The sequence below is a fragment of the Salarias fasciatus genome, chromosome 8, assembly GCF_902148845.1.
Source record: "Salarias fasciatus chromosome 8, fSalaFa1.1, whole genome shotgun sequence".
Classification (NCBI taxonomy): domain Eukaryota; kingdom Metazoa; phylum Chordata; class Actinopteri; order Blenniiformes; family Blenniidae; genus Salarias; species Salarias fasciatus.
In genome coordinates this window covers 18100008-18235347 of record NC_043752.1, presented here as the reverse complement: position 1 = coordinate 18235347, position 135340 = coordinate 18100008, and the positions used below count along the sequence as shown (strand labels likewise).

The following is a 135340-nucleotide window of genomic DNA, read 5'->3' as shown; positions in this document are numbered from 1 at the left end:
TCTCCTTCTCCATCTTTACTCCTTTCGTTTCCTTCTCGCTCTGCCGGACTCCTATCACAGTGATAAAAAAGCTGGTCGCAGGTATGAATTCCGTCTCGTCTTCACTTCTGTCCGCCACTCACACTTTCCAACGTTCACAGGGTGGGAACACCTTTTGGAAAATTGCATTTTAAGTTAAAGACGACACAACATTTTAACATGATTGTAAATAAGACTTACTGCAGAAACTCCCCCTAACATAGTGTGTGTTCTCATTCCCGTTTACGTTAAAGGCTACAGTGTGTGCTGATTGAAACCATTAATTCTGGGATTTCACCTCTTCCCCTCTTTCCCTCTCTCACCTGTAGAGACTTAACAAACCTCTCAGCTTCTTAACACATGCTCTCTCCCAGACGTGTGTTCCTCAGTGTAACTCGGCGTTTTGTGTTGTTTCTTCTCGTCTCTGTTGTCGCAGAGGGCCAGCTCGACCACGCCGTGCTGCTGCAGGTCATCAAGGAGCAGCAGGAGCAGCACAAGAGGCTCCTGGACCAACAGGAGATCCTGCTGGCCGTCATCGAGGAGCAGCACAAGGAGATCCACCAGAAGCAGCCTGCCGGTGCGTACAGGAAGCCGGACCTGCCAGACTGCCGCCGCGTTTTCCTTCTTCTAACTGGTCTTAAACTGTGAAATGTGTCCGTTTGGTTCCGTCACAGGGGCGGCCGCCGCTGAGAACGAGGCGGAGAAGAGCGTCCAAGAGCGAGCCGAGCCGGCGGAAGGTGGAGCGCCGAAGCCCAAAGAGGCGGCTGCGGCCGTCCAGCCCGCGGGAGGCGAGGCTCGCGCCGCCGGACAGGATCCGCCTCCAGCCGGGGACAAGGCGCCAGAAGAGGGCGCCGCTAAAGGAGCACCTGCAGCTTACAAAGAGGACGGGAAGGCGGCGGCGGCGGGAGAAGCCCCGAAGCAGAGCGAGCTGGGGGCCAGGGGAGTGCCGCTGGGAAAGAAGCCGCTGACGCAGAACGCTCAGGCAGCTCAGGTCAAAGACGATGAGAGACGTCTGGAGGAAGGTAAAGACGCTGCGGAAAAGCTGGAAAAAGAGAGGCTGGAGAAAGAGGTGCAGGCCAGAGTGGAGAAGGAGCGCCTGGAGAGGGAGAGGAGAGAAAAGCTGGCCAGAGAGCAAGAGCTGGAGAAGGAGAGGATGGAGAAGGAGAGGCAAGCCGCTTTAGAGAGAGAGCGGCTGGAGAAGCTGGCCAGACAGCAGGAGGCGGAGAAGGAGAGAGAGACCCAGGAACGGCTGGAGAGAGAGCGGCGGGAGAAGCTGCAGAGGGAGCAGGAGCTGGAGAAAGAGCGAGTGCAGCAGGAGCTGCAGAAAGCCGACAGCGAGATCGTGGAGCGCGTGAAGAAAGAGCGGCAGGAGGCGGAGGAGGCCCGCGAGCGTCTGGCGCAGCTGGAGAGAGACATCCAGGCCAAGGCCGCGCAGGGCGCCGACGGCCAGGACGGCGCCGCTCTGAAGAACGGAGGGCGGGACCTCAAAGAGGAAGCCGCCGCTCCCCAGGACCCCGCAGAGGGCGGGGCTAAAAACGGCCGCGCCCGCCCGCAGGGCTCCCAGGAGCAGAACGACCTGAGGCGCCGGCGGAGGGCGCTGCCCCCCCCGGAGGACGGCGGGCCGGCCAGGGGCGTCCCCGGCCTGGAGCCGCTGCTGGAGCTGGGCAGCCCCGGGCTGCACGCCGCCCTGGAGGAGCAGCTGCTGGCGGGCGCCATGGTGCACAGCCGGCAGATCAAACAGGCCGCCGACGCCGAAAACTAGAAGGGACGTTCCTCAGGTTCCACGTGGAACACAACGCCGGTGCCTTATTCCCTCATGGCCTTGAACAGAGACGCTGCAGTCGGCCTCATCCTCTCTGGATTCCTCAATCCAGTCTTTATTTGTAAATATTAACTTATTTTTGTCTTTAATGTGGAGAATTATCCAGAGGTCACTGCTGAATCTATGCAAATACTGTACTGTGGAGCCTTTCAGCAGATCTTTAATGTTTGTAATTCGGTCACTTTATTTCTGTTTTTATCCACCAGCCAGCAGCGCCTGCCTCCTCACGACGTTTGGGTCAGCCTCGTCCGTTCAGTATCGTCGGTTTGTGTGTCTGTTACGTCCAGATGTAAATACTGTATATTGGTGACTTGTGATTCATATCTGGGGTTTATTTATTCCCACTTTTACCGCGCTGTGAATGTACTGTGGGTGGAGATTTCTCGGTAAGTGTTATGATTTCAAGCGTCTTGCCGGAGCTCCGGTTGTAGCCTTACTGTCATGTGAACTTTGAGTCATTCCTTCAGCATCTTCCCCATGTTGAGTTCTAAGTGCCTTCTATTCCACATTAGCCTCGAGTTGACCTTCCACTCTCACTGTGCTGCGTTCACTGTCAGCAGGACAGTAAATTGAGATTTTGATGCAGTGATTTGACACAATTGGAAAAGCTTGCAGTGTTTCTCAGTACGCTCTCCAACTTGCTTTGTACTAGAGGTTATTTTTCTGGCTATTTTTCTACCTGCATGGCATTTCTGTACATTTTGCTGAAAGTACTAAATAAAAGAGCTCTATTGCCACCAAGTCTGGGGTCTGCTATTAAAAACAAAATTTCATCTCAGAACATCAGTGTTTTATTTATATTAGTTTTCATCAGCTTTAAATATAACAGCAGTTCTTCGTGGCTCGTTACTATGCAGTCAGTAAAAAAAAAGTCGACAATCTGTTAACAATGATCTGCTGAACTCTGCTCCAACAAATCCAGGATGGCTCCCCCTCATTTGGCTCTTTTCTTGGCCTGTAAAGATGGAAGAGAGGTGAGAAAAGGACATCGTGAACCATACTGTCCACAATTTATAAATCCAACTCAAGAAAAGTGATTGAGGTTTTCTTTATTTATATTGCTCCAAATACAACAGTCATTTCTTGGCACTTTAACAGAAAAAAAACTGTAGCCTGGGACGGGTGTGAAATGATCCCCGGCAGTGTGAGGAGGGATGACCGACTGACTCACAGCTTTAGTGAAGCAGATCTTCAGAGCCTGGAACTCTTTGGCGCACAGGTCCTTCTTCAGCTCCTCTCTGTTCGTCGTGGTGGCTGACACACACCTTCCATACACCGCAGCCTGGAACACACACGGTGGATATAGGAATAAATCCAAGGGAGACACTAAATATTGATTTAGGTAATTGGAAAATTCTTATATGTTGTTTTAAATCTAAATTTGTAGTGTTTGTCAAAGCACAGAGTTACTGGTGCTGCTCATTTGATTGTTGGATTATTATGTAGATTAAGCCAAACTGATTTGATCTTTATAAGAAAGGGACTGTTTTAGAGTTAAAACAGGACGCGAGGATCAAGTCTCTTCTGTCTGAACTCACCTCTTCAGCACACTGAGCGAAAAGTTCCGAGAAAAGTCTCATTTTCTCCCGGTTCCGACTCCAAACATTGGACCCAGACATGCTGCTTCTCGGGCATTAACACGGCTCTCTTCGGGTTTTATGTCAGTAATAGAGAAGGACCGTCAATGGCGCAACCCGTCGCTGCTTTAAAAAGTATCTACAAGCATAATTTTAATGAATAAAACGTGGATCATCTGACAGATAAAGCGATCACGACTACCATGGGCGGCGCCATATTGTTGACCCTCGCCTCGGGAACGTCCGCCAGGAGATCCATCAATGTGATTGGCTTATTCTCCTGTCAATCAAATATTCCCTCATGCTGATTCGCTGATATTTCACTACGTAGGCCTTCTTACAGCCAATAAGCATTCTGACTTGCTACATCCTGGTTCCTGATTGGTTGGCCCGAACCCCGCCCATCTCTCGTAGCTCTTGGACGAAGATGAGTAACCAGACGAGGTTTGCTAAATCATGGCAACATTTATGGAAAGATTAGCTTTTCTTCAAAAAGTAAGTGACGCCGACAGCCGCGTTTTCTAATGGGAATACCTAACAGCTGAAAGAAGCACTTTTAGGGCGACGGGCTGTTGACGCGCTTGTTTAGACGTGCTATGCTCCCGAAACCGCAGCTCTCCTTTAGCCTCTAAGCTAACTCACTGCTCAGACCTGACAGTAGTTTGTCTCATTTCTGCGGGATTGTCATATTAATGCGAGAACAGGTGTTTTTTCACTGAGGCTACAGTGATCAGATGGTGGTAAAAGTCATCCAGGAAGCCCCCGGGGTTGTGCCTAGTTTAGTATTCATGTCAGGAGCTGTTCCAAAGCTACTGGAGCTTGTGTTTGGAATAAGAATAATGAAATACTAGGTCTATATGGACTATCCTTCTAATCTCAATATTCTCCAGGTGCCCACATTGATGAAGGCTACAGCAGATGATGAAACTCCCTGCCCTGGCTACCTTTTCCAAGAAATTGGGAGTATCCTTTGTCAGACGTTATTGTGATCTTTTCCATCTATTCATCTTCTATGGGTTTGTGCAGTTATAGACAAGTTCTGATATTATCTTTTCATTTCAGCATCCTGGTATAACATCTCAGTGGCTTAAATCATTGGTCTAACCTCTGCTGTGACATTTGTTTGTTATGGTAGGACTCATTAACACGCCTCAGAGCTTATTCACAATTCACATGTGTGTAATACATCAAGGAAGTGGGAAAATCATCTGGATATGCTTTTATTGATCGAGATATCACTTCTTTAACCATGATCACACTATAGAAATCTCCCATGAGTCCTCAGGTTGTGGTCAGTGCTTGTTGGAGTACCTTCTGGAGCGGCTCCAGGTGGAGTCCTGTCACGTCAAACTGAAGGTGAGAGCCTGTGAGGAACTTCTCAGTGTCCACAACAGGAAAAGTTTCATCAGCACGAGGCATATCGGCCTTCTTCATCAGAGTTGTGATCTGACTTGTTGGTCTTTCAGGTGCTGAAGATCTTCGTCCATCTTTGTGGTCATGGCTCCAACCATTTCCTTACAGAACTCAGAAGAAACTCAACTTTCATCCAGCAAGCATCAGGTGAGGCTTCAGTCACTCCCTGCTTCTGTCTGTCATCAATCTGCCTCCTTATCTGATATTCATTCTGCTGATCGGCCTCTCAGTGTACAGCGGCCCTCCTGACCCCGTCCACGGCACGGCGCTCTACCAGAAAGTGAGGAGCACAGCGCAGGTGAGATTAGGATTACAGTTTGTCAGGATCTCAGAACTGACTGGGTGTCAGTGATGAAAAACCTCTCCCTGACAGGAAGTGGCCCGGCTGCTTTTCACCGACGCAATTTCTACCAAAAATAGTGTCTCTGCTCCCAGCATAGCTCCCGCAACAATGGGTGAGTCACTATTAATGACCATCAGTTTATAACATGAGGATTTTCTTTTCCTCACAGTCTGTTCAGTCTGGATGATTCCATTTCGCCTCCGTTCCTCCTTCTTCTCTTCAGGAATGGGCTCCGCCACGATCCACAGGTCAGGAATGCAGGGTTTTGGTTACAGTCCGGGAAAGCAGGTGACAGGTGAGTGACACACACACACACACACACACACACACACACACGGGTCAAATGATTCTGTTTGTACGTTTCTGCGCCATCACGCCGTCCAGCAGGCGCCGACTCCATACTGGACAAGATCCAGAAGGCAGCCGAGGTGGTGGCGAGCGCCGTCCTTCCCCCGACCGAGCAGCAGGGCATCCGTCTCCATGACAACCACTACCGGGCCGTGGTGGCCCCTTCTGCTCCCATCGAGGTGGCCGTCGCAGCGTGTGCCTATAACCTGCCCGCCTGCAGACCCAAAGGTGGGAGGAAGCACGGTTTGCTCTCTGACGGGTGGAGAGCGCCACTGGTCACCAAACGGCTGCGTGTCTCGCCTCAGCGGCCAGGCGGAGTCCGGGGCAGGTGGGCGGCGGCTGGGAGGAGACCGACAGCGGGAACAGCTCCTCTCACAACTCCTCTCAGGACGTGGCCACCAACAGCAGGGCCTCGCTGGGCAGCAAGTCGGCCGGCACGGGGAGCCAATCGGGGGCCAGCAGGGAGAGCAGCGGGGACCTATCAGAGCGGTGAGCGGCGGGCTCCTCTGGTTCAACCGGTTATCGTTCACTGAGCAGGATTTCCAGGTCACCTTAGGCTGAAACAGCTTCGGTTTTGTATAAAATGATCCTCGTTTTCTTCTGTTTGTCACTGATTCCCCGTCAGGGTGGAGGCTCTGCAGCTGGGCGACTGCGGCCAGGAGACGGCGCTCATCAACAGACTGACCGAGGGCTGCAGAGTCTTCCTGTCCCGGGAGGAGAGCCAGCTCTTCATCAAAGAGTCCGTGACGCCACTCCTCCCCTTCCTTGTGTGAATTTAGCAGCTCCTCCTCTGCTGTCATGTTTTCGGCTTCTCGCTGAGATTCCTGTGGTCTGATCGGTCAGGTGCTGCATTCTGAACTGCGAGGTCGTGGTGGAGCTGCTCTCCAGCAAGCTGCAGGACCCCTCCTACACCGTGAAGATGGTAACTTGTTAAACTTGACTAACTCCGCCCCCCACTTCCCCTCTCACGCTGTGCTCCTGCCCCTCCAGAGGGCCCTGTGCGCCGTCTCCTGCCTCATCACCACTGACCTCCTCTCTCTGGAGCAGACGTTCGGAGCCACTCAGGCCCGGCTCCGCCAGCTGAGCGCGGGGCCCCCGGGGCCCGTGGCCAACAAGGCCACCAAGGTGGGAGACGAGCGGCGCGTCGAGGAGACCGGCCGGACGGAGCTGATAGAACGTTTTCATTCTTCCTCTGCTTATCACCTCTGGCCAGATCCTGCGGCAGCTGGAGGCGCTGATGGGCGGATCCCAGCAGGACGCGGCGAGCGGCGGCCATCCGGCGGCGGCCGGTGAGCTTCAAGAGGCCGAGCGCTCTGACGGTTCACCGCCGGGCTCCCCGTTCGGCGCCGGCTGCTCCGCACACGAGCCGGCCAAGAGCGGCGAGGAAGAGGACAGGGCGGCGGCCGCCGGCGGCTCTCCGCCCCCTCACGGCAGGCCGTCCCTCTTCAGCGGCATGGAGCTGGTGACCAAGGCGAGGCCGCCGTGCCGGCAACACTCGCCTCACGCCGGTCGGAGCGAGCAGACGCCTGAACGCCAGGACACTCCGGCAGTCTGCCATAACAGCAGCCAAACGGCGTCGGCCTTCTCCTTCCTCAACTTTTGACCGCCGGCGGACTTTTTTAGAACTGTGAAACTTTTAAACCAATGATGTCGTCGGGCCCGTCTCATGCTCACAAAGCCTGGTTTGAGTTTTCCGGCCTCGGGCGCGCCGGGGCGCTTGTCCACATCCTGTCTGGGGTTTTTCAGGGCGTTGAGCGTCTGGATGACGCGGTGGAGGAGTCATGATGCTGCATTGTTTCCATGATGCCCGACAGAAGCTTCTCTGTATGAATAACACATGGAAAGTCAGAGAACTCTGCCGGGATCAGTTTAATCTGACCTGATTTAATAAAAAAAAAAAAAAAAAACAATCATAGCAGTGACAGCATCAACTCTCCATAACAACATGTGGCCGTGGAGTTCTCACTACACAAACATGCAATATCTCCTGCTTGGATGGAAGTTTCTCATCTTTGCGCCTCGTGATGTGGGTCGAGAGACCGAGTGGAAACCACAGGCCAGGCGTGAGGAGCTCCTCATTCATATCGACTGCTTTCTTTTAATTTATTTACCTGCTGCGGATGTCTTAAGTTTAACATTACTTCGCCTTAAAAAGCCATTAAACGACACTAGAAGTTGCTTTCTGATACGTTGTGTGCTGGCGGAACGGCTGACGGTTACTTTATCTCAGGATTTCATTTAAAAAAAGAGAAAAAGGGAGAGGACACCTCTGAGGGAGAAGCCCTCCGTTTGTAATTTGCACTACACTCAGTTCAACCTCCAAATGAAAGTTGTCTTCCGTTATTTTTGGTACTAAGCTCTTACGATTTCATTATTTATTCTGTCTCAGCTGAAATGTGAGTGGTTAAAGCGTGCATGATTAAAACTAGAGTTAACAGGAACTATGGAAATCTGTTTTTTTTTTTTTTTTTTTTAAAACATCAGCATCTCCCTCAGCAGTTTCTCACAGTTGCATCACTTCTACATTCACACGGTGATCCTGACTGCCAGAACCGCCGAACACCAGTTGGGTTGAATGAAGCTGCTGTAATCTGCCCATGAAGAATAAAACCTGCTGTGTGTGACCGCTGCTCGGGCCTGGGCGGATCGGATGTACTGCAGACGTCACTGTTAGCAACACTTTATTTCAATGTCAAATGGTTTTGGAAAATCACACAACATGAGTCACGTTCACATCTCTTCTTGTAACACAGTGTACTGGTCATATGTAACCATCCATAAACGAGTATGGCTGACGGGCTTATGACACACAGATACACGATGTGCAACACGCTGTGGAAGTTGACGTCCAGTTCTGGATTATTTGTCTGAGCTGTTTGCGTCTGTGCCCCCCCCCCCCCCCCCCCCCCCCCCCCGTGTGTGTGTGTGTGAGCTGCGGCGTCCTGCGCCCGCCGACAGGCTATAATTAACTAGGATCTAAGCTAAAGTTGGAGTTTGGTGGCGAGGCTCATGTCAAGTCTTCAAACCCGCTGACCTGCCACACCGAGACTTCTTGGAATAATTTAATCTGTGAAAATAACTTTGGTTGGAGAAAGAAAACGAGGCCAGGACTGCTCTTCAAACTGAACTGTTCTAGTAATGCTCCTTGGGAGTTACTCCTCTGGTTGGTTTTCGAACGGGGCTGCAGCCACTCCCATCCCACGGATGCAAACATGCGACTGACCTTCCCAGTCGAGAGTAAACGGAGGGAGTTACTGATAAAGTGCTGAGCTTTTATTTAGGTCTGCAAGCACTTTGGATCGTCGTCATCACACTCTCCTTTGTGATTAGCACCAATGAAAATGTCCATGCATCAACGCACGCATGTCGAGAGAGTGACACCTCTTCGTAAAGTGCACAGGGTGCATCCACACACCCACACACACACACATACAGACAGACACACACACACCAATACTGCACATTAAACCACAGTGGCTGGGCCATGGAAAGGCGGATGTGCTTATGGTCTTGACAAAATGGTACATGTTGATGTGGGGACGAGCTGGAAGTCTCCCCACGCGTTAGCTCCCTCACACCTGACCCCGGAGTGTGTCGCTGCAGGCTGGAGGAACCGGTGTCCTCGCCGCCGCCGATGGGTGAGGGACAAAAGATCAGGAGGGGGGGGTCATAGGTCACGGTCATGTGGAGCCCGGACGCCCTCTGGTCTGAAGACTGCTGAAGTGCGCCTCCCTCAGGACTCTGTTGATGTAGTCGTAGGAGACACTCCTGCCGTCGCCATGGAAACCCTGCTGCAAGGAGCTGGCAGAGTCCTCCGGCTTTGGGCTGATGCAGTTGTTCTGGCTGTGGATGCACGGCCTGGCGGTGGCCACTATTGCTCTCTCCGGACTGCTGATCCCGTTACTGCTGTCACTGCTGGAGCACTGCAGACAAACGGCACAACCCCAGATCTGAATACGCCGGGTCTTTCTCCACGGACTACAATCTGAGGAGGAAGACTGTGGCGATCACGGTCTCACCTCTGAGTCCAGATCTGACACGAGCAGGCAGGGCCCTCCTCCGGACCTCTTGGCCTGCGGTGTCAGCTGCTGGTCCTCCTCACTGTCACAGCTGCGGTGTCGCTTCCTGTGAGGAGCACAAATGGAAGGAACAGAGAGATTGTGTGACAGAAGTGATGCAGGAGGGGAGGGGAGGGGAGGAGCGGGGTATCAGAAAGAGAGAGAACATGAAGAGGAACCAAAAATAGCAACACACTCAGGCAGTTACATGATCGTGAATATGGCACTCCCATCAGGAGGACACACTGATTAACATGCCATCACTGAGGTGTCACGAGTGGGTTTGTTTCATGTGTAAAATGACGATCCGTCGTTGTTACCTGTTGTCAGTCAACATGTCTTCAGTCTTGACGGATGCCCCGTTTTGGCACGGATAACTGCTGACACTCCTTGTCGGGGGGCTCGTCACAGCTTTGGCAGTGTTACAGCTCCAGGACCATCTCGGTGCGGCCAGCCCCGTCCCCTCTCATCGGGCTGGGAGTGAGCCTCAGCCCGCCGGTACTCGCCGCCACGGCACCCCCCGCCCGCCCGGCGCTGGAGGGCCACAACCCGCCGAACGAGGTGCTAATCCGGCCGCTCGGTGCTCCGGTTCACGTCGTGAAGGCTCGACGCTCTCCGGGCATGACAGCGGACGGGGAGCGGGGCTAGCCTGCTAACCGCTACCGCTCGAGCTAGCCTCGGCTAGCTGCGCCCCGCTAACTCGAAACTTCTTCCGCTTTCGTATCCCGTCCGCTTTCGCGTGAAGCGCGGGTAAAGCTGCGTCCGGGCCCCGGCCGCGGCCGCTCGCTCGAAAATACCTCGGAAGTAAAGTTAAAGCGGCGTTCTGCGCCGTCCGAAGTGAGTTTACGGACTCTCCGGAGTGATTATGCGAGCCCGACTCCGCTGGCTGTTCCCAAAGTGAGAAGCTCCGCCCCTATGTTTACATGACGTCATCAGACCGGGCCCCCTCGGTCACCAAGCTCAAGCGCTCCTCAGGGCAGGCAAGGTAAAATGATCACTTCTGTCTTTTTTATTATCCATAAAAGAACCGATTTCTCCTCAGACATCTGTATGTGGTTGATGCAGAGGGACTGTGTTATTTCGGTTATGCAGAACGCACTGCAGCATGCATGAAAAGAGCTTTTTGAGGTTTCAGGAAGTAGGTAATAATAATAGTGATTATTTTTAACCAGTTCAGGTGAAGAAAACTGTGAAGGTTTTGGGACAAGGTACCTTTTTTTAGTTTGATTTTCTGTACCTTGTAAGTTTTTTATCACATTACATAAATACTGATGTGTTACTCTCATTAATTAAAGGAAATTCAGTGTTATTCGTGATATAAAAGGTGTCTGAATTCGACAATAAATCAGTTTTGTTGACAAATCTGATACAATATTCAATACTCTTGTCCATTTTGTCCACCCATTCACTCAGATTCGTATTAAAGTGTAAATTATTTTATGAAATACTGTGTTGTTTAGCCAATTTGATAAGTGCCTGTTAAAAAACAATTCTACTTCCCTGATGACTCTATTATTCCTGTTGTTAATCTATAACCAGGGGTGTGGACTCGAGTCACATGACTTGGAGTCCAGTCATAAATTTAATGACTTTGGACTGGACTTGAAAATATTTTTCAAGAACTTGCAGCTTGACTTGGACTTGACCAGCAAAGATTCGAGACTTGAAATGGCTTGCTACTTTCACCCAAACGTGTGCATGTGATGTGCGCATGCATGCATGATACAACTGAATGCACTGCAAGTCTGCAATAAAGTGGTTTATTAACTGCAGCATTTACTTTACATTGAACAACACTAAACCCCACCACCAATTATGATATTATGTAACCACCTGAAATCTCTATTTGGAATTAACCTGCCAGTTTAGTCTCACATTTCATCACATTTTCTCAGTTAAACACTGACAAACTAAAGAAGACAATAGAAATCTGTATTAGACATAACTTTTTTTCTTGTTTTTCTCTTTGTTCGAAGGTTGTACTGCTGTCCTGTTGAATAGATAAAGTGTTTTTTTATATATAAAGGGTACACAATAGACATTTCAGAGGAGAGAAACACAATCACACACATTCAGTTCTACATGCAAGTTAAGATCACAAACTGTGGAATGAAGTCAGAGTACATTGAGAAAAACCACATAGGAAGAGCATCATGTAAACTGCACCATGAAGCTCTCATGGTGGTGATGTGGAAGTGAGAGTTGCTTCTCGTGTGAAGCTCCTCAGCACATCGCGGCCTGTTGGTGAAGGTCGGGGGACTATGAATAGGACGGGTTCAGTTCTGAGCAGTAAATACCAGAGGAGAGCAATGGAAGATTCACAGGCACACTCAGTAGAGTGAAAAAAGGATCTGCTTTTTCTGCTAGAAACTCAAATATGAGTTCTGTCTATCAATAATCTGTAATTCCTGGGAAAGCGATTTAGAGGATTGGCGAAGGCTTTTTTTAAGCCAAGCCCCTCCAGCTATTTCTGGAGCAGCAGAGGAGATTCATGGATCCAGGGAAGGAGGAGGACATGGTGGAGATGTTGGTGTGAAATGTGAAGAAGATGTCGAATGCTGATGTCTGTATCAGGGGTGGACAACTGATCTTCTCTAATGGCCACGTGAAAATCAGAATAATCTCTGTGTAATGAAATTATACACAAGTTAAATGTTTGTTGTCAGAGTGCTGGTGTAACCAAAAGGCCCCAAAAGGCCCCGGGGCCTCATGATGTGGAGCATTCCTCTGTGCAGATGAAGGTGATCCAGCATTCCTCTGAAACCCTCCGCACGGCGCTGGTCTCCAGCTCCCCGGACTTGGTTGACCTCTACAACAAATACACAAAAGAGGAGAAGCGTCTCCTGGGGGAGGGGCTCCGCCCCGGCCAGCCGGGCTCCCTCTTCCAGCCCATCACCTTGCTCTCGGACTCGGACTGGATCTCCGCTCACCCCGAGGAGCCGCAAGACTTCCAGAGCTTCTACAGAGACCCGCACCGCAAAATCCCCTCAGCGACACACAGAACCATTTATCTTCAAACCATCGGTGAGTGCCACAAGATACGATACGATACGGTTCGATGCGGTTCGATTCGATACGGTACGGTACGGTACGGTACGGTACGGTTCGATATGATAATCCTCCAGTTTACTCCAAACTGCAGTCAATGATGTAGTTGAGTCGTGTCCGCTGTGTCTTCCGGGGGTTTATGGTCTCCGGTCTCTCTGCGTCTGTTGAAGGTTCCTTTGGGGACTCCGGGGTCGAGGCAGACCTGTATGTGGACTGGCTCAGGGACTTCTGTCAGGCCTTCTACCACGGGCTTCCTGTCCAACTGCTGCCGCCTGTCTCTGTGTCTGAAACCCGCTGCTCCTTCAGGATCAACAGTAGCTCTCACAACCTTCAGATCCTCACTGGTACCTTTGTTTCTCATGTGGGATTAAAGTCAAGCTGTTATAGATCCTGTTAACATGAAGTCAGTACTTCACTGTCTTCTTCTTATTTTTATTATTTTGATATAAAGGTGACCTGCTGCGGTTCTTGAAGATGAGGAAACCAAAAGACGCTTTTTGTATTGTTGGACTCACGATGATTGATCTTTACCCCAAAGACTCCTGGAACTTCGTCTTTGGACAGGCGTCTCTCAGAGAGGGTGAGCCAGGGCTTCTTTTTTTAACCTATCCAGGAGTACCAGAAGAAAAACCACACACACAGATATAAAGGACAAAACCAACCATCTTTGAAGAAGTCAGGGTTTTGTTTTTTAATATCTAAACCTTAATAAAGAGTGTAAAGTGTAGTTACCCCATAAACAATGCAAAAAGCCTGCACTTTTTTAGTAAATCTGGATTTGGCAGTATTCTGTTGCATGTAATGTGAGCCTGTGGCCACTAGAGGGCTGCAAAGCAGAACCCATGAGACTCCAGATGAGCGTGACCTCTGTGAGCCTGAGCCTGACCCCGTTTGTCTCCTGTCTGAGCAGGAATGGGGGTCTTCAGCTTTGCCAGGTACGACGATAACTTCTACAGCAGCAGCTACGCGGGGAGGCTGAGGACACGGCGTGCGCTCAAACCCAGGGACTACTCAGTGTTTGAAGGACATTACACTCCCCCCATCACCAGCACGCTGCTGCTGCGATCCTGCAAGGTCATGAAGGAACTGATCACAGTCATTTCCACTGTGAGCGATGAAACACTCCTCTGAGTGTGTGTGTGTGTGTGTGTGTGTTCATCTGTGTCCTGTTGGATGTTTTCAGACCATGACCCATGAGCTGGGGCACATCTTTGGAATCACACACTGCCAGTGGATGGACTGTGTCATGCAGGGTTCCAACCACCTGGAGGAGTCTGACCGGAGGCCTTTGGATTTCTGCCCCATCTGTCTTCATAAACTTCAAGTTTCTGTCGGCTTCAAAATAGCTGAGCGATACCAGGTAAAGAGACACTCCAGCGAAGACCTTCATTCTTTTTCTTTTGCTATTTGTACATATTATATGTTTGTTTGCAGTCCAATTTCATCTTGAGTGGGCTGGACGGCTGAACTTAAGTTTTTCTTTGTTACATCTTTGTGTTCAGTCACACACATATGAGCAGTTCTGGATTTGAAAATAATCTAAACATCACACAGACGATTTTTATCCTCCAGCCAGTGGTTATCTGTTTCCAACAGGCCTTGCTGCGCTGGATCGAGGACGATCACGGTCAGACATCTGCATCTCGTTCTGCCAAACCCACTGAAGCCTTCCACTCATACGGACTGTGGCTGCGCAGATGTCTGGACGTCCTGGAGACACACTGACCGGTGAACCCGGGTACCAGAGGGGCGACACATCGAGCCGTATTGTTTTAACCCGGCGAGGTGACCATCCAATTTTGAAGACAACATATCCATATTTTTATCACAATAAATACGCCAGAGGATTTCTAGCAACTGTGAAAAGGGCTCATCTCACCACACCTTGAAAACCCTGCGCTAAAGAAGTACAGATGCATTCATTAACAGAGTTTTTAATTGTTTATTCCTGATCAGCTACCAATAATTCAATAAAAAGACAAATTCAAGTGGAATCTGTGTTTGCTGTGTCTTTCAAGCTCTGCATCATATTCTCCAAAAATACATCAACATCAGAAAAGAACACCAGGTCTTTTTTCTGACTCAGTTACACAACATTCAGGCTTATCTTGGTATTTTTATGATTTAATTTGTTTCTATTTTGGGATTATTATGTGAAAATGCCACACTGTCAAAGTTTATTATTAAAAAGAAAAACAAATATTCATGATGTTTCATGATGTGATAGAAGACATTTTCACGAGGCTTCTGGTGGTGGAACAGTGCTTCGATGGCGGCAGCTTGTACGATCATGCACTCCTGAGTTTATTTCAGTATGAAAAGTAGTACAAAAATCTGTGCAGCTTATTTGTTCTTGCAGCGACGTTTGCTCCAGTTTCTAACTTCTTGGCTCTCATTCGTGTCACGTGATCGAGTGTCAAGCTGCTGCTCCTCTTTCATCGTCCACAGCACCATGATTATCTCTCCATCACCCATCAGAGACAGGACAGCTTTAGCTTATTTCAAGGTAATGTAAAGGTACATTCTTCGTTTTTTAAATTGATTCAAGTGAAAACATTGCTTGGTTTTACCGGTAATTAAAGCCCGGTTGCTTGATTGAGTGTGATCTAAAAGCTCTTCAGATTTCTCTCGGTGATCAGATCCGGCAGACCTGAGAGCGCTCGTAGCCACCCTTCGCTGTGCTCACTTTCCTTCAGCGGCCTGCCGGCGGCATTCTTCACCTTTGACCCTTCACATGGGTCCTGAATCAAACCGAATCACCTCTGTGGCATCTCGCAGTCGTCCACATCGTTCGTTCTCTGGTCCGGTTTGTGGTTCTGGCTCTGAGCTGTGGCGGGGCTGGGGCTGGGGTTGGGGTTAGGGTTAGCTCCATCAGCGTTCTCCAGCTGTTCCGGGCTCTTCTTCTTACACAGTAATCCTCTCTTAGCAGGTTTAACCAAACCCAGGAAGACGGCGCTGATCGCCATGCCGGCTGCGCAGGAGTAAAAGGCCGAGCCGTAGTTTTTCGTTAAATCCACCAGCACGCCTGCGGAGGGAAGAACGACGGTTAAACAGGTCAGAGAGACGCGTTGCTCTGGAAATGAAAGTCCACTTGCCTCCCATCGGCGGCCCGGCGAGCCCGGCGAAGCTGTGGATGAAGACGTAGACTCCGGCGGCGGAAGACATCCTGTCGATGCCCACCACGTCGTCCTCGGCCAGCATGGGGATGTGCGTGCACGCCAGCGTTCCCATGAAGAACCCGTACACGCTGCTGCAGACGGCCAGGCCGTAGAACTCCGTCACCAGGGTGAATCCCACCAGGTCCACGGCCATCACCAGGACGCACGCCAGCATGACCAGCAGCTTCCTCCTCCGGAGAGGCTTCCGCGTCATGACCCAGCCGATGGAGAACCGGCCCAGGATCTCGGCCACGGCCATGATGGAGAGCATGTAGGCGGCGCGCTCGTGCTCCACGCCGCGGCTGACGCTCAGCACGATGATGTAGAGCTGAGGGGCGAAGAAGCCCAGCGTGGCGAACAGCCCGAACAGAGAGTAGAGGATGAAGGTGCACTCTCTGAGGATGGAGAAGTCCAGCAGTTTGGCCTTTTTCACCGGCGGGGTTTCATCTGCCGGCTCCTCCGCTGCTCCACAGCTGGGTTTATCGGGTTCAGACCGCTGTCTTTCTGCAGCCTTTAAGGTTCCGTCTTTGTGCAGTGGAGCGTTCTCCTCCTGGCTGCTGCAGTCTGTGTCCTTCAGCGACTGGATGCCAGAGTCTCCCGTGCTCACAGAGCCCGTCGTTTGCTCATTTTCCAGGCTGTACGTGGCGTTGGCCTCAACTGAACCCTGATTGGTCGCATGACCCTCGGTGCCGGCGCCCTCGCCTTCCTTCTGCGTGCCGCTCGCTTCCTGTTCATTTGCGGACAACCTGTCGACCTCTGCTTCTCGGGCCGTCGGCGGTTTGATGACGATCGGACGGAGCAGAGCGCCGCAGACGATGATGACGCTCTGCAGACCTCCCATCGTCGCCATCGTGCGCCGCCAGCCGATATGATCCCTCAATGCAGAAAAGGCTGAGAGGCCAGAAGAGACGTCAGGTGAGGTTTTCAGGTTTTGTTTAAAAGCTGTTGTGAAAAGGAATGGCTGATGTTTCTGTCCCTCACGTTTCACCCTGCGACCTCTTCACCCAAAACACACGGCTCGCACGTCTCTCACCTCCAGTGTTATTCATAAAACAAAGCCAGGCGTGTCTGCTCTCACCTGGCGCCAGGGCAAACATGGACAGAGACTCTCCGGTGGACGCCACGGCCGTGACCAGCGACCGCCGGGAGCTGAAGTACTGCGAGAGGATGGTGACGGTGGGCAGGAAGGTCAGACAGTAGCCCATACCTGGACAGTCGGGTTACGTCCCGTTAGAGCAGGACCGGGCGTGGACGTGGTGAATAAAAGAAAGAAACCCACTGATCGATACCTGCTAGCAGTCCGTAGGTGACGTACATCTGGTTGACGGAGCCGGTGAAGCTGGTGGCGATGGTCCCCGAGCTGATGAGCAACCCTCCCAGCATCACCACGAACTGGAAGCCGAAGCGGTTGGTCATCACAGAGGAGAGGGGGGCTGAGGACGGGTGGAGGTGGAAAGCATCGATTCAGTGTTGACATTTCCCACGGAGTGTGTGTGTGTGTGTGTGTGTGTAAATGTGTATAGGCGAGTACAGGTAGAACAAAGTGTCCCGCTGAGTCTCCATCGGGTTTCCTGACCTACGATGGATCCTTACCATTGAAAGTCATGACGAACACGCAGATGGAAACGATCCAGGAGACCCGACTGTTCGTCTCTCCGAACTCCTCCTTCAGGTCCTGGAGGAAGATGCCGAAGCTCTTGATGACGCCGTAGGTGAAGGCCTCCACCAGGAAGAAGGCCACGGCCACCACCCATCCCCAGCCTCCGTCGGGGGCCTCCGGGTACACGTTGGGCCCCAGGAACCGCGGCGCTCTGACGCCGCACGGAGCCATGCCCTGCCGGGGGGAAGCAGCCGCAGCCCGATCAGCCGCTTCACGCACAAAAACAACACACGGCGGTCAAAAACCTGAACTTTGACCTTCAGGGTTTTGAAGCGCGAGCGCGCACGAGGAGGGAGGAGGCGCGCACTAACTGCCTGACGCCGCGGGAACCCGCAGTGAGTATCTCACAAAAACAAAGCATGACGTATCCAGACAAGATGCGCTATTCGTTTAGATGTATTAGTGACCAGTTCCATGAGACGGCGAGCGCCCGGCACTCCGTCCAGCTGTGGAGTGAAGTGACGCAGGATTCAAAGTTTGGAGTCGGATCACATTTAGACAAACAAACGCAAGGTCAGGGGTAGACAGGAACTGAGTTTAGAAGTACTGGCTTCTTCTCTGTTTTATATAAAGTAGCTCTGTACATCCTGTTCAGTTGTTTATTAAGACTGAATCTAACCAATTATAAAAGCGTTTGTTGGGGAAGCAAAGTGGGCAGAATTATATGGTTCAACATGTTTTATGTCTCAGCTTTAAAAACAAGACCCGTTTACAGTCATGCAGCCTTGGATGTGAACTAGGTTTAATAAGTTTAGCACCACAATAAGTACATAGTTTAGATAGTATAGTAATGCCAGCATGTGGAACTACTATTCTAAAGATCAAGATTAATAAATAATGCTCATTCATATGAATATATGATTTTAAATCCTAATTCCAACATGTGGTTGAATAATATCTCTGTACTTCCACACGTTAAAATCAATATACCAAATCAAGACACCACATAAGATCTCTTGTGTAATAAAGAGGTGATACATATGTTGTATTATTTCATTGTGTAATATGTTATTTTTTTAAGTTAATAATATTAAAAGCAGAACGTCAGACTTTACTCCTCCTTTGTTTGGATCTGAAGAAGCGTCTTAAAGCGGGCAGGTCGCCGGTACAGGCGGGCTGATGGAGGAGGAGGAGGAGGAGGAGGAGATCTCCCGGCCACATGGTCCGCTCCGCTGCCCTCGTGCTGCTGACGCAACGCGCTCCGTCCACCGGCACCTCGTGCGCGCTCCCGCTCGCGCGCGTGTTAAAGTCCGCTGTGTGAGTACTCGTGAAGAAATCGTGTCAGTTTGTCCGAGTTTCTTGTCTCACCTGTGATTAGTAAGATCAATCCTCCCTCCGCTCGCGCGTGGCTGCTGGAACGCCTCGCGCCACGTCCGTGGAACGCACAACTTTTTTTTTATCTTTTTTCTTTTTTTTCTAACTCTCCCGTACATTTGTCTGCAGAGGCGCGCGCGTGAGGATGTAAACAGACGTAAAGCCACGCTCCGTCTGCTCACGCTGCCTCACGTTCATGGAGAGCGGCTCGGGGAGGGGTGACGGCTCAGGACGGATCTGGTTACAGCCAGTTCTCACGCACACGCACGCACACACACACACACACACACACACACACACACACACACACACACACACACAGCCTCCTTTAACCTCGGGGCTCAACTGTCCGGAGTTCACCAGGCTTAAACCTCCAACCTGCCGTCCAGCCGCTGACTCGCTGCTGTTCGTCTCAACTGTCAGAACCAGAATCTTAAATTGTTTTTGAGAGTCCAGCAGTGAAGTCAAACACAGAGAGCCTGTGTCTGAAAGTTCCAGGAAGGATTTGAATCTGTCTTGACATTTTAAAGAACTTTGTTCTCTTGAAGATCCTGTTTGTGTGACAGTGAAACTGGATCGCTGTTCCAGATGACTCAGTTCTAAACTGCCCAGTCCCAGGAGGAGATGGACGGAGGCATGACACTGTGGAGGAAAACATTATCGTCCATCTTCCTGCGCATGTGTAGAAGCGTTTACCACGGTCACGGTGTCCATTAGGTGTAACGGCACTGACTTTAAAGAGTCTGGGTCAGGTTTGGACCTTTGTTTTAAAGAGGTCAGCTGTTCAGTTTCTCGGTCTGGTGTTTTTCTTGGAGGTGAGGCTCATGGGCTAAAGAGAAAGTTCCGTGTAAAAGTGTAACTGTGTACCAAATGAAATCTTCTCTCAGGGTCAAAAGTAGCACTTTGTCAAAAACAGTGGCATGAATACTGAGATTCATTCATTCATAACGCCGTGGTTCGGAATATATTGATGATCAGAGCCACAAAATGACCAGAATATGTAAAATTAACACATTAAGACACATCAGAAACATGAAAAATGACCGTGAGTCACTTAACTTAGTGCGCAGAGACACAAAGTCACATTAAAGATGGTATAATAGCTACACAGTGACACAAAGCTACCAAAAGACGTCACAAGGCCCTCAGACTGCTACACACAGATGAAAAATGACCACAAGGTAACATAAATGACTTCATACAAGCTCAAATCTTCCTTCTAGAAACACAGACGGCAACTAAACAAACAACAGTGTACTCACATCGCCCTCAAACAAGCAAAGTTATGACAAAGTGACAGACATCCGCCACAAAAGAAGTATGAAACTATGACAGAGAGACCACTCATTCCTGAAGAAAAGACAGATTTATTTAAAATAAATAAAAATTACTGCCAAAGAATACAAGCTGATGACAAAGAAACAAAAACAAAACAGATAAACATATACAAAGTGACTACAGACGGAGAAGTTATCCACCAAGACGAACACAATGACGGTTCAGTTACACACACACACACCACAGAGACAGTCTAAATAGCAAAGATATAATCAGACACACGACTGTGGAAACAAGGTGATCGACCTGGAAGTACTTTAAAATGACATTTTCCTATCTTCCTGTTCGGCTGAGCGCATTCCTCAGCATGGCGGACGCCCTTCACGCCATATTTCAGCTACGAGTCGAGCAGGACTCGCTGGGCTGATCAGAGAGATAAATAAAACAGGTTTGACTGCGCAGAAGACGCTCGATTGAATTAAGACGCTTGTGGTTACATGGCCACGAGAAACTGGGCTGAGTCGGGCCAACTGTAACGAGCTTGGTCCATTGTTATTGGAAACAGGTATTGGTGCTTTTGTCTCCCGCTGCAACGCGTTACATGAACACAGGTGTGTTCAGGTCTGGTAAGATCAGATGTGCTCATTTAGTTTGCTGTGTTTTATTTTCTTGTCTGTGCTTTGTTCACAGAGTCTGAGCCCAGATGGCAGAGGGTGCGGTCCAGGCTGTTTTCTCGGTGCTGCTGCTGCACACGCTGTCCCAGCATGGCGCCAGAGTCAGTGAGATCAGGACCAAGCCCAACTTCATCATCATTCTGGCAGACGATATCGGCTGGGGCGACCTGGACGACAACCGGCCCCATAAAACCACCAACAACACGCCGAACCTCCACCTGATGGCCCAGCAGGGACTCCGGTGAAGATGAGTTCACTGCTATCCCTGTCGTTTTGTCAGAGTTTGGTTAAATATGTGATTTTCGTGACTCGACCCGTCCTTCCAGACTGACCGACTTTCACTCCCCGGCCTCCATGTGCACCCCGTCCCGGGCCGCCATCCTCACGGGCCGCTACGGCCTCCGGAACGGGGTCACCCGCAACTTCGCGGTGAACTCAGTGGCCGGCCTGCCGCTGTCCGAAGTCACGTTTCCTCAGCTGCTGCAGACGGCCGGGTATTACACCGCCATGATCGGGAAGTGGCACCTCGGACACAGTGGACCCTACAGTCCAACGAGGCGAGGTGAGGCGGAGCTTTGGCCTCCTCTCCAGCCACATCAAGTGTGTGAGAGAGACTGTCCCTGCTGGGGACAGACTAAACAGGGTCGCCAGCTGCAAACGGCCTCCAGATGTGTCCTTTTTCGTTTATCTGACTCAGCATCTTCAGCCGACACAGTTGAACTTGATAACCGTGCTCAGTGTTGAATGTCTCTCTGTGTCTTTCGTGGACAGGGTTCGACTACTATCTGGGTGTTCCCTACAGCAACGACATGGGCTGCACCGACACGCCAGGATACGATCTGCCCCCGTGCCTCCCGTGTGACTCACTGAGGACACAGCTCGTCAGGTTTTCCTCTGTCACTAAAACCGCTGCCTCATTTTGTACAAATTGAAGATTTTGTGTTGCTGTTCTGTTCGATATCTGTAACCCTGGTAGGGTGTCTCTGAATAATTGTTTATTTTTCATGAGAAACAAACACAAACTGGAATAGCTCCAGAGAAGAGCCGCACCCCTTCACATAATAGATGGTGTGTTTTTCGTGCCGCAGATTAAAGAGGAGTGCGTCTGGAGGGTGCTATTCCAGAGTGGGTCTCCCTCTGATTGAGAATGGCAGCGTGGTGGAGCAGCCGCTGGACCTGCGGGCTCTGACCGAACAGTACCGATCTGCAGCGCTCAGGATCATACGCAGTGCCAGGTACCGTGCGGCGGCAGGGGTAGACCAGAGGACAGCCGGACCGGTGCAGCCTGCTGTGTGCAGCTGTGAGCGAAAAGCAAGCCGGCCTTCGTGCTGGAGCGGGTCATGTGACGGAGCGCAGCGGAGGTCTGTCACATGCTGTCAGGAGTCGGCGTTAAACGGGCTTTAAAGGGAGGATTTGTGGTACAAATATATGACGGAACAGTCTCTTTACGTGTTTCTCCAGGATGGTTGTACTGCTGTCTAAACTTGTCCGGGTTTTGGAATGATCTGACACAAGTTCTCCTCATTCATTTCCCTGCCAGGGAGCGAGGGCAGCCCTATCTTCTCTACATCGCGACGGCCCACATGCACGTCCCCCTGGCCCCCCCGGCCTCCCCGGAGGTCTCCCCGTACGCCGCCAGCCTGCAGGAGCTGGACGGCCTGATCGGCGCCGTCAAGGCTGCTTCTGACGGAGACGACACCCTCATATGGTTCACCGGTCAGTCGGCTGAGTCGGAGCAGAGCGGTCACCCCGACGAGGCTTTAACGCGTCTGAACCCCGGTTTCAGGTGACAACGGCCCCTGGGAGCAGAAGTGCCAGTATGCCGGCAGCGTGGGACCTTTCACTGGGAGGTGGCAGACCAGCAGAGGTAGGCCCGGAGGGAAGGCTGAGCTCAGTTTGCTCGTTTTATTCAGAGCTGTCGTGGCTTTCACTTTATCTTCTGCTTTTTTAGGGGGAGGTTCAGCCAAAAGGACCACCTGGGAGGGCGGCCACAGGGTGCCTACCGTAGCCTATTGGCCAGGGAAGATTCCAGAAAACACCATAAGCTCTGCTCTGCTCAGGTAATCAAACTCAACAAGTACTGACTGAGCTCATAGTACTGTACAAAATCAGCTTTACGGTGCAAAACTAACCGAAATCACATTTAAGATTTGGATCTAACATATTTAAGGAGGCTGACTGCTGGGTGCTGAGACGTCTCCGTGTCTCTGTTCTACAGCGGTATGGACATCTTTCCAACCGTGCTGTCCCTGGCAGGAGTGACCCCTCCCTCGGACAGACGCTACGACGGCATCGATGCCACCGCCGTCCTTCTGCACGGAGAGCAAACAGGCCGCCAGGTAGGGATCGCTGACTCATTTCAGGGTGTTTTCCGTTCCTCATCAGCAGGAAGAGTCCGTCTGAACTGGGTTCGCCTCAGACGCTCATGATACCTTCTCTTTGTAGTTTCTCTTCCATCCGAACAGCGGGGCTGCTGGGAAAAATGGCGACCTGCAGGCGGCTCGAAGCGGGAAATACAAAGCCTTCTACCTCACAGGTGCCAAACAGAAGCCCAGCTAGGATGTTTGTTCTTCAGTCACAGCTGTTGTTGTTGACCTGTTGTTGCCTCTGTGATGCCTCAGGCGCGTCAGAAGCGTGTGGCGGCGGGACGGGGACGCCGCAGCTCCACGACCCGCCGCTGATCTTTGACCTGGACCGCGACGAGGCCGAGGAAACGCCGCTGGAGACCGGGACGCCCGAGTACCGGGCGGTGGCGGAGAGGATCTCCAGGACGAGGGAGCAGCTGCTGTGGGACATCGCCACCGACCCGTCGGCGTCCGCGGCGGACTACGACACGGACGCGTCGGCGGCGCCCTGCTGTGACCCCTGGAGGCCCGTCTGCCGCTGCCGCGACCTGGCCTGACCTCAGCAGGCTGTTTGAGAAGTCCAACGTCCAGACGCAGCAGGAGATATGCAAACACAGCAGATAGGACACCGAGGAGCAGGCGTCTGAACTTTGACCCTGTTGGGGTCACGTTGAGGTAACTCAATCACAACCTCAAAGCAGTCGTCTGCACTGAGAGACTCTGTTATTTTCCTGGACATTTAAAACGATTCGACACGATACTCTTCAAAATAAAAGCACACGCTGAGTTGGAAGAATCAATTCTCAGGTTTAATGAGTCTCCGAACAGCCTCGAGGCTTAAAGATGTCCTAACAGCGCCACCTTTTGGCAAATGACATGGTATTACTGTGTTACTTATTCCAACAGAACTATAAATGTTATATATACACATTATACACACAGTAGAAATCCTCCATATATACTCACACTGGGTGAGTCTATGTGTTGGTGTGTAATACTTAGTAAAAGAATACAACAATGTAAAAATAACAACGTTAACATTATTCAGCATGGTGTAGTAAATAAAAAGGTCTTCAGGATATCGCTGAAATGGAAGGACTGGGAACGCTGCTCGGGTTACGTCTGTGACTCCGCAGGTTCCTTCCTCTCGTCCGTCGCTACCATAATTAGCATCACAGCCGCATCCGCAGGTCATCCGACACTCGCGGCACATATCGAGATTTAGAAAGAGTGCCGGTCGACGTCTGGAGTGAACCCCGCCTCCCTCCTGAGGTATGACACTTTAAATGCCCTCTGATAAAGAAATGTGTTTGATGGGTTTCCTCGCTGTGCACAGTGGTTTGAGAAGGTTTTAACACTGTAGTAAATGGCATCGGATGGGAGGTAACAGCTCAACTCCCTTTTTTTAACACAGTTTTTGAATCTTAGATTCTCTAAATGATTATTAGACCTCTTTTTTTTTCCCTCTTTCTTACAAAACTGAACGGGACACAGAATACAGAAACAGCAGGATGTCATATTCTCGCCGTATGGGTGGGGGGGAGGGGCACAATGTCTCAACACATCTGGGACATTCCGTCCATCCTCTCTGTGCAGCGATGGACGGGGGGGGGTCAGGGTTTCAGGGTTTTGGTCAGTTGCCAACAGGAGGGAACTCATTCTCATCGTCCAGGCAAACCGGACTCTCTGCAAACTCGTGCTCCGGGATGACCTCTCCCCTCTGGGCGCCCCCGTCCTCAGAGTACCCTGAGCGGACGGAGAGGGACCGGTTAGTCCTGAATGAGGGCGGAGGAGCCTGCCGGACCGGAGGGGTCTTACCCATGAGGGTGGTGGAGGACGGCGGGGTTGAAGGGAGAGCCACGGTGGCGGCGTAGGACTGACTGGCCGGCGGCGGAGAGGCGTCTTCGGCGCCGTCCTCCTCCTTCTGTCCCACCTGCTCCTCGCTGGAGTCGAACAGCCTGAGGGACCAGAGCGGACAGATGTCCGAAAACATCACGAACATCATCACGTGTGTGTGTGTGTGTGTGTGTGTCATGCAGTTCAGGTTTACATCCAGAACGTGGACATACCTGTGTTTTTGGACTAGAACACACTCTCCTCCGTCCTGCGGATCCACGTTATAGATGTAAAGATTCCCGTCTGAGGAAGCCACGAGCAGGCGAGGGAGCTTCTGAATCCTGACAGAAAACACACCGCAGGAGGTGACACACCGCCACACACACAGTTTTACAACCAGCTCCTGCTCTGGCGCCGTCTTACGTGGCCAGGGCGCAGATGTTCCTCAGGCCGAACATGTTGAGCCGCACGGTGGCGAAGGCTCTGTCCTGATGCATCATGTCCGACACCTGCGTGGGCAGGTAGGTGCTGGCCGCCGTGAACATCTTCCCCACGTACGCCGACCACGTGGGAGACTCCTCCTCCCCACTGGAGGGGAACAAGGCGGATTATGGAGCTGCACCCAGAAAACCCGCTCTGGGGACAGTAGAATGCATGGTATTGCACCGCGGCCCTGCATTCCTGCGTTGAGGGTTTACCTGGGGCTCTGCTGCTCCAGCTTAAAGATATGAACGGTCTCCGTGTTGCTGGAGGCGCACAGGAACTGAGCGTCGGCGCTGAAGGACAGAGAGCTGATGCTGACGTATCTGACGCACAGAGAGAAAGCATTAGGAATCAATTTGATCAAACTGACTGGAATACGTAGCTAAATATGGGTAGAAGTCTCACCTCTTCATCCCTCGCCGGAACTCAAACAGCCTCTGTCCCTCGGGAACGCCGAAGACTCGGATCACGGTGCCCTGCAGAGGAGAGAGAGCGTGGTCAACCCGGACTGAGGAGAGGACCGAGGAGAGAGGAAGCGGTTCCCACCTTCTCCGACGCGCTGGCCAGTTTGGTGCCGGAGGAGTTGAAGGTGAGGGCGGCCAGCGGGCTGTCGTGGGCCTGGATCAGCGTCACCGTGCTCTGAAAGCAGCGAGGAAAGGCTTTCAGATCACCGCACAGCAAATTCCGGACTGGTTTCTACCTGGAGAGCTTCCGACTGGCGCCGGTCGTGTCTCTCTGGCAGCCTCACCAGGTTGTTGGCGTCGTAGATGGTGATCTCCCCGATGGTGGCGCTGCCCGGGTAGGCCAGGTAGGAGTTACTGTGGTTGATGGAGAGCGCACAGAGGCCTGCGAGGAACCAGGGAGAGAGGGAGAGAGAGAGAGAGAGAGAGAGCGCATGGGCTTTAATGTCTGTCACATTTCATCAGTCGATCAAACTTTTAGAGCAAGTTGCTTCAATTCGAAGTGATTCACAGAAAAGTGATGGACGGACTGAAGAAGGAAGGAGAACAAAATGACAAAAACGTAAAAAGGATTTAACTTTAAAATACTGACAAAAAGCTCAAACTGTTTTCTTGAATGAGGAGCAATATCTGAAATAGAAATGGTTCATATAACAAAATAAAAGTACAATTGATGTTAATAAAACACAAAAGTTTCATTAGAAATAAAATCATTTCCTATACTTTTCCATCAGAATCTCACTTAACTGAAAAACACAGTCATTAACCGTCGTATTGCTGTTTTTATTGGTGTTCTTTACTTTGCTTTAGTGAACAATGTGACCCTGGGACCAAACTGTCCCCGTGGAAAGTCCACGCTGACCCTCTGGACGACAAAATCTAAAGAGGAAAAACAAACTGATGGACGTGTTTATCTGGACCACTGACAGCATTTTGCATAAGGAGGCAGTTTTTTCATTCCTACCTGTATAACACATTTAATCAACGTGCTGCCATGACTTTGGAGAACTGTTGCTATTTAGAAGGTTAAACTGTTTCCTGATGAGCGTGACAGGACGGATGGATGGCGGCTGCCTACCTGAGGGGTTGCTGGGTGTGTTCAGCAGAGTCTTCAGCAGTTTCATGTCTTTGATGTTGTGAATGTAGATGGACTCCTCCAGACACACGACCAGCCTCTGAGATTTAGAAGCAAAAAACAAACATCAGCAACAGAATGTTGGTCATTATTTTACAGTAAGAGAACCAATCAGAGGCCAGACCTCTTTCACACCCTCACCTGCCTGTTGAGCTTGACGGACAGGATGTTGTTGGAGTAGCTGTAGTTGCAGATCTCCGTCCCTTTCTTGAAGTGATAAACGTTCATCCGCCGAGGCATGGACAGGCTGACCACCACCACCAGGCTGCTGGAGAACAGCCGCTCCACGATGTAGACGTCAGGGCACTCCACTGGGAGGACACACACACACACACACACACCCACAGAGTCAAGTATAGAACCTTCCCTTCCTCAAATTCCTCAACTTTGCATCAGCTGTGGTCTGCCTGTCTGACGGTAAACCGTGACCGCAGTGTGTGTGTGTGTGTGTGTGTGTGTGTGTGTGTGTGTGTGTGTCTGAGATCATCACTTCTGGGGATGTTGCGGGGCTGGCGCTGTGTCACAGTGTGTGTGTGTTGCTGGAGTGTGACAGTTTCCTCACACATTTCGTACCTCCTTCATGGATGCAGTCGAGCTTGTCCACAGCCGTGACTGAGAAGAGTCGATATCCTGTCTTGATGCCCACCGAAAGAGAACTGCAACAGAAACGGAAAACAGCTCGGTCTGTTAGGTTGTTGTAAATACCTAATTTCCTCCACAGTCTTTGTTTCCTTTCACGCCATTTTCACCTGTCTTGCTGCTACAGAGGATGCTGTAACTGTAACAGTGTCTCTTTAACACTGACCACATATCTATTTTGTTAAGATACATTTCCATAAATTAGAGTCCAAAAGAGGCTTTGTAAATGAAAAGAACATTATAGGAGGTGTTTGTTTTAAGAAACACACCTGGAGGGCTGCTGCTGAACGGATCCTTGATTTTAAAGGTCCTTCTTACTATTACATGTTGAATACCAACATATAATTGTCCGTGTTAACTGGTGTCAGCCTCAAAGGAGGAGCTGAGCCACATCAGACAGCTGTGATAAATTGGTGACAGTAGTTTAAAGTGCAACAGGCCTTGAAGATTAACACAGTGGCCTACTTCACCTCCAGCTCAGCTTGGTTCCTGCAGAAGTTTCAATAACACACACCGAAGGCTGTGGTTTTATATCAGGAACCTTTATACAAGCCTCCGCTCCTGGAGGCTTTCTGTAAACAGCAGGAATTAAAGAGAAGCGTACAAAAAGGGTCTGAAAATCATTATGCAACGGCCAGGTGCGGCGGGAGATTGAGTTCACGGGCCGGGCCCGCAGGTCGGGTCTTACGTGGTGTCCTGGTTGAACGAGGCGCAGATGAAGCCTCGGGGCGGCTCGGGGCCGTCCGGGCCGTCCTGGGACTCCATCCCGACCGGCGAATCCCCGCCGCTCTCCGTCTGGCCGAGGTGGGAGGCCCTGGGCTCGGGTCGATCCCCGCCGGAACCCGCTTCCCCTCCGCTGCTCCCCGACTCCCAAGCGCCACGCTCACACTTCGGGAGGAGGAAGGTCCGCTTCACGCAGGGCACATCACACGACCCCGAGTCCGAACCCGAGCACGGATTAACATTTACGCCCCTCCGGCCGGCCGCCTCACTTTCCCCGGTCGACCCGGGTGTTATTATTATGTTATTAACTTCCAATAGTCACACAGCAAAACAAAAACAGCTGATGGGAGGATGCGTCACTCCGAGGCGCTCTCCTATTGGCTGAGAGCAGCGAACTAAGCCCGCCTTTTTTACATTTCTATTGGTCGAAGTATTTAAAGCCTGTTTGTGATTGGCTAAAACAACTATCAGTCACACGAGACCCGCCCACGAGCCTGGAATACTTCTGATTGGCTAGTTCCACTTTCAGTCTATGTCATGAGGAATTGTTTTGATGATTTCATTGGATGAATGAGAGAGAGAAAGAAAGAGAGAGAGAGAGAAAGACGGAGAGAGAGAAAAAGACAGAGTAAGAGAAAGAAAAGGAGAGAGAAAGAAAAAGAGAGAGAGAAAGAGAAAAAAGAAAGAGAGGGAGAGAGACAGATAGTGGTGAAAAAGGAAGAGACAGACAGAGAGACAGAGAAAGAAACAGAGAAAGAGAGAGCAAAAACTATAGAGATATAAGTTGAAATGGGATCAGAATTCAAGTTTCACCCACTTGTCTTTTCCATTTTTTTCATGATAACACACACTAACAGTACATGAAATGGAGACTGTCGTCGTTTGGCTTGGAGGACTTGTTGATAAAATGAATTGGGTTCCATTCGGGTCACAGGGTTTCCTGGTTACACCCCAGGCTTAACTTTCCAATACATGCCTCTATAATAAGCAACAAAAAATACAATCATCATTTTTTTTAATGCAACTGTTTTACTGTGACTAAACATTTCCGTACTCAGGTATCAACAGTGTTTTTCAACGGCTAAATAGAAAGATGAGCCATCAGTGTAATGCTTTTTGCATGCAGTGAAAGCTTACTGCTGAGTATTTCATGCAATGAATGAAGTGTGTTTCACATATTTCATGAATGTCTTGGATCAGTGCTATCGCTGTGGGGAAATAAACTAGCTTGTGCTGGCCAGAGAAGGGTGTTCTTCACCGCGGCCAGGTTGCTCTTTTGACATTTTTATAGGTTATGGACAACATTAAACAAGCTGCACCAAGCCAAACAGTTACTACACTGTTGAGTTAGCATTTCTCTTCCACCAGTGTTATTCTCTGGTTATTTTCAGTTGTCAGTTCCTTATCAGTTGTTATGTTGAGGTTTGACTACATGCTCCTGCAGACCAGTTCCTCCGGGAGTGAAACCCTCTGTTCACAAAGTTGAATAATCTTTCAAAAGAATGCCAACTTAAAACAAGAAGAAAGGTGATTATAGTTATATAATGAAAAGTCAACTTTAATTCATTAGTATCACAAAATAGTTGTTGCAATCTGTTGATGTATTTTATGATATTTCACATTCGGTATTTCAAATTAAAATCCCTTTAAAGTATCATTACAGTAAGCATTATGTTGAATAGTCATTTTCTATACTGATTGCTTGGGTTTGTGAAAAACAAAAAAACAACATTTTTATCACTTGTACTCTGCACAACAAAGAAAAACTGATTTAACTGATTTTAAGAAAGACTTTGATTAAAAAGTCATTTTGGCACTTATTCATACCAGTCTGGCCCACTTGATATGAAATTTGGCCGTGGACCCCCAAACCATGGCCCCTTTAATGTGACATTTTCAGATGAAAGTGCAAAAAGTTTGTTGTTTTTTGAGGACAGCTCCCCAGGTGGAATTTTGAAAAGGAGAGAAAATCCATACAACTTTTAGCAGACAGTTGGCCTCCATCTTTGTGTAGATGGAGGACTCGCTGCTACTGTGTATGCACACCTCAGCCGTAGTAAATAGTTCTTCTGCACATGTGTGAGTAGATGGACACTAACAAAAATTATGGCCTCCATCGTGTCAAGATTTCCAATCCATATTCTCCTCAGACTTGATAGTTTTATAGTTGAGAGTCACCGTAACAATCCAACTTGTTCTGTTCATTCTGTATGTCTGTGAACTCACCATTGTTAACGTCCTTAGAGTATTGTTCTCTGGGAGCATGCATCGTTGGTTTCATTACAGAAACTAATAGCTAACTACATTCTTTTCAGCATTTCCACTCTTGCCGTGGAAATGGACATCGTTTTCAAAACATTGCTGTCTATATGCAAAACTTTTCTGAAATGAAAACAAACAAGGAGCCCAAAATGTGTTTGCTACTTCTGGGCCAGACAAAGCTGCATTGGTAGTTCCCAACCATTGAATAAAGGGTTGGGCATTTGATAAGCGTATTTGTTGACAAATAATTGTAAGACGGAGTTTCAGAAACACAAAAGCTGGAGAAAAAAAATAACAAAAGAAGAAGTGAATCAACTGTTTATTTATTTGTTTGTTTGTTATCTATTCAATAACATGACTCGATGACAGCATAGATAAGATGTATGAATTACAGTACATATGAATTCCTGAAGCACTTCCTTGACGTCACGGTTTCCGTGTCGGCCCCTTTAAGGTTGCCATGGGTGACGGGCTCACATGTCAGAACGGGGAGAATTGACGTCAGTGACGGCCGCTGATTGGTCCTCAGCCGTATCCGGTGGGGCAGCGGTCCAGAGCTCGGGAAAAAAAAAATCGAAGCGAGGAGGAGGCTCTGGTAACGGTACGCTTCGAGAAAATACCCTACATCCCGAGTCGCTGTCGGAAGGCTCGGCAGGAATTTACAGTTTCTTGTGAGTATTCGTGGGCCCTCGCTTCACGGAACACATGACCTCTGTATAGGTGAAATTTGTTTCCTCCGTCTCTCGTTTGTTTATGATAGAACTCAAGATGGCGTCATTGGAGGAGAGCTTTTGCCTTTGCGCGGAGCTAGCCAGCTAGGTATCGAAGCAGAGGCAGCGTTTGATTAAACACAAGGCGGAGAGAGTAAAACAACAACATTAATCGTTTGCTAGCCATTTCGACGGGCGGTCACGTGTTACTAACATGTTTACAGTTCGTGTTTTGGCGTTAATCTGCTCGCTCTAAGTTACTTGCTTGTTGTCGTCAGCCCTCAGCTGAAGCCTCCCTGACCTAGACGCTGTTACATATTGGACATATTCGCTCCACACCGCCTCTAATAACGGCAGTATCGTCTCATTTGGTAAATGTAGAGGCGGTTGTTTGTATCCATCCTGCTTCATACTCTCCTGCCTCCTGCACAGCAAGGTCATTGTGCATCGCAGTCGTAAATTTACAACAGCCGTTTCTTAGTAGAAAAAAAAAGAAAAAGGGAGATGCTGCAGCTCGTAAACTCAATCGTACAATCAACATGCTAGGTGTATATTTAACTCCCTTTGACACTAAATAAAGCACATTACATAAGGGAGGAGATCCCTGCTGAGAGTCTTTAGCTCTTAATTTCTCCCAGCTGATCTGAAAACAGTATCGCTTACCACCTGGTTATTCCTGTGGCAGGTTTAGATTAAAGTAATCCTGCCAAGTTTCCACCTCTAGTGCTGTTGGTTGTGTTAGGCCCATATTTGATGGTAGTAATAATCCTCTACCTGATCAGGTCAGTAAATAATCTGGATCCCGTTATGCTGGTTCACATGCATGATTGAGAGTTGGACTGTTTGGACCCGTTGTCCTCCTGTGAAATGCACACATTGGTCACAGCAGGCCTAGGGGCCCTTCCTGTTTTAGATCCCACTGTTAAATCAAGCACAGAGCTGTCTGAAGAAACTTTTATCACACGGCCTGATCAGATGATCTTGACTGTTTTGCTCTGCAGCAGTATTGAGCCCTGAAATGGTCAAACCTCAAGCTTGAACTCTTCTTTTTAGGTTTTGGCATGTACCACAAAGGATCGATTCAGAGGCGCTTCATTGAACTACTTGATCAACTGTGGAGGCTTCATATGTGGTTGTTTTTTTCTAGTTGGTGTTTCTGAGAAAATTTGATTCGCTGTGGTTAAAAAGAGAGAGAGAGAGAAATCAGGTCAGGCAGTGTTGGTCTTTGTTTTACTCCAGTAGCTGAATACGTGTGATCACATCATATGACCAATTTTCATTCCTGACAGTAAGGAGTGCTCGGGCTCCATAGTGACAAAACAGCACCCGACTGTCTGCGCCTTCTCACTCTGGCTCCATTTTTCTCACATTCTCTCTCTGTCCATTTGTCTTCCCACCGTAAAGATAGTTTCTACTCTGTGCAGCTCTGTTCTCCAGCCGTGCTGTCCTGCTGTGACGATCTGATGACGTGCTCCTTTTCTTCCCCAGCACAAAGGTTAGAGGTCACAGAGCAGGGTTGCGGTTATCGTCATGGCATCTGGAAGTACGAGCAGCGAGGAGGAGCGGAGCCTGAGGGAGTGCGAGCAGTACGTGCAGAAACATAACATTCAACAGCTGCTCAAGGACTGCATTGTCCAGTTGTGCACCTCCAGGCCAGAGAGGCCCATGGGCTTCCTCAGGGAGTACTTCGAGAGGCTGGAGAAGGTTTGTGTGTTTTGATTTTGATAATTACTGTTGCTATGCACAGACAGCAAAACCGAACACGCAAGGATCCAAGCAACATACACCCCCATATAAACAGTGTTAAACAGGTTTTTATTTCAATTCATACATGTTTTTTTTCTTATTCAATTGTCCTGAAGCACCTCATTCATCTGTCTCTTTTGGATTTCTGCCTCTTTTAATAATTTAACACAGTTTTTCTTTGAGATTGTATTCATTCAACGTGCATCAGAAGTATAGCAGTTATCTTGGCTGGCCAAACAATCCATTTCATGCCAGTAGCAGTGATATCTGTAAAGTTAAGTAACGAGGTTTTTCCCTTTTTTTCTGTTAAATCTGCAAAATACTCAACCACATAACACTTTCATTAAATTTATACAGTTGCATAAGACTTTTTTTCTTTTTTTTCAAGAGTTCCTATGTTAAATTTGCAAAAGTTCCTCAGGAACTGCCACCTATCCTACCTATGCTTCATCTGGGACTGCAGCCATCAGTCCCAGCTCATACGGGCTAAAGCAGGTACACCTGGACAGGTCGTCACTCCACACCATGTCTTTGAAATGTCTTTTTTGAATGATCTTCTGCAGCTTCAGTCTCACTTGCTGTTGTTCCGGCTCTGTGATGAATCTGTGATAAAGTGCAACAGTCTCAGCTGTAATTTGAGGCATTTTGCCACAGTAGGAAGTGACACTGCTACTTTAATAGTTTAATCCATGTCAGTGAATAGTTATGTTATACAGCTTCACGTGCAAATGATGTGTTTTCCACAGCTGACTGCAGTTCAAACCACTGGTCAGCCTTAAAAACGGAGCGGTCTGGAAGCAGGTCCCAGGGCATGATAAGATCAGCTGGTTAGGGTCTGTAATGATGGCTTGTGGACCGGGGAAGCCTAAATCAACCTCTGTCACGGTGAAAGGGGCAAAGCATGGTCTGAACACACTTATGGCTGCCAGAGGAGCTGGCACCATGGAGCTCATTGGCAGTTTCCTAATGGGGACAGCAGCATAAATGTAATTGTTTACAGAGCATTGTGTGTGTGTGTGTTCACTCATTCAGCGTCAAAACTTATTAGTCAGTTCATTGATCTCTGTGCTGAATGATCTTGTTGTTGACCAGAATAAAGGCAGAACAGCTAAAGTTGAAGGAGAAGAAGGACACAAAGGTTGAACTTCTGGGCTGCTGAGGAGTTTTTTTGCCTCTCTTACTTAATTCTTTGTAGATTGACGTAAATATCCATAAAAAAAACATCTTAACCTCTCACACGGACCTGCGGGAGGCAGGGTTTATGTGGTTATCTGAACATCTCCCCCACCTCCTTTAACCCTTTCCAGGAGGAGGCCAAGCAGATTCAGAACCAGCAGAAGGCCAGCAGTTCACGCTCAGACTCCCGCGATGAGGAGGTGTCTCCCCCCATGAACCCCGTGGTGAAGGGCCGCCGGCGGAGAGGAGCGTTCAGCGCAGAGGTCTACACAGAGGAGGACGCCGCCTCGTACGTCCGGAAGGTGAATGCAGACGCCGTCTGGGCACGGTTCTTCTACGTCACACAAGATGAGCGAGTCGACCGTTGGGTCCAGTCTGACAGCATCTCTGTTTCCACTGATCCAAGGTCATTCCAAAAGACTACAAAACCATGGCTGCCTTGGCCAAAGCCATCGAAAAGAACGTGCTCTTCTCACACCTGGACGACAATGAGAGGAGGTAGCTTCCGTCCACGTCTGCTCTTTGGCTTGTCGGCGTGTTTGGTCTGCTGTTCTCACCTCTTCCTCCTCCTCTTCCTCCCTCAGTGACATATTCGATGCCATGTTTCCAGTCACCTACATCGCAGGGGAGACGGTTATTCTGCAGGGTAGGATCCTGTGTCTTCCTGAGTGTGCTGTAGAGCGATCGCCTGTCCTGAGGACATTTTAATGCCACTGACTGTATTTTATGTTTACAGGTGACGAAGGTGACAATTTCTATGTTATCGACCAAGGAGAGATGGATGTGAGTGGAGATATTTTTTTTTAAATATACACATTTTCCCCCAGTTTTTGGAGTGTAACGCCTTGATTCCTCCCGATCTGACAGGTGTATGTGAACAACGAATGGGTGACCAGCATTGGGGAGGGAGGCAGCTTTGGAGAGCTGGCGCTGATCTATGGCACCCCGAGGGCCGCCACCGTCAGAGCCAAGACCAACGTCAAACTGTGGGGCATCGACAGAGACAGCTACAGGAGAATACTCATGGTGAGAGGACGCGTTGGAGTACCTCACAGTCAGACGGAATGTTCTTTTTAATACACACTAACATGTCTTCCTCTTCAGGGAAGCACTTTGAGAAAGAGGAAGATGTACGAGGAATTCCTCAGGAAAGTGTCCATTTTAGGTGGGTTCATGTTCTTCTTTTTACCCAGATCAGCCTCGTCACAAAACTTTAAAAATAGAGGAAGAGACGTGTCTTACGCACGTTTGGTGCCGAGATTAGAATCACCTGAAAGCGCGTGTAAAAATATCCGAGCTGAAAAGGAAGCCGGCTGACGCGAGCTGCGCCTCCACAGAGTCTCTGGACAAATGGGAGCGTCTGACGGTGGCCGACGCCCTGGAGCCCGTCCAGTTTGAGGACGGCCAGAAGATCGTGGTGCAGGGAGAGCCCGGGGACGAGTTCTTCATCATCCTGGAGGTACTGAACCCGTCCGTCACGGCGGTGCAGCTGGTTTGATCTGGACTGAAACACTATTTTTAGTCGCTGTCGTCGGTGTTTTATTGGACGTCTCATCAAATCAGCTCTTTGGATCTACTTGGAGAAATAACTCTGCCTGATCTTTGCACACACTCGCACGCATGAGCACGCCCTCTAGTGGCGATGTAAGAAATTTACTCGGTTTAGAAAGTTCAGCAGATGTGCTGAACTCTGAAGTTTGACCTTTTGATAAAATCTGCAAACTTTCTCAGGAAGATGTTGAGTCAAACAGTTACTTCTTATTAACAATGATGTAATGTACATGTATATTATCTTCTTTAATTCGTCACTGCTGCCATATGAACAAGACGAGAGCTGACTGAGCGTCAGGCTGACTTCACAAGCGTGAAGGAGCCTGACAGAGGACTGGAGTCGGGATTATTCCAGTCCTCTGACTGATCCCGGATATGTGATGGCGGTTGGGCTGACCACGGTGTGTGTTTTCCAGGGTTCTGCGGCCGTGTTGCAGCGCCGCTCGGAGAACGAGGAGTTTGTGGAAGTGGGGAGATTAGGACCATCAGACTACTTTGGTGAGAACTGAAGCGGCGCCGCAGCACCGGTTCATCCGTTCAGTCTCTCACTGGAAGCAGTCAGAAGAAACCAATCCGTGCGCTAACGTGCGTCTCTCTCTCTCTCTCTCTCTCTCTCTCCCTCCCTCTCCCCTCCTCAGGCGAGATCGCCCTGCTGATGAACCGCCCCCGCGCCGCCACCGTGGTCGCCCGCGGCCCCCTCAAGTGCGTCAAGCTGGACCGGCCCCGCTTCGAGCGCGTCCTGGGCCCCTGCTCGGACATCCTGAAACGCAACATCCAACAGTACAACAGCTTCGTGTCGCTGTCCGTGTGAGGGAGCGCCCCTCCCCCTCCCCCTCCCCCTCCCCTCCCCTCCCCCTCCCCCTCCTTTCAGACCCAGGGTCCACCAATGCAATTTTGCTTTTTGTCACATTTTGTCTCTATTCTGTTCGCTTGTCCCCCCCCCTTTCCCTAAAACACTCTTTATTTTACACACACTTACACTTATACACGCACACTTACACACACACACACACACACACACACACACACAGGTCATTTTGTTATCACCGGTCACGTAGGAGTGACTTTTAGCCATTCACCAGCGCTTGTACCAGCTGCTGTTCGCTTCCTCGTAGGCACAGTTACACCGCCCGTTACTTACGTTCCCTACCTTTCTGCTGACTGCTGATTTCTTTCTTTCCTTTATTTTACTTTTTAAAAAAAACACAAAGCAGGATATCTGAAGGACTCGAGCGTCTCCGAGCGACGAGACAGACAATCAGACTTTACGTGAGGCTTTTTCGGTGAATCCGTTGCGGATGTTTCAGCTGCGGATGGTTTCAGCCGGATTGATCAGGCAGAGCGGAGCGGGTTTAGCTTCCGTTCGGCGGCGGGTGTGTCGAGACCGGCGCGTCTGTTCTGCTTCATTTCAGAGAGCTTGAGGTTGTTTTTCTTTCAGTTTCATTTTTTTTTTTTTTTTAATTGTGCAGCTACCAGGCTAGTGCCAAATGTTGATTATCGCCACAAGGCTAAAGACGCATAGCCGTGGACACGCTATCTGGAGCTCCAACAGAACGTAGTTATTCCTGTCCTCCTATCGATAGAACGACCGTACAAGAACTGCCTTGACTACTCTGAAGAAAAAAAAAATAATAATAAAAAGGAAAAAAAGTATTAAGTGTATTTCAGTATTCAGTTTATTTAGTATATACCAAATAACTTGGTCACTCTTCTGCTATGGTTTGTAATCAAAATGTTATCATAGTATAGTTAAAATAATCATAGTTCTATTATTATCATTGACTAAATGATAAACTTATTGGTTTGGAGTGATGGTGATCTTTAAAAAAAAATACAACAAAACTATGTTTAACTGTCTTTTGTAAGCACTTATTTTTCCATAAATTCTATTTTAGGTGTCCAGTGCCACAAAGTAAATAAATGCTTCTTCGAAACAGTATGTAATCGTATTGTGTAAAATGTCACGGGCTCAAACTTTTTACAAACCGAGGAGGAGGAGGAAGAGGAGGAGGAGGGGGAGGAAGGGGGTCACAGCTTCCTGCGAACTGATGGAAAGAGAGAAATTAAAAAAAAAAAAAACTGAACCAAGCGAGAGGTTCCTGGGTTTCCTGAAGTATTGGTGTGTGACGGCTGCACCGGGCGAGCCGACAGCGGGCCAAGCGAGAGAGAGAGAGAGAGAGCGAGCGAGCGGATATTTATTTGAAACTAGTGTCATTTTGCTTCTTGCCTGTTTGAGCGAGGTGGCCGTCTCTTCATCAGAGTAGCTTGTGACCTGTTCTCTATGCTTACTTGGCATGATGTTTTAGGCAACCAGTGAACTGGTATGAATGGAAGCGTGTTTTAAAAAATAATAAAAAAAAAAAAAAAGATTAAAAAAAAAGAGCAGAGAAGAAAACCCTGCATCCTGCTGCAGAAGCAGGAGCTTTGTCAGATATCTGGTTTGTTACTCCCCAGCTTAACTGCTTCACCGATATTTAGATAGATGGCATAAAATTGTTACGTCCTCCTTTTTTCTTTTTTTTTTTTTATTTGATCTTCGTTCTTTTTTTTAAACGATCTTTACCAAAACCACGCCGTGGATTTCTGGATTATGGGCTGAACTCTTCATTCCCGCCTCACTCGTGTGTCACCAGAGCCGGCCTCCAGCCGGTCGGGTTTCCGTTGCTCGCCTCATTCGAAGGGAGGTGTGTGTTCGTCACGATGTCCTGAGTGCTGATTTAAGAAGAAACGAGTGAATGTTTTCCTCACACTGACCCCCTGCACCCCCCCCTCCATCCCCACCTCCAGCCCATCCACACCTGCGAGGGAGGAGACGCCGCCGTTAAAGGGTGGACGTCCTCGCCTCTGGTTTTTTTTTTTTTTTTTTTGGTCAGAATCTAGTTTTGGTGTAAATAGCTGCGTCATCGGTTTTAGTCCCAACGCGTTTCTAGCCACACTGCAGTCGTCCCGGTTTGCCTTAGCTTACCTAAACCTGGGCTTACAGTAGTCGTCAGTCACTCCTGCTCGCCCGACCTTCAGTGAGTTTGCTGGGCCTGCGGCGCCGAGGAGCCGCCGCGAGCCGCCAAGAGGACCATTCTTTTTCTATTCTACCCTGTATTTAGTTTGACCTCCTGTATGTGCAAAAGATGTTTATCCTTTTGGTATAGATTGTTCCAGATGGCAGTTTAAGCAATAAAAAAGTCAAAAAAGGATTCGGCCCGGTGTCCGGTTTCTTCTTTTCACTCTCTGCTCTGGGAAGAAAACATGGAGCCCCTGATAGCAGAGGCCCTGCGTAGTTAGTTTGGTTTTATCTACACAGCAGACAACAGTCATCTCACTATAACTACAATAAATAAGATATCATATAATAAATATTAATTAAAAATTTAGACTTTTCATCTTGTAGGAAACTGATTACATGAAGGACTGAGGAGCTACTTTAAACTGTATTTTAATTTAGTTAGGTTAGTTAAGATGCTTGCTGTTGGCACAGGCCAGATAATACCAGACATGAGCACCAGAGGGCGCCATTAACTGTAAACAAACTTGTATCAGTCACATTCAGCTCTGTGTCATCTTCAGCTTGACCTATAAAATAATGTCATAATAACCTTTGGATTGGCGCCGCCTGTCGGCCGTTTTTGGCCCACGATCCTTATGTTTGACACCCTGTGCTGCGTGGTGTCCAGAAAGCATTGCTCCTCATTTCTTTTATCAGAGAAAACCCTGCATCCTCAGAGAGAACATGTAAACTGCACTCAGCCTCCAGGATCTTCTTCAATGAAGCAACGTTTTCAGTGAGATCATGTTTAATTATCAGAAAACATTTACAGATTTCTACACGTTAATTAAATGAATCCTGGACTTGGTTCAGGATTAACACGGCCCTCTGGTTCGCTGCTCACCGGCTGGTTGCTTCAGGTTCGGAGTGTTTTCCGTCTCGGCCTGTTAGGAGCTGACAGACGAGCAGTAAAGCTGCTAAAACTCCCCGATGAGACGGAGGATTACGAGTCTGGAGCGCGGGGTGGAGCAGACCTAATGGCTGTTTGGGAGGTAGCACTTTTCTGTCTCACTCACGCCCTCCCTGTGTGTTTTAGTTCATCACTTAAAGACCGGCAGCGTCAGCACTTAGAATAGTTTTATTTCATAATCACACCGACACCCATCTTGTTTTTTTTTTTTTTTCTTTGGAGTTTCTTCAGAACGCCAAAGGTTTCAAGTATCCGCTGAAGTTCGGTGACATCCTAAGATTTATGTGCTCAGATAGAGGAGAAGTTCTCGGGTGAAACATCCAGCAGGAAGAAGACGAAGCTGCAGGCCTGTGGTCCCGAGGCCTCAGGTTCCTCCAGCTCCTCTGAAGATGTCACAGCTTTTTAAATTAATGGCTTCTTCCTTGAAACGTGAGTCTGCCGGCGCCGGCGTCTCCTCTCCCGTTACCTGGCCCGGCCCGGCGCTGTGGCGGTCTGAGGGCCGGCCGTGACCTTGACGAAATCCCGGGTGACCACCTCGGCCTCGCCCAGCCGGCGGACGCAGCGCTGCACGGCGCGCAGCACCTTCTGCAGCCGGCGGTCCAGCGCCAGCAGGTGGGGCTCGGTCAGGATGGGCCGCAGGGGGTCGGCCTGCAGCGACTCCCGCATCACGTCGCTGAGCCGGAACGCCGGCCGGGCCAGGAGCTGCAGCCTGAGCAGCGTGGAGCGCTTGATCCTGACACAGAGGAGGCGGGGGAGGGTGATCTCTCTTACCCATCATGCTCTCTGAGTGACAACTTTTAAGAAAAAGACGATCAGACTCACAAGCAGCACTGAGTCAGTGGCGCCAGGATGGACATCTCGTCATGCGAGTGTTTCCCGAACCTGAACACAGGAGTGAGGAGTGTTTAACGTGTGAAAGCAGAGCGAAGGACTCGCTGAGCGGCGGCGCTGTCCCACCCTCGGGCGTTGTCCAGGTGCAGCAGGAAGCCTTCGTCCCCAAACCTGGTGAAAATCTCATAGTGGTGTCTGTCCATGTTCCCTGGAGCAACAACCACGACTGTTAATAAAAACTGGGAACGTGTTTCTGTGGAGAGCTGGCGAGGGGAGTACCTGTGAGGAAGTCGAAGACGGACATGTCTATGATGTTGAGCAGCCTGTTTCCAGAGTTGTAGGGGTACATCTGTTTCAGCGTGTCGCAGTAAAACGGGTTGACCTCCCACCTTTAGGAGACAGACACATTACAGACGTTCTGTTCGGTTCACAGTCTCTGTTTCATATGTCCGCTCGTGTGAAGCTCTCACTCCTCTCGTCCGGCGAAGGTGTAGGAGCGCGTGAAGGGGCTGGCGATGGAGACCCGCGGGGCGATGCTGAGGCCGGGCAGGTAGGCCGACAGCGAGCCCTCCAGCAGGTCGGGGCTGCCGCACACCGCGTACTCCGTCTTGCACACGTACAGGCACTTGGCGAAGAAGCAGGTGTTGTTTGCTGTTTGGGAAGCAGAGCGGAGAGCGGGTCAGTGGAAAGTCAGAGTCGTCTTCTCTTCAGTTCTGAAACCTGATGGATTCCCTGCGAGGAGACCGGACTCTACCTGGGGAGGTGAAGAAGACGGAGCGCAGGTCTTCGTTGAGGGTGACCTGCAGGACTTCCTCTGTGATGTTGAGCAGCCGGCCAGCCACAGGCGGGACCCTCCGGAAGTCCAGGACCCTAATGAAGACTTTGATGAGTTATCTGCTTCAGCTTCAGTCTTCCTGATTAGAACTTTCTAACTCTTTGTTTCCCAGAAGGCTGCTTGAGTTTTACTGATTCATGTCGATGCATAGTTTGGCTTCACCGCCGCGGTTCAGCCGGCTGCATTCAGATCCACCATTAAGAGCTTTAACCTCCCCGAGGGCGTCTCTTTATCATTGTCTCATGAGCTGTAATCATAACGTGAAGCAGAATGGCGGCATTCCCCGACGCCTGGTTCCCTGTGATAATAATGATAGCGGCTCCTGGCGGCACGGCCCGCCGCTCCAGATCCCGAACCGCTGGGATAAGAGTCAGAGTGTCGCGCTGTGGACGAGGCGCTGGCTGTGTCTTCTGAGCGCCGAGGCGATGACTTATCACAGCGTGCGGCTCGGTAATGACACTGTCTGGCTCTGACGACGGCCTCAGGCTGAATCACCTCAGCCTCCTCAGCCACATGAAGAGGAGGTGTGTGTCCTGTCTGCGTCCACACACACACACACACACACACACTGTGGTTTGCACTGATCAGCAACTTGGGAAATCACAACTTGTGCAAAAAAAAAAATGTTGCAATCGCCTGCAAGGAGGCTGGATTTCTGGCTGAGCGCCAGACTTCTTAATTATTAGGATGTCATTACTGAGGCCTGTTGGGATCCCTGTTAGTTAGATGTTTGAGTGTGTGAGACCAGCCTCATTCGGGCCCATTCACTTCTGAAAACCCTAAAAGAACCAGTTTCAGACCGGAAGCGGCGCGGTGACGGAGAGACGGCACCTGTCCAGGTGGAAGGCGGCGATCTCTGCGTTGTGCCGCTGGAAGTCAACGAAGTAGAAGACGTCCTCTGGAGTCTGGTCGTCTCTCTGCTGCCTGAGACACACACACACACACACACACACACACACAGTGTGTTTGACAGTGTCAGTATCGGAACTGGAAGCCTCCAGATGTTATGTGAAACCTCCTCACCTCATGGGTTTGAACATGGCTTTTGCGAAGTTGCGCATCTTCAGGGCCAGTTTCAGGTGATGTCCGCTGGGCTTCACCACTGCAGGAGGGAGACAGAAGGGAGACGTGAGCCTCTCCGCCTTGCCCACAATGCACTGGGATACATCAGTGGACAAAAACACAGTTTGGATGATAAAGACCGCCGCCCAGGGCAACTGTCTCCTCCACAGAGAGACAAAAGTGAAATTTCAGTTCCTCGCTATCACAAAGGCGGCAGTGTGTCTGTCTGTGACGGCGCCGCCAAGCAGACAGGAGCGGGACGAGGCCGGACAAAGAGGTCAGTCAGAAATCCGGCTCCTGCTTTAACATGAGGGAAGCTGCGCAACGTAAAAAATATCATATATTCAAAACGACATATATATTCTCGTTTCCCTTCAGTGGTTCGTACCTTGGGTGCAGTCACAAGCTCCTTTCAGGGCTTTTTCATCCTGAGTGTAATCTGGAAGAGAATCGAGCGCTCGCTTCAGAACGTTTGTTCCACGGCAGTGTTTCACAGAACATGGAGCGACAGTCCGAGCCGCTTCACCTGCGCTGACCACCGCCATGCTCTGCATGTCCCGGAGCAGCTGCAGCACGGCGGGGTCGTCCCGGCTGTACAGGGCGTAGCGGCTGATCCCCAGGTGGAACTTCAGCCAGCTGGCTTGGGGGTCGTAGGTCACGTCGTGCTGGGCCACGCTGACGTTGGACACGGCCGCCGCCACGCTGTACATCTTCATGTGTCTGAGGAGAAACAGAGGTTAACCGGAGAAAATCCAGTCTGGTATCAGGAATCTGAGACCGTAAAACTCCACATCTCCTCAATCCGAAGCTTTATGTTGAGATTGTGCAAACTCTAGGAACTCAGCCTGACAGAAATGTTCTTGTATTTCTCTCGCAGTGTGTTCTGAGGTTCCCTCAGCCTCCTGCAGTAATTGCGCAGGGTGTGGTGGAGGGTTGACTAATGGCGGCAGTGACCACCTCAGGCATCGTCTGCTCGTCGAGTTAACTCCTAAATCCAGCAGGAACCCAGTGTGACGTATCAGAACGCGCCGCTGTTTTTAGTTCGCCCCTCATTCTTTAAATATTATGTTGTTTCTGTGCTTTAAAGTAGCGAACTCAGAGATTCGGGCTGAGCTGAAATATACCAGCCATCATAAAAAAGCTCCTCAGAACAGAGTTTACAGGCAGCGTTTTATCCTGTGAGAACCGCAAATCTGGAGGCACATCTGGTGCCAGAAACCTGTGGCATGGAGCGGCGTTCTGTCGCTCCTCGTTCGGTTCATGACGGTGTCGTTATTTGCGTTTCTTCGGGGCCTTCCTGTTGTTTTGAATCTGTAACGAACGTGAACTCTCCACAGCTGCGCTTCTCTCTCCTTCTCTGCCTCTCATTAAAGCGGGAGAAAGAACAATCTGAAGCCAGCGGAAAGTGGCGAGAGGGGCACCGCAGGGCCCGACCCGACCACGCCGAGTGGGACGGCCGCTCCTCTGCCCAAACACACTCCATCCCGCATGATGGAGCGCCGGGCTAAAAATACCGGCCGGTTGAGCAGAGGCTGGATGTGACGGATCAGGAACCGTGCAGAACGGAGAGCCTGGAGGCAGAGGAGCCATAACAACACGTGAAATCTGTCGGATTCACACAAGACGCACGCAGCGTGAACACAACACCGCTCTGAACTGAGACGAACCGCGTTTGCGGCGGCGAGGAGGTCTTTCAACACGCCTGTTGTTTGTGTGCAGACTCATGAGGAAGCACGGAGGACGGATCCAGCGTTCATATTTCTTCCTCTTTTTCCACCACAGGAGCCCAAACTCTGTATCTGTGTGGGAACACACTGTGTCGGGTTCGGCAGACGGCCCCGGGAGCCAAGGCGGCTCCGGCTCCCAGAGATTAAGACGGGGCTTTAGCGGCCTTAAACCCTTGTTTACCTTCAGGAGAGCGCTCCAGAGCGGGGCTTTCAGGACGGCGTGCTGGCGAGGGATTTCTCCTCTGGTCCACCAAACATCAGACCTCAGTGACGCAGCGGGGCCGTCTACACATCCTTCCACTCACGCATGACTGTGGTTGTGTGTGTGCCACCACAGACTAAGTGAGTTTGAGTGTGTGTGTGTGTGTGTGTGTTTTCAGAGCCAGTGGCCTTAGTGTCACTGACCCGGCCCCTCCGCCAAAATGAACACACTGCTTCCTACAGCTGGTTCACCGTGAGGCTCAGGAGGGAAGAGAAGACGAGGAACCCACCTTTCCCAGCGGGACACCTTCTTCCTGTAGTACTCGATCAGCTGCTCCGCCTGCAGCAGCCTCTCCTCCGGCCTCAGCGCCGGCGTCTCGATGTTGTACAGCGGATGCGAGAAGAGCCGCTCCAGCTTGGAGCCGCCGTCGGTCGGCCCGGGCGCCGCCCCGCTCGGCGGGGGCGCGGTCCAGTTGGACAGGCGCGGCGTGGCGAGGCCGCCGAGCCCGGGCAGCGACGCGTCGCCCCGGCCGCAGGGGCAGGGGCGGCCCGCCGTCCGGCCCGCGCCCCGCAGCTTGGGCAGCAGGATGAAGTAGAGGTCGGCGGAGAAGAGGGCAGTGAGGGTCCCGGCCAGGAAGAGGCGGTCTCTCCTCATCGTGGAAACGGACGGAAAGTTTTTCAGGAGCAGAGAGGAAGCAGCCGGTGGAGCGTCTTCAGGGCATCACTGACGAGAGGACAGCAGCCTCAGGTCGGTCCAGCTCTCTCTCTCCTTCTCTTCTCTTTCTGCTTCCTCCAGCCTCACTTCTCTCCTCCTCCTCCTCCTCCTCCTCCTCCTCCTCCTCTCTTGGCGGCAGCGGCTGGAGAGGGAGTGTGTGTTCGCAGCCGTCGCTGACAGTCTGGCTGCTTCCAGAGACCTGCTGCTCTGCCGGAGAGCGGGAGAGGGAGCGCACACATGTTTATAAGTGAGGGAGAGCGGGGCGTGTATGTGTGTGTGTGTGTGTGTGTGTGTGTGTGTGTCGATGTGTGTGTGTCTGCCGAGCACTGTGGGCGGCTGAATGTATGAATGCAGGTGTCTACAGACGCCGGATTAAGAAGCTTCTTGATGAGCAGGAAGAGTTGAATTCCCTGAATTTCTTCCGATCACAGCAGATCTGAATGAAACTCAATGACCCACGCCGACACCGTGCATGTGTGTGTGTGTGTGTGTGTGTGTGTAAGTACAGGTCCAAGTCCATTTGCCATGATGGAGTGTGTGTGTGTTGAAGCTGGCCATGCAGGGAGGAAGCTTGTAAACATGCGTGCGTAGAGGTGTGTGAAGCCGGACTGGGACTTGCCTCGATGCCCCTTCTGCCTCTCAGGAAGACACTCCGGCTCCCTCCCTCTGTCATCCTCTTCTGTCCTCGTTGGACTCGCTGTCCCAGCCCTCGTCTCCTTCCACCTCGCTGACTCTGCCTGTTTGGCCACAGACCTCGGCTCCGTCTCGCTCCAGGCACAAATTCCCGGCTGGGTTTCTCTTCCTGCTGCAGTTCCCACTCATGAATCCCTCACTTCTCTGCCCGCCGCGCCGGTCTTCAGGGGAACACGTTCAGGGAGGCGGAAAGAGAAAATGTTTTCGCACAACTTCGAGTTCAAACGTCGGGGGGACGAGAGACGCCTCCCCTCGTCCACAGGCCGCCGTTGCTTTGCTCTCCTTCCGTCTGATTCCTGCGAAAACATACAGTGTATGAATTACAGCGGCGGCTTGCTGCCAAAGTCTACTTTAAAAACCCCGAGCAGCTTTATGGAGAAGCAATGACAGTCTCACAGGGCATTTCCCAGCCTGCATCTGTGCTCTTGTTACTGTGGTATTTTGGAACATCTGTCGTCTGCTCGGGTTTGTGTGTGTGTGTGTGTGTGTGTGTGTGTGTGTGTGTGTGTGTGTGTGTGTGTGTGTGGAGAGCGCTTGCAAAATTACGCGTCAGTGTCTGGGAGTAGTTCTCCAGGGTGTTTTATCCTCTGAAGAGAAAACAGGCGTTAGCGGGAGGAGGATTTATTGCGTCTTTGTTTAGCCTCCTTTCTCACACGTCGTCAACAAGCACATTCTGTTTCGTTTTTGTCATGTATTTGATTTACAAATGTAAACTGATTTGTGCTTGATATTTAGGGCAGAAAAATACATAAATGTGTCGCTTTGTTTTCATTCCAAAGAAAGGATTTGGTTGTAAATGTGATCAGTAAACCTGGACCTATCTGAGGTGATGGTGCACTGGAGTCGTGTGGCGGAGCGTCACGTTGGGTGGAAATCACACGGCCGTGCTGCCGTCCTGACGCCGGAGGCGGAGGAGAGCCGTCTGCTCCACTTGCCCCGTTCGGCCCAGCTGTGTCTGTTTTTATTTACCCCGGAGCAGCAAAGTGGAGATCGGCCGGGAGGCTGCCGTCTCCGGCTCAGAATAAACCGGCTTTCATGGATGAGGAGGAATGCGTGCGCAAATAAGTCCCCAAATCAAACACGGAGGGAAAACATAGGATCACTGATTTGTGCGATTCTGCAGGGCTGAGATGATACGAACAGAGCGGCTCTTGTTGAGATGAGTGGCATCGGTTTGATGCTCGTCCGTCTAGATGAGCGTCTGAATTACCCAGAAGCTCCGTAGCGTGAAATGACAAATATGTAATAATAGGAGAAACTGAAAAAAGTCTTATTCAAATTCTCCTGAAGTCAGTCATCAGGACTTATGGACTCTAATATTTGGAGTAAAAACCATAAGACATGGGGAAGATGCAACAAATCACAAACTTCTGAGTCTCATTTCGTGTTTGTAAGATCAAGAAGTCTCATTGTCTTGTATGTTTGTTGCACAAGTCGCATTTGTAGAAGCACCGCAAGACAGTTTGCTAGTGTCTTAGAAAGTCTTAAATACAGCGACATGCACGCTGAATACATTCAGAATTAATACAGTTGACATTTGTTGCACATTCCTATCTTTTTCCACAGTTGTCTCCAAAATAGTGTGAAAAGAAGCAGTCTGGCGAGACGTGGAAACAATGAAGAACAACAAAAAAAAAACAAAAACAAACACAGCACACAAAAATTCATCACAGCCTTTAAAACCTCCCTGAACACATTCAAACAGGCACCATCGACTGAAACTCAGGAAATGAAAGCAAAGCAGAGAAACAATGTCCGCGAGTGAACAGCAAACTCACTCTGCTGACCTTTGACCTGCCAGTGAAAAATCAAGAAGAAATCACACAGAAACAGAAGAAGAGGAATTAAGGAATTGCCCAGGCAACTAAACATGTTTAATACAACGTTGAGTGTTTTGAAGCAGGCCTGGGCAACAGCGTGTGTGAGCCGTCCCAGCTTCCTGTCAGGCCTCTCAGTGGTCAGTCGTCTGGCAGCTGCAGAGGGTCGAGACGTGGAGGAGAAACAGGAAGCTGTTCGACAGAGAGCATGCAAGGGTTTCAGTGAAAATTCAAAACAAGGCATCAGTCTATATCAGAACCTATGGTTTCCCCTCGTACGCCTCCTAAATAGACTGGATTTCTGGATTTGATTCCTCTTTCATTATCCGTTCCCATCAATCATGATTCTTGGACCGGCGGCTCGCTGCGAGGAAGCCGAGCCGCGCGTTCGCATTCCTCCAGCGGCGATCGAGCCTTTTATAGCGACGTGCGCTGACCAGCGCTTTCGTGCACGCCACTGTCCATAAAAAAGCATTCGGAGGTGAAGTACTGAGGGGAAAAAAGGGTATTTATTGGATAAATGTGAGGAAATGAATCACTGAAAGGGCTTGAAGCAGAACAGACACGACATTACAGAACAAACTACGACTGCAGCCAAGCTGTTCTGCAAGACACAGCGTGGAGTCCAGAGACACTTCAGCAGAAACGGTGAAAAACATGCAAACAGATTAACTTTTAAGCACTGAATGTAATCTGCTGTTCATGCAAGTTACTTATAACTGGCGATTTATTCCGGGACGACTTCATTTGCAGGTTTTACACACAACTAAACAAGTCATGCTGGCTTGAGTTCAATAATCTAATCGATATCTGACTTTTTTTCAAGCGTTACAGCCAAGAGATGCTTAAATCATTAATGTAGTCCATCAGAACTGTCCGCTGCCAAACGGCTCAGGAAACGAGAACATCTCGTTCTCGCTCTCGGTTTCATCTGTTACATAACCTCTTTCTTTCTTCGTTTCTTGAGCTGTCAGGAATCAAACACAACATTTCATGTGTTTTCCAGAGAACAGCTGTAAATGCTCCTCATAGCTGAGATTTTAACAGTACAGTTGTTCAAATGAGATGATCTTCATCTTTTGCCTGACGTGAGATTATCAAAATAATTACAAGTCTAGAAATCTTCAGTATGTTTTCAAGAAAAAGCTAAAACTGGTGTTTTACTCTTCAGCGTCTGGCTGAAAATAGCGAGGATGATTCTTGTTGACAGACTGATTAAATAAAAGTTGTAAAGCTGGCTGTAATTTCAACTCACAGAATGCTTCAGTTTCTTTTAATTATTTGCACATAACAAAGGTAAGGAAGAACATGCAAACTCCACATGAGAAGAAGCTCACCCGACGGACCTGCCAAGTCTGAGAGATCGAGCCGTTGAGCAGAGGTCACTGAGGTCGAGGTCTCCTCCCGTAGCGAGATACTGACGGGGAAGCGTCTTCACACAGCTACCGACACACACACACACACACACACACACACACACACACGATGGACGGGTGGAGACGTAGGCTGGACTTTACACGCGTCTCCAGCTGAGTGTGTGTCTTGCAGGTTACCATGGGCTGCTGGGGCTGCCGGTGCTCGCCCCCCGCCGCGCCGCCGGACGCCGCGGGTGAGGCTGCAGCGGGAGACAGCAGACGGAGGTGAGAGGGTCAACGTGTGGCTGGAGGCCCGGGTGGGGCCGCAGGGAGAGCAGGGCTGATCGTGTATCTTGGCAATGTGTGAGTAACAGGCAGACAGCGAGAGGAAGAGAGTAGGAAATGTCTTACAGACACACACACACACACACACACACACACACACGCAAACCCTGAGCATTCATGCACTTTAAAAACCTGGCCTGTGTCTGTGGACACAAATATTCCAGGGAAGAGCTCCAGACTCTAGAGGAGCAGAATGTGAGGAATGTCCTGCTTCTTCTCGTCATGACGGCCCGGATTGCAGAGCGGCGTCTCAGAGAACCTGCTGAGATTCGCCCGCAGGCTCGTCCTGCCGTGTGCTGCCTGACATGGAGCTCTGCAGCCCGCTCACACGTCTGCACAGGAAGTCTCATGCTGTGAGTGTGTGTGAGTGTGTGTCTGCTGCATGTAAAGATGCAGAACATTTACCTTGAAGGAAGCATTTCTCCTGTGAAGTCTGACCGTGGTCAGTGGAGTCCGACACGTGACCTTTGACCTCTCTCTGTGTCATTTCCTCTGCGCTGTCTCCAGCGTTGTTCTGCCTAAAAATGTAATAACCAGAAGAGAAGACTCAGTCTTATTTACTGCAAAGTCACATATTCTGACTTAAAGGTTTGACGGATCACCTTAATCTTCAGTTAAATAATGTCAGTGTGATGATTTTCTCCCACGGATCTTCATTTATGTTGGAACTATCGTTTTTCATCCCCTCAAATTAAGCTGCTTGCAGAAACAAGAGCAGAGCCAAGCCAGGATTTATGACCTTTTCACCAAAGGGAAGCCTCTATTAAAGAGTAAAATGTTTGTTGGAAAAGTGGTGGAAGTTTCTCTTGGAAGAAGCATCCAACCTTGAAATGTTCCTGCTCAGAGCGCCGCTGTTCGGTTTGGTACAAACCTCTCTCTGTTGGTGTCGCTGCCTGTCCGGACGCGCCGTTCACCCGATACGGGGAGCCCTGATCTGCCAACTCGCTCCATTATCCTGCTGGAAATCATCTATTCCCAAAACTCCGCCATGTTTACATGCGTCATCCTCAAAAACCTGAAGCGTATAATCCAATGTGCTGCGCTGCTCAGCAACACTCCTGAAGCATTCTTCATCCTGGAAGCGGCCCAGACTGACCTCACCTCTGGTAGGTATCGGGGTCGCTGATGCTCCATGCGTCCTGCCGGCCGAACAGACCCACGGGAACGCCGCTCGCCGTCCACAGCCCGGCCGAGCCGTCCACTGACGCTGTGAAAACCAAGAGCCTCTCGGACAGCTCCAGGACCTCCGCACACGCCAGCGGCGCTTCGTGAGCCGTCCAGCTCTGCAGGGCGGGGGGCCGGTCGCAGGCCGTTTGCACAGCCAGACCACGCGTTAGACCTGAGCACGGGCCGGCTCTCGCAGCGTTTGGATTTATCTTTACCAGCGTGTCCAGAGCGTAGCGTGAGATGTCCCAGACCTGCAGGCGGCCCGCCGTGCTCCCTGAGACCAGCACGGCGTTCTCGGGCTGGTCGGAGCTCAGGCAGGGCACACAGCGACCCGGCTCCTCCGGGGCGTAGAACCGCCCTGCAGGGAACAGGCGCTTCAGTCCAAGACAGAAAACTAACTGCAGGCCTCAGCGTGTTTATGTAAGCAGCAGAAATCTGGTCTGCTGGTTCGCTCAGGGCCGCATGCGCTCCAGAAAACGTATTTATAATCGCAGTTTGTACCGATCTCAAGAATCTGCTCCAGCTCCGAACGACAGAATCACTCCTGAGACCAGTCGCTGCCCTGAACTGCCTCCGTTATGTCACGACGCGAAATTCCTCGAAGGAAGGAGGGCAAGCTGACACAACACACACACACACACACACACACACACACACATTTCTACACACACACACACACACTCTACACACACAGTTTTCAGCATTTCATCATGTCAAAACTGAATTATTTACACAACAGGGACTTGCTCCTGGACCCCAGATTTTGCAAACAGGTTCTTATAAATACACACGTGCACGCACACGCGCACGCACAGCCCGTGCTCGTGCACGTACGGCGGTCACCGTGCACGAGCCCCATACCACTAAACACAGATGGGGTCTGGAAAGAGACATAGCTGTGGGAAGCCAGGAATGGCAGCGGGCGGAGGCCAAGTCCCCGGTTCAGCCCTGCTGCCACTGCTGGCTGCGTTCATACACCCGACCAGCCAGAGGGGGCGCGAGAGGCGGCAGCTGCTTGTCTAACAAAGTGCACATTTTACTAATCCGTGCGTTTACATGGGACTTTTTATTCCTCCATAACTCCAAATAAAGACCCCGACGTGAGAGAGGATTTCATCCTTCGTTTAGACACAACGCTCAAGAATATAATTCTGAATTACTTAATTCAGAATAAACCAATCCTGAATTAGAAACACCACGTTGAGAGAAGTGTCGCTCTCACCGCAGGAGCGGCCGTCTCCGGTGACGCTCCAGAAGCAGAGCCAGCCGGCCTGCGACGACACCAGGACGCCTCCGTGTCTCAGCCGTTTGGACCCGGCCCGGCGCTGGAGGAACAGGAGGCCGTCCACGGGCCGGGCCTCCCTGGACGCACAGACAGGATACGCCGTGTAGGACCTGTAACCACGAGCAGTCGGTCCTGTGTCCCGGCTGTCTTACTGCTCCTCGCTCTGTCTCCGCAGGTGGAGCAGTGGTCCCTGGACGTCCAGCCTCCAGACCACTATCTCGCCGTCGTAACTCGCCGTAGCAACGACGCCCAGAGCCGGACAGGGACACACCGCCAACACGTCCGCTCTGTGGACGCCGCGGGACTTCCAGGACATGTCCGCCTTCACCTTCAAGTCCTGAGCACACAAGACACTGGACATAAGAGCTGAATGAACGGTGTGCTGGCTTTGTGCTGAAACTGTGGATCTTTTAGGAAATCCCTTCAGTCTGTGTGACAGTTTGTAAACGTCGACTCTAAAATAGCACGATTGTTTGTGTTGACGTGTGGAGAGATGCTGGCCTTCGTCCTCCAGTTTGCTGATTTTGTTTACATCCCTGGGCTGGAAGGCAGCTCAGCACGGCAGAAAACCAGTTTCATGTGTCTTTATGTGCTCATGTTTTTATAATGCATGTCTTCTCTGCTGGAGCAGCATAAATCCTGAATGCTCCTACTCTTCTCTTGAAAGGCATAATCCAACCACAGGGCAGAAGGCAGGGAAAGACGGGGAGGTAATGGTCAAATCTCAAGTCTCATTACAGGACAACGTCTTTTTAAGTCCATTCTGAAGCAAATAAAACAAACAATCGGTACAGTAATGTAACTCAAAGTCCTGAAACCGCTGTGGATTCCTGACGTTACCTTGGCCGCTGTAACGTCGTACTGGGCGATGCGCTGGCTCCACCCCACCGCCAGCACCTTGCTGCCAGGCACACAGGTCAAGGCGCTGACCTCCGAGCCGGCTACAGGCTCCAGCTTGTGCAGGTTCAGTCCATTCAATAAGCTCCACACCTGGTTGGAGAGCGACCAGCAGATGTTTTCATTTATTACCGCACACGCTCGACAGATTCACCAAATTCTCAAAATTCTGGCGCTGGACCTTGATGGTGCCGTTGCGAGCGCCAGTGATCAGCCGTCTGTGGGAGGAGTCGAGGGTCATGCAGGTGAGTTCAGCTTCGCCGTGAGCGTTCAGGATGTGGAGCCGCCTCCTCCCCGTCGTTACGTCCCACAGACTGACGGAGGAGTCGGCGCGTCCGGCAGCCACCTCCTTCAGGGTGGGGTTGTACAGAGCGCAGGTGAGCGCCGCGACCCCTGAACCGCCCGATCCAGACGCCGTTTCTGCGTCCGTCAGAAAGCCACCACAGCCTCTCCTGGTTTCAGACAGCTGGAGCACGGCCAGGTAGTCCTTGCAGGCCACCAGCAGGTGAGGCTGCGTCGCCTGGGGAAGAGGAGGGCGCAGCAGGAGGAAGGGGAAGCCTCCATGTTCTGGGATGTGCCCTGGCTGCAGACAGGGGAACGGCAGGCGGAGGGTCTTCAGGCACCGATGAGTAGAAATGTCCCAGACCTTCAGCTCCTGAACCAACAAAACTGCATCAATCCACCACAAAGAAATCCAGAATGTGGCTTTGAACACTTATCTAACTCAGCAGATCCTTCGGATCTTCTCGGACTCACAGCGTCTCTGGAGTAGCTGAGTATCTGCCCGGCGGGCCGGTAGACGGCCACGTCCAGCACGGTGGCGCGGTGACCCCGCAGGGTGGCGACGGGGCCGGAGGTCACGTAGCGAGCCCACAGTCTGACCGCCCGGTCGCATCCTCCCGTCACCATCAGCTGGAGCGAGGCGCTGTAGTCGAAACATCTGGCTCCCTGAAACCAGGCGAGACCCGGGAGGTCAAGAGAACCGTGACAGAAACTCTCGGCCTCAACATCTGAGAAGTGAAATTTAGCTTTCTGAAAGTGTGGCGAGTTTCCGTTGGGGGGTTTTTAAGGGGGCCTACAATGGCAAAGTGTCCAGACAGTTAATTGGAGTATAAATTTAGTATGCTGGTTTGAAAAGAAAGCCATTGTGAAGAACAGGAAGCACCACCACCCAATTTAATAATGTGGAGCCGTGGCGAGCGGCGGCCGGCTCTCTGAATCACCGCCTGCGCTCTCATAACATATTTGTCCTTGTAGATAAAGCTTTCTGTGCTGTCATGTTGTGTTGTGCAATAAACCTCCAACAGGCACACAGTGGCCACCGATTTACTGATAGTTTATTTTTAAGCTCACACTCTGCATCCTCAGTCACAGTCACCCTGACCGACATGCTCTCATCTGACCTCGGGCCGGCCCAACGCTGGAACAACTTCTCAGTTTGTTTTTCAGCTCTATAAAAGCCTTTCTGTTAGATGATGCCATTTTCCATTCTGAATGTTACTTTTTAAAGAGTTAATGTTAAAAAATAAATAAAATAAAGCCACATTTCCTCTCTGGAAAAACATGCCGTGCCTTCTCAGCCTTATTTCTTTTAACACATAATCAACACACTGAATTGTGTTTCATCAGCTCTGCTGCAGTTTTGTTTCCAAAATATTGGACTTAAAGAGGGGAAGCATGCATCACTGTGAAAACCTGTTAATCAGAGGGAACCTGCTCAGAATCAGCTCCACCTTCACCTGTTCAACCCTCCAGATGTGCGGCTTCTGCCTCCCGGACAGGTTCATGAAGACCACCGAGGCGGCCTGGCTCTCAGCGGAGGTCATGACCACGCCGGCGTCGAACATGACCCTGGTGACGGGGCTCTGGTGGACGCTGGGGACGTGACGGTACGACACTCTGCTGCTGTGTTCGTCGAGCTCCTGGCGAGAACCAACAGCGGTCGGTGGAAGATTCCCGCCTGTCTGTCCAGAACAGCGCTCTGTGGAACGTACCAGGAGGAACATCCTCACTGGGCTGCCGTCTTTGCCGGAGGAGGGCTTGAAGAGGCCGCTGGATCGGCTGAGAAGCCACATCAGATGGACTCCTCCTTTATCATCTCCGAGCAGCAGCAGAGGAGGCTCTCCTGGACGCTGGAAGAAAGAAGACATGCTGGTTGATTTAAAAACCCATTTTCATTGATGTGAAACAGGAGTGCGTTTGGGTAAGCGTTGTCTTGCCTGTGCGTCGTGCCAGAAGGACAGAGCAGTGGGGATGCTGCTGAAACCTCCAAGTGACAACAAGAACAGAAACTATCACACAATTCACACAATTTGCACGGCCGGCCGGGTTTTACAGTTACCAAACAGATGCACATCCTCAAAAACATGTGCCGAGGAGACGTTGAGGAAGTGCAAGTCCCGGCAGTCCGTTGCTACGGCAACCCTGTGGACACTGTCCATGTACACGGCAGCGGTGGTCCAGCCTCTGAAGCGCCTGGTGGAGGCCACTTCCTCCGCCGGGTCTCCGGCCAGCTGCGTCAGAACGCCGGGGCCTGAGTGTGTTGCTGCTGCCGCTGCTGCAGTGACTCCATGTGGATTGAGAAGCGCGACGCGTCACTCACCCTGAACGTCTTGAGGATGTGTAGGCCGCCGCTCCAGACGGTGATCTGACCTCCCTTACTCACGCTCACATAGCGGAGCGGAGGAGGGAAGGGAACAGCGGCCAAACACACCGTGGGCTCACGCTGCAGGGCGGCGAGCGCGAGACAGCGTCATTAATACAGCAGAAGGTCAGGAAGAACAGGCCGGGCTGCAGCTCCTCGCTCCCACGGCTGAAGAACTTATTCTTACCTGAGGACATGTTTGAGACAAAGGGGCAAGAAAAGATCATCAGAAGTAAAACACAAGCATGGAGACTGTTCAGAAGTTCTATTTAAACCGCCGCAGATCGTTCTCATGCTACATTATCTAATAAATAGCGTCTAAAGTCTTGTTTTGCTGCTTGAGGAGATAAAATCTGTTCATTTAGCGAGTGGTCCGTGCATGGGAGGGATTGAGGGTTAAAAATAGGCAGCCACAGTTCATCATTTCAGGATTGGTTCAGCTTTAAATTACCCAAATTGTTTCCTAACCTTTGTACAGTATTGATTTTCCTCCCCATTCAAATACAAATGAATCTATGGTGTGTGGGAGACCAGTCTTTCCACTGCACATATAAACTCATATAAAGACCTTAAACATAGATTTGTTGATAAAAGTATTGGTAAAGATTATAGCAGCAGCTACATTCATGCCAGATTCCACAAATTTTATTAATGCAATTAAATTATAAGAGTTAGTCAAATTTTCTACAGCGCTCTTTTAGATCGAGGCCCTCCTGACTGAAAATGAGCCTGACAGGTGGCGCCCCCTGGTGGTTGTTAGGTACCCAGGTTCAAACTGCCCCCTCCCTCTGTGGGGTCACCTTGTTGTGGGGGCAGTGTGTGATCTGAGGCGGGGCGTCCAGCACTGCAGCGATGGGGACGGAGGCTCGCTGCCTCTCGCTGAACTCCAGCAGCAGGTAGGAGCAGAGCTGCTGCCAGGTGATCCGGCCCGAGCAGCCGACGTCCACCTGGGCGTGAGAAAGGCAGATCCCAGCACTTCTGCTTCATCAGGTCTCTCTGTAGGGATCAGTTCCAGGGCAGCTTTCCTGCTGTTTAGTATTTTCCTACCTCTTGGAAGAATCTTTCCACCCAGGCGTCTTCAACATTTGGGCCGACCACGGACCTCAGCACCTCCTGAAACTGTTCGAACCTCATCCCACCGCCTTCGCCTCGACTCCTTCCCCTCAGCCCGCCTTCCTGCGTCTCGCATTCAGCCGCTGGACAGTCGAACGCGTGTTTGAGGAGCTGCAGGTGCTCCAGACTCAGCTTCTCCGCGGGACTGACGCCGTGGACCGGATCACTGCAGAGACCAGCACAACACTTCTCTGAACTTTGACCTCTGTGACCGATGTGGGTTTTATACTGGCGCTCCCATGTGGCACCACTGGAACAACACAGACACAAAGGCTAAAATGCTCTTTCTCTGATGCAGATAATAAGAGTGGGCTTGGGGAATGCGTTAAAACAGAGCCGTCTTCCTGTGTGGGCCTGTTGCTCTGGGAGACCTCAGGCTGAAACAATGCGCCTCGGCACTCTGAGCGCCTTTCAGCGTCCGTCTGGACGGGCCTGAATGAGCCTTCACATCGTCCACGTGCGCCACAATCCACCTATAAAACCCTAAAATCATTAAGAGATAAACTGTAAAGGGGACAGGAAAAGTCTCTGTGTCTGAAAACTGGACAGGCTGGGAGGAGGAAGTGCCTGAAGTCAGTTTAAAGGTTCCAGTAATAAGTTTAATGCTGAATAACTCACTTTACTCCATTTTCATCAAAAGGATGAGTGAAGATGTGAGATGAGAAGGTCCAAAAGACTTTCTATCCATAGGCCATGGTAAACTAAACCACATGTTTATTGTTCATTTTTTCTTTTCGCACGTTTCTAAATCACACTTTTGAGCAATCACTGATCATTCTTTGTGTCTCTTGTATAGATACAAGACAAACATGAAAAACACACCCTATTCACTGATGTAGCAGCAATGAAAATGTAAAGAGAGCGGCAAGACTCTACACATTTCTGTGATCAAACACAATTCAGATAATAAATCCTAATGTCTGTAATCTATTTAAAGGAACTCACCAGAAGCGGCTGTGTGGAACCTCGGCATCGTACAGCCTCCACAGACCGCTGCTGTCTGCTGAGGGCTCCATTCAGACCAGGTCTGGGTCTGAGCTCCTCGCTGCTCTCAGCCTTTGTCTCCGTCCTCTCCTCCGTCTCCTGGAACAAAGCCCCCTGTCTGCGGACGGCAGGAATTTCCACAGCCTCGGATCAATAAGCGGCCCGTCAGCGGTGTTTGACCGCGCTGCAGCGAGGAGAGTCAACACGCCAGAGGAGAGCCGTGGGTTTCCAGAACAGCAGCAGGTCTGCAGGGGGAAGGAGCCGCCGGCCCCGGAGCCTCGGCCTCGGCGGGTTAATCATTTAAAGAAGCAACGCTGCTCAGGACCGTGGGGGTTAAGATTGGTAACTTTATCAAACAGCTGCTCCTTTCTTAAGAGATCTAAAGTAATCAGGATTCTGCAGAAGTTTCCAATAAGGACATGAGCAGAACAAGTAAAATCCACATGATTTCCTGAGATCAGGAAGGATTCTCGTCTTCTCTCTGGCCTGCAGCTCTTGAACCGGTGTGGCTTAATTATTGCCAAGCAACCCACTGCACTCCCCATTTCAATGAGCAGGAAGTGTCCAGTGGGGCCTGCTGCCATGTTTAACGAAGGGATCCGAATCCCCGAGGAGTCTGGTCTGCTGGGCGGTCCCCTGCTCCTGCTCTAAGTTTAGACTTCACTGCTACATTTACAGCAACAGGTATTCTCCAGATGGACCGACGGTCCTGGAGGAGAAAGACCCACCTGCAGTCTGCTGAGAAGAAGCCCAAACTAACAACTGACACCGAGTAATGAAGAACAAATGGAAAATCTTTGAGTAAGTGAGGGTTATTGCTCATTTCGTCACGTTTCCTCATGTGTTGTTCATAAGCTGGATCCTCGGACAGCGTTCAGTATTGGCGAAGAGCTGATGTCAACGTTTCAGGCTGCGAATGTTCATATTTTCTTATAAAGAAACTTGACACTGTGCTTTCATTGACTACTTTTTGTATATGCACACCAATAATATGTCAACAGTCTGCAGCCTGCTGATCTGGAGCTGCATGCTCCCTTTCCAGCCTCTCTGCAGCTGGTGAATATATACAGTAATGTTTTGTTAAAGTGAAGTCCGATCTGGAAGCTTTAAATAAAAAATGTGACACTTGATGAAATGAAGTGATTTTCAAGTGTTTTAAAACCATCTTCCATTACACACTTTTCACTTCAGTTTGCTGTAGGCAGGATTTTGCTAGTCGATGCTAAATTTTCTGTGTTTTCTTTGCCTACAGCACCTTTAATTCAGGTTTATTTGTACAGTATAGCGTCTATTTAAACTCCAAGTTTTCCATGTACTGTCCTGTTACACTCAATGTTTTGATATTTTCCTCGTCCATATTGATATATAAAAATAAACTTAAATTAGAGTAGAGCAGCATTCTTTGCATCCATCTATACATTTTTTACTTTTATTTAACTACAGGTGGAACAGTGCGCACGACTTGTTGGAGAGATTCCTCGAGCAACAGCCGGCCATCTGCGCAGCACTGCTCTCAAGCGAGGTGAGGAAGTCGGAGAAGGATCTGTGCACACTGACCGAGTCAGACGTGACAGCAGCTGGAGACGTCGTCGGCGCACTGAAGCCCCTGAAGGAGGCCACACTGTACATGTCCAAGGAGAAGACCCCCACACTGCCTGTGGCACGCCTTCAGGACACACTGATAAATGGACTGAAACTGATAGAAGGTGAATCTGCAGCCATAGTAGAGATGAAGGCTGCCACGGCTGAGGATCTTCAGAAGAGGTACATCGACCTAAAGGCAACTCCTAATGCACGTTCAGCGATGGATCCAAGATTCAAAAGTCTTCCCTTCCTGACTGACGACGAAAGACGGGACGTCTATGATGGACTGATTGCAGAGGCTGCAAGGCTGGGCATGCAGCCGTCAGAGGTAAGGTAATTACAACACTGCTGGGCGATGTTATAATAGGTATCCTATTGTCCTGGCAAGAGGAAGCATAGGCAAATACTCCAATGTTGACCGTTTAAATGGATAAATAACAAATAGTTTAAAAAAACATAAATACTATTATGTTTACAGGTTTGAAGACAGATATTAAATATAGTTCTTAAATATTTATTACTCTAAAAGATAAATGAATAAATAAATAAATGAATTTGATTTCATGTTGATCTGTTTAATTTACTGGAATGTGAGCAAAGAGGGAACAGCAAACCCCGGTGCTGATGAGGGGATGGCACTGGCTTCAGGAGAAGAGGGTGATGGAGAGCGATTCGAGGAAGGAGAGAGGAGTCATGGTTAGTATCACCCACTGCCATCCTGTGAGGAACACTGTACTATCTGAACCTTTGTGTTGGAGTTATGGAATGAACTTAACTATAAATTATGTGTTTTTGTTTATTTATTTGCAGGTCAGCATCATCCACCCAAGAATCCAAGACCGTCTTGTCCACTGGCTGAGTTTCTTGGGGAACGATGCGGTGGTGCAGCACGGCCCAAGGCAAATACCCTGGAGGACGAGACAAGGGAGCAGATGACCCGCTACAGGGAGGCAGATGTCTTGGGAGTGAAAGAAGATATCATCACTGTTCAAAGAAGTGCTCTTCTCCCAGAGCACGTCGATCAGATTCTATTCCTGAACAATAATCTGAGGAGAATGGGTCACCTGGTCTGTAGTTGGAAAGACTTTCTGGTTAGTGTTCAGTTGTAATCCAGGGCCTACAAGCCCTCCGCTGCTCCACTGAGATGGTTACATTTGAAGTTGAATGTGTTCAAATGGGCTCTTTGTTACTTGAATTATTGGCTGTTTTAGAATAGCCAAGGTACTGTGTTTACTACCTGGGTGGCTAGAGGGAAATGTTAAATGTAAAGTTAAAAAAAGCAGTAAAGAAACTGTTCAGAACAGGCCACTTGTTGCAATTTTCAACGTGCATTGTAATGCTGTTGCACTTAGAGTTTAAACTACAGTTTGCAGTGTTTCAATTAAAAGAAAGACATTTTCTCACCACGTCTTTGATTCACTTTGTCCAGCATTTTCAAGCTGTAGACTCTCTCTGCCGAGTCAGAGCCAAATATTGTGTATTTGATGCATTCATTTTTCAGTTAATGGAACAAGTCAGTGGAACAGTCACAAGATGTCACCAAAATCACACTTTCCCCTGAAAATCTTGCAGAAAATGATCTTAGTTTGTCAAATCGTATCGGATCTTATCGTTGGCCCAAAATCGTGACAGATATCGTATCGTGAGCTGAATACTATGCATCGCATCGGCAAATAAGTGTATCGCTACAGCCCTAGTGTTAGTGTGAGAGCAATTTTGTGTTTGAGAGAGAGAGTGTGTGTGTTAGAGAGTTATTGTGTGTTTGAGTTGAGAGATATTTTGTCTGTCCTCGGTGAGCGTGAGAGAGAGAGGTTGTGTGTGATTGTGTATCTGTAGCAATTGAAACTAAATCAAATAAGTGTAAATCTCTCAAAGATGGAACATTTAGATTGTGTTCTGATGTCTTGGTTCTGTCACTGCTGTATTTGTTGTAGGAGGAAGTGGAAAAGCGGCGACAGGAGGATGGATGTGATGATGCACCAGATGAGGACAGTGAGGACAGAGACGGCCCGCCGCCTGCAAAAAGAAAAGGGTCCTGTGCGTTGGCCCAGTTACTCGGCATCACTTTTGGAGATGCCAGGCAGGTGCTGGTTCCACCACAGAAGTCAGCTTTCCACCGTGGGGAGGAGGAGGTGAGAGATTACAACACAGCTGTTCCTTTGCCACTGTCTGAAAACCCCTCAGACTGCTGGAAAGAACATCTCCGTGAGTATCGTCTTCTTGCAAAGCTGGCAGAGCGGTTCTTGTGTGTACCAGGGACCGGGTCTCTGCTGAACGTGTCTTCTCTCCTGCTGGGGACATTGTGACTGCTCAGCGGAGCAGTGTAACTCCTGAGCATGTTGACCAGTTCCTGTTTTTGCACAAGAACGTCGACACTCCAAAGCACTAGTTTGATGAAAAGCAACAGTTCATTACCAGCTGTCAGTTTCCTTTACAAAGCTGTTGACTTATCTGTCCTTTTTTTCGATCCATTCTGATGGAAGTGTTGTTGGTTTGGTCACCAGGGTTATCTGCAGGGTCCTCAACAGACAGTGACATTTCCTCTGAAGCATGTTCATATAAAGTCTCACTTTTGGGCTGTGTTTACAGAGGGTCGGGTTATTTTGGCCTTGCTTTTATTTTCCTGCAGCATTTTGTCCACAAGCTACTGAGTAGGAACCGGTAAATAATTAACTTTAAAGGTGAACATATATACTGTTTGATCTCTCTACAGATTACTTATTTGAAATGTGTTATTTTTACATTTTTGAACACTGAAAATTAGGGCTGGGCACGTTAACGCGTTATTAACGCTTTAAGATATACATACGTAGATATACGTTTAAGTCGGACAGATTTGTATACTATGGTAATAACAGATATAAGTTAAATAAACATTTAAGACAGGATACAATATTGAACAAAATATAAAAACAACTATTTCACAGTCTCACCAATGTACTGTATGATATATTCACAATCACCATAACAACAAAGGTATAAGATCCTTCAAAACAAACAGTGATCTTGGAAATTGATCTCTGTCAGTGTGAAAAGGACCTCTCTGGACGAACTCTGTCCTTTACTTCATCAGCAACTTGGGATGGCCACAGTGGCAGAGGAGAGTGAGTCGTACTGTTGAGAAGGATGGCGTGTGGAAGTGGAACCCGAATAATGAAAATTAATTCTGTGAAGTCTCTACAAGACCCGTTTTCTAGACGGTCTCTCGAGGAGCGAAAGAGGATAAAGGTGATGGGAGCTGATCAACCGGATCTGCAAATACAGCAAGGACCAGATGTTTCATATGATCTGTTGAGGCATCTGCTTTAGGATATTTTTGTTGCTAGATTTCTTTTTCATTTACAAAGGTACTAACTGGTAATTTTCCTGATTTTTCAAGTCAGAGCTTCATGTTTAATCATTTGTGAAGGCAGCTTTGTTTACAGAGACTTCATCATCTGTCATATTTATTGGCTGTGTTTGGTTTCCATTCATTGTTAATGAGACTGAGAATCCATTCTGTTCATTATTTTTGTATTTTGATAAAATGTTCTTTAGAAGTGAAAGTTTGATTTTGATAGGATGTTCTTGCATTTTTATGGCATATTATTGAAAATGGTCTCAAAATAACATTGTTATAACTTATTGCAATAATTTCTGAGACAATTAACTGCACAGAAAATGTTGTTATTGCTGTATGTGTAAATAAGCTGGTTACCAGGCTTATTTACCACTTAACAGGATTTCCCCAAGGGGACAAACAAAGTTGTTTTTTTTCTGTCTGTCTGCTTCTGTAATCAGTGTGTAATTGTTGCAAAGACCAATACAGTGACCCATGTACCTGTGGATGTGGCAGACACACCATTTCTTCAAAATAAAACAGATGACAATGTTCCATTATATACATACACTCAGTTTTTCTTTCCTCCTACCTCTGTAACTTCATGGACATTAAAGCGCTTAGGTTTGCAGCATCAACGAGACAAAACATTGTCACCAGCCGCAACTGGAAGTGAGCCGAGAAAGCGTCACGCGCTCCTCTCAACCTGCTTCTCAGCTCCACACAGAGTTTTGAAGCAGAACGACGCAAGTGTTGCTCTCGCGCTCCCCCTGCTGGTCTCCTGTGAAAGCTCACCGTCGGAAACGTTCTCTGCGTCCGTCCATCCGTGGATTTGACAGTGGGTTTTATCGAATCTGGTCAGAAACACAAATCAGAGCGATGTGTGGAACGTTACGTTTGTTCTGTCGGGGAACATTTACCAAGGAATATTCCCAGCAGGTGTCAGAGCCTCATCCCTGTGGTTTCACTGTAGATAGACATGCATACAAATGACAACAGATTCCTGGTAAAATTCAGAGCTTTTTTACCCCCAAAAACCGGTCTGGATATGAAAACACATATCACCGCACTGACACTTTATACATGCTGAAGAGGTGACTGTAAAGTAAACTCATGTCGTCACAAAATCAGTCAACACTCAGTTTTTTTGAGACTCAAATACGCTGAAGCAATACTGATGTTATTGATCCCGATCATGTCAAACTATGAAATGACCTGAGCCTTCATCAGGAGCCTTAAACAGAAATCTCACCTGTTCTGGGGCTGGAAGTGTTTTATTCTGGTTGCTTGTGCTGAAAGTAATAAGAAAACACTAGTTTTGATCTTTAAAGGTAGCTTAAAAACCTTTGATTTTCCCATTTTCTACAGTATTTCATGTGTAACAGGGCATACAAACCTCTTCACCGGACAGATAGAAGCATTTTTCACAAACATGATTTGTGAGGTCTCTATAATAATAATAGTCATAATAATAATTGGGGTGATTATCGTGTGTATCGTGATAAAATTGAATCGGGATAAAAGCATATCGTCCCAGCCCTATTGATATGTCTGCCTGTGTGTCAAATGACTGAGTTCAAAATCTTTCTTCTGGTCCATAAAGTTTTGAATGGTCTCAAACCACGAAACCTCCAGACCACTGAGGAGTGTATCTATATATGCACACAAACGTGTATACACACACACCTCCACAAACTTACAATCAAATAAGTACATAAATATACTTATCTTAATCTTAATTGCTTAAGATTAAGATTCTCAGTTGCCTTGTTTTAATTGATTTCCTTTATTTTCTTGTAAAACACTGAAATGCCCCGGGTATGAGTGGTGCTATGGAAACGAAAGGTCCTTGCCTGTTTATGAAGTTATTAAGCACTGTCTACAAACTTTTTTTTTTAACTTTTCCTTCCATACAAAATCTAGTTAGTGAAAAGTTTGACAAAACTATGATTTTCTCATAAAGGTCACAGAGTTCAGTCCTGCAGGGTGTGCTACCTGAATCCGCCGCTAGATGGAGCCACAGCAAAATGTTCCAGCGTGCAGAGACAAAGTCAAGTTTTCTTTGGGTTTTTTTCTGAAACAACTAAAAGTTTGAGACATCAGCGGTCTGAGATTAAAGTGTTATGAATGGAATATGAAGCAGGTTAAATGTAAAGCTGTGTGTGTTGCCCCCTCCCCCGTGGCGGAGGCCAGCGGCCGCTCGGCGTCTCTCTCTCCCGGGGTAATTGCTCTCCCGTGACCCGCCCTCGTTTCCCCTCGGTGGAACCCTCCTTCCCCAGCCCTGCCCTGAGCGCTGCTGCGGCGGTGGGCCGGTGAGGATGCCAGAGCAGGAGCGTTCTCTCCAGATGTCCCTCGTTTCTCCTCCTCTGTGAATAAAGAAGCCGCTTGGTGCTGCCATGCTGCGGGTGGTGGTGGAGTCAGCCAAGGCTCTGCCCAAAAAGAGAGTTGGAAGTCCTGATCCTATTGTCTCTGTGATTTTCAAAGGTAAGCCTCTTTTTTAAAAGTCTCTGAAAGTTAGGATGAAGTTGACTTTCTGGTGAGTTTGCACTGCAGATTATTATTGGGTGTTGTAGAAAGATGCAGAATGTGGTTCATTTATAGTTATATAAGCATCTATGAAATAAATAATTTTCCTTGACTCCTCCTTGTATGCTTTATGCATTAAGTAAAGCATCCAACTGTTTTCTAAAAACAGACTCAAATCCAGCAGGCAGTTTATGTTTTCTAAGCATGTCAAAAGCAGCTGGGTCTGGATTATGCTTTAATGATGTTATCAGTGAAAAGAGGAAAGACAAGTTGGGAACTGTGCTGAAAATAGCCTCTAGCTACTGAATTAAAGTGGAATCAGTTCACTGTGTGTATGAAATAGATGAAGCTGAACTTTTTCTTCTTCTTCTTCTTCTGGTGAGGATGTAGTTAAACACTTGTAGTTGATCTAGCCAGCTGGTGCCTTCATTACAAAGGTGTGGCTTCTTGTTTTTCTTTTGCCAGCATGTTTTTAAAGTCAACCGTTGTCTGTTTGCCACTCTTTCTGGTTGTCGTTCTATAAATCATTCAAACTGTTGGAAAAGAGAAAGTGTGTGTTGGAAGGTAGACATGAGACCCCACCAGGTTCTGACTATTAAAGACCCCACAGTATCTAGAAAAGCTTTCGTTTGACAGAGAAACAACACTGTGTTATTATTTTTTTTTTTGTATATCTGTCTCAAGTCAAAGCCAAACTACACATTCTCAGGGAACATAACTGTAAATGTACTTCCAGATGAAAAGAAGAAAACGAAATCGGTGGACAGTGACGTGAATCCTGTGTGGAATGAGGTAACGTGCACAGAATGCCACACTTATTGCAACATCAGTAGAGTTCCTTTGTAAAGCAGAAATAATCCATTTATGACTTGATGTGTAGCGGCAGTAAGCGTCTCATGATAACATATATTCAGCATGTCATCCTGTTAAGGCATGACTGATCGGAGGCATTTTTTCGTCTCATTGCGTTAGAAGACATCCGTGATGTTCGCTGTGCTTCCAGACGATAATCTGCTGTAAATAAAAACCAATCGGCTCTTTATCTTTCCTCACAGGTGCTTGAGTTCGATCTGAAAGGTGTCGCTCTGGACTCCGGCTCCTACATCGATGTGATTGTGAAGGACTATGAGACCATTGGGAAAGACAAGTAAGACTGTCCTCTCCGGTGTGGCTTTGGTTTTATGGTTTGTGCAACGGGGGAGATTCACCGTGATGAAAGAGACGCCCGGAGCCTCACCTCACTGAATCACTGTGCAAACTCCGTCCTGTCTCAACAGCTTCCTGGCTAATGCGTATCTCTGGCATAATGTAGAGTAACTGAGCCAACAGTCCCGACGTGTCCTTTATATCAGCTGATCGTTCCTCTACATCCCATCCAGAGAAACACAGCCCCTCATTACCTCAGTCTCGGTCTAAATGACGCTCAGCGTAAGTCTTTATGCAGGAATAATTTGGAACCATTCCCGTTTTCTCTGAAATGCACCCAGAGCGTAGCTGGCTGTGCGCTCGGTGTTTGGGTTTCGTAGCTGGCTGCCTCTGCCCCCTCACGCCCCGCCTGCCATGCTGAGACTTGCTGCGCCGTGTGGGATGATTGGGCAACAATGGATCTTTCTGAGTCCCTGTTTGCTTTCTCACTGGAATCTGAGAACCACGGTACGACAGAGAACGGGCTAAAAGTTGGAGCCCATGTAGCAGAGGATGTGATACAAACTGTAGCCTTGAGAATTTAACTTTTCCAAATAAAGCCAGGGTCACATATGGGACCAATTCCCGTCTAGCCACAAGGAGCGTTTACTCTGCTGCCATCAAAGCCTGGTTTATTACAAGAAAACCTTTAAAAAAAGCTGTTTTCTGATATGTTCATGGTGGATTTGCATTTCCTGGGGAGAAGTTTCCCCTGTGCATGGGACAGCCATCACCGAGGGAGGAGCTTGTTTTAATGTGAGACTCCAGCACGAGTCTGTGGTGACGTGAGTAAGGTTTTCCACTGGGCCGGCCAGTCTGACACACTCCCTACGGATCTGCACGGTGGATCTACGCCGACAAGGACCTCTCTTTCACAAATACTTTCCCAGATGTTGTGCATTCGTAATCCCTGTCGCCTTGGCAACAGGAGGGGGAAAAAAGCCATCAGCGTCTGCTTTACAAATTAGGTTTCAGAAAGGAATCAGAAGTATCTCTGTACGAAACACATGTATAATCTTGTTCATAAAATGTGGAGCGGGAATTTCAGCCTGTGACTCTCTGAGTGTAAACATGGGCTTGTGTGGTGTGCGAGGCGAATCTCTGCAGTATTTACAGCTGAGCTTGCGAGTTTTAAAAGCTTAGAATTGAAGTTTTACTATAATTGGAGTTCTTCCAGTGTGTAGTTTGCATGTTTTTCCAGGTAGTTTCCTGGTATAGAAGATGGATAGGTGGCCTGAGGCGCGCTGTGTTCTCTCAGAGCGAGGGTTTGCTCGACGTTGCGCCCTCGCTGTTGTGTTGGAGGAAACGACTGCTGACAGAGGGAGGGTGCGACTTTCTCAGCTGAAACCCAGCCAAGCACGCTCACAGCTGTTTGTGTAGAAAGGAACACAGCCCCGTCTCCGGATCGCTCTTCATCCACCAGAGTTGACATGTGGGAGAATTCTAGCATACCAATGCTGAAACTCAAAATCTCCTCATTTGGGTCATAATAACATGTGCATCCAATAAAGACTCCGTTCTTTCTGCAGCCTGCATGCAGGGGGTGTAATATTTTGCACATGAGTGATATTTGTTTCTCGGTGACTCACGCGGCTGGACGGTAGTCATCGCGTCTGTTTTGGCCTCGGAGTGTTGATGTGGGAAGTTGTCAGTCTAAGCACAGCCTCTCTGCTCCACTGACAGTCAGCAGACTGCAGGCCTGCGACCGCTCTGCCTCTGCTGAACGCTGGAAACGGTCCAGTTTGATCACTTATCATCAAACTGTGTGAATTTATTGATTTCAGTGTTGAAATGTTTCCATCTGAAAGCAGTGTTCATATTAGCTCCATAAACCTGTTTTGTTAGAAAACCTTCACCTTCTGAATGAAGGTCACATCCTGCTCCATCGCACGGAGGCATTCCTCCATCTCATGAGAAGAATGTAGGAATTTTAAGGTTTTTCGTTGTACTTTAAGTCTCATACCAGGTTCATGGAGTCACTGCGTCTTTTTGGGGGGAATCCCTGCGTCGGCCTCTTTCCTCGCTGCCAAAATAAAGACTCTCCTCCTCGCAGTGAAGCACGGCCTGGGCTGTTACAGCACTGCGTTCAACTCCTGATAACCTCATGTGCAGCTGCTGTATTTCATTGTCAGTGTATCACGGTTTTATCATTTTGTGAGTTAATCTCGTAAATAAATTCATATCATAAATGAGGCCAAAAATGAAATAGTTAATTCCTTCTTAGGAAAAATAGGACTCACAAGATACACTCGATTAGATTACTTGCGTTACTCTTGAGTCTCTACAGTTGATTTCAGTTTCATTCAACTCGAGGCAGAGTTTTTGTTCCCCTTTAAAACTTTACTTTAAACTTTCTGAATGTTTTTATTTCTCTATGTGATTTCCTCTACACTCACTCTTCATTGTGAAGGCTGAAACATGCACAGAATCGTGTGTGTTTCGCTTCTTTTCACTCCCAGTTCAGGAAATAAAATTAGAATTTGTGGTCCAGATTTCCTGGACAGTTGTTTAACTCATAACCGTCAAAATGTTAATCATTTATTCCTGTAAGAGTTAATGCTATAATTAACATTCTTTCCTGAAAACGATGGATTTATTCAATGAGACTTCCTTCTTTCAGCAGTGTGTAACAGAAAGCGGAGATGTTTGATTTCTACCTGCTCCGGTGGAGATAATACTGCAGACTTTTCCTGGGTGGCTGCTGCTACCTGAACACTGACTCCAGAGCTCTGTCTGCTCTCCATGGCAGGAGTGTGTGTGTGTTGATGAGTGTGAGCGGCCCGGTGTTTGTCTCAGCAGGCAGGGTTTGTTAGCTCTGGGAGGCGACCTTTTCTATACCCCTTTTGTGAACGTGACTTTACTGAACACACACACACACACACACACTCATGTCATGTCTGTGAGCTCTGCCTTCTGACTGCTGAGACTGACCCCAGCAGTAGCACATGCTTCACCTGCAGCTTCACCTACAGATTTCTATTTAGTCTTCTCAAATGTTTTTATCCCAACAGGTTCTTGGGTTCTGCCAAGATCTCCTTGCGAGACCTGGCCTCGGGTCAAGCAAGGTCGCTGCCGTCCAAAAACCTTCCTCTGGCCGATGAGAGTGGGCAGAGCATCGGAGTAAGTTCCGCTCTGTGAATAACGGCGGTTCTCCTTGAGAGAGGAAATGATGGACCGTCCGGTTGTCCTCCTTACAGGCTACGATCGACATCGTGATTGGCTATGACCCTCCGGCCGGCGCTGCCCGAGGCCCCGGCGACCCTCAGGCCGGAGACTCCACGGGGGACGCTGGTACGGCCGGAGAAGCTGCTGCTCATCCAGGACAGGCTCAGCTGTGGGAAACGTTTGATTTCTTTTCTCCTGTTCTTTTTGTTCCTCGAAGGAGGTGCAGGCGGTGAGGAAGAAGGAGAAACCGTCCAGGACGGGGGTCAAGCCGAGGCTCCGGGGGCCCCCGCCTCTGGCGTTCAGGGCAGCAGCCTTCGCCAAAAACTGGCCAGGGCACGAAATCGCCACCGACTTGTGAACAAACCTCAAGATTTCCAGGTCTGAAAAATCAGTAAATTCTAACTGTATTTTCTTAAAGCATCAGTCAGGAATTAAGGATAAAGAACAGATTCTTTTGTCCAGAAGCAAAGTCTAGTGAGTGCATGAATTCATGTGTTCATCCGGTGGTGCTGCGTGACGTGCGTCCTTCAGATCCGTGTCCGGATCATCGAGGCTCGCCAGCTGTCTGGGAACAACATCAAGCCCGTGGTGAAGGTGAACGTGTGCGGACAGACGCACCGCACCAGGATCCGGAGGGGAAACAACCCGTTCTTTGACGAGGTGAGGAGAAACTGGAGCCACGCATCGTCTCAGCTTCCCTCAGCTGGAAGCATTCAGTTGGATCTCTGTTGGTCTGTTGCAGCTGTTCTTCTACAACGTCCACATGCTGCCCTCGGATCTGTTCGACCAGAACATCAGCTTCCGAGTAAGAACGAGCCACGTAACGTTGGAGGTCCTCCGTCAACACATCAACTCATAAACCGTGATTTGTTCTCGCCCTTGCAGGTTTATGATTCCTACTCTCTCCGAGCCGACAGTCTGATGGGGGAATTCAAGGTATCTGGTCCGCTCTGTCCTCTGCAGGCCAGAGGTAAAGCAACTGAGTAGATTTCATTTAGATTCATCTCTCTGTCTGTTCTTCACAGCTGGATGTGGGTTATGTCTATGATGAACCCGGTAAGTTGAAGATGTTCCTCAGTCACATTCGGTGTGCGGCGCTGCGTGACGTGCGGTTCCCTCCGCAGCCCACTCCGTCATGAGGAAGTGGCTCCTGCTGAACGACCCGGACGACTCCAGCTCCGGAGCCAAAGGCTACCTGAAAGTCAGCCTGTTCGTGGTGGGGGCGGGGGACGAGCCTCCGGTACCGCTGCCTCCTCTCTCTTCACGTGGACGGTCAGGTTGTCTCCGTCCCCGTCTCTCAGCCACTCCGTCTGTCCGCCGCGCCGCAGGTGGAGAGGAGGGAGAGTAACGACGACCAGGACGACATCGAGAGCAACCTGCTGCTGCCGGCGGGCGTGACGCTGCGATGGGCCACGCTGATGCTGAAGGTCTTCAGAGCGGAGGACGTCCCCCAGAGTGAGACCGCCGCCAAGTCTATTATCACTCCATTATCAGTGAAAATAAGAAGATTTACTGGAGGAGAGAAGCAATAATTTATCAGAAAACATAAAAAATGTGGAGCAATAGATGAATCTCGACTGATTCTTTGGACGTCTTCTCCTTCCAGTGGACGATGCTTTTGTCCAGACCCTGAAAGGGATTTTCGGAGGTGATGAAAACAAGAAAAACCTGGTGGATCCCTTTCTAGAGGCCCGATTTGCTGGCATAAAGGTCTTTTTATTGCTGAACTGCAAAATTTAAATCATGAAAACTAAATAAAGAATAAAAAACTGATGCTGTTTGTCCTCCGCTCCCCCAGTTGCGAACTGAGACCATTGAGAAGAACGCAAACCCAGAGTGGAACCAAGTACTGAACCTGCAGGTCAAGGTAGGACGTCCCCGGAGAACCTCATCTTCATCGTCAGCGATGTAAACTGTACAGCGGCTTTTAAACACTAAATAAGCTTTAATACTGTATAAAATACTGGAACAATAGTGCAAACCAATGTACTTAAACACTAGTGTGAATTAAAATACACACAACATAAAGATTTATATTGTCAGACACTGTAGGAACCGTCGTAGCAGAGTCGGTTTAATTATTTTGTGTTTTTCCTGCAGTTTCCCTCCATGTGTGAGCGAGTTAAACTGACCGTCTTCGACTGGTAAGTCAAAAAAATACTTAAACACAAAAGAATTTGTTCGGTCAGATGTTTTCCTTTCAGTTCCCTCAGCTTGAGAATATGTACCACAGTGTTTCTGCAGTGTGTGTGTGTGTGTGTGTGTGTGTGTGTGTGTGTGTGTGTGTGTGTGTGTGTGTGTGTGTGTGTGTGTGTGTGTGTGTGTGTGTGTGTGTGTGTGTGTGTGTGTGTTTCTGTGTGTTTGTCATGTCTCCACATCAGCCACATGAGTATAATGTAGCTGTGACTCAGAGCCTCCTCCCTTCCCCGACACAAACCTTCCTGGCACCGGCTCCCAGCCACTTTTTCATCATCGTGTTGTTTTTTTCGGAGCAAATCGGCGATCTGATAAGTGCTGTGCAGGAAGGCTGCAGGGAAATCGGCGTAGGAGCAGTTTAGAAAAGTAGACTCAGAGGAAGAGGTTGGGAAAGTGGTGTTGAAAGCAGTGCAGCGCCCTGGCACGAACAGAAACATTCAGTTTGAGAGTAGCAAGACTGATGTGATTAAAAGACGTAGGGAAACATGGCAGAGCACAATAGAGGTCAGAGGCCGCTGGGAAAATTCATGTTATTTTACAGGATGTGTGTGTGAATGTGTGTGTGTGTGTGTGTGTGTGTGTAAAGTTATTATTATGTGTGATTGCAGGGATCGTATGACAGGAAATGATGCTATTGGCACCACATACCTGAACCTTGCCAAGATAGCCTCCTCTGGTGGGGAGATAGAAGGTATTTACTTACTTTATTATTATTGTTTTTTTTTTTTAAGAGATTTAAATTCCTGATCAGACCGAAGATGTTCATTGCTGTGTGACTGTTTCCATCTCTCTGATGCGGTTGTGGTTTTACCACCTTCCTTGAATTGTCCTTTTTGTTTCTCCTGCAATAGAGGAACATGCAGAAAATGGGGAAATGCCGTCCTATGAAGGTTCACCTGTCCTCTTTTTTTTTTTTTCTTTGCTCTGTTGCATGAGATGTAACGCATTAAGCATGCTGTGTACGCACAATCCGGAATGAATGCAGCCGTGTCCGTGCACATCGCCGTGCGCTGTGCTTTGCTGTGTCGTGACGTGGAGACCTGATTCTTCCCCCCGTGCAGTTTTGTCACCATAACCTGCTTTCCCAGCAATTTGCGTCTTCCGTGTAGAAGCGGATGAACCGACCGACTAACCCTGACCCTGTGCTTCACGCCGCTCGGCTCGGCTCGGCTCAGCTTCCCTCAGGTGCTTTCTTTAAGACGTTCCGTCTGCTGTCACCTCTCCAGCTGCCTCGGGGTCCTCTGAGGTGGGTTTCCTGCCCGTGTTCGGACCCTGCTACGTCAACCTGTACGGCAGCCCCAGAGAGTTCACCGGCCTGCCCGATCCCTACGAGGATCTCAACTACGGCAAGGTAGAGCAGAGGAAGCGGTCGCCTGTCGCCTTTTCAGTTCTGATTATCAACACATATCTCTGTCCTCCTGTAGGGGGAAGGAGTGGCCTACAGGGGCCGGGTTCTGGTGGAGCTGTCCACCAAGCTGGAGGAGAAGGCAGAGAAGGCCGTGGACAGCATCCACAGCGACGACATCCTGGTCACTCAGGTACTGCGACGGTCTTCGGTCGACTGGAACCTCTGGACTTGAAACATCGCTGAGCGGTTTCTGCTTCCCGTTCCTACATCAGAAGTACCAGAGGAGGAGGAAATACTGCCTGTGCGCAGTCTTCCACAGCGCCACCATGATCCAGGAGCCGGGCGAACCCATCCAGTTCGAGGTCAGCATCGGTAACTACGGCAACAAGCTGGACACCACCTGCAAGCCCCTGGCCTCCACCACCCAGTACAGCTGCGCCGTGTTTGACGGTGAGCGCCAAAGTCTGATAGCTTAGCGTCACTTCCTTCCTGTGCGAACGGCAGGGCGCTGATTTCAAAACCGTTCCTTCGCCATGTGGTAATGATCCGTGTGTAACTGTGTCAGGCAATCACTACTACTACCTGCCCTGGGCCGACACCAAGCCCGTGGTCGTTCTTACCTCATACTGGGAAGACATCAGCCACCGCCTGGACTCTGTCAACATCCTCCTCTGCATTACTCATCACCTGGTATGACGGGAATCACCTCGTCTTCTCACATCAGGGCTGTTCAGTCGGGGAACTGAATATTTACCCCTTTTGTTGTTGTTGCTGTTGCAGCAATCTAACCTGGAGACTTTCAAAACGGCCATTTTGGCCAAAGTTCCCGACAACCAGCTGGTAGAGGTGTGGCTCAAGATGCTCGATCAGCTGATTGAAGATCTAGAAAGGTAAACAGAGGATGCGATCTATGACCATCAGAAACCACCGTGTATTTATGACGATCTCCGTTAGTCTGACCTGAGCTGGTTCTCTCTCCTCAAGCCTCCCCATGCCTGAGCTGGAGGGTCGCTCCAACCTGACCTCTCTGGACATCCAGCTGAAGAAGCTGCGAGACAGCGCTCTGGCCAGAATCAGGGACGGAGCGCGGCGCATGAGGGAGGAGGCGGCGGAGATAAAGGACACGCTGCCCGACTTGGAGCTGTGGCTGGACAAGCTTCAGCAGCTGGCTGAGGAGGTACAACCACCGCAGACACCTCTCTCTTCTCTGACTGAATCTTTATTGAAGATTGATGCAGTGTTTGTCCGCCGTGCAGCCCCAGAACAGCATGCCCGACGTGATCATCTGGATGCTGCGGGGGGAGAAGAGGGTGGCCTACAGTCGCATTCCGGCCCACCAGGTCCTCTACTCCACCTACAGCGAGCAGGCCTGCGGACGCCACTGCGGAAAGACGCAGACTGTGTTCCTGAAGGTACGCTCTCGTCTGAGTTGAACGCAGAATCTGCAGACGCTCTCTGACACCTCGGCGTGTTCGGGTCTCGGCAGTACCCCATGGACAAGACCAAGGGCCTGAAGGTGCCGGTTCAGATTCGGGTCAACATGTGGCTGGGTCTGTCTGCGCACGAGAAGAAGTTCAACTCCTTCTCTGAAGGGACCTTCAGCGTGTTTGCCGAGATGGTACGTTAGTGTGAGAGACGGCTCCGAACAGAGAAACCTCCTCTGCCCGGTCGGCTGACGCACACCTTCCCTCCGTCCTGTCGCAGTATGAGAACCAGGCCCAGGTGTTCGGGAAGTGGGGGACCACGGGGCTGGTGGGCCGCCACAAGTTCTCCGACGTGACGGGCAAGCTGAAGCTGAAGCAGCAGTACTTCATGCCGCCCAGAGGCTGGGAGTGGGAGGACGAGTGGTTCATCGACCCGGAGAGGGCGTGAGTACGACCGCAGACCATCGCCGGCGCTGGTGCTCCTGTCCAGACACAGATTTTCCTCCAACGACATGCAGTTCAGGTTAACTGGTGACGATAAAGTTTACCTAAAACCCTGTGAATGAAAAGAAGACTGCTTATCATCGTGGGTGAGACTGTGTTTGTCCAGATCACACATCTTCAGACTGCAGCCCGAGAGCAGTGAGACGGTCTGTGCTTCACTGTTTACATTCCTGCTGTCTAATGGGCCATGATTTACCCAGAAAGCACCAGGCCGTTATTAACATTTTTTTCACCTTTGAAAACCATCCTGACTTCCTCAAATACATGTATAATAGATTGATTTTCTGCACCAACATCATGAGGAGGACGACCGCTTCAAAGGCAAATTAGTGAAACATGGAGGAGAAATATGTCTTTATAGGACATCAGAGGCATGTTTTACTCATATATATAGAAACGATCTCTGATCTCACGAGGAGCGTGTGGATGAATTTAAAGCGTGTCCTGTCACGCGCTCCGTGTTTCAGCCTGCTGACCGAGGCGGACGCGGGACACACTGAGTTCATGGACGAGGTCTTCCAGAACGAGACTCGCTTCCCCGGGGGAGAGTGGAAGGCCGCCTCCGAGCCCTTCACCGACGTGGTGAGAGCCGCGGCGGACATGCAAATACTGCCCAGTGCTGCCACACACACACACACACACACACACGCACACACACACACACACACACACACACACACACAGATCAGCTTTACATGTCTCAGAAATACAGGCATCAGTGTTCATATGTGCCCCGCAGGATTCACTTCCTCCTCTTATTTAACCGTTTACCTCCTCTCATGCCTGGAATTATGGGTAAATGTGAGAACTCCTCTGGTCTGTGCAGAATGGGGAGAAGAGCCGAAACCCTGCAGAGTTCGACTGTCCTCCGGGCTGGGTGTGGGAGGACGAATGGACTGTGGACGACAACCGAGCCGTGGACGACCAAGGTGCGACGGGAGACCAATCCGTCTTTAACCACGCAGCACCTTCTGATCGTATACGAGAACAGCTGATCGAAGGCGAACTGTCTGGTCGTGTGTGTGACCGTCCTGTCCAGGCTGGGAGTACGGAGTGACCATCCCCCCTGACGATAAGCCCCGGTCCTGGGTTCCAGCGGAGAAGGTGTACCACGTCCACCGCAGGAGGCGGCTGGTTCGGCCCCGCAGGAGAGCGGCGCTGCCTGCAGGAGGCGCTATGGAGGTTCGACAAATGGTTCTATGTCGTCACTGAAGTGGACGTTTTGTGAAACACAGTGAGTTGTGATGGTGAACTCTCTCACGCAGAGACGGGAGCAAGGCGACCCCGAAGGCTGGGAGTTCTCCTCCCTGATCGGCTGGAAGTTTCACAGAAAGGAGCGTTCGTCCGACACGTTCCGCCGCAGACGCTGGAGGAGAAAGATGGCGCCCGAGGACCGCCTGGGGGCGTCTGCCATCTTCAAGCTGGAGGGGGCGCTGGTGAGTGACGGAACACGGTTAAATTGCTCTCATGCGTCTCTCGCTTGGAGCCGGAGCTCCGCTGAAACCCAGAAAGAAAAAACAAAGTGTCTGAGTGTTTGTTTGAGTTGGAAGCGGAAGGCTTCCCTCGCAGCAGGAACTGAACCTGAGATCGCCGACTCACTGAACATTCTCAAATATTTGCTCGCCGTCCAAACGCATCGGCGGCGTCACGCCGCGGCGTCGTTTGGCAGGAGCACGGCGGAGCGCTGACATGTCGCTCGCTTCACCCAGCAGGGAGTCGATACGGACGACAAAGAGAAGAGCGGCAAAGCTGCCGCCACCAAGATGTTCGGCGCCAACACGCCCACCGTGTCCTGCTCCTTCGACAGTGAGGGATGAATTCATACAGCAACTATTAAAAACAGCTGCTTCACATGAATATCAAGTACGGAGAACAAATGCCAAGTTCAAACTTTCTGCTCGTTTTGTCTCTAGGATCGTACATGTACCACCTCCGTGTTTACGTCTATCAGGCCCAGAGCCTGACATCGATGGACAAAGACAGCTTTTCTGGTCAGAGTCTCTCAGACGATCAGAAATCTGTTCTTATTCTGGATTTATTGATGCTTTCGCTCAATTAAAATGATTGTTTCCACCGCAGATCCATATGCACACGTCTCCTTCCTGCATGTCAGCAAGACGACGGAGAAGCTCCGGGCGACGCTGAACCCCACCTGGGACCAGACTCTGATTTTCAACGACATCCAGATCTACGGAGACCCTCAGAGCGTCGCCGAACAGCCGCCGGATGTTGTTCTGGAGTTCTACGACCACGACCAAGTGGTAGGCTGTAGAGCCAAACGACGATCATCACTTCACAGGTCAAAACTCCCTGCGAGGTGTGATTTAACCGAGTGGTCGTCTGCTGTAGGGGAAGGATGAGCTGCTGGGGCGCAGCGTCTGCGTCCCGATGGTGAAGCTGAACCCCGGCATGGACGGCTCGCCCAAGCTGCTCTGGCACCCCGTCATCCAGAGGGGCCAGCAGGCCGGAGAGGCCCTGGTGGCCGCCGAACTCATCCTGAAAGACAAGGTCGGTCCCGGCCGCCGGGAGGGATCGGTGTTTCTGAGACGTGTGCAGAGCAGGTGTGTGTGTGTGTGTGCAGGCGGAGGCGGAGCTGCCGCTGGTTCCCCCCAAGAGAGCGGAGAACCTGTACATGGTTCCTCAGGGAATCCGGCCCGTGGTGCAGCTCACCGCCGTGGAGGTGAGGCGGACCCTCGCTCGGCAGACCACCAGGTCGTCTCCGGGTCCACGTCTGAACGTCTGAACGTCCCCCGCTCTGCAGATCCTGGCGTGGGGGCTGAGGAACATGAGGTCGTACCAGCTGGCCTCGGTGTCTTCCCCCAGCCTGGTGGTGGAGTGCGGCGGCCAGAGGGTGGAGTCCGCCGTCATCAAAAACATGAAGAAAAGCCCCAACTTCCCCAGTTCCGTGCTCTTCATCAGAGTGGTAATGTCCGTCTTTCACCGGCGGGAAACCTCAGAAACAGAGAAGCGTCTGCTGCCGGCCTGAAGGTTGCAATAATGAAAGTAGTCAGTGTGTTTCACTTTAGTTTCTCTCTGTTCGTTTGACTCCAGCTTCTTCCCAAAGAGGAGATGTACACCCCGCCCATCGTGCTGAAGGTGATCGACCACCGTCCGTTCGGCAGGAAGCCGGTGGTGGGCCAGTGCACCATCACGTCTCTGGAGGCGTTCCGGTGCGACCCGTATGTCATCACGGCAGAGGGAGCCATGGCCTCCAAGAGTGAGGAGTGCTTACCGGGAGCGTTCTTGATCCAGAGACGATAAAGTCCTGACGTTGTTCTCTGTCGCTGACAGTGGCGCTGATGATGGCCACGCCTCACAAAGACGTCTCCATCGCCATGGAGGAGTCCAGACCTCTGCTGGAGGCTCAGGTAAAAACCACCGCCCCCCCCCCCGACCCTGACCACACACACACTTATTTACCTGGATTGACTTTTCACCTGGAATTTGACTCCCAAGTCAAATGTGATGAACCGGACTACTCTGGCTTACAGTTCATGTACAGCATGTCTGCTGCTGTGGACAAAATGGCTTCTGATCCCACTTCCCACTTTGTATGTATGGTTACTTCTCGCGTAGCTTCCTAATTCACCAGGCTGGGCACCAATGAGTTCAATCCACAGAGCCACAGACGGCTGGACCAGCCTCACAGCGCTCTCACAACGCCATTAATCAGTGCGGGACTGGCATGATATCTGTGATTCCACTTCATTTAACTGGCACTCTTAATTCTCTCTTCTCAACAAGGCATGAAACTTTCCTCTGAAAACTTCCTTTATTTTAACTTTTCTGGGATTTTCATGTTTTTGCATCATTTTTTTTTTCATCTTTTGGATTCTAACATGTGAGAAACACATTTTTGTGTATGAATCAATACAGAATATACACAAACAGACATGGATCACATTAAAGGTGTAAACAGAAACAATAAAGAGAGGAAGAATCGACCACAGAAAGGCTCCTGTTCAGTGGGACGTCTGTGAAAGAGGAAGTCGTCACACCTGGTGATCCTCGCTGATAACCATATTTAGGAAATATGTCAAAGCCGTTCCCTCTGGCGTGACATGCAGCAGCCAGGTTTATGCAAACCATGTCGCGCAGTGACGCCTTCAGGCCTGGACTCCGGGGAGGAGCAGAGTGCAGACCCCCCACTGAGCAGAGCAGCCTGCTGCCCTCTGTGCACGTCAGGCAGAAAAGTAAAACCACACAGCACAGGTTTAACACTGGTTATTACAGTAATGACCAGTGTTATCCCTGAGAGCCAGTCAGTGTCAGTGCGCCCTCTGGAGGACAGTGGCTGTACTGCAAATGTTTTCAAAAACTAAAAGTCGTGATGGCTCAGTAAGAAGTGACAGTAAATCAGCAGACAGAACAGTGTTTTCCTCTCTTGAATGGTGTAAAGCCTTTTCAGTCCATGTCTTGTCTGCTTTCACATTGTTCGCTGTTACACCCTTTACTGTGAACCTGCAGCTCTGATTGCTTTATCAATCCTTTCTTTTGCCATTTTTCTCACGGTTTGAACCTTCTGTACTTCTTATTGCATTTTGTAATTGCTGGATGTATTTGTAACTAATTGTTTCTGTTTTTTTGTCATTGGGTCTTCTTCCATAAAGATGGCAGAGAAGGTGAGTGACAGATTGAATGAAATGACACAAAAGCACATTTCATTTCATGTGAATGTGTGACAGCTGAAGTGGAATCCACCTGAATCTGTAGGAAAAAGAGACGGTCGACTGGTGGAGTAAATTCTACGCTTCGGTCGGAGACCAGGAGAAGTGTCGGCCTTACCTGAAGAAAGGATACGACACCCTCAAAGTGAGCCGCTGCTTTCTGTCCCTCTCATGTCCGTTTGAGGTCGCAGGTCATACAGGGAAAATAGTCTCCAAGCAGCCTCAGATGCATGGAGGAAGTTTATTTTTATTTAATCGATATCATATTTCTAGGTTGCTGCATCTCTCCTGTAAAGCGACTGATGTGAACACAGCTGTTTGAATTTCCAGGTCTATGACTGCGAGCTGGAAAACGTCCCAGAATTCAAAGGGCTGACTGACTTCTGCAACACCTTCAAACTCCAGCGAGGAAAGAATGAGAACGGGGACGACGACCCCACCGTGGTGGGAGAGTTCAAGGTCATTTGACCCTGTCTGGAGTCTTCGCACGTGGCTGGAGGCAGAGACGTTGAGGTTGTGCTCTTTAGTGAAGCTGGGTGTGTGTGTTTGTCGCTCCAGGGTTCGTTCAAGGTGTACCCCTTACCGGACGACCCCGGCGTTGCCGCTCCGCCCCGTCAGTTCAGGGAGCTGCCGGACAGCGGCCCCCAGGAGTGCCTGGTCAGGGTCTACGTGGTCCGGGCGGTGGACCTGCAGCCCAAAGACAACAACGGCAAAGTGAGTGTTGACCCGTATCGCCACGGCCCGGTCAGGACCTCCCGATCTGAACTCTGCTTGTGTCTGCCGCTCAGTGTGATCCGTATATCAAGATCTCTCTGGGAAGAAACTCCATCGAAGACCGAGACAATCACATTCCCAACACCATCAACCCCGTGTTTGGAAGGTAAAACCCACTGATAGATAACTCACCTAAATACTGTCCTTTAATGGAAAACCCTCATCCAGCTTCTCCTGTGTTTTCAGGATGTTTGAGATGACGTGTTTCCTGCCTCAGGACAAGGACCTGAAGATCTCCGTGTACGACTACGACCTCCTGAGTCGAGACGAGAAGGTGGGCGAGACGGTGATCGACCTGGAGAACCGCTTCCTGTCCCGATACAACTCGTACTGCGGCCTGCCGCAGACCTACTGCACGTGAGGAGCTTCTGGGCCCGGAAGGGGGGCGCTGGAGGGACCCCTGCAGCCGGTCGGGCCCCGGAAGCATCACCGCTGTGTCTGCTGTCCTTTCAGCTCCGGGGTCAACCAGTGGAGGGACCAGCTGAAGCCCTCCCAGCTGCTGGACAACCTGGCTCGCCTCAAAGGACTCTCCAAACCCAGGAGCGAAGACAACGGCACGTCGCTCACCTTCAACGGCAAAGAATACACGCTGGCGGAGTTCGGTGAGATTAAGAGTCCAAGATTTCAGTAACTATCCTAAAAGAATTATACTATCCACTATCACTCAGCTGGATCCTTCTGGTTTTAACATGTAGAGAGCAACAGAGAAGTTCACCAGCACTTGGGTCCGACCCACGAGCGTCTGTGTCTGCACGTGTTGAGAAAGCAGGGCCTGGTCCCGGAGCACGTCGAGACCAGGACCCTGTACAGCTCCTTCCAGCCCAATCTCTCCCAGGTCGGTTCCCACAGTCCGCCTGTCTCTGAACGAATTCTGTAGAAAACTAAAAAACTTTGTGGGGTTTTTTTTTAGGGGAGGCTTCAGATGTGGGTGGATGTTTTCCCCAAAAGCATCGGACTGCCTGGACCTCCGTTTGACATAACGCCGCGCAAACCCAAGAAGTGAGTTCTTCAATCCTCTCAGCTGAGAACCGTTTCCATCTGTCAGATCTGACTTTCAGTCTTCAGTCTTCAGTATTTCTCACCGGTTTGATCTGGACGCCTCTGATCTGTCTGTGAACGTCCAGGTATTTCCTGCGGGCTGTGATCTGGAACACCACGGACGTGACTCTGGACGAGACGAGCATCACTGGGGAGAGCATGAGCGACATCTACGTGAAGGGGTGCGCTGACAGGCGGCATCGTTTCACCCACAGGCCAGTTTGGCTCTCTGTTGGCCGTCCATAAAGAACAGGGGTGGTTCTGTGTGTAGGTGGATGCCCGGGATGGAGGAGGACAAGCAGAAGACAGACGTCCACTACAGATCTCTGGACGGAGACGGGAACTTCAACTGGAGGTTCGTCTTCGACTTCGACTACCTGCCAACCGAGCAGCTCTGCCTGGTGTCCAAGAAGGTGAGTCCTGCTTCCTCAGAGAGGAGGAGAGCGATTCTTACAGCCTTCTGAGACGCTGAAGCTTTTAACTGACTCGTCAGGAACGCTTCTGGAGTCTCGACAAGACGGAGTTCAGGATTCCTCCGAAGCTCATCGTTCAGATCTGGGATAACGATAAATTCTCGCTGGATGACTACCTCGGTAGGAGAATCATTTTCGGGGTTCCTCTGTTAGCGAGCGCGAGAGAAGTGTCTGATGGGATGAACTGTGACCTCAGGCTCCTTGGAGCTGGACCTGCGGAACCTGGTGGCTCCAGCCAAGACCCCAGAGAAGTGCTCCCTGGAAATGATGGAGGCAGACGCGGAGCTGGCGGCGGACAAGAAGGAAAACGCCAAGTCCCTGTTTGCTCAGCAGTCAGTCAGAGGCTGGTGGCCCTGCTGCATCCAGCAGGACGGCCAGAAGGTGCTGGGGGTGAGTACCAGGAGACAGCACAGCAGAAACACCTCGTTTTCTGTGACATTTTTACAATTTTCTCATTTTGACCGGCCGGATCGGAGCCTCCTGCAGGCCAGCTTTGGCCCACGGGCCTCATGTTTGACCACAGGGTGTTGTTCTTCCTGTGTTTGCAGGGGAAGGTGGAGATGACGCTGGAGATCGTCAGCGAAGCAGCTGCAGACGAGAAGCCGGCGGGAAAAGGACGCGACGAACCCAACATGAACCCCAAGCTGGACTTCCCCAAGTGAGTAACGAACGGCGCCACCAAGAGGCTGGAAGGAGCAGAACGCCGTGTCTGACACCCCCTCCCCTCTGAAACCCCCAGGCGGCCTGAAACATCCTTTTTCTGGTTCACCAACCCCTGCAAGACCATGAAGTTCATCGTCTGGAGAAGGTACCGCTGCCTCTTCATCGCCCTCATCATCCTCATCGTCGTGGTTCTCTTCCTCGCCATCCTGCTGTACTCACTACCGGTAAACACCGACGGCAATCTCTCGTGATCCAGCCAGGTCTTCGTTTCAGATGACTTCACTTTTCTCTCCTTTTCTTTTTTGCAGAACTACATTTCAATGAAGATTGTGAAGCCGTTAGCGTAACTGTGTGGCGTGAAAGGAGCGAAACGTCGACCTGATCATGTTAACTGAGCACAAATACTCCCAGACCCTTTCAGCTCCTGCTGCGTGTGTGTGTGTGTGTGTGTGTGTGTTTGTGTGTGTGTACTGTTTGCATTTCGATCATGGGAATGGGTGCTTGCTTGCTTGCACTTTAACAACATATGAACCACTTTGTGCACAATAAAGAGCTGTGACGGAGTTTTGACCAACACACCGGACTGTGGGCTTCAAACCGCCAAGAGGAGCAAATGCTTCTGATTTTACTGGAAATAAATTCAACACAGAACGCAGAGTTAAAGGATAACACACAAACACACACTACACCAACATGTGGTCCTGGTGAGACGTTCAGTAAATAAATATAAGTATTTAGAGAACCTGACACAGCAGGTTAGTGAAGAAGCATCAGAGACCACAGTGATCTGAGGTTTATAGTTGATACATGATGTCCTGGTATTTATGCTGTATGCAGTCCCATTATAAGGGTTTCCATGGCGACCCCGGGGTGTTTTGCCACATGCAACACACAAACGTTTTGAAAACGCAGCTGCAGAAGTCAGAAAATAGATTTATTGCATGTTTTATTCCAAGTTATGGTGCCATTAATCTGGGTATTGATACATTTATGAAGTGTAAATTTGAAACAGACGATCACGAGTAAACATGTGAAATGGTTTAACATGACAAGATGAGAAACTGTTTGAATAAGTGAAGAAGTCCCAGTAATGTAATGTACATCCAAAGAACGACATGACCACCTGAAGAGATCATTTCATTACCACAAAACAAAAATATTCCTTTCTCTGTATTTTATAAATACTAAAACTCCTCTCTTATCACATTGCAGGGACGGAAGTCCTATCCTCCCTTTAAATAAAACCTACTGGCTTTAAGTGGCTTCAGTCTTCAGTCGTGAGATCTTCTCTCACATGAGATGTTAAAAAAACTGAATCTTTGTGACTGGAAACTGGATGTAGTGCGATGACGCCAGCAGCTCATTTTCCTCATGTCAAGATTAAAAAAATTAAACTTAGTAGAGCGGATCTTTAAGACAGTTAGGAAACAATCAGCACGTTGCCTCCGTGGCGTTATCACTCCTCCCCTGAAGAGCGGCGTTGGCTGTGCTCCCTCAGGAGAGCCTCCACCTCGCCTCTCCCTGCCAGGCTGTTGGCTTTGCCTTGGAAGCGGCCGTTCTTCCCAGCGCCCTTCCCCTGGAGCAGCTCCAGAACCCTGCAGATAGAGAGAGAGAGAGAGAGAGGGGCGTTCAGCGGCGACCGGTAAGACAGGCGGGTCAGTGTGTGTTGGCTCGGTCTTGTACCGTGGGCCCAGCTCGCTCACCGCTCCACCGGGTCCGGCCAGCAGAAACAAACCGGGTCCCTTCTCTTCTCCAACCGTCAGGAAAACCAGCGTTTCCTGCCAGCAAGCAAACTGCAGCTTAACAACAACATCAAACTGCAAACGACACAAACGGTGCAGTGCGACCATCACCTCACCTCAGTGTTTATTTCATTGGCAATTATATTCATGAACTCGTTATCGCCTTCCTTTCTGTCAAACAGAAGAGAAACAACACTCCTATTGCTTTGAAGAAAACTGAGCTTTGTAATTCAACTCAGAAAGTGACGACCTTCACTCTGTGAGTCTTACTTGTGCAAACTGAAGAAGTTCCCTCTCTCTGGATCATTCTTGAAGTTCTGAGCGATGAGGACGGCCATGTCTCGCAGCAGGCTCAGGTTAGTCTGACAAGCAGTTTTACAATGATTTAAAAAAAAAAGGATTCACAGATGAAGATTGATGAAGTTTCTCTCACTTTCTGGAGCAGCTTCGCAGATTTCTGCAACTTGTCTACAGCCTCGACGTGCTCGTCTGGTCCCGTCCTGCTCATAAACAGGACAGGGATGGTTTTGTTTTTTTTTTCCTGCAGCTTTCTAAATGAGTCCAACTGATGGTTTTCACATTGAACTCACTTCAGAAGAGACACCAGCGATCGCTCGGTGCTGTAGCTTTTCTCTGCGTACTTCAACACTCTGTTCCCTGCCAGGAAGATCAGGTTGGTTTTGTTTTTCTTTCCTTTCTCAGTCCCCAGTAACTTTATGACCTGAAAAGGAAAGAAACACACCGATACATTTAACTGAGAGGTGCCAAATGATGCAAATGAGCATCTCCATTCACTGAAAATACACAGACATAAACAGAAAAAGCTCAATATATTTCAGCCTGGAAGTTTCAGTTTTAATTAAGTGACGAGAAAAGCAAGATCTCTAATATATTTTAATTTCCAGGTGGACCTGTATGTGTACAGTGTGTCTGTATACATGTTAAGACGTACCTGTAGGTGACTGAGGTTAGACACGTGGGTCCCACAGCACATGTTGGCATCAACTCCATCGATGTCAATGATCCTGATGGGGCCTGCATGGTCATCAGGAAGTCCTCGACTCCTCACCTGGTTTACACACACACAAAACCTGTGTTACACAGTGTTTCTTTTTTTCCCCATTATCTGAAATTAGGCTTGTTCTATCAATTTCCAGTGCAATATCCATTTGCATACTTTTTCCACTGCTGGATCATCTATAGACAGCAGCTGAACGGTGACAGGAACGTGAGCTCGGATCTTCTCATTGACAGCTTCCTCCAGCTCTTTCAGCTGAGCGGGTTTCATTGAGGCAGTATCCAGTTCGATGCTGCTTCTCTGACGGCCCAGTTCCCTACAAACACACAAAGAAAGACGTGACGCTACAAGCCTTTAGTGAACACAGACAGAGAAGAATGTGCAGTGGTGAAGTACCAGGATGTGGTTTTGTATCCAAACATTGTGTCTGCCAAAGCAGTGATCAGATGCTGACCTGAGAATCAAAGAGAAAACAGTCAGAGATCAGAACAAGCGAGTAAAAACAGGATCATTTAAGACTGGGTTCACACATTGATGGATTAACATAGCAGTGTAACACAGAAGTGTGTTTCCAGCGGTTGTTACCTGAGTGTTGCTGCATGTGATCGAACCTCCTCTCCCAGTCCACTCTGACCTGCACCTCCTGACCCACCTCCAGGGCCGAACCCACAAAGTGCACAGCGTCTGGGCCCTGCCTGGTGACCCTCAAGACCGCCACGTCGCCAATCAGTCCATGGTCATCTGGCTGCATACAGACCACAGAATCATCTCCAACAACACAACATGCCAGCATGTGCAGCTTTTGATGGATTAGTGTTCTTAATAAACCAGTGGAAACGTGCAGCAGTGACTGATGGGACATGCTTCGGTGGAGCTTACTTGACCACCTCCCTCAGGAAACAGAATGGTATCTTGGAGCTTGACATTAAAACCTTTCAGAGTCTCCTTCTTCCCGTTGACTTCGTGCTTGAGCTCAGCAGGGCAGCAGGACACCACGGAGGTCACGAACTTAACGTGGATAAATCATGAGAACGTGGCAGTCAATAAGTGGGACTGTATGTACAGAAGAACTAAAAATAAGTCACCAGAAAGAAGTCACCCTTTACAGACCAGCATTAAATTTATGAAGAAAAAGCAAATCTGGTGAACCACAGTTTATAATTATTATAGTGCTATTGTTATTATTATTACTGAAATTATAAATTATGAAATATTTTACTTGAAAACTACAGCAAGAATTTGTACTGATAATAAAAAATCAAGGACCTTTCATGCCATTAATGGGCTTAATTTTCACAAAAATCAATTTAATGACAATTAATGCTTTTAAAAGCCCAACAGAAACCCTGATTAATTCTGTCAGATGAATGATATAAACTGGAATCTCTCTGGTTTAGAGAGAACTGGTCACACTTAGCAGCGATGCTAAGCTAATAAGCTAACCACTTCTGCAGCGAGCAGCGGGATAATCCGGTTCTTCCCGCTCGTCATTAAAGACATTCGTACCTCTCTCATATAGCAGTCTCGCTGACACTGAAACGCCATTCTGGGCTGGTTTAATAAGAACAAAGAAGTTATTTTATAAGTGAAACTTCACAAGATAGACATATGTCCGGAAACTACGGCAAGAGAGTCGAGTCAAACCTCTTGAGTCGCCGTTTGCTGCTAATTAAAATGTAATACCGCCCTCTACCGGACTGGAGTGGTAATCGGCTTCCGCCAATCAGAATAGAAAAGACTGAAATACACTACCTGTTGTGGATTTTTTGGTGAATCAGAGCCAAAAATGACGAGTCAAGGTGTTGACGCTGCACAAGGAGGATTTATTGAGGATTGCAGAGGAAGCACACACAAATCAGCTGATTGAGAGCAAGGCTGTTGCTCCGGGGAGAATCCAACCCAACTCTGGCAGGACTTCCGGCCATGCCAGGTCATATAGCGAGACCTCACGAGACTAGCAGGTTTGCGAGGCTGAAGTTAACTTCCCAATCACAGCTTCCTATTCGGAATTTAAGGGGAAAGAAAAGGAAAAAATGTTTTCACATTTGGAGAAGCTATTTTTTTCGTTCTCTGCCTACATTCTAACTGTCCTCTCTACAGTGGACACAGGCAACAGATTTGTGCCTGGTGATGCTTTTCCATACCGCAGTGCTAAGTAGAAATGAGGCATTACTGGAGCTAATGAAATCGCTGAAGCCTAATACAGAATGGTAAACTTCTTTACAATGGTCAGTATATACATAATTATACCTTTTTCAATAAGCATGCATTTAAGGTTAATCAGCAACTCTTAGTTGCCTGTGGGTGAGAGCCTCTCTGTGTTTGGCCTGATGGGCTGGAAACCATGCATACTGACCTCATGTCATTTCAGTGGGATTTGCCCTTTGACCCTGAACAGGGCAGAGCACTGGCAACAGATTAGGTTTAAAACATCCTCCTGTCTGCCGAAACCAAGGATCGAACCAGGGACCTTTAGAACTTCTAAACGCTCTCCCACCTGAGCTGTTTTGGCCAAACATAGGGCAACATTCAGTGGAATCATGGCAGAGTATATGTGCAAGTGTACATGTCTGTTGGTCCCTGTTTACAGGACACTTCCAATGATAACACACTGCTTTTGTGTTTTCATTCCAGAAACATTTACACGGCAATGGCAGAAACGCTAAAAACTGGGAAGTGTTCCATTGTTCTTTCACAGCAGGAAAGAGACAGTTTAGAGACCTGATCACCCTGTGACTGCAAAGTTCTTATAGCCTGCCAAAACCCGGGATTGAACCAGGGACCTTTAGAACTTCAGTCTAACGCTCCCAAATGAGCGATTTCAGCACAAATTGCTCATAAAATTCAATTTGATTGCAGCTCAGTAGATTTGCAAGTACACTAATAAGTAATATTATGTCATATAACGTACTCCTGCACACTACATATAACTCCTCCCCCTCCTCCTCTCTGGAGGGCGTCGTGCAGGTTGACAGTTTGAGTTTAGAGAGTTCAGGTGCTTCGCCATTGTAGCGCGCACGCAGTCAGAAAATATGGATTGCTGCACTGCTTATTTGGCAACCTCAGGAACTCACATACCGGTATGATTGGCTCTGGAACCCAGAAGTGTGACAGTCCAGCCCCGCCCATCGGAGTTATTCTGTCCTGAAACTGAAACTTCTGAAAGAAAAGAAACTTGATGAAGACATTTGTTGATGGAGACAACAGATTATTGAAAGGGAATGTTTCTTCGATGACATGTGGAAAATGGGAAGAGTAAATTTCTCAGTTATGGTGCCTTTCAGCCATCAGTTTGACAGTGGCAGCGTTCACACAGTCACTGATTGGCCTCATCATTGGGTTTATTGGAGGAAAGCAGTGGAATGCCTTTCAGGCTTTGTACAGATGCGTTTCTGCATACAAATTCTAATTGACAGCTATCTTACACTTTAAAAAATGCCCCCTATACAAAATAATGTAATTCAAAATTAATTATGCGCATTGATGTTTTTCCAAAATTATTTGGCTCCCATAAGAAATCACTTCTGGTCCCCAAGTGGGGTCGCGACCCCAAGGCTGCGAATGGCTGCCATAATTAATAGATCTATTGCACATGCGCGAGGAGACGGACTATATCAACAGTGGTGGCTAAACATCTGTGTACTTGTCACTGTTAATGTGTGTTGTTTTCTGCATGCATGTGTGTGTGTGAGGTGTCATTACTAAAACAAACAGCGCTGACTTGTGGCCTGATGTGAAAACTACAGAATTTCAGAATTTCATGTGAGCATCAGTTTGAAGGCTGCAGTCCGGTTGAATGGTATCTACCAATGACTCCTTTTCACGCAGCAGAGGCATTTCAAGAGCTTTACCTGGACAAATGCACACAGATATTGATGAGAATCTTCATACTGCCCGATGTTGATTATTGGATCGTGGTTATTTCTTTCTGCCAACCAAAGTTGCAACTTACACTGACATATATGTTTGATGAAATACATCAGTGTGAACTTTCTCAAGAAACTACATATTGTTATTAGAAGTAGACGTTAAAGGGGAAGAGAAACACACAGAATACTCCTGATCTATGGAAAAATGGGACAAAGACCTGTAATGCATACAGTTTCTCATGAGAAACAGAAATTACAAGACCAAAAAAAAAAACAAAACAAACAAACAAACAAACACTGGTAGTGATTCAGAGGAGGAGAGGTTATCAATAGACTGACAGTAACACAAATTTTTGCAGGTGTGGACACTGTGTGGTGATGGACAGCGATGTGTAATGTGTGTGTGTGTGTGTGTGTGTGTGTGTGTGTGTGTGTGTGTGTGTGTGTGTGTGTGTGTGTGTGTGTGTGTGTGTGTGTGTGTGTGTGTGTGTGTGTCTGTATGTGTACGGGTATTTCTATGCCTGTGGGGACCAAATGTCCCCACAAGCATAGGAAAACCTGGCATGACCTGCCTCGTGGGGACATTTTTCGGGTCCCCATGAGGGGAAACAGTGTTTTCTTGGCCATGTTGTTGTTACTGAAAAAGTAAAAGTGCAAAAACATTTCTTTAGGGCTACACTTTGTTGTGGTGTGGGTTAGGGTTAGGGTAAGGGTTAGGGTTAGGAGTTAGACACGAATGGGAGTCAATGGAAGGTCCCCACAAGGATATAAATACAAACATGTGTGTGTGTGTGTGTGTGTGTGTGTGTGTGTGTGTGTGTGTGTGTGTGTGTGGAGATACATGAAACACAATGACCCATCAGTGCTGTCGTTCAACCTGCATCACCCAATATGTACACAGAAATATAATCAGAAATAATCATGGTTCCTGTTTCTCTAAATGGTTGCATCTGAAAAAAAAAAAAAAAATAAAATAGAGAGGAGCCACAGCACAGGACGTAAACAGATCCTGGTGCTGCAGCTGTCTCTCTTTCTTTCTCCATTAACTTTGATGCTACAGCTGTATAATATGTCTGCAAAGATATGCTTCAGCCCATCCACTCTTTTCATGATATATTTCTACTGAGGCTCTCGTTAAATAAATGTCTGGAGGGAACAAGCCTGTGCAGAATGAGCAGAATAAAGTCCTGTCTAATTTACATATGAGACATATTGAAGCAGCTCATTAATTAGAATAAACTGGCAGGTTAATTCCAAATAAAGGTTTCAGCTGCTTTCATGGTCATTTTAAAGCATAATTAACTTATTTTTTTCTTAGAATTAAAAGTCTCATAGCCATCGCCACCCCGCCCTCCCCACCCCTCAGAGCAGCTGGGGCTGCTCCAGCCCAGGGCGCTAAACCAGCTCGGACCGCCACTGCTCTCAGCTGCTCCGCTTGAAGAACGAGGACCAGAGTCCACAGCCTCCATCTCCGGCTGCAGCCTCCGGTTCCTCACCTCGTCTGCTGGAGACTCTCTCACGGCCGTCACCGGGGCAGCAGGCGGGGAGGCGGTGCGGCGCGGGGTTCCTCGGCTCGGCCTGACCCCGGAACGTGAGCTCGGAACCGGACCGATCCGCGCTGCGTCCCGCCCCGCCGTCACTCCGCGGGCCCGCCGGGTTCACGACCCGGCCGGAGCCCGGGTCGGGCGGTGGGGTTAATGCTCAATCAGTGTCAAGTACATGCTGGACTGAATAAAACACTTTATTGCAGACTTCCAGTACATTAATCGTATCGTGCATGCACGCGCACATCACATACACACACGTTCCGAGTCAGACTCGATTCATGAATCAAGAACCGAGTCAGACTCGATTCCAGGTCATGTGACCAGAGTCCGACTCCGTTTCCATAGCAACGCTTTGATCCATTCAAATCTGCAGCCAGTTAACTGGGTTTCATTTTAAATTTTTTCGTCGTCCAGCGCAGACAAACAGCCTCCTGCTGTAGAACTTTAGGATCCAACCTTTAAAAAACTACCCTTGTAGTTGCTGAAAGAGCTTTCAGTTTCCAGTTCTTGGCGAATTCACGTTGTCCAGGGCGTTTGGCGGAGGACAAGCCAACGGGAGAACCAACCGCTCACTGAGAAATGTAAGAACCCTTGTTTTCAAGTCAATATTTCACATTATTACTGGAAATAAATTACAAAACCAACATTTTCTGAATTGGCAGCACTCCACAACAACTTTACTGGCTTTTACTGTTTCATTTTGCTCATATTGTTAGATTTAGCAGATGTGTGTGTGTGTGTGTGAGACAGGTGTATATTGGACATTTGTGAAAGCAGCATGTTCTGAACCGATGTTTTTACCGCAGTCATCCAAGATGAACCAGCTTGGACCCAGTGGGCCTCAGCGAGAGCCTAAGACGTGCCCCCAACCGGGGTCCCGGGCGCGTGACCGCCGAAAGGCCCACGTGCGGCCGGGGTTTGAGCCGTACTCTCACCCCCGACTGGAGCGCCACCCTCGCCCCCTGCAGGAGCTTCCTGCAAGCCTCCAGCAGGAGCCCCACCGGCTGGGACCCCAGGTATGGAGATAATTTAGTTTCCTTATTATTCAATCAATCATGGAAACATGGAATCGGACTTCATGTAGTGGCTACACACTTCCTGGCAACACATAAGGCCAAAGCAAGAGACTTCTTTTGAGTTCTTCTGAAATGAGCTTCAATATTTGTTAAATCCCCGAACAAGCACATTTGAGAACATGATGAGAGATGTACTCCCAGGAGTCTTGTTCTAATGTCTGAGAAATCATGCCAGAATGTATTAAGTTTATTAAGTTAAGCCCTCTTCAAGACCACATCTAAAGCACAGGCTGGATATCTCAGGTTTATATTCATGCAGCTTCTCTGGCGTGATGTAGGTTTGATGGAGAAAGTTATCATTGGTCAGCCTGTATCTGGAATTAATTGTGGTAGTTAAACTTTTGACATAAGTCAGACCAGAGCTCTGGACGGATTGACATATTCATGTCCGACTCCTATCCCACCTGTTTCAGAGGTGTTTTGGGTGACAGATTATTTTCCAGTCCAACATTTTTACCAACTTCATACCATGTTTTGATGACATGCATTAATACAGGGTTGTCAGTTCTAATGGACTCTATGCACAGCTTCACCACTTCCTGAACTTCAGGAGGCTCCTTCTTTCCTGTCTTTCATGATAGGACGAGCTGATTAATGCAGGTGTGTCTGACCTCTGTAACAACTTCAGACACACCTGTATTAATCAGCTCATCCTATCGTGACAGACAGGAAACAAGGAGCCTCCTGAAGTTCAGGAAGTGGTTGAGTTGTGCATAGAGCCTATAGAAATAGTTTTGGGTGTCCACTTATAAGCAAAATCTGCAGGAACAGTTTCTTTGAGTGCATGCATTCCAATTAAAACCCACGGTGGGATATTTTCCCTCCCAAAAAGAAAAGAAACAAGTCGCATTTGGGCTGCCAAATAATGCTTTTTCAGATTTGGTCATTTAAGATCCCCCAATTTAAAGTCCCAGGTAAGTTTTTCAGCTGAAACCCTTGGAGGTTTACCATTCCATATGAATTGTCTAATATGTTTATTAAGGTTCTTAACAAACTGAGTGGTAATGGAATCGGTAAGGACTGAAAGAGGTATTGCAGTCTAGGCAACATGTTCATTTTAATACAATTTATCTGGCCAGTCAAGGTAACAGGTAGATTGATCCATTTTTTCAGATCCTCTGTTATTTGACTAATTAGTGTCACATAATTAAGATTGTACAGATTCTTTAAATTTTTATCTGTTGATATTCCGCATAATCAAAGTCAGATTTCTTTTGAAGTAAATGGGAAATCCAGATCCCTCTTGTCCCAGATTAGATAAAAATGTATCTCCTGCAGACAGATCTTTCGGTGATTCTGATTTATATAGATTAACATAAAAGTTTTTGAAGGTTTCATTTATTTCTTTTGGATTTTGGGTCATACATCCACATTCATTTTCAATTTGATTAATTGTTTTTAAACTTTTCTCCCTTTTTAACTGCCAAGAGAGAACTTTTTGAGCTTCCCCCCCCCCAATTCATAGTTCCTTTGTTTTGTTCTCAAAATATTCTTCTTAGCTCTATAAGTATTTAATGAATTATGCTTAAGTTTTTAATTGACCAATAAATTGTAAGTCTTTTTATCTTTATGATATTGAAAATTTTTCTGCAGGCTCAGAATTTTCTCTAAAATTTCCAATTCTGCTGTATAAGATTTTTTTTAAGTCTATTTGTATAGGAAAGGATCTGTCCTCTTAAATAAGCTTTTAATGTATCCCATAATATGAAACTATTGGGTGAGGAGGCGCAATTTGTTTCACAAAAGTTTGATTTGTTCCCTGATAAAAGTACAGAAGTCAGTTTTCTTTTGGAGGGTTGGATTCAAACGCCACCTGTATAAAGTTGGTCCTTTTTCTGGCATTTCTATAGACAGAGTAAGGGGGGATGATCAGAGAGAATCCTGGGTAAATATTCGGACTCTAATCCTCTGTAACTCAACCGTGTTGCGCTCAGATCCGGAAAAAAAACTTCACCACGCTTCCATTGTGGATGATCGGCCCTTTTTCTCTGGAGATCTTAGCGGCTATTCGGAGAATCCTCTCCCGATCCTGATACTTGAGCAGGCGGATGAGAATGGGTCTGGGCCGTTTCTCTGCCGGGGAGCGGAGGGTCGGGGACCGGTGCGCCCGTTCGATAATCAGCGGCTCGGGAAAGGGCTCTTTTCCCAGCACTGGGAATCCAGTCTGTGAAGAACCGCGCCGGATCCGTTCCCTCTCCGCCCTCCTGCAGGTTAACAATTCCCGAGAGGAAAAGTGATCAACAATCAAGCTTTGAGTCTTGTTACGAGATCTCAAGTCCATATTTCACCTGTCAGGCGACGTTGGAAGTAGAGCGGGTGTTATTTATAAGTTAAAATCGAGTTTTTCTCAGGAGCTCCTGAGCAGGCGTCTTCCGAGCTCAGCTGCATCACGCGACCCCCATTCATCTCCATTATTAACCATCACGGAAGAATAGGAAATATTGGAAAAACAAATTTCCTAGGACTTGAACGTATAATGAAACTTTTTCCTAATCAATGCTGAACACGTTTTTATTCTGGTCTGAACCATTCAATCTGGGGACAAAAAAATGATTTAAGATATTTGGTGATTTAAAAAAAGGAAATTGTTTGTCACAGACTGCTATAACTTATTTCTATACTTATATATACATATACATGAATAAGCTAAATTATTATCAAATGCGGGAGTAAATTATAAGGGTTTGATTTTTAATGAGACCATGAGCTTTACAGATGGAACTAAGTTCCTCTCAGAGTCTGCAGGGAGACCTCCAGGCTCCATAGTGAGTAAGATGAAAATTGTGCCTGACCTTTTTCGGTATTTACAAAATTATTTAATTCTAAGGTTAGTTCAATTTTGTTTTATGTGGCGCTTTAAGGAAAGTGTTTTTTTTTAATGTGCTTCAGAATAGTTCAATCCGGATTTTCCTTGGTTTGCACAAGTTCAGTACTAAATTAGCTCTGGAGGGGGATATGGGATGGGATCCATGCATTGTGAAGCAGAAAGTGGAAATGGTGCGTCTGTGGAACGGCCTGACTCAGCTGCCAGAGCACAGACTGACCAAGAAGGTCTTTAGGTGGGACTGTTCAAATCAGTATCCTTGGGCTAAAGAAATGGCAACAACATTTTCAGACTGTGATTTAAACTAACTTTATAGAAACAAATTGCTTTGCAATCTAAAATTATTAAATGAAAAGTTGTTGATTGGTTTTAAAGAACAGTGGAAATATGATCTATGTAAAAAAACTAAATTAAGGCTTTATATTCAATTTAAGGATGAATACAAAACGGAATCATATACTCTTTTAAATCTGAGTAGAAAACAAAGGTCCCTCTGTGCCCAATTCAGAACTGGGACTTTGCCTCTGGCAGTGGAGGTGGGCCGGTTCAAAGGCCTTCCTGAGGAGGAGAGACGATGGACACTGTGTGATTTAAGTGTGGTGGAGGATGAGTTTCATTTTGTTCTGTATTGTTCATTTTATTCTGATTTACAGGAGATTTTGTTCCGACAGGTGCAACATAAGAACACAGATATATTCTGGTTTTCAAATGATAAAATGTTGAGTCAGTTTTTTGAAAATCACGTTTTTGCTTTAAGTCATTATATCTGTAAAGCCTGGGATCGAAGACACATGAAGTTGTTTCCTCCTGTGTGATGTGGATATTGTTATGCTATGATGGATTGAAAAGTTTCTGTGAATTTATGCCGGCAGCCATCTGAATATTGTTTGGTGAAATGTGTCTTGTAAGCCCATGAGGGCTGAGCACTTATGTGCAAGACACTATAATCAAATCATCATAAGAAAATAATATCTAACTACGTATGTTCCCCTCATCTGTACTGTACCATTTAAACTTTCTAAGAGTCCTTACACTCTGTGCTGCGTGCGCACGGGGGGGGTGCTCTGAAAGAGCGAAGCCGATGCCGATATGCATGAATGACCTGAGGGAATGAGCTCTTTCCTTATTATTAATAGTGGAGATAAATGTGAACACAGGACTGAAGGGACACCGCTCAAAGTCAAGTTTGGCTCCACGAGATTTGGAAGAGTGAGGAGCCGATTCTCTGATGAAGAATCTTCTAGTCTGTTCCACAGCGACTCCACACACAAGACGATCAGGAGAGGAAGATCTGGTGCGATCTGTCCTGTGTTGTCTTTGAGTGTGTGGTCTCTGAATCGGGGAAGACTGAAAAAAGCCTGTAATGTGTTCTGGCCTTTACCGAATGCGGAAGCAGCCAGCAACAGCGCGGAGACAAGCGGTGGAGCGAGGTCAAAACGACCAATAGGAGCTCTTCTCTCTTCCACCAGTGTTGGCCCCGCCCACTGGGTTCAGTCAGATTCGCAACCAAAACTTCTGAATTCAAAACCAAAACTTTTTTCTGTTTTGATCTAAAAAAAAAAAAAAAAAAAAATTTGGTGGGGTTGCCACTTAAATTATGTACTTCTCAGATCTATTCTATTTGATTGAACTTTTATTTTTTAATTGCAACTTTATGTTTTTCGGTCTCAGCTCTCTTTCTTGTTTGCAAAACCGTTGTTGATTTATTGAATAATAAAGAAACTAAATTATCTCCATACCCAGGCACATTCCCGGCGAGAGCTCCGCGTGCGCCCAGGGTACGAGCTCTACAGTCACCCCCGGCAGAAGCTCCACCCAGGGCCCCAGCAGAAGCCCCACCCAGGGCCTCGGCTGAAAAACAATATGTGCCCGAAGCTGGAGCCCAACCCACGTTCCCGGCGAGAGCCCCACGTGCGCCCAGGGTTTGAGCCCTACATCTGCCCCCACCAAAAGCTCCATCCAGGCCGACAGCAGGAACCCAAACCAGATCCCCAGCAGAAGAAACACGTTCGTCCTGAGCTGGGGCCCCACTCACATTCCTGGCGAGAGCCCCGCATTCGCCCAGGGTTTAAGCCCTACATGTGCCCCCACCAGAAGCCTCACCCAGACCTACAGCAGTAACCTCACCCAGGGCCCCAACAGCAGCCCCCCTCTGGCCCCCCTCAGGCCAACAGCAGCAGCCCTCCTCCGGCCCCCCTCAGGCCCCCACCAGCAGCCCACCTCAGGCCCACCTCAGGCCCCCACCAGCAGCCCACCTCAGGCCCCCCTCAGGACCCCAGCAGCAGCCCACCTCAGGTCCTCCTCAGGCCCACCTCAAGCCCTCCTCCGGCCCCCCTCAGGACCCCAGCAGCAGCCCACCTCAGGTCCTCCTCTGGCCCCCCTAAGGCTCCCAGCAGCAGCCCTCCTCCGGCCCCTCAGGCCCCCACCAGCAGCCCACCTCAGGCCCACCTCAGGCCCCCACAAGCAGCCTACCTCAGGCCCCCCTCAGGACCCCAGCAGCAGCCCACCTCAGGTCCTCCTTCGGCCCCCGTCAGGCCCCCTGCAGCAGCCCTCCTCCGGCCCCTCAGGCCCCCATCAGCAGCCCACCTCAGGCCCCCCTCAGGCCCCCAGCAGCAGCCCCCCTCCGGCCCCTCAGGCCCCCACCAGCAGCCCACCTCCGGCCCCTCAGGCCCCCACCAGCAGCCCACCTCAGGCCCCCAGCAGCAGCCCTCCTCCGGCCCCCCTCAGGCCAACAGCAGCAGCTCGCCTCCGGCCCCCCTCAGGCCAACAGCAGCAGCCCTCCTCCAACCCCCTCAGGCCAACAGCAGCAGCCCACCTCAGGCCCCCCTCAGGCCCCCACCAGCAGCCCCCCTCCGGCCCCCCTCAGGCCAATAGCAGCAGTCCACCTCAGGCCCCCCTCAGGACCGCAGCAGCAGCCCACCTCAGGTCCTCCTCCGGCCCCCCTCAGGCCCCCAGCAGCAGCCCTCCTCCGGCCCCTCAGGCCCTCACCAGCAGCCCACCTCAGGCCCACCTCAGGCCCCCAGCAGCAGCCCCCCTCCGGCCCCCCTCAGGCCAACAGCAGCAGCCCACCTCAGGCCCCCCTCAGGCCCCCAGCAGCAGCTCCAGTCCGGCCCCCCTCAGGCCCCCACCAGCAGCCCACCTCAGGCCCACCTCAGGCCCCCACCAGCAGCCCACCTCAGGCCCCTCTCAGGCCAATAGCAGCAGTCCACCTCAGGCCCCCCTCAGGACCGCAGCAGCAGCCCACCTCAGGTCCTCCTCCGGCCCCCCTCAGGCCCCCAGCAGCAGCCCTCCTCCGGCCCCTCAGGCCCTCACCAGCAGCCCACCTCAGGCCCACCTCAGGCCCCCACCAGCAGCCCCCCTCCGGCCCCCCTCAGGCCAACAGCAGAAGCCCACCTCTGGCCCCCCTCAGGCCCCCAGCAGCAGCCCCCCTCCGGCCCCCCTCAGGCCAACAGCAGCAGCCCACCTCAGGCCCCCCTCAGGCCCCCAGCAGCAGCTCCAGTCCGGCCCCCCTCAGGCCCCCACCAGCAGCCCACCTCAGGCCCACCTCAGGCCCCCACCAGCAGCCCACCTCAGGCCCCTCTCAGGCCCCCAGCAGCAGCCCTCCTCCGGCCCCTCCGGCCCCCCTCAGGCCAACAGCAGCAGCCCACCTCAGGCCCCCCTCAGGCCCCCAGCAGCAGCTCCAGTCCGGCCCCCCTCAGGCCCCCACCAGCAGCCCACCTCAGGCCCACCTCAGGCCCCCACCAGCAGCCCACCTCAGGCCACCCTCAGGCCCACACCAGCAGCCCACCTCAGGCCCCCCTCAGGCCCCCACCAGCAGCCCACCTCAGGCCCCCCCTCAGGCCCCCACCAGCAGCCCACCTCAGGCCCACCTCAGGCCCCCACCAGCAGCCCACCTCAGGCCCCTCTCAGGCCCCCAGCAGCAGCCCTCCTCCGGCCCCTCAGGCCCCCACCAGCAGCCCACCTCAGGCCCCTAGCAGCAGTCCTCCTCCGGCCCCCCTCAGGCCCCCAGCAGCAGCCCTCCTCCGGCCCATCAGGCCCCCACCAGCAGCCCAACTCAGGCCCACCTCAGGCCCCCACCAGCAGCCCACCTCCGGCCCCTCAGGCCCCCACCAGCAGCCCACCTCAGGCCCCTAGCAGCAGTCCTCCTCCGGCCCCTCTCAGGCCCCCAGCAGCAGCCCTCCTCCGGCCCATCAGGCCCCCACCAGCAGCCCAACTCAGGCCCACCTCAGGCCCCCACCAGCAGCCCACCTCCGGCCCCTCAGGCCCCCACCAGCAGCCCACCTCAGGCCCCCAGCAGCAGCCTCCCTCCGGCCCCCCTCAGGCCAACAGCAGCAGCTCCCATCAGGCCCCTCAGGCCAACCGCAGCATCCCTCCTCCGGCCCCCCTCAGGCACCCAGCAGCAGCCCCCATCCGGCCCCCCTCAGGCCAACAGCAGCAGCCTACCTCAGGCCCCCCTCAGGCCCCCAGCAGCAGCCCCCCTCTGGCCCCCGTCAGGCCAACAGCAGCAGCCCACCTCAGGCCCCCCTCAGGCCCCCAGCAGCAGCCCTCCTCCGGCCCCCCTCAGGCCAACAGCAGCAGCCCACCTCAGGCCCCCCTCAGGCCCCAGCAGCAGCCCCCCTCTGGCCCCCGTCAGGCCAACAGCAGCAGCCCACCTCAGGCCCCCCTCAGGCCCCCAGCAGCAGCCCTCCTCCGGCCCCCCTCAGGCCAACAGCAGCAGCCCACCTCAGGCCCCCCTCAGGCCCCCAGCAGCAGCCCACCTCAGGTCCTCCTCAGGCCCACCTCAAGCCCTCCTCCGGCCCCCCTCAGGCCCTCAGCAGTAGCCCCCCTCAGGCCCCTTAGGCCCCAGCAGCAGCCTACCTCAGGCCCTCAGCAGCAGCCCCCCTCAGGCCCCTCAGGCCCCCAGCAGCAGCCCTCCTCCGGCCCCCCTCAGGCCACCAGCAGCAGCCCACCTCAGGCCCCTCTCAGGCCCCCAGCAGCAGCCCTCCTCCGGCCCCTCAGGCCCTCACCAGCAGCCCACCTCAGGCCCACCTCAGGCCCCCACCAGCAGCCCCCCTCCGGCCCCCCTCAGGCCAACAGCAGCAGCCCACCTCCGGCCCCCCTCAGGCCCCCAGCAGCAGCCCCCCTCCGCCCCCCCTCAGGCCAACAGCAGCAGCCCACCTCAGGCCCCCCTCAGGCCCCCAGCAGCAGCTCCAGGCCGGCCCCCCTCAGGCCCCCACCAGCAGCCCACCTCAGGCCCACCTCAGGCCCCCACCAGCAGCCCACCTCAGGCCCCTCTCAGGCCAATAGCAGCAGTCCACCTCAGGCCCCCCTCAGGACCGCAGCAGCAGCCCACCTCAGGTCCTCCTCCGGCCCCCCTCAGGCCCCCAGCAGCAGCCCCCCTCCGGCCCCTCAGGCCCTCACCAGCAGCCCACCTCAGGCCCACCTCAGGCCCACACCAGCAGCCCCCCTCCGGCCCCCCTCAGGCCAACAGCAGAAGCCCACCTCCGGCCCCCCTCAGGCCCCCAGCAGCAGCCCCCCTCCGGCCCCCCTCAGGCCAACAGCAGCAGCCCACCTCCGGCCCCCCTCAGGCCCCCAGCAGCAGCTCCAGTCCGGCCCCCCTCAGGCCCCCACCAGCAGCCCACCTCAGGCCCACCTCAGGCCCCCACCAGCAGCCCACCTCAGGCCCCTCTCAGGCCCCCAGCAGCAGCCCTCCTCCGGCCCCTCCGGCCCCCCTCAGGCCAACAGCAGCAGCCCACCTCAGGCCCCCCTCAGGCCCCCAGCAGCAGCTCCAGTCCGGCCCCCCTCAGGCCCCCACCAGCAGCCCACCTCAGGCCCACCTCAGGCCCCCACCAGCAACCCAACTCAGGCCCACCTCAGGCCCCCACCAGCAGCCCACCTCAGGCCACCCTCAGGCCCACACCAGCAGCCCACCTCCGGCCCCCCTCAGGCCAACAGCAGCAGCCTCCCTCAGGCCCCTCAGGCCCCCATCAGCAGCCCACCTCAGGCCCCCCTCAGGCCCCCACCAGCAGCCCACCTCAGGCCCACCTCAGGCCCCCACCAGCAGCCCACCTCAGGCCCCTCTCAGGCCCCCAGCAGCAGCCCTCCTCTGGCCCCTCCGGCCCCCCTCAGGCCAACAGCAGCAGCCCACCTCAGGCCCCCCTCAGGCCCCTTAGGCCCCAGCAGCAGCCTACCTCAGGCCCTCAGCAGCAGCCCCCCTCAGGCCCCTCAGGCCCCCAGCAGCAGCCCTCCTCCGGCCCCCCTCAGGCCACCAGCAGCAGCCCACCTCAGGCCCCCCTCAGGCCCCCAGCAGCAGCCCACCTCAGGTCCTCCTCCGGCCCCCAGCAGCAGCCCTCCTCCGGCCCCCCCCAGGCCAACAGCAGCAGCCCTCCTCCGCCCCCCCCCCAGGCCAACAGCAGCAGCCCTCCTCCAACCCCCTCAGGCCAACAGCAGCAGCCCCCCTCAGGCCCCCCTCAGGCCCCCAGCAGCAGCCCACCTCCTCCCCCCCTCAGGCCCCCAGCAGCAGCCCTCCTCCGGCCCCCCCCAGGCCAACAGCAGCAGCCCTCCTCCGGCCCCCCTCAGGCCCCCAGCAGCAGCCCACCTCTGTAAATAGTCTTTCAGTTACTGATATCTTCATTATGAAAATGTAAAAAAATAAACTAAAAAAAAAAAAACAAATGTTGAAGAATCTGTCTTTGAAAAGTGCAGTTTACATGTTCACATGATGGAAGAGGTGTCTGAAGAACCTATTAAGCCCTACACCTCAAGTTCTTATTGAGAGAGAGAAAGAAAGTGTGTGTGTGTGTGTGTGTGTGTGTGTGTGTGTAAGTTCCATGATATACAAAGACTCATCCGTGCCATCGGTTCAACCTGAATCACCGAACAACCCAGCTTCACAACCCTGAATCTAGACACAACACTTCCAGATGTTTTACTCTTCACACACACAGGACTGAGGGCTGAATCCTTGGTCTGAATATATGTGTGAAAGAGTGATATATTTGCATCACAAAACCGTTGTCGAAAAAGTCAGCTTGGCATTATTTTCTCTCCCTTCTTATCACTCTGCACCGCCTATGCTAACAGCTAGAGCTAGAGCTAGCTAGCTCTTTACTAGCGGTAAACCAAGTGAAACCAGTGCGGCTGCCAGGCGGCGCGGAGTGATACGAAGGGAGAGAAAATAGTGCCAAGCGTTTACGAGGTATGACTTTTCGTAAACAATGGTTTGTGATGCAAATATATCAGTCTTTCCCACACACATTGGTTTGAGAAGAAAAACGCTTTATTTTCGGGACCCCAGCAAACTTGCTGGACTACTTTCCTCTGGACCTAAACCGGACAGGATCTCCGCTCACTGGACGCTGTCAGGGGTCAGTCTGTGTGAATGAACAACACTGCTGACGGGGATGCCATACAGATTCATGTCAAAAATCCCGATTTATCCCTTTGAAAATAATTTTTTTCAAATCACTCGATCAGCTCATTGGTTCTTTTCTATGGGGTAATAAAAATCCACGTATCAAAAGATCAGTGTTACAGCTTCCTAAACATCTTGGTGGTTTAGCGTTGCCCAATCTCTTGCACTACTACTGGTCATGTAATATTCAGAAACTTTTGTACTAGATCACCGACACATCAGATGAAGAGCGCCCTGCATGGGTTGATATGGAGTTGGCATCTTCCAAACGTTTCTTAATTCCCTGGTCTGTTCCCAACTCCCGTTGACTGTCTCTAACTTAACCTCACTGCTGCCCAGCTTTGCAGACCCAGTCAGGTGTTCTTCTCTTTGACATGCAAGATTGTCAGTGATTGACTGTCAGTGAAGGGTGTTTCAGTTCTAAAAAAAACACACACACACGCACACACACACAAACCATGTGTAAACGGTTACAGCCATGTCATATTTAAATTATCATCCAATAAAATAACAGTGACAACAGGTTTGTTCTCTCAAACAGGCCTGAATCACCTGCTTTACAGCATCATCCAGGAACCGGTTCACAGGTGGATCTTCTGGCCTCTGTCCACCTACTGAAGATGGAAAATAATAAATATATTTTTGACAAATTTCCAGAGGTGGAGGTTTCTGAAAATTTAGTACTGAAGTACAAATACTGTTACACTGATTAATGCTCAATTACACGTAAAACTACTGGTGTCAGAAAAACACTAGGAGTGCAAAGCATGTCTCTAGACAAGGGTTTTATTACTTTTAACCAATGGATGTTTAGTGTAGCAGACATTTTATTTGATTCATCTGATAAAATACTGCATTCAAAGTTTGTTTCTCAGATGAACAATGAAAAACTATAACAAGACAGCTTGTCTTGTGACCAAATGTAGATATAAGCAGGAATGTATTTTTCTTAAATGAATTTGCTCTTTTTAGAAAAGGTTACTGTTTTTTCTTTTTTTTTTTTTAATCTGCAGATCAATTTAATTCTAGATTAATCAATTTTTTAAGATTGCAGAGTGAATCCCTCTCAGAGAATCAATCATCAATCACATCACAGATTAATCAACCCCGTCATGATCAGACAGGTTATTGGATTCAAAGATGCAGATTGAAAGATTTGAATATAAATTCAAATCATGGCTGTCCTCAGTAGACTTCATGTTAAAAAAAAGTAGAGTAGATAACATGTTGTAAATTGTATGCAAGTATGAGTAAAATCACACACTTGAAAAATAAAGGTACAAAACTCACTTAATGACATTAACACGAGTATTTGTAATTTGTTACTTCCACCCCTGCAAATCTCCCAAACAACAAGCAACTTTGTTGACTCGTCGGTGGATTCCTAATTTTAAACATGTAAAAAACACGAAACAAAAAAAACTGGTTGAAAACCTTTCTCTTTGGTTAAAACCCTGCTTATTTATCTTAAAGGGCAACTCCAGTTTTTTGACACCTGAACCTTATTTCTAGTTGTGTGCATGCTCATATACTCACTCAGACAAACATCGTGCAGCTCGGAGTCCTTCAGAAGTTATTTAGATCCAACCGATTTAGCGGGGGCCACGGCAGGGGAGCTTCAGCGCGGGACATAATCTCTGCAAAATCGCTCATTTCGGCTGTATTTTTTCATCCATCGCCAGTGTTATCATAAAGTCAGCTCATCTACCGTCTTCAGGCATATGTCCTGTTTGTGAGGTGTTCAGTGGATTGTCTGGAGAGACGCCGTAACAGACGGTTTGTAATGATTGTGATGAAGACAGATGTGATGAAAACCAAACTGCTTGATTGGAATGTTGGGGCAGTGTTTAGTCCTGTGAGGCAGTGATTCAGACTGGACCTCCCGTCTCCAGTCCCACTAAAGGATTAAAGAAAGATTTACAGGCACAACAGTGAAGAGTTAAGAAAGATATTCTGGAAAAATACAGTAAGAGTGAAATCCATTATCACAGCAGGCCTTTCTAGGGTATATCATCAAAATATCTCCCCTTCAAGTAGGATTGTTTTTATTGTTAAACTGTACAAATGTATAATCATGTCAGGAGTAGAATAAGCTTGCTTTCTTTCTCTGCGTTTGTGTTTTTCTCCGTGTTATTGTGGGATCGCTCAGGGTTGGATTCCATCCAAGGATCTTTACTAATTTGGAACAGAGAGTAACCACTTCACAAACATTCAAATCAGTATTATTGTTCAATAAGCATGAGTCAAACAGTGACTGACAGAATGTATTTTTATTAAAACTGCAAAATCATCTTCCAGTGTACACTGAATATTAAAGCATCAATAAATAATGCGATAGAAAATATTTATATGAAAAAACTCTAAATTTTGAACAATTGTACATCAACTCCTCAGCAGGTATCACAGGCTTCAGCAACACTGTTGAATATTCGAGGCTGTACATTTCTGGCGGCCAAAAATACAAGAGGAACAAGAGCTGTGGGAGTGTCAGTCGGACTGTGGAGGGAAGAAGACAAACTGTCAGTATGGTTTTGAATTAATTCTGCACGTGAGAAAGATATACTGTTGTACATAAAGTAGAATGAATTTTAGTGAGTAAAGGAGTGAACCTACATCACTGAGATCTCCCATGTCTGGAGGTCCTCCTTTGTTACCGGCAGCCATTTCCTGAATCATCTGGAAGATAAAGAACACAAACAAAGTCGGGATTTAGACAAACACATCACCTCTTTCTATTTCAGTTAAAATTCATTTGTGCAGGTCACTTTGTTGAGACGCTTTCTCATTCCCAAGAGAGACCTGCAGAATATTGACTCCACTCACGTCTGCGTATCTGTCGAACTCCTCCTTTCCCTCGTCCTCCTCGTGTTCCCAGTCCCTCCAGTTGTCAAAGTCCACAGAAATCCAACTGGGCTGCAAAACAAGAGAGAAACAAAGACCACATATGTGTGTTTTTTGTCAATAAAGGTCGAGATGCCAGACAGTAATGTCATTTTGTTTAACTGAGCCAATCGTATGTTATCAGTCCCCTGATGGGGGTGTTCTCAGGGACCCACAGTGGTGGCACACACACACACACACACACACACACACATTCACACACATTCACACACACCTTTGCTGCATCCTTCTGTAGACGCGGCCAGGCGTAGTCCGGTTTGATCTTCCTGAGCAGGAAGTTGATGGTGCGGTCGTACACTCTTTCTCTGGAGTCCTTTGAAGTGAAGATGAAACAGAGATGAGAAACTAAACCATCACAGAGGCTGTAAAAGAATATGTTTCAAGAACATGTTCTCGTCTTGAATTCTATTAATTTCTCAGACACATAAGACCTGCTGGTCAGAACTGTTTTTTTCCTGAAATCACACCCTGATTGATTAAACGCCACCACACCTTCTGAGCCTTCTGAACGCTTACATAGATCTGGATTTTGTCGTAGAGGTGCAGTTCATTGTAGAACACGTCATCCGTCTCGTTTTTGCAGCTGTTGTTCAGAGGGATTATCAGACAAACGGTTACACTCTTTCACAGCCACTACACTTTACTACAGAAGTGACAGGAACCAGAAACAAACACAGAGTGACGGTTTTGAATGTGATCTCCATTAAACTCACCACAGAATCAGCTTGTCTGTCTGGATATCCACCTGGACATCTTTAGGCCTTTGAACCATGAAGTTGACGGTCACATATTTCTTTCTGTCAAACCACAAGGCGTTTGCAGGCTGACTGTGGAGGCATGAACACATGATTGTGACTCAAATGTGAACTAAATGGGAACAAAGGTAAAATAGAAACTTCTCGATCATAGTTAGAAAGCACTGAGTGATAAGATTTTAACTCCAAGAGAAACAGAGGCAGTCCTTACCTTTCCTCTGGTCTGACAATCTTTGGTTTGTTCATTGTAATTCTTACACAAAAAGCTAATTCAGTATTTTTTCCAACGGTGGAAAAGTAAGAAGCATGCGGCTCCCCGGTTCAGCTGTGTGCTGTAAATGTTCAGGCCTGGGTGGTTATATATAGAGCAGGAGGTATCAGCTGCTGGGGGTCAGCTGCAGCCTCTCCCACGAACCCTTTATAGTCTGAGGGAGGAGCGTCTCTCATTTAGCTCCCAATCAGGAGCTGCAGCTCCTCCTGCAAGACTGGCAACAAACAGAACGTTCCAGAAAGGCTGTCTTTATATAAACTGTGCATTTCACCAACATTAAATCTCATAAAAGTCTAAAAAACATTCAACAACCACGCATTCATCCACTTTTCACCGTTATTCACACACCTGCGCATCTCTCAGGCCTTTCTGTCACATCTCACCATGGCTCCGGCGCTTTGGGTTCACTTCAGGTCATAAATGTTCATTTCCCTCTCAGAAGGAAATAAAGAGTTTAATTATAGACAGCTCAAACTCACTAAAACTGTCTTTTAAAAGGCAAAAGAACTGTGCTCAATAAAACAACCAAAATAGAAAGAAAAAGATTAAATAAGTAGGAACAACTAAAGCCACAAGAGAAATTAAAAAAGGAACAACAGCATAAACAGCTAAAATATCAGAATGGGCTAAATTGTGTGAAACGCTACAGCTCTAAATCATAGTTATGAAATTTAAAATACTGTTCAAATATATTTTGATAAACAGCGTTATGAGCTATAATATGATTATGTGTAGGGTTACACATGTTTTATAGCTCCAGAGAATTTAGTAAAGTAGTAAAAACAGTTGTTTTGGTGCTACAGGCTGCAGTCTGCTCTGTACCAACAGCAATTCCAGCTCATTGAGGACCCAAAGGACAAGTCACCAGACCATCACAGGTCAAAATCACACTCAAAATCACAACTACGGTAAATTTAGACTGAATAAAGTGCATATTTTTGGATTGTGGCAGAAAGCATTTTAGTTCAAGAGCCACATACAAACTGATCTCGACTTGAGTGGTTTGAACTGTTTTGTCTTTGTGAAACAAGCTAAAAATGTCAGGCATTTTTTACAATATCAAATACAAAAAAAATGTACTAAAATCTCAACACAATGCCAATTTTAATAAAACTTTTTGGTACAAAAATACAGTGAAAAAAATTTCTTCTGTAGCTGTTTTTTGCATACTCACCTTGATATCTTTTTTTTTTGCAAAACGTCAAGTTTATTCTTTTATTCATGACAACCTACAATTGATGATCTCTACACGCATCTCCTGTACTGTAAGCTTATCATCTGTATGTACGTATGTATGTATGATCAGTCACTGGGATGGAGGATAAACCACATCTATTACAACTTTTAACTGGATGTTGTTTGCGGGTCATTGCTGTTTCCTATTGAATTCAACAAATCTATGAGATGGCTTGATAGCGCTGCTTCAAAGATAGACGAATCATAATTATCTTTGGGTAGTGATTTCTGAGCATTGACAGTGTGGTGGTTTGCTGGTGTTTGAGGCTCAGGCTGTCAGGGAGCTGTAGTGCGCTTGTCGCCCCCTGCCGGCCCGGCGGCGCAGTGAAACCTCTCTCCACTACGCTCGTGGAATGAGGCACGATACATTTGTAACGCGTAATAATGCATTAAAAAACATCATATCGTTCACTCCGCCTCATCCTCCCCGTCTCCCGGTGGTTTCTATTTGTGGCTTTGCAATTCGGATGAAATAAGTGGACCATGCCTCGCAGACGACAGGTAAGAGCGAATGTAGGTCGCTCGACAGGCTAATGCTAGCCGAGTTAGCAGCTCCGCTCTGTGGAGGGTTAGCCGGCTGGAGGCTCTCCCCGGACTCCATTCACTAATCTCACCGTTCTAACTCTTTATACTGAACCACACCTGGACTCTCGCTCCGTTTAGACACTGAACTGGCTTTGAACTCCAGTCATTGATTAAAAAAAACCTCCCGCCCGGTTTAAAGTAAATAAATTCTTGCCCCCCACTGTTGAGAGCTTGCTATAACAAATCTACAACTCAAACGTTTTTTAAGTGAATTATAAGGATGTTTTGTTTATGATATACACGCCGTATTTGTTGTGGATGTACAGTATATGTGACCCGGGGCTTGGTGTGTGTATTGATGTCTTTAGTGAAGCTCATTTCCAGCAATATGTTTTAAATAGCACAATTCGTCAGTGCAGTTTGGTGCTGTGCTACGCTAACGGGAGATGCTAAGCTAACAACAATAAAAGGTTGAGCTAATGCGCCTCCTCGGTACTTTTTATGCGAAATACAACAACTAGAAACTACAATGCTGTTTTCCTTGTTTTGTGAAATGTGCTCAATGCTCACTGTGATATAATGTAGTAGTTAGAAACTTTGTTCGATGGTTAGTTGAGTTTAGCCTCCACAAAAGCAGCTAACGACGAGCTAACAGCTGATGTGGCCTCCAACAAAGCATAATTAAGGTATTATCTGCTTCCAACAGTGGCAAGAAATCCACTTCTCTCGTTTAAGTGGTGTCTTTACGCTCCAAATTTTTCCTTGATGACTATATTAATTTAAAATGACTTGCTACTGCCAGAATAATGCTGTGTTCTGGTGATTTTGACTGTCATACACTCACATCACTGTCACTGTCAAAGCACATCACCCCGAACATTTTGTTCTCTCTCCTGCTTCATGTGAATGTTTCCTCTGATTGCTCTTTCCCCCTGACAGAGACATCCAGCTGGGAGTGGTTCTGATGGGACCGAGGACTCGGACTCCTCAGCCGAGAGGGAGCAGACCAACAGTTCAGAAAGTGATGGAAACCTGCCCAAGAGGCAGCGCCTCACCAGAGCCTCCACCCGCCTTAGCCAAAGCTCTCAGGGTTGGCACACACTTCTGACGAATGATAATAAGCCACAGTTTTACAGATCTCCCCCTGTCTGCTGTTCGTACACTGTGTGGTAATTTGACGTCTTCTCCAACAGACACTCCAGACTTGAAGCGAGCTGCAGACCATGACGAATCCCCACCACTGACACCCACAGGAAATGCACCGTCCTCCGAGTCTGAGCTGGACATCTCCAGCCCCAACGCGTCTCACGATGAAAGCCAGGCTAAAGATCAAGCCGGCAGAGACTCTGATAAGGACCTTTCCCATAGACCCAAACGCCGCCGCTGTCACGAAACATATAACTTCAACATGAAGTGCCCAACTCCCGGATGCAATTCCCTCGGTAAAACGTTTTTAGCATTTATCTCAATAGTTGTTGCACAATTTTTCTCAGTCTTAGCTTTTGACCTGCTGTCATCTCATCTTTTAGAATAATTACTATTAACTATAGTCTCTCTCAATCACATTCAAACTATTGTTTCTTTTCTGGATTTGGGATTAAAAAATGATTGCTGTTCTCCCTCTGCTCAGGTCACCTCACAGGGAAACATGAGCGTCATTTCGCTGTATCAGGTTGCCCTCTTTACCACAATCTTTCTGCTGACGAGTGCAAGGTTTGTGACACACACACTCTCCAAAACCCCATGTCTTAAAGTTTACTTGTCTCACATGCTTTGAATGGCTGCAGTGGTGCACTGTGGGTGGAGCAGGAGAGGAACTGGCTGGGTGGAAGATCTGTGTGAGGAATTGGCTGAGGTCACAGAAAACTAGACTGAATGTGAAACAGAGCTCCTTTGTATTAAATATTCCTTATATTTTTTAATATTTTCAGTCATTTGCTTCTACTTGGTGCTTGGCATCAGCACCTGACATGTTTAGCAAAGCAGTTCCATCTGGTTTGAATCTGTTTGAGATAAGATGCGCGTCCTCCTGTCAGACTCGTCTCATGCTCGGACCGATGTATCAGCTCTAAAACACCGTGCGATTATAATGTTATGAGGTTTCAAAATGTTAAGTTGTATATTTTTCCGTTTATCCAAACGTAACCTGTGGTTCTCAGGTCAAAGCCGTCAGCCGCGAGAAACAAGAAGAGGAGGTGAAGGTTCAGGAAGAGAGCAACTCACGCCACGCAACTCGTCACCAGGTCGCCTTTATTTTCTCTCTGTAATGTGAAATTTGTGAGCGAGAGAACGGAATTGATCTGTGTTTGTTCTGGTTTTCAGACTCCGACGTCGAAGCAGAGCCGGTACAAAGAGCAGGTGACCGAGATGAGGAAGGGTCGAAACTCCGGCCTGCAGAAGGAGCAGAAAGAGAAGCACATGGTACATCCCCGCCGCTGCCCAGACTCTCACTCCCTGTTTGACTCTTGGTTGTCGTGATTTCCTGCACAGCTGACTTGCTGCCTCGGCTCGCGTCTGTTTTCCCACAGGATCATCGGCAGACGCACGGCAACACCAGGGAGCCTCTGCTGGAGAACATCACCAGCGAATACGACCTGGAGCTGTTCAGGAAGGCCCAGGCCCGAGCGTCCGAGGACCTGGTACCAGCCGCTTCCCGTCTCCGCCAGGGTTCTGACGAGTGCGACACGCGGTAACGTCCGTCCCCTCCGTCCTGCAGGAGAAGCTGCGGATCCAGGGCCAGATCACCGAGGGCAGCAACATGATCAAAACCATCCTGTTCGGCCGCTACGAGCTGGACACCTGGTACCACTCGCCCTACCCGGAGGAGTACGCCCGCCTGGGCCGCCTCTACGTCTGCGAGTTCTGCCTCAAGTACATGAAGAGCCAGACCATCCTCAGGCGGCACATGGTGAGTGTGAGACTCACACCGGTGGGATGAGGACGATGGACGCTGTCCCACTGTGGTCACAACATCTCAATGTTTCATTCAGGCCAAATGTGTGTGGAAGCATCCTCCAGGAGATGAGGTGTACCGCAAAGGCTCCATATCGGTGTTTGAAGTCGACGGCAAGAAGAACAAGGTTTGAGGTTTTCCCTTCTCTATACAGCTTTAATGTGTGTGTTGGTGCATCTCCTGACTGTTGTAAGGTGATTAAAACGCCGTCTCGCCCTCAGATCTACTGCCAGAACCTGTGTTTACTCGCCAAGCTGTTTCTGGACCATAAGACTCTTTACTACGACGTGGAGCCGTTTCTCTTCTACGTGATGACCGAGGCGGACAACACCGGCTGCCACCTAGTGGGATATTTCTCCAAGGTAACCGTCGGTGTGCCTGTTCGACCTTCATGTTTCCCTCACTGACGTCTGAGCCTAAAACACTCGTCTCTTTGTGTGTTTCTCACTGAAAGGAGAAGAATTCGTTCCTGAACTACAACGTGTCCTGCATCCTGACCATGCCGCAGTACATGAGGCAGGGCTTCGGCAAGATGCTCATTGACTTCAGTACGCATGCCGTTGGTTTTTTCTTCACCTTCTGGTTTGAGCTCTGCGTTTCAGTGATGGAACTGATCAGCCGTCTGATTGGCCGACAGGTTACCTGCTGTCCAAAGTGGAGGAGAAGGTGGGCTCCCCGGAGCGACCGCTGTCCGACCTGGGCCTCATCAGCTACCGCAGCTACTGGAAGGAGGTCTTGCTGCGGTACATGTACAACTTCCAGGGGAAGGAGATCTCCATCAAAGGTGGGCGAGAGCTCAGAGTGAAGGAAAACACCCGCAGCAGCTGCAGGTTTACTGAGGTTTAATGTTTGTGGGCGTGCAGAGATCAGCCAGGAGACGGCGGTGAACCCGGTGGACATCGTCAGCACGCTGCAGTCTCTGCAGATGCTCAAGTACTGGAAGGGGAAGCACTTGGTGTTGAAGCGACAGGTGAGGCTGCTCTGCTTCTAGATTTCACAGCGTTTTCTCAAATGAAAAAGCAAAAACCATCAAAGAGTTCAAGCTTCGTGGTTGAATGTTCACATTTTTTGAAAAGCTCTGCGTTCGGTCTCAGTCACTGCGTCGTCTTCGTCCCCAGGACCTGATTGACGAGTGGAAAGCGAAGGAGATCAAGCGAGGCAACAGCAACAAGACTATTGACCCCACCTCACTGAAATGGACCCCTCCCAAAGGGACATGAGCTCTCCCACCCTCAGGCTGCTGGAGACACTCGCTCTTCGCCTCACCAGCCACAAGTAGCCTCGACCTATGAACTGTCAGCGCAGACCAGTGTTCTCCACTTTCAACATTTTTACACTTTTTATTCCATTTATGTGTCATAAACTTTATTTTTTACTTTTATATTTTACTTTCACTTTGTATTTTAAGCGTCACATTATTTTCCAGGCCGAATCATTTTAATCTGTAGAGGATCGCTCTTTTTTTTTTTTTTGTTTTCCTGTTTTGTTCTAAGCGCTGGACTGAACTCTGAATGTTCTCTGAGAACTCGTCCGGTGCGGTGGATAACATGAATGTTGGCTTTGCCCATGCAGAGAGAAAAAAAAAACACACACACGCTCACGTCGGGCAGCGCTCCCCCGCTTGTTTTTATTCCTTTAAAGAAACGTGCATTTTAATGATGGTGGTTGTTCTTGTTTGAGAGTGATGCAGTAATCGTTAGCATGTACCGAGAAATATAAGCAGGGTGTGTTTTTAGGAGTATGATCATCGGTAACGTCTTCTTTGGTTGATATGAATTGTATAGATGATATTACTGTGTGTGTAAACCCCCCCTCGCCCCCCTTTTGGCTCCGTCAATACAGGACTGGGATCCGTTCATCTGGTGAGCCTGTCAAAATAGAAGGTCATACCTTTAATTTGCTGGAAATGCTTCAATAAAAAGCGGCACCACTGTAAGAATGCACATGGAAATAAATGAAGCTCAGGTTTTTGTACCGATACAATCGTACCTTGCTCGTGTGGTTTCTCAGTGGCCGAGCCAGCAGGAGCCTGCCTGGTCCAGGACTCTGGAATAAACAGAAAACCTTTTAACGCTGCCGTCTTCGCCTTGTAATTTAAATTCTAGACGCCTCAGGCCTTCTGTGTTTTAATGTGTATAATTCGACAGACGGATCGCTGCAGGCCTGATAGAGGATGGCTAGAAATGAACCGGGGGCATCAGATGGTTTTCTCACTTCAGACTGGAAAAGAACCTCACCGTCGCTGGAAACGCTTCTCCCCATCAGGCCCACAAACGCCTCTCCTTTATTCCCTGAAAACACACGGAAGACGGTCACTCTCACGGTCTGGAAATGAGAATATTCATAGAAATCACGCTTCTTACTCACGTCGGTTTACTTGAAATTTCTTCTTTGTGCCTTAAAAAGAACCAGAACAGAATTACTTGTCAGTTTATCGTCTCAGTAACAAAGAGAGATTGTGAGCTTGATTGAGAGACGCTCAGAGATCAGAGGACGAGTCTGTTCTTTAGCCCACCTGATCGTTTTCCCATCAGTCCGTAGAAGCGAAGAGCTTTAGATCTTTTCATCAGATCGACCACGGAGTCCGTCAGCCCCGTCCCATCCTGCAGGGAAATGTTAAGAGTCATTTACTCCACTAAATATCTTTATATTCATCATCAAATTCCTCATAATAAGCACTATCATCTTCTATATTTGTATTGATTTGTTTTTTTTTACAGTATTACTAGTTTTGGATCAAATAATATAGAAAAAATCATCGACATTGAATGAGAACAAGGTTAATTTTAATGAAGCTCTATATACACTTTTTTTTAACATTATGTACATATCGTGGCCAATATACATTACATACATAAATTAGTCACTATATATATTTAAATGTGTGGGTTTCCTGATAGTTTAAACTTTAAATCTATCAATGTGCAAACCCAGTCTCTTAGAAAATCTAGCATTATTTCCTATAAGCGTGAGAATCAGTGTTTTTCTCACCTGCCAGTCAGTGGAAAGCGCTGCCTCCTCCTCCGCGCTGCATTTCAGTCCCTGCTGGGTTTGAACCAGAGCGATAAACGTCACCGCCGCCAGCCGGACCTTCCACTGATCCATTCCTCTCAGAGAACAGCGAGATCTGGAGGAGCCGGTGTTGGCGGGGGTCTGCTCAGGGAGGATTTATAGCAGCTGGAGACCCCTCCCTCCCTCCAACCAGAATCTTCTCTGCTGCGTTTAAAAAGTGACACATTTATCATGTTTCTCACCTGAAAAACACAGATTTTCCTTTTCCGTGCCTCTATTAGATAGATGTCACTATTATACTTAATTTTTCCTTCTTTTTCGCTGGATTTTGTCCAAAGCTTTTCCAGCTTAGTCTAACTAAAGAGAAAAAAGACATGTTCAACAATATTAAATCCCAAATATTGACCCTGAAAATGTCCTCCTTTGATTTTTCCTTTTATTAGATGCGGGAGTCTCACAGCAAATATGAACCGTCTGGTCTGAAGGTTTTACTGCTGCGCCGCTTGACTGGGTGATCCGGCCGCTCCGAGTTTATTAAACTCTACTAAATGACCTCTGGGGTCAACGGCAGATTCAACAGGTTGACATGAGCGTGCTGAGCGTTTCATCCACTGTCAGAGGTCAGTCCTGCGGCGGTCTGAGTGCAGTCGAACGAACATCGTTACCAGAACTCCACTCAAATACGTCAATATTTGTAATTTCTGAGTCGTTTATTTTCAATCTCTTGAGATAATCGCGCCGTCATCAAACCTGGTTGAGATCTTTACTTACTCAGCCATTCAAACGACGCGTTCTAACAAAAGCTGAGCTCTGTTTCCAACACTCTGCCTTTAGAAATCTCTGGAGAGGGAATTACTTGACAATCTGTGCGCGCAGCGAGGACAGCCACTCCAAACAGGGCTGACACGCACGCCGTGCGCTTTGATCCGCACGCAGGTGCTTCCAGGGGCAGGAGAAAGGCCCGGCAATTAGGCCTGAAAGGCAATTACACCTGAAGAGCGGCGGCGAGCGCACGGCCCGCCCCGCCGCTCCGGTGGAGGCCGGAATCAAAAAGAATCACAGGCTCGGCATCTGCATATGAAATGGTTGAGTCACAAAGAGACAAGACCACTGCATTTCCATGAGAGGCCGGGGGCGGAGGGGGTGGAGGGGGCTGAGGGGGGGCAGTGGGGGGGGGCGCTCGCTGGTGGTGCTGCAGGCCGCCGAGGGTCAGCTTAACCTCTCATCTCTCCCTCCTCTTCGAGTGTGTGTTTGTTTTTCAACTGTACGTTACATGCGGCGCTTCAAATGAAATACGGACCGGCTGCCTTTAAAGGCTCAGCAGTAAAGGAGCAGTCCGCTCAAATGGCTCAGAAAGTCTTCCTCGTAGCGTCTGGGACGTCAGAGGAAGCCTCCCCGCTCTGGAACCCCGCTGACTGGATTCACGTCAGGATTTCTGTGGAAATCCCTCCAGCAGCCTCCTCACACAGATTTCTCGTGTGTGTGCGTCTTCCGGTGAGGGACTGGGTTCTAATATGACCTTCTATGAGTTCCTGCTGAAGCACAGCCTGCTGTGTTACACCGACCACCGGGAATCAAACACGACAGACACAACACTCAGTGTCTGCTCACCATTCCTCTGTGGTCAGAACTAATAAAAAACATCTTTTCTATTGTACAGTACAGCACATAACTGCTAACACATGACTGAACCGAAATATTTCCATAATCCCCAGAGCCAGAGAACGGTGGCTGGTTTGATTCCCGTGAAAGACTCAAGGTAGAAGAAGAGGAGGAGGACAGCAGCTCAGGATGAGGCTCTGCCGTTGACAGCTGGGTGTTATCAGAGGAGAAAAACCCCGCAGAGGCTCCGCTGAGGGGGCTGACGGAGCGGACCCTGGCCTGGTGGGAGCGCCATCTTCACGCCGTCTTCACGCCATCTTCATCTGTTTGGAAATGGGACAAAGTGGAGCTTCATTCAGGAAGACCTGGAACAAACTGCTGTGAATGGAAATGGAAAAGGCAGGAGGACCATCCATCCATTCATCATCTATCCATCCATTGACCCATCCACCCACTGCGGCTGCAGCTTCAGCGACCAGTGCTGCCGGAGCACGAACCAGTCACCCCAATTATTATTATGACTATTATTATTATAGAGACATCACAAATCATGTTTGTGAAAAAATGCTTCTATCTGTCCGGTGAAGAGGTTTGTATGCCCTGTTACACATGAAATACTGTAGAAAATGGGAAAATCAAAGGTTTTTAAGCCACCTTTCAAGGGCAAAACTAGTGTTTTCTTATTACTTTCAGCACAAGCAACCAGAGTAAAACACTTCCAGCCCCAGAACAGGTGAGATTTCTGTTTAAGGCTCCTGATGAAGGCTCGCGTCATTTCATAGTTTCTTTGGACATGATCAGGATCAATAACATCAGTATTGCTTCAGCGTATTTGAGTCTCAAAAGAACTGAGTGTTGACTGATTTTGTGACGACATGAGTTTACTTGACAGTCACCTCTTCAGCATTTATAAAGTGTAAGTACGGTGATATGTGTTTTAATATCCAGACCGGTTTTTGGGGGTAAAAAAGCTCTGAATTTTACCAGGAATCTGTTCTCATTTGTATGCATGTCTATCTGCAGTGAAACCACAGGGATGAGGCTCTGACACCTGCTAGGAATGTTTCTTGGTAAATGTTCCCCGACAGAACAAACGTAACGTTCCACACATCGCTCTGATTTGTGTTTCTGACGACCAGATTCGATAAAAGCCACTGTCAAATCCAGAATGGAGCAGCGTTTTCACTCTGTCCATCTCAACTCTCTGCATTTCATAGTTTTATTATGCTATTTGGGTCATTTTCACGGCTGGCTGAATAACTGCTTCCTCCACACGTGATTAGTGATGCTAATCAAGGAACATAAATATTTCATACCGATACATTTCAGTGTTTTCTCTTCCCACATCAGCATGGAGTTATTGTCACACATGAAGCTTTCACTTTCTGAAGTGGCCTGAAAAATTCTCTCAAAGATCACCTGTCGGTGCCTTTAAAGCAGAACTAAGCAACATTTTTACCTCAATAAATGTTTTTCAGAGTCCCTGTGGGGTAAACAAAGACTTGGCGCGGCGATTTCTGTCAGAAAGACAGAAAAAACTTTTGTCTGACGAGCTGACAAAAAGGAAACACGTGGGGGCGGGGCGTGAAGGACGGACGGACGCAGAGAACTGTGCAAAACGTGATAAAAAGAGGCTTTTGGCCGAGTTGGTAAGCAGCTTACAGTCAAGTCGGTACCGACCAACTCGGCCACTTGGGAGCCCCCCCCCCCCCCCCGCGCGAGGCCGACTTGTCTATGCACCGACTTGACTGTATCCCGGTCCCTGGTCACAAGAACCGCTCTGCCAGCTTTGCAAGAAGACGATACTCACGGAGATGTTCTTTCCAGCAGTCTGAGGGTTTTTCAGACAGTGGCAAAGGAACAGCTGTGTTGTAATCTCTCACCTCCTCCTCCCCACGGTCGAAAGCTGACTTCTGTGGTGGAACCAGCACCTGCCTGGCATCTCCAAAAGTGATGCCGAGTAACTGGGCCAACGCACAGGACCCTTTTCTTTTTGCAGGCGGCGGGCCGTCTCTGTCCTCACTGTCCTCATCTGGTGCATCATCACATCCATCCTCCTGTCCCCGCTTTTCCACTTCCTCCTACAACAAATACAGCAGTGACAGAACCAAGACATCAGAACACAATCTGAATGTTCCATCTTTGAGAGATTTACGCTTATTTGATTTAGTTTCAATTGCTACAGATACACAATCACACACAACCTCTCTCTCAGGCTCACCTATAACAGACAAAATATCTCTCAACTCAAACACACAATAACTCTCTAACACACACACTCTCAAACACAAAATTGCTCTCACACTAACACTAGCGCTGTAGCGATACACTTATTTGCCGATGCGATACACGATATTCAGCTCACGATACGATATATGTCATGGTTTTGGGCCAACGATAAGATCCAATACGATTTGACAAACTAACATCATTTTCTGCAAGATTTTCAGGGGAAAGTGTGATTTTGGGGACATCTTGCGACTGTTCCACTGACTTGTTCCATTAACTGAAAAATGAATGCATCAAATACACAATATTTGGCTCTGACTAGGCAGAGAGAGTCTACAGCTTGCAAATGCTGGACAAAGTGAATCAAAGACGTGGTGAGAAAATGTCTGTATTTTAACTGAAACACTGCAAACTGTAGTTTAAACTCTAAGTGCAACAGCATTACAATGCACGTTGAAAATTGCAGCAAGTGGCCTGTTCTGAACAGTTTCTTTTACTGCTTTTTTAACTTTTCTGGTGAGATACTTCACTCATGTTTAAGAGGACCGGGGTTAACTTCTTAACCTGAAGTTACATCTCTACCTTATAATATTCTTACAGCCGTTTCCTTTGGGAAATGATAATACTTGGGCTTGGCTTCTCTCGGCTCACCTTCGTTGTTTTCCGGAAACGGATACGACATAATGTAAAATACATGTATACCGATTTTTTCCCAGCCCTTCTGTTTTGCCTCTGAAAGCAAACTGCCGGTAGCATGGTGCATGGTGGGATGTGACACACATTTTCACACTGTCAGACTCGAAGTCCATGTAGTTCAGGAGGTGGCAGTGTTGTCTAACATTTGAAAGCCGGGCCTGCAGGCCTGCTGTCTGGAGCTCATGAAGGATTGTTCCTCACACACTCAGCAACACTTTTAATGCCCTGGTGAATTTATGGTTTCTTTTCGTTTTTTTTTTATGTTTTGTGTGTTTTAAATAACATTCTCAGAAATGTTGTTTTTCTTTTCAGTCTGTAACTTTAGTGGTTCATTTGATCTGGGTTCAGTTTTAAAGTGAGAAAGAGTCAGTATAGGATATTTTCCATCGCCAGATTATGTGGCATCAATAAATGCTTCACATCAGAGACGCTAATGCCATTTCTTCATGAATTAATACCACTGTATAACTTTGTGTTCTGCCGTTTGCACAGACAACCTGTAGCCATGAAACAAAGGCAGATTTGTATATTATGGCCTATTTTGATCTGACATCTGATCTCACTGCCTCCTACAGAACTCCGACAGGAGTTTGACTCACCCTGTTCATGTTAGACACAGGAGAACATATGAGTGACTGATTTCTCACACGCTGGCGGGCTCGTAGCCAGCCTTCTGTACATGTGACAGACAATACATTATGCTGGAATCTCCGCTTTGTCTGAATGAGCTGTAACGCTCGTCCCGCTGGAGTTGTTATTGCCATGGCTGCCCTGTGGCGCTCTGCGGTGGTTTCTCCAGAGGAGCATAAATCTGGCCCTTTGAGAATGAAACGCCACTGTCTGCCTCTGCATGCTCAGACTGTGGGCTCCAGGCTGGCACTGTGAGGGTCTGTGTGTGTGTGTGTGTGTGTGTGTGAGACAGGCTGGTGTCATGAGATGAGCTGGAAGACAAGCATGAGCCATGTAGTGTGTGCATGTGTGTGTGTGAGAGAGAGAGATTTTTCCACAGCAGTCCAGAACAATACCATCTTATCTTTGTCTTTGGAGAATTCACATGTTTATCGAGAATGTGCTGCTGGCGTTTTACACACCTGATCCAATGTAAACACACGGTCAGGGCTGGTTTCCTCAGTGATACGGATAACAGACGCACTCCGCCGCCTGCACACCGCTACAACAGCAGGTGCCAGAGATCCGGTGAAGCTTCTTCAAAGCTTGCTTCTTGTCCTCCAGTGGCGTCCGAACCCTGCTCCTGTAGGGCCGTCTTCCTGCACGTGTTTTACCGTCTCCCTGACCCGACAAGCCTTCATGGTGGACATGTCGCCATCAGCCCGGCGAGTGGCTGCTGCGGAGAAGCATTTCAAACATGCGGTGCTGCAGCCCTTCAATACCAGCAAAAAATACAAGCCTGATTCATTCGAATGATTGACGTTATCAATGATAAGATCCACTCCTTGCTTTGTTATTGTTTGTTTTGTTATTGCATAATCCACTCAGGAGAAAGCCGGAGTAGGCCGACCTTTGAAAGAGCAACCGAAACACATCCTGTAAACTCTGTAACTGTGACCGTGAACATCTCAGCTCTGTAATTCAGTTTTTCTCAAATACAAAGGAAAAAAAAAAGGATATTTTGCCAAAGTTCCAGTTTACAACCTCAGGTATCACTGATCTCCTTTCTTTTCCAGAAGTGGGTCGCCTGTCCAGCGGCCCTGGCAGGTCGTCTTGATATTTCTGCCACACAGTTGCTTTGCAGTAAGCAGCAGATTCAGTCGAATGAGGGCGTAAATAGGTGTGACAGTAATGCTGACATGCCGGTTTGGACGTGGATCTGGTTCAGACCCGTCGCTGTGTGACTTTATTAACACAGAACCTCTACAGCAGGTACACCTTTAGCTTCCATGATGATTCTTTGAGGAGTCGGCACACTCTGAAAACTTTAAAAATCAAAAAGCGTTGTTTCAAAATACAATGCTGTGCTTCTGCATCGGCTTGCCAACCAGAGTGATGTGAGCTGCATAAATCTTTCCACTCGTCATTCCTGACGGCATGGATTCTCCGGTTTATGACCGGCGCTCCTGTCACTGGACCAGTCATTGTGGCAGCTGGCAGGCTTCCTGAGCGCACCTCATCCTCCTCACACATCAATATTTCAGCACTTTTCATTCAGATAGAACAGGTAATGCCGAGAAGATGAACGATATCGACTTCTTGGCGTCAGGTTAGAAGCATCAGGACACTCGGAGAGGGACTGAACTTCCCAGTGTGCTCGGTGTAATTCCTCTTAATCCAGCTCAGGCTCACAAGGCGCTTCAGTGAATCCCGGCTGATCGTGTGTGGAAGAAGGCTACACCCTCAACAGTTCATCACTCCATCACTGCAACCAAGAGCAATTTAAAGCCTCCATCCGTCCATCCATCCATCTTCTACACCACTTCATCCCAGCTCATTCACTCGTTCATGTATTTCTCCATGGGAATCATGCAAACTCCACACCAGAGAACCTCCCTGCCCCCCGAGCTCAGGTTTGAACGGGAGGTTTTCAGACTGTGAGGTAAGAGGGCCAACCACTACCTGGCTGCGCCGCCTCCACACTCTACTCCCTCATTACGCCTTGAGAAAGTGGTCATTGGGAAACTTCCGATGTGAAGAACCTTTAAAAATAGCCTTGGTGTGATGGAGCGGCGTGAAGGTTGAGCACGCTCTTCGCACTTCAGTCGTGTTTTGTGAAGCTGGTCGTTCCTCTGCTGGGTCCCAGTGTCATTACTTGCCATGTTCTCGTGGCCTTTTCATGCGTCGGCGCTTCGGTCGGAGCCCACCGCTCCCCAGAGCCCCGTAATTAGCCCCGCCGGTGGCGTTCCTGTTTGCCGGGCTCCTGTGGCTTCCACGACGCTCGCAGCCAATGGCGAGGCCTCCCTCGGTCAGATGTGCTTACTTTGTCCGACAGCCAATCGCCAATTCATTTCCAAAACCCTCAGAGGTTCAAAAGCCAAGTGCATAATTGCTCCTTAAATCAATCTGCAAATTTCGTGGTATCCGAGCTGCAAACAGTTGGCCCGGAATCGCTTTATTGAGAAGGAGCCCGCCGTCCATGGCGTGTGTTTAAAGTCAAAGAAAGCATTATGGCGTCTCGGGGAAAATTACATGTGAATTAGGGGAGATACATTCAATTATAAGGCTGTGGTTTCCATACGTCGGGCATTAGCTTTGGCACGGTTGGCCCTGTTTGTTTAACCGCATTGTGTTTTCTGTGGTGGTGATCGTGGGGCCGGCCACACAGAGAGAGAGAGGGGCGTCCCGGCCCCTCGTCGCTGAGGTTTCCCCCTCAGCGTTTGAGTTCTTTCCCCCCTCGTCGTGCAGCCGGGAGGAGACGGAGGGGGCGGACGGAGCGGTTGTCGCGGTGTCACCCTGGAACACAGACAGGCCTGGTCTCGGCCTCTCCACCTTTAATAACAGCTCCTCTCTGTACACACACCGTGAGCCCGGGGCTTTACGAGGCTGCTTTAATGCTCACTGTCCCACTGACTGCCTCTGTCTCCACGTCCCTGTTTGAGTTTTCTGTCTCCCATCTCCCTCTTCCTCCTCCCGTCTCTCTCTCTCTCTCTCGCTCTCTGTCTCTCTCTCTCTCTCTCCACTCCTCCTCCTCCTCCTCCTCCTCTCTCTGCTGTATTTGCAGTCAGCTTTAGTGCCAGACACCCTGAGGCAGCGGTAGCGCCAGCGAGTCTTCCCACCTCTGTTTTTGTGGTGGGAGATGACATGTCGAAGCTTTGAAGGGCAGGGGAAGGGAGGGCGAGGGGGAGGGAACGGGAAGGGAGGGAGGGAGGGAGGGAGCACATCACTCGGCGCGGAGGAGAGGCGAGGGACCCAGAGAGAATGTCATGTGGCCCGCAGTCCGCCCAGATATTCTCTTTTTTCGCTCTCTTTCACGGCCTGTCTATGTGGGCAGGCAGGAATGGCGACAGGAAGCAGCCCCCCCCCCCTCCCCCCCTCCCCCCCCCCCCCCCTCCCCTCCTTCAGCTCTTCACTCACTCACTCACTCACTCACTCCTCATGTCCTCCCTCGCTCCACCAACCTCTTTTCCTCTTCCCCTTTTCCATCCTCCAGCCCTCTCTTCTGTAAATTTCCCCTTTTACCCCCCCCCCCCACCTCCCGGTTTCTTCTTCTTCTGCTCCTCACCCACAGGCGTGCCTCTGCATCATAACTCACCCGGCGTTGAAGTGTGCTGAGGTGTGTTGAGGTGTAAACTGTGAGTGAGTAGCAGACAAAACATGTTGGACTCCAGCTCCTCGGGCGTTACTCATCTTTTCGTTGGAGAAATGAGAACAGCAGCAATTTTTTTGTTTCAGGTTTTTTTTATTTTTTTTTTAAAGCGATGGTATATACAAGGCCCGACCACTGAAATAACAGAAAAAAATGTCTTCCAGAGTGAGGCATACACACCAATAAAACCTGAGTCTGTGGTCTGGCCTTGCAGGTATTTAACTGTTTGCGTTCCCGCTGGAGCGCCAGGAGTTTGCGTCCTATTTTGTGTATTACGGCAGCAGGATTAGCAGTGAGGGAGCGCGGACCGGGCCACACAGAAGCCATCAAACGTCCTCTCAGACACGCTCGGCTGAACCTACAGGGGAGTCTCGCCTTTGTTTGTTCCCCCAGAAAAAAACACAAGACGCTCAAAGCGAGTCTAATAAAATGATGAAAGCAGAATCGCTGTGGTACATTAAAAAAAAAGAAAAAAAGATTCCTCTGACTTTGATAGGAACTTCTGACGATCCTCCGAGCTGTTCTCATGTGGCTGCCCTCTCTTCTCACCTGCCTTCCTTACAAGTCAAATCACAGCGTGAAACAAGACGTTGAAAATTGAAGACGCACAGGTTAGAATCTGACCCACATATTGACGATCCCTTCATCACTGCACCTGTTGGGTATGTTCGGTATGGTAAATCTGCTTCGTTCCACCTCCGCTTAGCCTTCACCCAAACAAACTAAAAATATGTTTCTTCTCACATCAGCTGGAATTGCGCTGATATACATCCGTAGCCTGGGGATAAAAACAAAAGAGGCGTCATTAGTTGATGGGAGTAAGTCTCTTTTCTGGCTGGGATGAGCTCAGCGGCTGCCGGAGCGCGTGAGCCAGTGTGTTTCTGTGTTTGTGTCACGGCGTGACATGCTGTTTGTGTTTGCATGGATTGTACCACTGCAGGCCAGTTTGATATTTCAAGTCATTACCAGCGTCAGAAAGGGAAGCGATTACAGGGTACAGCGGCAATAACACGCGCTATTAGCAAGACAAGGTGTTATTATGCCTCTGGTGTCAGGTGGAGATGTGTGAGCAGCCGGTCTGTGTCATGCTCACAATTGCTGGATCAGCAGGCCTGCAGAGTAACAAGTGAGTAACACAAACACATTGACAAAAGGCGACTGCATCGATCGTTTCTCAATGGAAAGTCGTGTGATTTTTCTCAGCTTTTTTTTTTTTTAAATATTTCAACATTCAACAAAAACCCAAATGAAGCTGATTCACAGTGACACATCCACGTGCTTATTTGCATAACATGTCATCTCAATATCAAACAACAGAGCGAACAGAGCAGCAGAGCAGTTACAGGGCACTTTTTTTTCTTTTGCTTTCAGGTCGGAGTGTTTCTCTGCAGGCTCGTCCCCTTACAGTAAGTGTGTTAAAAACATTAAGAAAATGCTCACAGCCGCAAATGTGAATGAGCACATAAATTTCTGCCTGCCTCTTTCTTTTTTTTTTTCTCTCTCTCTCTCTCTCTCTCCCTCTTTCTTGTTGCGTCTAAATTTTCCATGCCTGGCCTCCCCACTGCTGAGAGAGCTGTTCCTCGAAGCCGCAGTGTATTTTGAAGCGAGGTCGGTCCAGAGCCAGCGGCTCCAAAATCAGGCACAAGACTCCCAGTGTTCCACTGTTCGGCTGGCTCTTGGCACCCGCTCCTGACCAGAGAGGTCTAGCTCGCCGCAGCCACTGTGTGTGTGTGTGTGTGTGAGTGTGTGTGTGTGTGTGAACATATATAACCCTCCCCCTCCGCTCCGTCTTCTGAGTCTATATAGAAATAGCGATGGCTGACTCATTTATGGGCTCTCCCACTTCGATAGGTGTGAGTCAGAGACTCGGGCACAAGTTTCTCTTGGATACGTTTTCCAGTTTTTGTTGTAGCCCTCAACACACACACACAAACACACACACACACACACACACAGGGTCTCCGCAAGACTAAAGTATACATGGGACTGAAGTGGGCCCAGATGTACTGCAGTTTGACATATCTGAACGCGCAGCCGTTGGAGGGGAGCTCCTCTAAATTGGTTCCATGCCTCGGCTGACAGTGAAGTCATCCCCGAAGAAAAGGGGCTGCCGATTCTGACGCCGCTCGAGTTTCAGACTGTTATCGACCGTCGTGCAGAGTGTCAGGGCAGTCTCTCTCCCTCCTCTGGAACAGCGACCGACCTACAGCATTTTGTTTGGGTGGAAAAAGAAGTCACTGGAGGGAGGGGGGGGGGGGGGGGGACCACACATCAAACACTCACACTCGATTAACACATATGGATCTGACATTAATCCTGAAGGTTCCTGTGAGTATGTCGATGGAAAGCCATCCGTCTGTCTTCGTCCTCAGACGGAATATCCACCCGGGGTCTGGAAGTCTAGGACGCAACACGCAAAACCGCAGCGAATATAAATAAATGGCTGTATTCCTCTCCCTGCCTTTGTCTGGTCAGGACGCTCTGCGGAGAGCGCGCCAAGCTGAGCATCTACATTTGGGTTTGGCTGTTCCCCTCTCCCGACAGCTCGGCCCGGGCCAAACCACAGGAAAAGGAAGCAAGAGGCTCTCTCCGAAGGACTCATAAAATACCGTCCCGGGTAGAGACGGCCAGCGTGAAGGACAACGTTCAGTCCCTCCACTGCAAACAACAGGCTTCTGAGGGACAGACACCAGACAGTCACGTCTGTTTGGCCTCTCAGCCGATCGTGTTTTACCGCTTCAGCCCGTTTGTGTTGCCTGTGCAGGACCTGTAGCAATAACCCCTCCTGAAAGACACTCCGCACTGTTTATTGGCTCTGCCACGGCACAGTAGTGGCTTCAAATGACCTGGAAACACCGTCTAATATAAATGCAGTCGGTGCACAGAGCTGGTATTTATGAAAGTCTGCACACTGGGACTGGAGGTTAATATCTTGGAAATACGCGCGTGTGAAGCACTGCTGGATCCAGAGTGTGGACGACTTCCCCAACCAGAAACTCAGGTTACCTCTGTCAGTTGCCACAGGTATGAAATTCACATCAATCAAAAGGAACCTGCACTTAAAACTCGCTCAGTTACTAAAGTTGAACTGTGTATTTGCATAAATGAGGATCATGCACCATGTTTTGTTGGTACAGGGGTTGGAAATCTCTCTTCACATCAAAAGAAAAAAAAAAAAAACCCTGTAGCTTTACTGTAGGGAATTTGCATGTTCTTCCCGTTTCTCTCCATGCAGATTTTAAATTGTTAAGACAAAACAAATAAAAACAAGAAACTGTAAAGTGGAGATGAGAATCAGTACTTTCAAACTAAAACAGGTAAATATCAATTCAGACAATCAGAATTCATCATAATAAAAACAAAAAAGCTAAAAAAGAGTTTAAAAGTTTAAAAGTTTAAAAAGATTTTTTTTTAATCTGTTTTTTAATTGAAAGACAATCTGAAGACACATGGCTTCAGCCCTCATTATAGGTTTCAGTGCAACGGTGTGTGACTGTGAGGCCTTAGAGTCACCAGTTACCCTCAAAGTGTTTTTTGAATGCTGTTTGGGGGGAAAAAAAAATCCAACATGCACAGGGAGAACATGCAAAGTCTGCAAAGGCTCCCAGGCTGAACCCAGACTGCTGATCTGGAGTTCCCACCACAGCTCCACCGTGAGGTCTCCTCCGTTCCTCTGTTTTTCCAGCTCTGGTGGAAGCTTTGCCCTCTTTCCGACTACACACACACACACACACACACACACACACACACACACACATCAGAAATGAACACCAATGTCACCAATACTTAAAGTCAGAGAGCAGAGCAAGCTAATGGCCTCCTCCACACGAATCCTAACCAAACACACAAACAGGCCGGGCACGCACCGCCCCGTTCCCCCACCCACTGTCTCCTCGCTGCACGGCGTCTGGGGCCCAGTGAACACGCACGGTTTGTTTGTGTCCGTGCGGTGTGTACCGTGTATTTACTTACAAGCATAACACATGAGTGGTGTGTGTGTGTGTGCGCGTCCGCGTCTACATATAGAGATGTGGAGGTGCATGAATGCACGGCTCAATGCACCGGTGCATTCGGTGCGTGCGTGTGTGTGTGTGTGTGTGTGTGTGTGTGTGTGTGTGTGTGTGTGTGTGTGAGGGCCATCTGGTCAGCGCTGCCATGCCGTGGTCCCTGTGAAGTGCTGTCAGCGTGGCCGCTGTGGTCTCCCGTGGCGACGGGAGGGTTTGCTGCACAGCACTTCCAGCCCGGGCGGCCGACCTCAGAAAAGGAAATTTGGGTCGCTGAAATGGAGGGGTTGCTCCCGAGCTATTTCCAGAGCCCTCCGCCGGCCCAGCACCACCCACGATATTCCATATGAGAACCCCTGAGTGTGTGTGTGAGTGTGTGTGTGTGTGTGTGTCGGGGGGCTGAGGAATGAAGGGGTGCAGAGAAGGAAAGGGGGTGGTGTGTGTGTGTGTGTGTGTGTGAAGTGCTTTTATGAGGAAGTGCTGGCTTTACATTTACAGTATGTCTGCAGGCGTGTGTGGCGTGTCCCGGCATCCAAACGCACACGCGCGCGTGCGTGTGTGTGTGTGTGTTTAAAGCCTCATCAAGACACATTATGCTCTATTATTAGAAAGTATCAAGTTTACACTAAGATTATTACCTGCAGCGAAAGAAATAATTAGGAACCGACCAATTTGCTGCAGTGACTCAGCGATGAGACGCCCCAGATTAAGTGCTTTACACACAACAAAAGCACAGAACACACTGATTCTGAGCATGACAAATCACAAATCAGCGTCAGATACTCTATCTGAAGAGTTTGCGCAGCAGGGCTGAGACGGAGCCAATTCCTTTCTAAGCTCGCCTGTGTAAACATTCGAGGCGTCATGGCCGCTGATCATGGAAATTCGATGAGGGTATGGAGAAGAGCTGAGCCTCAGATTAATGAGGAACCTGCCTGTAGGAAACTTTGGTTCAAGTGAGATCATGGGCATTCTCCTCTCATGCCCATCACTCGGGTTTTTGTGGCTTTCTGCTTAAGCTCTGTAGACTTGGGCAATAATGCTGAGATAGTTCTGTGGATACGTTCGCCGGCGTGCACAGGACCTGATCTTCATCACGTCACACTTACTGCGTGCAAACATGGCTGACTGGCTGTTTGAGAAGTGGGGAAAGAATCTGATTCTCATGAGGTGGTTTTCATTCGCACCTTGTTTGACTTGCGCTTATCGTATCTGAGCGGGGTAAAGCGAGTAAACAGTGTCTTTAAGCCCACAGGGTGAGGACCGTCCGCCGCCGCCACCCAGGGGGAGACCTCCGGCGTCACTCAAAGTCTCCTCATGTTGTGAATATTAGGTTAAGGTTATTTTAGGCCGACCCGCTCTCGAAGCAAATTATAGTGCGAGAAAGGGGGTGAAAAACCAAGTGGGCCGTCTAGCATGTAATTTTCCTGTTTCTCTTTCAAAGGATGAGGTATTCCTCGAGGAAGCCCTGTTAAATTTACAAGCCGTGACCCCACATCAGCGGGAAAGAGGAGGAAGCGGACCCAGGTCTACGACTCGATATCTAGCGCTGGATGGAGCCAGAGATTGAGAGCAGGTGATCAGAAGTTTCGGTCGTAGCTTGAACAGTGCATGCATCGCAAACCGGATTCCTGAATAAGACCCTCTGGCTGGTGTGGAGAAACCTCGCCCTGAATAAAGGTCCTTCCTGCCTAAACAAGAGAGCAGCCTTCAGAAGAATGAAGATGATCACTGCTTACTCCTCCTGCGTACCTGCAGACGTCTCAGCCATAATTATGCCAGTCTGGGAGAATTACAGGCACCCTGGCATTACTTCTAATGCACACACATACACACACACACACACACACACAAATTTTATGTTCATCTGAAAAAAAAAAAAAAGACCTTTACTCTTGTTTTCTCATGCTTCAAGTTCATAAACTGTTCAGAAAATCATTTAGCTTCACAGCGTTGGTCCGTGCCAGGATCCCTGGCTGTAATTACGAGTTAGCATCACACGCTAAGCTGCAGCTAGGAGTGTGCAACACTCGAAGGCAAATGACTGAGTGCTGACATGTCGTGCTGTGAATTCACACACACACACACACACACACAGTATATGTTGGATCCCTCTTTTCCAGCCTGTTCCAGAGCATCCTCCTCTGCAGTGAGCCATATATTCCTCCTCCGAGTTTCCAGGGGCCCCTGCTGGAGGAGCGTGGGGAGGGGGGGGGGGGGGGGGGGGACGTGCTCTGCAGTGCGGCTTGCTGGTTAATTATGGGTCGCGAGCTGCTGCTCGGCCGGCCTGGGCGGGTGTTGGAGCCAGTGGGTCTGGCACAGGGAGGTCTGGCCACAGACCCCGGCGGTGACGGCATGAAGTCTGGGACGAGTCAGAACACCAGCCCGGGGTTTGGAGCATTCCTCGCATTCCCTCCTCCCATGGCTGCCTGCCTGCATGCGTATGTCTGCGTCTGCACGAGCCCGAGAGCAGCGAGGGGAGGAAACTGTGTGGAAGATGCAACTCCTGTGCTTGATCATGGGAATATGTACACAGGATGTGCGTTGTGCATCGTGGGTGAAGGGGAAGTGCGTCCAGGCTCAGAAGTGGCAGAGCGGCAGTGACAGCACGAGGCAGTTGTCATGGCATCCGAGCAGAGAGGGAGAAGAACAGCGAGGGCTCTGTTGGGACGGCTGTAATTGAATAGACAGATCTCTGTGGCATGCGTTATGAGTAACTCTTCAATGATTTAGACATGCACAAACAGTTTATTATTTTGTAGATGTGCTGTAGGCAGCGCCAGAGATCGGTTTGATCTATTTTCCCAACTGTCCCGAAGACACAGGCCAAAAAAGAAGTGGGATTTGGTACACTTTGATTTTTCCAGATACAGAATGAGTGAAGTGTGACCTTCTGTCTTAACAAACACCCAAACGCTGTTCTGACGACCCAGACTTCAAAACTACTTTCACCTGATTTCACAAAGTTTCATAGACAATAACTTCTATTTTCTCCAGATGGATGGAAGATGGAGGACGGATGGATTGATGAGGTGGTCAAGTTTTTTTTGGTTTGAGAGTGCTGAAGAGCAGGGAGTCCAGGATGGAGCTAAAACTGCAGCTTGGCGTGAGAAAGGGGCCGTGTGGTGTGACAGCTCGGAGTCCGGTGCGTGAGAGTTGGCAGGACTGGTTTTGCACTTAGACTGCAGTTTGTTTTTAAAATAACTATTCCAGAGAAGAGTGAAGACAAAGTGAATGTGTGCTATTCACTGCTTCATCCTTTGTTTTGTTTCCCTTGTGACTGTGTTGCACTTTTGAGTTTACATTTTTATACTTTCTAATACTTTTTTTAAAAATATAGCTTCTTAATTGCATATTTTGAACCACATCAATTAGAAATTTGTTCTGTATTAATCCACTGGAGGTTGACTTGACCCGTTTCAGCACTGCGGAGTTTCTTAAAACTGCCATTGCATAAACTGTATTCAGGTTTCTGAGCTGGATATGAACTGTGTTGACAGGCGTAAAGCAGCGTGAGCGAATGCATTGTTCTAACGTGGAGCCACAGCCGGAGACCTGCGGCCTGGCGTTGTCCCCGGTCGGGCCCGGCGCTGAGGTTTCGGCGCGAGGAAGGCCGCTGGGAGATAAAAGCGTTTGGAAGGAGAGCGTTCAGAGACGCAGACAGGTGAGCAGAGCCGCCGAGGACAATGAGGAAGTCTCCGCTCTCTGAAGGCGCAGATCAAAGCGCGCCGCACGTCAACGGGCCGCCGTGTGTACACAGCCCAGAAGACGCTCTCTGTGTGTCGGTGTCAAAGGCTTTACGCCTCTGCAGCCCGCTCACGTCAGCTCACCTGTGACTTGAGACAAAGCAGCCGTGTCAAGTAGCTGTGTCAACACATCTGGATGTATGGAGTAACCGTTTTCATTCAGCTGTGGCAGTTTCTCCACTCTGACAGAGGGCAGCAGCTTTTATTTTTAGCATCCCTTGATATGAAGCGAAGCTTAAAAATACCCTGACAAGTACGGAAGGAGGTTCGTCTTTATGCATCATGCTTGTTCTGTGCTGCTTCACCCAAAGGTAAAGAGTCAGTTTGCTCAGAAATAGCTCTGAAGTGGGGGAGAGGGCCACCAGAAAGGCCCGATTTCTCTCTCCCCACACAACCTTTATTTTGACAAGGCTGGGAGAATAGAGTATTTATATATGGGGCTGTGTGCTGTGGTTTCCCCACAATTACAGAGTGGCAGTGCTTAGACTGGGAGGCGTGCTGGAGGTTTATGGAGGGGGACATGAAGGAGCGGGGACATGAGGGGAACAGCCCTCCTGAGCCTCTTACAACCTGACATATACATCAAATACCACGCTCTCAAGCACAAGACTGGCTCCTACCTGGGCTGAATACTCAGAGTGGAACATAAAACAGATTTATTAGCGCTCAAGCTTCACTCAAAAAAAGAAAAGGTCCATTAATGATTTTCAAGCATTTAAAAGTATGAACAGAATTTTTCCAAACTGGGCCAAACCTCTGAAGCCCCAAGCCTTTACAGTGCAATGAGGCTCGATTTCAGTGTTTAGAAGATGGTCAGTAATGTTTTGAGTGGTTCTGGCGTGGGCCGCAGTCTCTCTTTGTAGCTCTACTGTATTATGGCTGCGATATAAACAAGGATTTTCTACCAAACGTCTTGCACAACCACCGCGAGCCACGTCGAGGGGAACAGTGGGAGTTTGTGTTTGTTTGGTGGACGCTGTGTTGAATCTGGCGTCGGCCCCTGCAGGGGTGAGCTGGAGGGGGAAGCGGGCTCTGCGGTTGTGCCGGGGAGCCTGGAAGTCAGTCAGGGCGGTGGCTGAACCACCTTCCCTCCGCAATCCACCCCACTCCCCAAACACACGTACGAGTGAGCACAGCTTCACAGCACACACACACACTTGTGCTCCTTTTTGTCTTCTTCAGAGCTCCTCGCCAGGAGATGCTGAAAGATGGCGTGCCAGGCCGGCGACGGCCGATACCAGACTGCCTTGTTTACAAAGGCGGCATGTGACGCTTCACCAGAAGAGGCACGGTGCCATGAGAGAGCAGAATTAATTAAACACCTCTTTAATCCTCCGCACCGTGCAAAGACATTAGCTCCCGTGGCGAGGAGGACACATATTTCTCTCCCCTCATCACTGAACTTTATATCGCTTCAGACCTGCTCCTACCTGTCCGCGTGTCAAGCCGAGCTTTGAAATGTAATACATCTCCAGGGGTGTAAACGAGATTGTTGTGTCTCTACGCTCGACTGACAGATACCTGCGAGGGGAAAACAAACACGTAGAGCTGCTGCTGAAAGATGCATATACTGTACGCGCTACGTGCTGATGTTCCTTCCTTTGGCAGAGCAGCGCAGCATGTGTCAGCCATTCACTACGTGATGATAGCAGCTACGTTTCTCACTGTTTTTATTAATACCAAACTGATCTTTTGAATCTCCTTGTTCCTGTTTTCCGTGCTTGTTCTCGCTCCCTCCTACGCTTGGATTCAGTCACTATGGTGGCAAAACAAATAGCTGCATTAAAGGTGGCAGCTCAGGTACAGACGCTGCGTTTTCTCCCACATTAAAGGATGTTATGGTTTGTGACCGGAGACAATGGTGAATTAAAGTGTACAGAATGCATTGTGGCGCTGCTTGCATCTGTGGGTTAGTTAGACTTAGTGTGTATTGTGATGTATACAGTGCGGTTTCAAGCTTAACTGAGTATAAATAGGGGATTTCTATGAAGTCACAGGTATGGTGAAGTGCTGCCGCCGGCTGAGACAGTTAAGGATTTTTATTGTAATATGATCTGGCGGTGACCATAGCACGTCTGGCTATACGTTTTCGAGGAAACTTGATTGTCGGATCAGCTTTCATCTTTTTGAGAGTCAGTCAGAGGGAAAATCCATCCATTCGTGTTTTATAATTACGTAGGGAATACAGAGAGACTGTTCAAAATCACATTTATACCAAAAAACAGGGAGCACATGCAAACTCCATATAGGTCTGGGCCAGAGCTGGAGACATCTGGGGGTCAACATGATGCTCTGGAGAATGAAATGTATGTTATGAAATACTTAGTGGAAATGTTTTTTCATAACGTGTTTCTTGTCTGTCTCTGTTATTTTTAGTATTTCACGAGCCGTATCGTGGTTTTCATCAGCAGCTACTGAGGCTCTGCTTGTCACGACCTCTCAGGCTTCTCACCGGAGACACATGTAGGGCAATTTGATTTTCTGTGGCTCTTCCTCCTCTCTCTGCACTCGGTGGCAGATCAAATGGAAGCTGTCCCGTCACCTGTCGGAGGAATGTGCCAGCACTCCGGTCCGTCAGCAGCTTGACTGGATGGAGCGGCGCCGCGGCTCCCCGTCGGCCCCACGAGGCCCCCGGGGCAGCAGCACCTTGCCTGGTTAATCGGTAAGAATGCTCATGTGGGCGCGCTTGTATTTGGCGTGCAGGTAAACACCGAAACGCAGGTTTTTTTTGTTTTTTTTTTAAACGTTCCTGCAGGTTTACAGGGCATCGACGAAGGCAGCGGTTCCATCACGTGACCCAACATGTCCTGCCCTGCTCCGGCGGCCTATGTGATGTCTGCGGTTTAGACAGGGCGTTCCAGCATGTTCACCACCAACCTGGGAGAAAGAGGGGGATTTGGCATGTGTCAACAGGCATACCTGTAACCTGGGAGATGTGCCCCACAGGCACCTAGTGATTTTCTCATGATTGTGATGGCCAGACGCAGACGACAGGGCTTGCAAAAGTAGACTCCTCAGCAGGACTGAGGTGGCTTAGCATGGCGTCAGACGCACACACCACCGCATTCCACCGGGATGCTTTTTATGCAAAGGGAGGGGTGTTACAGCGAGCGAGTGTGTGCTTATGCTGCTGTTTGTGTGAGTCTATCACAATTATTGTTTTTGTTTGTGGCCATTGAAGGCCAGTGTCATGATAGCGCTCAGCGAACAGAAAGCAGGCCCAACCCTGAGAACCTGAGGAACCGGAGTAGACGTCAGGGGACTAACTGAGTCTAAGGGGCTTAGCCTGGCCGACACAAACACTTACCTACTGTGTCTGCTGTCTCCAGCACTGTGTACTGGAAAACAAGAGCTTTGGTGGAGACACTGGATCCGAGGGGTACCCCTGGTCTGCTGCCTGGCTCTCAGAGTCTTGTCTGATATCTCATGTTTGTTTTGGGTTTGAGTCATGTTGAAATGCTACTGTATCACTCACAATATTCCTCTTGTATTATTTTCTCTCCCATGCCATCTTCCAGTTTTTTTTTTCTTTCTGGAGTTGCACCCAATCCAAAAAAAAAAAAAAAAAAAAAAAACATGGCAAAAGGTATGTGAGAGTGTATGTCTCACGTTGCCAGTTTGGAGACAAAAAAAAAAAAAACCCTTAAAAAGAAAAAAAAACAGCCTTCTCGTGAAAGGACAACCTCTCGTGTGAGAATTTGTGGGGTCTTCAGGTGCCGTGTGATGTTGCCTGAGAAACTGCAGCCAACGAATGCTGTCAACTGTCATGAGGTGAAAGATGAAACAAAGAGACGAGCGGAGCAACTCCTACAGTTGCATTTCTCGTGGCGCCACACCTAGAGACTCTGCTCTTTGATCTCACCTGTCGCCGTTGCTTCAGTGAGAGATGGTGACAGCACTGTTTGGTCTGTCAATCATAGCTTCACGCACGCCTGTTGCACATGTCTCCATCCGATCGTCGGAGTTAACACGTTTGCGTGACCGCGTTGCTCGTGTTCAGTTGCTCTACTTTCACTGATGCAACGCTGGAGCAACGCTCAGCTGCTCTGATAATTAAGATAAGCTCAGGCTGTGTGTTCCTGGTCGGGTTGTGTAATAGTAATAGCAGGGTTCCTCCATGACCAGGGACAGTGAAGCAGAGGAATCTCTAATTGCCTCAATTATCAAGGGAAACCTGCATTCCTGCAGGTGGCAGAGCGAACAGGGATCTGCGCAGCGTTACGACATTGCCGCTGCTCATTAGCTTACGTAAATACTGTGGACAACTCCTTCTTTTTACTGTCTGTGAGACTTTTAACAGCATCGATAAGATGACAATTTTCTTTACTCTTTAAATATTTACAGTAGGTGGTAGGATTGTTTTGGGGTGTGGCGGTGTGTGTGTGTGTGTGTGTGTGTGTGTGTGTGTGTGTGTGCTCTCCTGTCAGCAGCGCCCTCAGCGCCACCGGCAGAAAACAGGGTGGCACTCTGGCATAATGTAATCAAACATTCACCTTGCACGAACTCAGCCCAGAAGCTCACATTGTTCAGAGGTATGGCTCCTATTAGGCTTCTCTCTGTTTTGCTGCCAGCTTGTTACTGGAGATGGACTCATAGTAAATTCACGGTGTGATTTGCGCTGTGATCATAAAAGTTGAGTCTTTTCCATAGAGCCTGCCCTTCTGAATGATACACATGCTCTCAGAGAAAGAAAGCACAGCGTGGCTCCCCTCGGGGCCGGGAGAGTGAGCAGTATCAAGGCTAATGTCACGGCTTAGTCCGGGCCGTCCCGTGTCAAGAGGTTTGGATTAGTCACACTCTGAGGTGTGCTGGCTGCATTATTTATCACCAGGCTCCCTTGTCACCTCCGACTCCTCCACAACACACATGCTGTCGTCACCAGCTAAGATTTATACCGCTGGTGTAGGTGGCGGGAGAAAGACGCACACATTAATTAAGGAAATGGAGACAAACTGTATCCGGGCCTCGCTAACACCTCGCTGCCTCGTGTCCCTGAAGCTGGACGTTCGGAGGAACGTGCAGCTCGTGAAGGCTAAAGAGTAAAACTGATATTTGTCGCCGTCACTGTGAGAGAGCAGCCGCTCGCATTAGCGGAACGCTCCGGAGACACGCTCTCTTGTTTTCAAGAAGTTACAAAGTAGCGCTGGGCCAGAGGTCTTAGAGGGACTAATGGACGGAGGTGAAGGGGTTTCAAAGTTGTCGTGAATTATTAAATATGATCGGGTTTCCAGTGTTCTCGTGTACGAACAAATGCTCCGGCACATGAGAGCGAGACCCTGGTTCCTCTTGCACAGTGGAAAGAAAGCCAACACCTGTAATCCCGACGGGGTGCCGAGCAGCCGGAGACCGGGCGGCGCACCAAAAAATAAAATGGGTTTCCACACGCGCAGGGACACGCTTTTATGCAAATCTATTGAT

The 135340-nt window shown here is 49.2% G+C and overlaps 14 protein-coding genes and 1 pseudogene across 28 annotated transcripts in view; 7 read left to right on the top strand and 8 right to left on the bottom strand.

Annotated features, from left to right (window-relative positions):
• Positions 1–2577, top strand: part of slc38a10 (solute carrier family 38 member 10) — a 13381-nt gene extending 10804 nt beyond the window's left edge. For 4 of the 5 annotated variants that reach the window (XM_030098673.1, XM_030098674.1, XM_030098672.1 and 1 more), the window contains 3 exons: positions 61–81; positions 455–595; positions 693–2577. In XM_030098673.1, coding sequence (XP_029954533.1) covers positions 61–81; positions 455–595; positions 693–1780 — 1250 coding nt within the window. In that variant the 3' untranslated portion in view covers positions 1781–2577. The remainder of the gene's footprint in view (positions 1–60; positions 82–454; positions 596–692) is intronic. The other variant, XM_030098675.1, reaches the window with a different exon arrangement.
• A 38-nt stretch (positions 2578–2615) lies between these two features.
• ndufaf8 (NADH:ubiquinone oxidoreductase complex assembly factor 8) lies at positions 2616–3669 on the bottom strand. The gene is made up of 3 exons (XM_030098686.1): positions 3379–3669; positions 3012–3122; positions 2616–2795 (listed from the first exon to the last, which is right to left on the bottom strand). Exons 1-3 carry the CDS (start codon positions 3457–3459, stop codon positions 2775–2777), a joined length of 213 nt encoding a protein of 70 aa, XP_029954546.1. The 5' UTR covers positions 3460–3669; the 3' UTR covers positions 2616–2774.
• Positions 3670–3824: 155 nt separating this feature from the next.
• On the top strand, positions 3825–7457 carry tepsin (TEPSIN adaptor related protein complex 4 accessory protein). Of its 2 annotated transcripts, none has more exons than XM_030098678.1 (13): positions 3825–3912; positions 4308–4380; positions 4682–4773; positions 4884–4977; positions 5061–5128; positions 5204–5285; positions 5397–5468; positions 5561–5749; positions 5827–6010; positions 6147–6260; positions 6365–6443; positions 6512–6646; positions 6735–7457. In XM_030098678.1, exons 1-13 carry the CDS (start codon positions 3874–3876, stop codon positions 7122–7124), a joined length of 1611 nt encoding a protein of 536 aa, XP_029954538.1. In that variant the 5' UTR covers positions 3825–3873; the 3' UTR covers positions 7125–7457. The 2 variants fall into 2 exon arrangements, with proteins under 2 accessions (XP_029954538.1, XP_029954537.1); XM_030098677.1 differs by having other exon boundaries at positions 5558–5749.
• A 732-nt stretch (positions 7458–8189) lies between these two features.
• On the bottom strand, positions 8190–10229 carry LOC115393605 (protein FAM104A). The gene is made up of 3 exons (XM_030098685.1): positions 9900–10229; positions 9541–9646; positions 8190–9444 (listed from the first exon to the last, which is right to left on the bottom strand). Exons 1-3 carry the CDS (start codon positions 9914–9916, stop codon positions 9202–9204), a joined length of 366 nt encoding a protein of 121 aa, XP_029954545.1. The 5' UTR covers positions 9917–10229; the 3' UTR covers positions 8190–9201.
• An 80-nt stretch (positions 10230–10309) lies between these two features.
• On the top strand, positions 10310–14614 carry amz2 (archaelysin family metallopeptidase 2). The gene is made up of 7 exons (XM_030098684.1): positions 10310–10564; positions 12315–12603; positions 12798–12971; positions 13079–13207; positions 13538–13701; positions 13811–13987; positions 14224–14614. Exons 2-7 carry the CDS (start codon positions 12315–12317, stop codon positions 14350–14352), a joined length of 1062 nt encoding a protein of 353 aa, XP_029954544.1. The 5' UTR covers positions 10310–10564; the 3' UTR covers positions 14353–14614.
• Positions 14585–18909, bottom strand: LOC115393607 (monocarboxylate transporter 7-like). Its single transcript, XM_030098687.1, has 6 exons — positions 18754–18909; positions 17379–17619; positions 17075–17218; positions 16864–16992; positions 15723–16676; positions 14585–15652 (listed from the first exon to the last, which is right to left on the bottom strand). The coding sequence occupies exons 2-6, from the start codon at positions 17614–17616 to the stop codon at positions 15384–15386; spliced, it is 1734 nt and encodes a 577-aa protein (XP_029954547.1). The 5' UTR covers positions 17617–17619; positions 18754–18909; the 3' UTR covers positions 14585–15383.
• Positions 18596–24498, top strand: arsg (arylsulfatase G). 3 transcript variants are annotated; one of them, XM_030098681.1, is made up of 11 exons: positions 18596–18702; positions 20728–20952; positions 21038–21273; positions 21483–21597; positions 21800–21946; positions 22252–22427; positions 22498–22578; positions 22663–22771; positions 22930–23050; positions 23157–23247; positions 23333–24498. In XM_030098681.1, exons 2-11 carry the CDS (start codon positions 20741–20743, stop codon positions 23611–23613), a joined length of 1569 nt encoding a protein of 522 aa, XP_029954541.1. In that variant the 5' UTR covers positions 18596–18702; positions 20728–20740; the 3' UTR covers positions 23614–24498. The 3 variants fall into 3 exon arrangements, with proteins under 3 accessions (XP_029954541.1, XP_029954540.1, XP_029954539.1); XM_030098680.1 differs by lacking the exon at positions 18596–18702 and adding an exon at positions 20413–20602 and having other exon boundaries at positions 23333–24497; XM_030098679.1 differs by lacking the exon at positions 18596–18702 and adding an exon at positions 20413–20648 and having other exon boundaries at positions 23333–24497.
• Positions 24470–28683, bottom strand: LOC115393603 (WD repeat domain phosphoinositide-interacting protein 1). The gene is made up of 12 exons (XM_030098683.1): positions 28299–28683; positions 27545–27627; positions 27113–27282; positions 26915–27011; positions 26124–26221; positions 25922–26014; positions 25781–25851; positions 25591–25698; positions 25316–25480; positions 25126–25233; positions 24875–25014; positions 24470–24802 (listed from the first exon to the last, which is right to left on the bottom strand). The coding sequence occupies exons 1-12, from the start codon at positions 28373–28375 to the stop codon at positions 24690–24692; spliced, it is 1323 nt and encodes a 440-aa protein (XP_029954543.1). The 5' UTR covers positions 28376–28683; the 3' UTR covers positions 24470–24689.
• Positions 28684–31112: 2429 nt separating this feature from the next.
• Positions 31113–38959, top strand: prkar1ab (protein kinase, cAMP-dependent, regulatory, type I, alpha (tissue specific extinguisher 1) b). 2 transcript variants are annotated; one of them, XM_030098193.1, is made up of 12 exons: positions 31113–31266; positions 32794–33009; positions 34359–34529; positions 34634–34725; positions 34812–34873; positions 34964–35010; positions 35095–35253; positions 35332–35392; positions 35565–35686; positions 36195–36276; positions 36417–36595; positions 36630–38959. In XM_030098193.1, exons 2-11 carry the CDS (start codon positions 32836–32838, stop codon positions 36587–36589), a joined length of 1143 nt encoding a protein of 380 aa, XP_029954053.1. In that variant the 5' UTR covers positions 31113–31266; positions 32794–32835; the 3' UTR covers positions 36590–36595; positions 36630–38959. The 2 variants fall into 2 exon arrangements, with proteins under 2 accessions (XP_029954053.1, XP_029954052.1); XM_030098192.1 differs by having other exon boundaries at positions 36417–38959.
• Positions 38960–39605: 646 nt separating this feature from the next.
• fam20a (FAM20A golgi associated secretory pathway pseudokinase) lies at positions 39606–45238 on the bottom strand. The gene is made up of 11 exons (XM_030098934.1): positions 44675–45238; positions 42983–43176; positions 42845–42895; positions 42418–42496; positions 42226–42318; positions 41314–41429; positions 41030–41210; positions 40839–40948; positions 40686–40767; positions 40551–40610; positions 39606–40461 (listed from the first exon to the last, which is right to left on the bottom strand). Exons 1-11 carry the CDS (start codon positions 45037–45039, stop codon positions 40191–40193), a joined length of 1602 nt encoding a protein of 533 aa, XP_029954794.1. The 5' UTR covers positions 45040–45238; the 3' UTR covers positions 39606–40190.
• Positions 45239–50305: 5067 nt separating this feature from the next.
• Positions 50306–53567, bottom strand: LOC115393825 (WD repeat-containing protein 49-like; annotated as a pseudogene).
• Positions 53568–64604: 11037 nt separating this feature from the next.
• On the top strand, positions 64605–83489 carry LOC115393109 (myoferlin-like). Of its 7 annotated transcripts, none has more exons than XM_030097947.1 (55): positions 64605–64786; positions 65565–65620; positions 65884–65975; positions 69025–69133; positions 69211–69304; positions 69396–69556; positions 69710–69838; positions 69921–69983; positions 70064–70114; positions 70204–70234; positions 70303–70418; positions 70507–70633; positions 70785–70888; positions 70977–71045; positions 71279–71322; positions 71983–72065; positions 72226–72264; positions 72601–72725; positions 72799–72912; positions 72995–73172; positions 73288–73412; positions 73503–73612; positions 73707–73899; positions 73979–74134; positions 74209–74340; positions 74427–74590; positions 75118–75232; positions 75477–75579; positions 75690–75832; positions 75916–76086; positions 76363–76456; positions 76564–76641; positions 76730–76911; positions 77000–77158; positions 77232–77330; positions 77412–77573; positions 77702–77867; positions 77942–78018; positions 78142–78201; positions 79261–79272; positions 79364–79462; positions 79648–79776; positions 79876–80031; positions 80106–80197; positions 80278–80448; positions 80545–80693; positions 80787–80926; positions 81002–81090; positions 81216–81311; positions 81401–81542; positions 81623–81722; positions 81799–81992; positions 82151–82260; positions 82342–82489; positions 82574–83489. In XM_030097947.1, the coding sequence occupies exons 1-55, from the start codon at positions 64699–64701 to the stop codon at positions 82610–82612; spliced, it is 6228 nt and encodes a 2075-aa protein (XP_029953807.1). In that variant the 5' UTR covers positions 64605–64698; the 3' UTR covers positions 82613–83489. The 7 variants fall into 7 exon arrangements, with proteins under 7 accessions (XP_029953807.1, XP_029953806.1, XP_029953809.1 ...); XM_030097946.1 differs by having other exon boundaries at positions 76360–76456; XM_030097949.1 differs by lacking the exon at positions 72226–72264.
• aarsd1 (alanyl-tRNA synthetase domain containing 1) lies at positions 83186–86649 on the bottom strand. The gene is made up of 12 exons (XM_030097954.1): positions 86532–86649; positions 85905–86033; positions 85611–85770; positions 85422–85479; positions 85185–85341; positions 84960–85076; positions 84598–84728; positions 84441–84507; positions 84278–84369; positions 84124–84178; positions 83949–84043; positions 83186–83860 (listed from the first exon to the last, which is right to left on the bottom strand). The coding sequence occupies exons 1-12, from the start codon at positions 86568–86570 to the stop codon at positions 83722–83724; spliced, it is 1239 nt and encodes a 412-aa protein (XP_029953814.1). The 5' UTR covers positions 86571–86649; the 3' UTR covers positions 83186–83721.
• A 17385-nt stretch (positions 86650–104034) lies between these two features.
• On the bottom strand, positions 104035–105729 carry ptges3l (prostaglandin E synthase 3 like). The gene is made up of 7 exons (XM_030097955.1): positions 105602–105729; positions 105349–105462; positions 105152–105218; positions 104850–104948; positions 104558–104647; positions 104348–104410; positions 104035–104230 (listed from the first exon to the last, which is right to left on the bottom strand). The coding sequence occupies exons 1-7, from the start codon at positions 105634–105636 to the stop codon at positions 104222–104224; spliced, it is 477 nt and encodes a 158-aa protein (XP_029953815.1). The 5' UTR covers positions 105637–105729; the 3' UTR covers positions 104035–104221.
• Positions 105730–107214: 1485 nt separating this feature from the next.
• On the top strand, positions 107215–112431 carry kat7b (K(lysine) acetyltransferase 7b). Its single transcript, XM_030098754.1, has 14 exons — positions 107215–107398; positions 108362–108512; positions 108616–108864; positions 109053–109135; positions 109582–109665; positions 109745–109843; positions 109951–110061; positions 110139–110330; positions 110413–110502; positions 110597–110737; positions 110830–110923; positions 111013–111159; positions 111239–111345; positions 111494–112431. The coding sequence occupies exons 1-14, from the start codon at positions 107381–107383 to the stop codon at positions 111593–111595; spliced, it is 1668 nt and encodes a 555-aa protein (XP_029954614.1). The 5' UTR covers positions 107215–107380; the 3' UTR covers positions 111596–112431.
• The last annotated feature ends 22909 nt before the right edge of the window (positions 112432–135340 follow it).

Bases quoted from the DNA above. Each gene is read 5' to 3' on its own strand.
- ptges3l (XM_030097955.1), bottom strand. From the start codon at position 105,636: ATGAACAAACCAAAGATTGTCAGACCAGAGGAAAG. The intron at 104,949-105,151 runs GTAAGCGTTCAG...TTCACTTCAAAG, and splicing joins ACGACAAAATCCAGATCTAT to GACTCCAGAGAAAGAGTGTA. The intron at 104,648-104,849 runs GTGTGTGTGAAT...CTTGTTTTGCAG, and splicing joins TACAGAAGGATGCAGCAAAG to CCCAGTTGGATTTCTGTGGA.
- tepsin (XM_030098677.1), top strand. From the start codon at position 3,874: ATGGCAACATTTATGGAAAGATTAGCTTTTCTTCAAAAA. The intron at 5,286-5,396 runs GTGAGTCACTAT...TCTTCTCTTCAG, and splicing joins CATAGCTCCCGCAACAATGG to GAATGGGCTCCGCCACGATC. The intron at 5,750-5,826 runs GTGGGAGGAAGC...GTCTCGCCTCAG, and splicing joins GCCCGCCTGCAGACCCAAAG to CGGCCAGGCGGAGTCCGGGG.
- amz2 (XM_030098684.1), top strand. From the start codon at position 12,315: ATGAAGGTGATCCAGCATTCCTCTGAAACCCTCCGCACGGCGCTGGTC. The intron at 12,972-13,078 runs GTACCTTTGTTT...TTTGATATAAAG, and splicing joins CAACCTTCAGATCCTCACTG to GTGACCTGCTGCGGTTCTTG. The intron at 13,988-14,223 runs GTAAAGAGACAC...TGTTTCCAACAG, and splicing joins AAATAGCTGAGCGATACCAG to GCCTTGCTGCGCTGGATCGA.
- ndufaf8 (XM_030098686.1), bottom strand. From the start codon at position 3,459: ATGTCTGGGTCCAATGTTTGGAGTCGGAACCGGGAGAAAATGAGACTT. The intron at 3,123-3,378 runs GTGAGTTCAGAC...TGTGTGTTCCAG, and splicing joins TCGCTCAGTGTGCTGAAGAG to GCTGCGGTGTATGGAAGGTG. The intron at 2,796-3,011 runs GTGAGTCAGTCG...CCATCTTTACAG, and splicing joins AGATCTGCTTCACTAAAGCT to GCCAAGAAAAGAGCCAAATG.
- LOC115393605 (XM_030098685.1), bottom strand. The intron at 9,445-9,540 runs GTGAGACCGTGA...GTTTGTCTGCAG, and splicing joins TGTCAGATCTGGACTCAGAG to TGCTCCAGCAGTGACAGCAG.
- fam20a (XM_030098934.1), bottom strand. From the start codon at position 45,039: ATGAGGAGAGACCGCCTCTTCCTGGCCGGGACCCTCACTGCCCTCTTC. The intron at 42,497-42,844 runs GTACGAACCACT...TCCCTCCTGCAG, and splicing joins AGCTTGTGACTGCACCCAAG to TGGTGAAGCCCAGCGGACAT. The intron at 40,768-40,838 runs GTACTCCCCTCG...TTGTTGCTCCAG, and splicing joins CGTCTTCGACTTCCTCACAG to GGAACATGGACAGACACCAC.
- LOC115393607 (XM_030098687.1), bottom strand. From the start codon at position 17,616: ATGGCTCCGTGCGGCGTCAGAGCGCCGCGGTTCCTGGGGCCCAACGTG. The intron at 17,219-17,378 runs GTAAGGATCCAT...ACCCGTCCTCAG, and splicing joins GTTCGTCATGACTTTCAATG to CCCCCCTCTCCTCTGTGATG. The intron at 16,677-16,863 runs GTGAGAGCAGAC...CTGGCCTCTCAG, and splicing joins CATGTTTGCCCTGGCGCCAG to CCTTTTCTGCATTGAGGGAT.
- aarsd1 (XM_030097954.1), bottom strand. From the start codon at position 86,570: ATGGCGTTTCAGTGTCAGCGAGACTGCTATATGAGAGAG. The intron at 84,044-84,123 runs GTGAGGTGATGG...GCTTGCTGGCAG, and splicing joins CCAATGAAATAAACACTGAG to GAAACGCTGGTTTTCCTGAC. The intron at 83,861-83,948 runs GTACAAGACCGA...CTCTATCTGCAG, and splicing joins GTGAGCGAGCTGGGCCCACG to GGTTCTGGAGCTGCTCCAGG.
- arsg (XM_030098681.1), top strand. From the start codon at position 20,741: ATGGCAGAGGGTGCGGTCCAGGCTGTTTTCTCGGTGCTGCTGCTGCAC. The intron at 22,428-22,497 runs GTCAGTCGGCTG...CCCCGGTTTCAG, and splicing joins CACCCTCATATGGTTCACCG to GTGACAACGGCCCCTGGGAG. The intron at 22,772-22,929 runs GTAATCAAACTC...TCTGTTCTACAG, and splicing joins ATAAGCTCTGCTCTGCTCAG to CGGTATGGACATCTTTCCAA.
- LOC115393603 (XM_030098683.1), bottom strand. From the start codon at position 28,375: ATGGAGTCCCAGGACGGCCCGGACGGCCCCGAGCCGCCCCGAGGCTTC. The intron at 27,283-27,544 runs GTACGAAATGTG...GTGTCCTCCCAG, and splicing joins CGACTGCATCCATGAAGGAG to TGGAGTGCCCTGACGTCTAC. The intron at 25,234-25,315 runs GTAAGACGGCGC...GTTTTCTGTCAG, and splicing joins AACATCTGCGCCCTGGCCAC to GATTCAGAAGCTCCCTCGCC.
- kat7b (XM_030098754.1), top strand. The intron at 111,160-111,238 runs GTGGGCGAGAGC...GTGGGCGTGCAG, and splicing joins GAAGGAGATCTCCATCAAAG to AGATCAGCCAGGAGACGGCG. The intron at 111,346-111,493 runs GTGAGGCTGCTC...CTTCGTCCCCAG, and splicing joins ACTTGGTGTTGAAGCGACAG to GACCTGATTGACGAGTGGAA.
- LOC115393109 (XM_030097946.1), top strand. From the start codon at position 64,699: ATGCTGCGGGTGGTGGTGGAGTCAGCCAAGGCTCTGCCCAAAAAGAGA. The intron at 73,900-73,978 runs GTACAACCACCG...TCCGCCGTGCAG, and splicing joins TTCAGCAGCTGGCTGAGGAG to CCCCAGAACAGCATGCCCGA. The intron at 75,580-75,689 runs GTGCGACGGGAG...CGTCCTGTCCAG, and splicing joins CCGAGCCGTGGACGACCAAG to GCTGGGAGTACGGAGTGACC.
- prkar1ab (XM_030098193.1), top strand. From the start codon at position 32,836: ATGGCATCTGGAAGTACGAGCAGCGAGGAGGAGCGGAGCCTGAGGGAG. The intron at 35,011-35,094 runs GTGAGTGGAGAT...CCGATCTGACAG, and splicing joins TCGACCAAGGAGAGATGGAT to GTGTATGTGAACAACGAATG. The intron at 35,687-36,194 runs GTACTGAACCCG...TGTGTTTTCCAG, and splicing joins AGTTCTTCATCATCCTGGAG to GGTTCTGCGGCCGTGTTGCA.